The 144,179-nt window shown below is 31.6% G+C and overlaps 15 protein-coding genes across 19 annotated transcripts in view; 11 read left to right on the top strand and 4 right to left on the bottom strand.

The window, feature by feature from the left end:
• Positions 1 to 1,602, top strand: part of LOC130813129 (protein transport protein SFT2) — a 5,222-nt gene extending 3,620 nt beyond the window's left edge. The window contains exons 2-4 of the mRNA XM_057678866.1: positions 570 to 837; positions 941 to 1,045; positions 1,256 to 1,602. Of these exons, the coding sequence (XP_057534849.1) occupies positions 570 to 837; positions 941 to 1,045; positions 1,256 to 1,366 (484 nt within the window). The 3' untranslated portion in view covers positions 1,367 to 1,602. The remainder of the gene's footprint in view (positions 1 to 569; positions 838 to 940; positions 1,046 to 1,255) is intronic.
• A 16,062-nt stretch (positions 1,603 to 17,664) lies between these two features.
• Positions 17,665 to 21,314, top strand: LOC130813126 (leucine-rich repeat receptor-like serine/threonine-protein kinase RGI4). Its single transcript, XM_057678860.1, has 2 exons — positions 17,665 to 20,613; positions 20,723 to 21,314. The coding sequence occupies exons 1-2, from the start codon at positions 17,793 to 17,795 to the stop codon at positions 21,178 to 21,180; spliced, it is 3,279 nt and encodes a 1,092-aa protein (XP_057534843.1). The 5' UTR covers positions 17,665 to 17,792; the 3' UTR covers positions 21,181 to 21,314.
• Positions 21,315 to 23,516: 2,202 nt separating this feature from the next.
• LOC130813128 (uncharacterized) lies at positions 23,517 to 29,727 on the bottom strand. 4 transcript variants are annotated; one of them, XM_057678864.1, is made up of 7 exons: positions 29,435 to 29,692; positions 28,263 to 28,525; positions 27,118 to 27,451; positions 26,893 to 26,985; positions 26,575 to 26,662; positions 24,205 to 24,286; positions 23,796 to 23,920 (listed from the first exon to the last, which is right to left on the bottom strand). In XM_057678864.1, exons 1-6 carry the CDS (start codon positions 29,509 to 29,511, stop codon positions 24,215 to 24,217), a joined length of 927 nt encoding a protein of 308 aa, XP_057534847.1. In that variant the 5' UTR covers positions 29,512 to 29,692; the 3' UTR covers positions 23,796 to 23,920; positions 24,205 to 24,214. The 4 variants fall into 4 exon arrangements, with proteins under 4 accessions (XP_057534846.1, XP_057534844.1, XP_057534845.1 ...); XM_057678863.1 differs by having other exon boundaries at positions 23,517 to 24,286; positions 29,435 to 29,727; XM_057678861.1 differs by lacking the exon at positions 24,205 to 24,286 and having other exon boundaries at positions 23,517 to 23,983; positions 29,435 to 29,727.
• A 777-nt stretch (positions 29,728 to 30,504) lies between these two features.
• LOC130813125 (uncharacterized) lies at positions 30,505 to 33,816 on the top strand. Its single transcript, XM_057678859.1, has 2 exons — positions 30,505 to 31,525; positions 33,677 to 33,816. The coding sequence occupies exons 1-2, from the start codon at positions 30,534 to 30,536 to the stop codon at positions 33,714 to 33,716; spliced, it is 1,032 nt and encodes a 343-aa protein (XP_057534842.1). The 5' UTR covers positions 30,505 to 30,533; the 3' UTR covers positions 33,717 to 33,816.
• LOC130813124 (kinesin-like protein KIN-14F) lies at positions 32,563 to 44,062 on the bottom strand. The gene is made up of 17 exons (XM_057678858.1): positions 43,786 to 44,062; positions 38,983 to 39,146; positions 38,713 to 38,856; positions 37,473 to 37,850; positions 37,136 to 37,204; positions 36,827 to 37,051; positions 36,667 to 36,748; positions 36,465 to 36,560; positions 36,197 to 36,376; positions 35,974 to 36,080; positions 35,260 to 35,438; positions 35,003 to 35,167; positions 34,670 to 34,923; positions 34,414 to 34,577; positions 34,006 to 34,167; positions 33,235 to 33,869; positions 32,563 to 33,132 (listed from the first exon to the last, which is right to left on the bottom strand). The coding sequence occupies exons 1-17, from the start codon at positions 43,955 to 43,957 to the stop codon at positions 33,114 to 33,116; spliced, it is 3,195 nt and encodes a 1,064-aa protein (XP_057534841.1). The 5' UTR covers positions 43,958 to 44,062; the 3' UTR covers positions 32,563 to 33,113.
• Positions 44,063 to 51,609: 7,547 nt separating this feature from the next.
• Positions 51,610 to 56,130, top strand: LOC130813123 (LRR receptor-like serine/threonine-protein kinase RGI2). The gene is made up of 2 exons (XM_057678857.1): positions 51,610 to 54,838; positions 55,208 to 56,130. Exons 1-2 carry the CDS (start codon positions 51,880 to 51,882, stop codon positions 55,720 to 55,722), a joined length of 3,474 nt encoding a protein of 1,157 aa, XP_057534840.1. The 5' UTR covers positions 51,610 to 51,879; the 3' UTR covers positions 55,723 to 56,130.
• A 12,160-nt stretch (positions 56,131 to 68,290) lies between these two features.
• On the top strand, positions 68,291 to 73,083 carry LOC130813122 (B3 domain-containing transcription factor ABI3). Its single transcript, XM_057678856.1, has 6 exons — positions 68,291 to 70,174; positions 70,541 to 70,633; positions 70,739 to 70,839; positions 70,944 to 70,996; positions 71,487 to 71,563; positions 72,874 to 73,083. The coding sequence occupies exons 1-6, from the start codon at positions 68,291 to 68,293 to the stop codon at positions 73,003 to 73,005; spliced, it is 2,340 nt and encodes a 779-aa protein (XP_057534839.1). The 3' UTR covers positions 73,006 to 73,083.
• Positions 73,084 to 76,005: 2,922 nt separating this feature from the next.
• On the top strand, positions 76,006 to 80,981 carry LOC130813121 (protein OBERON 3). The gene is made up of 2 exons (XM_057678855.1): positions 76,006 to 77,854; positions 79,420 to 80,981. Exons 1-2 carry the CDS (start codon positions 76,192 to 76,194, stop codon positions 80,004 to 80,006), a joined length of 2,250 nt encoding a protein of 749 aa, XP_057534838.1. The 5' UTR covers positions 76,006 to 76,191; the 3' UTR covers positions 80,007 to 80,981.
• A 2,778-nt stretch (positions 80,982 to 83,759) lies between these two features.
• LOC130813120 (glycine-rich cell wall structural protein 1-like) lies at positions 83,760 to 84,559 on the top strand. The gene has a single exon (XM_057678854.1). It carries the CDS (start codon positions 83,814 to 83,816, stop codon positions 84,267 to 84,269), a length of 456 nt encoding a protein of 151 aa, XP_057534837.1. The 5' UTR covers positions 83,760 to 83,813; the 3' UTR covers positions 84,270 to 84,559.
• A 7,804-nt stretch (positions 84,560 to 92,363) lies between these two features.
• Positions 92,364 to 95,604, top strand: LOC130813119 (probable aquaporin TIP3-2). Its single transcript, XM_057678852.1, has 3 exons — positions 92,364 to 92,769; positions 94,715 to 94,968; positions 95,055 to 95,604. Exons 1-3 carry the CDS (start codon positions 92,634 to 92,636, stop codon positions 95,436 to 95,438), a joined length of 774 nt encoding a protein of 257 aa, XP_057534835.1. The 5' UTR covers positions 92,364 to 92,633; the 3' UTR covers positions 95,439 to 95,604.
• Positions 95,605 to 96,774: 1,170 nt separating this feature from the next.
• LOC130813118 (26S proteasome regulatory subunit 4 homolog A) lies at positions 96,775 to 102,046 on the top strand. The gene is made up of 6 exons (XM_057678851.1): positions 96,775 to 97,378; positions 99,178 to 99,423; positions 100,608 to 100,777; positions 100,885 to 101,101; positions 101,196 to 101,336; positions 101,508 to 102,046. Exons 1-6 carry the CDS (start codon positions 96,911 to 96,913, stop codon positions 101,589 to 101,591), a joined length of 1,326 nt encoding a protein of 441 aa, XP_057534834.1. The 5' UTR covers positions 96,775 to 96,910; the 3' UTR covers positions 101,592 to 102,046.
• Positions 102,047 to 103,077: 1,031 nt separating this feature from the next.
• LOC130813117 (transcription factor PIF1-like) lies at positions 103,078 to 110,779 on the bottom strand. Its single transcript, XM_057678850.1, has 7 exons — positions 110,159 to 110,779; positions 109,272 to 109,926; positions 104,565 to 104,666; positions 104,412 to 104,477; positions 104,253 to 104,318; positions 103,758 to 104,162; positions 103,078 to 103,655 (listed from the first exon to the last, which is right to left on the bottom strand). The coding sequence occupies exons 1-7, from the start codon at positions 110,236 to 110,238 to the stop codon at positions 103,545 to 103,547; spliced, it is 1,485 nt and encodes a 494-aa protein (XP_057534833.1). The 5' UTR covers positions 110,239 to 110,779; the 3' UTR covers positions 103,078 to 103,544.
• Positions 110,780 to 119,658: 8,879 nt separating this feature from the next.
• LOC130813115 (probable serine/threonine-protein kinase PBL25) lies at positions 119,659 to 123,689 on the top strand. The gene is made up of 5 exons (XM_057678849.1): positions 119,659 to 120,296; positions 121,073 to 121,251; positions 121,760 to 121,949; positions 122,271 to 122,662; positions 123,058 to 123,689. The coding sequence occupies exons 1-5, from the start codon at positions 120,182 to 120,184 to the stop codon at positions 123,475 to 123,477; spliced, it is 1,296 nt and encodes a 431-aa protein (XP_057534832.1). The 5' UTR covers positions 119,659 to 120,181; the 3' UTR covers positions 123,478 to 123,689.
• Positions 123,690 to 124,547: 858 nt separating this feature from the next.
• On the top strand, positions 124,548 to 129,205 carry LOC130813113 (uncharacterized vacuolar membrane protein YML018C). 2 transcript variants are annotated; one of them, XM_057678847.1, is made up of 4 exons: positions 124,548 to 124,843; positions 125,176 to 125,779; positions 125,894 to 126,311; positions 128,485 to 129,205. In XM_057678847.1, the coding sequence occupies exons 2-4, from the start codon at positions 125,207 to 125,209 to the stop codon at positions 128,784 to 128,786; spliced, it is 1,293 nt and encodes a 430-aa protein (XP_057534830.1). In that variant the 5' UTR covers positions 124,548 to 124,843; positions 125,176 to 125,206; the 3' UTR covers positions 128,787 to 129,205. The 2 variants fall into 2 exon arrangements, with proteins under 2 accessions (XP_057534830.1, XP_057534829.1); XM_057678846.1 differs by having other exon boundaries at positions 125,068 to 125,779; positions 128,485 to 129,204.
• Positions 129,206 to 129,889: 684 nt separating this feature from the next.
• Positions 129,890 to 139,691, bottom strand: LOC130813114 (uncharacterized). Its single transcript, XM_057678848.1, has 5 exons — positions 139,532 to 139,691; positions 131,918 to 132,014; positions 131,704 to 131,801; positions 130,826 to 131,142; positions 129,890 to 130,512 (listed from the first exon to the last, which is right to left on the bottom strand). The coding sequence occupies exons 2-5, from the start codon at positions 131,924 to 131,926 to the stop codon at positions 130,082 to 130,084; spliced, it is 855 nt and encodes a 284-aa protein (XP_057534831.1). The 5' UTR covers positions 131,927 to 132,014; positions 139,532 to 139,691; the 3' UTR covers positions 129,890 to 130,081.
• Positions 139,692 to 144,179: the final 4,488 nt, after the last annotated feature.

The raw sequence follows: 144,179 nt of genomic DNA, 5'->3' as shown, positions 1-144,179 counted from the left end.
ATTTTGTTTGCATGGATTCTCATAAATTACTTTACATATATGTGTGTCACTTGAACTTCTCGTTTCTACTACAAAATATACATATACATATAAAAAAGAATTTTAGTCAAAGTAATAAAGCAAGATTAAATGTGTTTTCAATCTGAAAGTTATATTAATTTTTCAAAGAGTCTACATAATTCACCATTTCTCCCCTAGACGTGAGAGCTTTTAAGGTGATTTTGGCACACTAAATAAAAACAGTTATTATGTAGCTATGTCTGTGTAGTGTGCTCTTTGCTTTTGAGATTGTTATGTTATCCTTTCCTGTAGTGAAGTGGGTCAACTCAAAGGTCAAAAATAGAAAGGTGAAATGAAAAAAAGAACATCATACAAATGACGTATGAGGGAAACATGGGCTCTGATTACCTATGCCTTTCTTATTTACCCCATAACAGTGGCCCTTCTCTAGTTATATTATATTGTGCTTTCTGACTTCCTGAGTAATAGAATAATAGCACTTCTATTGAAGTATCCGATGTATTTTGATGTGCTAATTTGTTGTTCATGTTTGGCAATTTCTGTACCAGGGTTTCTAAAGGGGTGAGGGACCTGCCTGGGAATTTGCAGTCTGCCACTAGTAATGTACCTTCAGGAAAAGCTCTGATGTATTTTGGTTTACTACTGGGTTCTGGGGTATTCTTTGTGTTCATTGCTTTCACTATGTTCCTCCCAGTCATGGTACTGATGCCTCAGAAGTTTGCGATTTGCTTTACCCTTGGGTGTGGGTTCATTGTTGGGTCATTTTTTGCACTGAGGGGACCATCTAATCAGCTAGCGCATATGTCTACAAAAGAGGTATGTGCTGTTTTCCCTGAATTAGTGTTCTCTTTCTGAATGTAATATTCTCTCCATTTCTTTTGTTTAGCCGAAAATGCTTTTTTGTTTTTTTTTTTTGCAGAGACTTCCCTTTTCATTGGCAATTGTTGGATGTATGTTTGGTACCATCTATGTGTCCATGGTGCTCCATAGTTATATCTTATCCGTTCTTTTTTCCGTGTTACAGGTATTTACAATTAATTTGCATTTTTCTCCCCGTTTTCTTTTTATTTCAACCATTTACAATTCTTTCTTTTCCATATTTTTCGTTGTTTTAATTCGCATTAAATAGATTCTCGTTCAAGCTTCCACAATCATAGTAATTTTCACTTACCCTTATAAAAGGGTTTAATGTTTGAAATCTTATTGGAATTTGCTGTCTTGTTAACTGTGGCAGGTATTTGCGCTGACATACTATGCTATTTCTTACTTTCCTGGCGGGTCTACCGGGATGAAATTCCTAACTTCTGCTCTTACTTCATCAGTAACGAGAGTATTTGGGAGGTGACATTCTTCGTGTTAAGTTTCCCTGTTCATTGTACAATTCCTTTCCCCTCACCGAACTTCCTAACTACGCTTAGTAACTTGATATGAGTACCATGGGATGATTTTGTGTAGTTTCTATTTCTTGAATATATGAGTGGTAAAAGTTCTCGGAGTATAGCAAATTTTATGTCAAAATTTTGATTTAAACCCACATTGTACTATTTGCTCTTGTTCCATGCCGAAACTTATCTTGATTAATATCTAATTAACACGTATAGATCACTGTGTAGATGCTTTCGGATTATGAAGTTTGTGTCCTTGCATGAACAATTATTTATCAATAATGTAAAGAAAAGGACTTGTTAGTTGCCATATGCCATTGCCAAACAACTTACATTGTCGATGCTGATTTCAATTGGATATGACCAATAAATACGTCATAATCGCAAGTAAAATGCTGGTTGGCTACAGCATTTTAGTGTAAGTTTAGTTGGTATAATCGTAATACGATAGTAAGACTGAAATTAAATGAGTTTTGAGTCGGTTTTTTAATTTCTATTGGGCTACCATTGAGCTAACTTTGGTGAATTATTGAAATAGATAAGATAAATTATTAAAAAAAACACGTAATAAGATGAAAATCAACTTATTTTTAAAAGTAAGTGTCTAATTTTCAAACCTGAGGTTTGGTTATGTTAACTGCGAACAAGTGCTTAATTTTTTTAAAAGGCAAAGAAGCTGTTTGTAGTTAGTAACTGCGAACAGGGTTGTTGACTTTTTTGACCCTGTTTGCAGTCACTAACAGGCCCATTATGTTCGATCGTTATTAACTGTAAACAGGGTCAAAAAAGTCAACAACTCTATTAATTGGGAACAACTTCTTTGCCTTTTTAAAAAATTAAGCATTTGTTCGCAGTTACTAGTAACTGCGAACAGAACCAAACTTCAGGTTTGGAAATTAGACGCTTAATTATAGAAATAAGTTGATTTTCGTCTTATTTTGTACTTTTTTTTAATAATTTATCTTATCTATTTCATTTTTTCTAACTTGGTTGGGTAAATTTCAAGTCAATTATTTCTAAAGTCTCAATCAGAAAATGATGATGTAGACTTAACAATTGGCAAAGTTAGAAAAACGAGTTAAATTGGTCAGGTTCAGGTGATCGACATTTTTAATTAATCATGTCAAATTGCATTTGGCTTACGAGTTAACATATTTTAACTCGAACTAAAAGCTAAGAAATATAGTCATAGAGGGTGTTTGACAATTGTCTGTTGGCTTTTCTAGTTGGTTTGTTTGATCAGCTTGAAATGTTGTTGTTTTTGTTGGCTTTTTAAGTTGGCTGAAAAAACTTATTAACTATTGACTGTTTATCAGAGAAAAAGTGGACCAACGAACCAAAAGAGTTAGGTGGAGTAGCTTTTTTATTTTGGCTTAAAAGCCAGCTTTTTAGCTACTTTAAAAGTCATTTACCAAACACTTTTTCTGACTGTTTGACCAACCAACAAGCCAAAAGCCAAAAGTCAACTAAAAAACTAAGAATCAAACAACCCCATAGTCATAGTCATAGTCATAGTCAACAATTCAGTATCCCGGACCTAAAAAATATACTTAGTAAGTAGTAACTAAATAATTATTTAGTGAGTTGATTTGCGACTTTGTGGGCAACAAGTTGTAGAAGTACTAACAACGCATATGAAAATGAAATAGTGAGCACTATACAAAAAGCCAGGTAGGGTGTATGCTTGGCTTAACAACCTTATTCCTTGGCATGGGCCGTGGAATTGCGTTGTTGATGTTTCCTTTCCCACATGATATCAACATGCATTATTATTGTACCCGATCATCTATGGACCACTCTATCACTGTCCCTCTCTAACCACATTTGATCTCTAGTTACAACTTACAAGTACTTACTCCTAAACATTTTATCAATTACAACTACACGTACGTGTGAAAGATTCTTTTTCAGAAAGATGGTTTTATAATAGAGAGTTTATATTCTCATAATTTGTATTAATTGGATTATTTAATCTATACATAAGACGCGTCTCACAGTGAAATCGCCTCACACAATAATTTGTGTGTCAATTAAGTTTGTTGGCTTTGCCAAAACTTGTAAATTTCATTTGTTTTGTAAAATTTAAACCTTTCTTCTTAGACTAACTATGTAGTATCATATAAGCATTAATGAATAATTCCCAATATTGTCATGACTAATGTTATGTAAAGTTGTTGATGATGTTTAATATCACTTGCTGATCGAAAATAAGCTTATCACTACCGATTGTAAAGTTGTATATATTCGATACTCGAAATCTTGTCTAAGCGTGATCATTTACACTATGTCGTGAGTAGGAGGAAATGGAGCGGGATAAATAAAAGAATTGCAATCCCTCATTTGGATCTCAACAGGGATAGGGAGGAAAGGGGAAAATTTGAACAAAATAAGCAAAATCATACAAAAAAATCTCAAAATAACCATTGGGAAAATTTATTTCCCAACATAAACACTTTTAGCCCATTGCTAAAGTATGGACTTTGTTCGCTGTTAGTAACAGTAGACAATTTTTAAGTTGACTTTTTAACTCAGTTTAAGTAGTCGGCCGTTGTTAGTAACAGCGGGCCATTACACATCCAAAAGTCAACGAAAGTAAAAAAAGTCAACAAAAGTAAAAAAAAGTCTAACTCAATCGCCCCTGGTTAGTTAGAGCGGGCGATTACTTAGTTGACTTTTTTAACTCAGTTTTAGTAACTGTTCGTTGTTACTAACAACAAACAAACTCCATATCTTAGCATTAGGCTAAAAATGCTTATTTTGGAAAATAAGTTTTCTCAATATTTATTTTAAGATTTTTTATATAAATTTGTTTATTTACTTCAAATTTTCAAATTTAAAGAGAAAAAGAATTAGCCTAAAAAATAAAGCCCTAAATTATTAGATGTCGAAACTTACTTGTAAATCATATTACTAATGTAAAATAGTAAGAGTAGCCGGTAGTGGTAGAGTTTATATAACGAAAGGTTAAGCCTATAGCGTTGTATTTCATAAGTTATTACATTTTGAAAAAAATTTATCTTATAAATAAATTAAATAGCTCATTTCATACATATTATAAAACATAAATTTTTTATTTGAAATCATGTCATTGACGATCTCTATAACTCAATTTCATTGCTCATTTGCATTTTCAAACTTAAATCTTCTCCGTCTTTCCAATGTTACATTTTCCCAACTTCTTCCTCTTTGCAATTCTCTTTTAACCTCTTCTTGCAATGAATTAAGCTTTTCGTGAGATTTTTAATTTATTTATAATTGTAATTTGACTACAAAATTGTCTTTCTTTACTCGATAAACTAATTTAGCAACCGTGCACGGTAATATATTTTGAATAATAAAATAAATTTTATCTTGATAATTAATCGTTAATCTAAGAATTAAAATATATAGAAAACTTTTATAGTTTTTAACCAATATCTAGTATTATTTACATATAATATACCGTTATAATTTTTTTAAAAAGGAATATTTGCCTATCATTCTCTTAAAATATGCTTTTTTGTTCGATTTATTTTCTATCATTTCAATGATAAAAACTCTTACATGATGATCGTGATCGTACCACCTTGAATCTGCCTTATCTTTACAAGATTTCATAAAATCTTACTTGTCCGTTATCTCAAATTTTTTTTAAAAGACACATTGAATATTAATTAATTTTATAATTTAAATTACACAAATTCTTATATGAGACGGTGTCAACGTGAGACGCGTCTCATACATAGATTAAATAACCCAATTCATACAAATTAATTATTAGGATGTAAACATCGGACACAAATATAGCTCTTTAAATTAACAAAAACACTTAAAACTAAAGCTCACAAGGATTACAAAGAGAATAATAATTAGGTAGGTTATGGACTTGACCCATGTAATAGTTTTATTGCATGGAATTGTTAAAGGTTGTGTTTTAGGTAAAGACTAAAGTTAAAGGTATTAAAAAGGTTTAGTTTACCCTAATCCTTCAAGTGATCCTTTTTCTGGACCTCAGCAAATAAAGCATAATAGTATTATTTATCTTTAATTATTTAATAAAATATTTGATAATAATAATATTAATGGAGTATTAGTGTGCATAATTGTGATTTAAAAAGGTGTGCATGGCAGCCAAAGACCTGAAATTGAGGGAAATTGAATGATATTGACCTTTATTCCGGAGTTCATGACCAAAAGCAAAAAGGTGACACACCTCAAGTCATCACTCATCACTAAGTAAAACCAAAATTTGCCAAAGCAAAGCCATTTATAATTAAGATTACATTATTATTAATTTTCTATTTTCTTTACTCAAAAAATTTTTTTTTGTAAAATTTTCTAGTCTGCTCTAAATAAAAGAAAAGTGATAATTTTTGTCTAAAGAGAATTAATAATCTAGTTACGTATTCAACATTCAGTATTGTTCTTGAAATTTGACAGGTCCAAGGAAAATTTTAAAAAATGATTATTTGTTAACTAAATTTTTTAAGTGTATGTAATTTATAAAATTATTTCAAAAATCACAACAAAGGACTAGTAAGTCATTTGATTATAAAAATATATAGTGTCACGAAGTACCATTTATTACAAAAATATAGTGTTTTTCTTAGAGTCTATAGTTTAATAACGACCTTGAACATTACTATGCAATACTTAATCTCTTGTTAAAAATTATACTCTTTTAACAATTAAATCATCTTCTCTTTCGATCATAAATATTAAATTGTTATATTTATATAATGACACAAAGGTTTTCATGAAGACTAAGTCCATACCAAAATCTGCTGTATTCAACAGATACAATTTTTATAATTATACAACACATAAGATTTTGGTTTCACTTAATCAATAGGAAGATTCAGATGTAACACTTGCACAGGAAAAACACAATCCACAAAATTATGATAATAGTTCAAGTGTCTGTACCATGTAAGATAGTTGTACACGTAACTAGAGGTGTTTATTTGGGTGATCGAATTAGTTTTGGATGGGTGTTATTTGATTTGGTTGTATTTCAATCGGTTACTTTTCGGGTGCGTACTACGACGGGTCACACTCGGGTTGGGTCGGTTAGTCACAGTTCGATTGACGATTGGTTATTCAAGCTATCGGGTTAGCATCTGATCCGTGACGATTGAAATTCGAGTTGAGTGTGAATCGGTCTCGAGTTGTCATCGATTAATAATTGGTTCGGTTTTACCGAGTACAGATCGGATTCGGGTATTTTTTCACGCAGAATTCGGCTACAAATTACTAATTACTATCTATAGAGTCAATATTAAATTAAGTTGTTAGTCATTTTTAATTGATGATAAAAAAGATTCTCTTTACTTAAAGAAAAATAGTTTAAATGTAAATCAATTAGTGATTATTACTTTGTTAATTTTACTTGTTTGACAATAAATTAAAATTAAAGTTCTATCACATTTCATCTAATTTGATTAAAAGTAGTTAAATAAACATTGACCATTGACTATTATGTCTAAATATATGAAACCATATATTTACAAAATTTAATTTATTAAAATATCCATCACTTTATTATATTAACTAATAAGATGATTGAATATGAGTCAATCATACTTTTATGTTAAAAAATTAGTTCAGGTTTAAAGCATTTCGATCAAAATTTCGTTTGGGCTAAGTTGGTTTTAGCCATATCGAGTTCGGTTTCGAGCAAGATTTGGGTCGGATATGACTCGGGTCGATCACTATTAGGTTTGGGTAATCTCAGTTAACGATATATGTTAGTTACAAAAATCGGTCACAGTTCGGGTTCAGTTTTCCCATTTTCGGTTGTCAATCGGTTCAGGTGCAACTTCGGTTCGGGTAGTGTCGGTTCGATAAACCTAAAAAAGGAACACACTTTCGGGTCGGTTTACTTTCGGTTTCGATTCGGGTTTCGGGGTCAGGTAACGTTTGAACAGCTCTACGGATAACTATTAGTCTAAGAAGTTGTAGATGTGGATAACTGTAGTTGTACAATTATTACAGTTAGATATTTAGTTGACTAATTAGGTGTATAAATTAACGTTGTTCATTAAAAATAGTGGTTGTGGTAGCTGTTGGAATACAAGTAGACCGTCCACACTACTTTTTTATTTTGAAAAACTGCAAGTTGTAACGTTCTACAAACAATTACATGTACCACTAAAAGTTACTCAAACTATTATTTACCAGACAATGACATTTTTTAAAAGTGGCATTTTAACTTCATTAAACCACTAATAATTGTTTAAACTACTCCCTCTGTTTCCTAATGTTCATCCTGTTTGGAATATTTTATTTTGGAGATAGAAATTTGATTAAGATTTTTACCATATATTTTTTTATAATTTTTTATGATACGTATTTAGATGATAAAATATATTCACGTGAGATCTCTTCAGATTTGTCTTAATGTATATACTTTTTTATGATGCGTGTTTAGAGATATTAAGACTTAAAAATTACTTTAAAAACTGTGTAAAAAGTAAAAAAAAAAAACAATGAGAACAAAGGAAGTAGTATGCAGAACACATTCGAAGTTTCATTGAATTTCATTAATAAGAATGGTTGATTACGAAGCATTATGGCCTGACATGCATGGGAAGAACATAATCCACGAAAACAAGAAAAGGTTAGGCAGAAAAGACTACCACGAAGGTAGTATGATTTGACCTTTAATCCGGGGTTTAAGCCCAAAAGAGCTATGATTTCCCATTATATCATCACAAATTCTCGTGAAAAATGGTTTTGTTGAGAGACTATTTTTAATTGAACCGGTTCATTATATATTTTTTAAAATATTGTACGTAGACATTAAAAATGATGTAAGTAGACACTTAAGATATTGAAAGTAGGCAACTACGCATTAAGGATACGATAAATAAACATTTAGGATAATGTAATTAAGTATTAAGAATACAATATGTAGGCATTAATCTTTAATGGGCTAGACTTGAGATACGTCTTTCAAAGAGACGGTCTCTCAAGAGACTTGCTATTATATCATATATCCAATAAACAAGTCTTGATAAATTGATATAATCAGTTTGTTTTTCTAATTGATCACTTTAAAATCGTCACTTTAAAAATATAAGTAATCACTTAAAATTATAAACATATATTAAGCTAACATGATAAAGATAATTTCACCATAATACCGTCTACACAACAAAAAGTATAATTCACTTCTAACTTTGTGCACTAGAATAATGAAATAAAAAAGTAAAGGCTAAAGGTTTTAAAGGTCATACCCCTTAGAATATAGAAGTATTAATTGGGAAAAGGTGTAGTATATTTTTTAAATAACATATTAGCCAAAGTTCTAAAAATTGGTCTAATAAAAATTGATGCTTTTCATGAAATTACAAAATTTAAATTCTGATATATTTTTGCTTAGATGAGAAGGAACCCTGACTTTAGTACTTAAAGAAATAAGTTGGATTCATATCTTGTATTGTAGAGTATTGTGTTTTTTAATAACTCAAAAGCTAATCAATATTTTGTACGTCAATAAGAATAATAATAATACTGTTTAGTAGTAAATTATAGAATTAGAATAAACGATAAAAATAACATAACATAAGTTCCAAATTTAATATTTTGTTAGATAATATATTCATATTGGTATGAGAAAAATTATAATATTTTTAATTTATTTGTAAAATTAATTTATACAATAACAAACCTACCTTATGATATAAAATTTGTGGAAAGAACACCAGTGGAAAAAAATGTATCTGTTGCGTGACATTTACTGCGGTTTTTAGCAAACACAACATTAAATAGTATAAAATAATTAGGCAAAAAAAATAAATAAAGATCAAATGCTGCGGTTCCAAGATAGCCAGTTGTAAATAAGTTGGTATATGCTCCGGTTTCTTCAAGCTCACAGCAAATAAGGTGTGTTTTATTTTTTTTAAAAAAACGCGCCTCTATAGTCTTCGTGAATACGCATTAGCTTAGGTACTATTGTATCCATTCTCCTAAACCCACGAAAAACCCTCTGCTTCTTGTTCTTCTTCATCGTTCTTCATCATTCTTCATCATCTTTTGCTTAAACCCACGAAAAATCTGCTGCTTCTTCATCGTTCTTCGCATACATTCTTGATCATCTTTTCATTCTTCGTTATTCTTGTTCAACCCACGAAAAATCTCCCATTGTTGTCTTCTTCAAGTTCTCAAACCCACGAAATTTGGGCTTAGTTCTTGTTCTTCTTCAAGGTATAATTTTTTAAAGTTTATTTTAAGTTGTTCAAGCTTTATAGTGTTTTAGGGCTTAGTTTTTTTTATACTAATTTTGATTTTTTTTTTCATTGTATAGGTTACACAACTCAAAATACACAAAAATTCAAGGTATGATTTTCATTTTGATTTTGTTTGATATTTTTATGTGTTTATTTATTTGATGTTATAATTAGTTTGTTAATTATTTTTTAAGTTTTACATTTTTTTAAGTTCAAATTCTTAATTTAAGTTCTTTAAATTGTTTAATTTTTAAGTTTTACATTTTTTTGAAGTTGTTATAATTAGTTGTTAATTATTTTGATATGTGTGTTTTGTTTACTTATGCATGTAGTTTGTTAATTAATTATGTATGTAGTTTACTTATATATGTATGTAGTTTAATTATGTATGTAGTTTACTTATGTATGAATAATCTTAATAATTTAATTATGTATGTCGTTTGTTAATTAATTAAAATATACATAATTTGAATAATTTAAATAATGTGAAGGTTAAATAGGGTGAAATAATGTATGAATAATCACAATAATTTACTTATGTATGTAATGTGTATCAATTTTGTTTTGAATTAATTTATGACAAAAGATCGTTCTTGGATGTATGGGAGCATTGAATCGTCAGAATTTATTGATGGCGTATTAGAATTTTGTAGTATTGCCGTTTAACATCAAGTTAGGACGGGGTGAGTTGGTTTTTATTGCCCATGTGTCAAGTGTGGCAATGTATCAAAGGTAGATAGTGTTAATATCCTTAGAGAGCACATACTTCGACGTGGGTTTAGGCCTTAATATCATGTTTGGGTTTGGCATGGTGAGGAGGGATTTTACAAAGAAAAAAGTGTTGTTGAGGATGTCAATAATGTGGATGTCAATGAGGATGTAGTAGATCGTGTTGATGGGTATGGGACAAATGAAAAGAATGTCCATGAGGATGTAGGTCATGTTGATGAGATGATGGAGGGAGTCGAGGATGAGTTAGGAAAACGTCCTCGTGTTTTTGACTTGTTGACAGAGGCTTCTCAAAAGTCTTTGTACCCTGGATGTATAAAGTTCATCAAACTAACAACTGTGTTGACAATAGTCATATATGTTATTGTGTTGCTACTTGCTACCAACAACAAACTCCTATGAAAAGCAGAGGAAAAATTAATCAGGGAACATAATTACACCAAATCCGAAACTTCACACCAAATCTCGTTTCGAAACCTTCGTTTCCGAAACTCTTAATTAACATTTTCGAAACTACATTCCCAAATAAATTTTTTTGAAGCCCAAAAAAATATAATAATTATCAATACGAAAACCTTTCTTTTCTTTTCATGTTTTTCCTTATCTTCTCTTTTTAGTCATTTTCTTTTCTTTTCATATATGTTTTTCCTTATCAATAACTATATGTTGCGGTTCCAGGAAAACCGCAACATATAGTGTGTTTTTGTGTTGCGGTTTTAAACCGTAACATTTAAAAAAGCCTATTTGCTGCTATCACTTATGTTTGGGGTCAAAATCGCAGCATACGATGGCAAAAAAAAACCTCAGCATTTTAGGTTTTTCCACTAGTGAAAATAAAAATTTATATTAGTATATTTATTTTGGTTATTTAACTCTATCAAAAAAGCTTTTTTGAATTCTAAGTACACCTCTAAATTATATATATATATATATATATATATATATATATATATATATATATATATATATATATATATATATATGTATATATCGTGGTTATTTATTAATGAAAGCTCCGGATAGCATAACCCTTCATTAGAGACCCTACACTAAAGTTGATAGGAGAATTTTAAGTTTTAACCCCTTTTAAAATAATAACAATATCATAATAATTCAATCACAATTTTTTTGTACAAAGTTTCATTAGTTACAACTTACGACTTTGTACTATTGTTTTCAATTGATATGAGTTTTGTGCAATCATCCTTGTTATTTAAATATTTTGGACACTCTTATTTAATACTTCTAAATAATTATTTTTATCATTATAATATCGTTAATGAAAAAAAAAAAAAAACCAACTCAAAAAGAAATTTTTTTGAAGAAATTATACTCAATCATTACTCATCAATCACTGTGTTTGATCGTCAACCATTAGTACTTGGGTACATGATTTATTTAATTGGAGAATATTAAATCATGCGATCCAATCTAATAATGTACTGTTAAGATAAAATTTATAAACATATTTTTTCGAATTGCCTTTGAACCTACCAACTAAGAGGAGATAATGTATTTTATTTTCACATCTTATTTTGATTATTATGTTAATTATAAAAAAAGTTTATTTAATTACTAGGTAGTCTGAAGGAATGGAAAAACTAAGTGGAAATCCAATTTAAAACTTACTTCAATTAAAATAATACTTAATTTTCAATTTAAATAATTTTTTTTGGATTATAGGATGGATTGAGAGAAGAAAAAAACTAAATGAAATTCAATCTCAGCAAATTATTGAAAAATACTATATTTAATTCAACTAAGATTGATGGAGACGTTACTAATCGTATACAAGCGGGTTGGCTGAAGTGAAGAGCAGCAACCAAGGTGCTTTGTGATAAAAAGTTCCCAAGGATATTAAAAGGTAAATTTTACCGCGTTGCAATTAGGTCAGCGTTGTTGTACGGGACAGAATGCTGGCTCGTAAAGAAGGGATGGAAGTAACAGAATTGCATATGCAGATATGCTAATGTGGATGTGTGGTAATACTATGATGGATAGGATAAGAAATCAGGAGTTCAGGGAGAAGTTAGGGGTTGCACCTCTCTCTTAAAGATGCGTTGAGATGGTTTGGGTATTTGCAGAGAAAGACACATGACGCTCCAGTAAAGAAGGATCAAATGCATCATGGTGGAGGGCAAGAGAAGTTGAGGAAGACCTAGGAGAACGTGGAAGGAACAAATTAAAAGTGACATGCATGAACTTCACCTCTCCAAAGACCTGACCAGGGATAGGGGCAGTTGACGGCACCTTATCAACGTCTTAGATTACTAAACCCGTCCCTTTTACCCATTGTTTGTTATTGTTCATTGCCTTTAATTATCGCTCTTTACATCCTTCTTTACTTTTATCTTTATTTTTAGTTATTTGTATGTGTTTTATTTATTCTATTTGTAAGTTGCTAGTTTCTCTTTCTTTGAAGACCTTTTTCAAGCCGAGAGACTCTTTGACCGCACTGTCCTCTATGGGTATGAGCTATCGTCTTTCTTTCCTCCTCAGATTCTGACCATAATTTTTAATAAACAGAATACACTGGGTAAAATAATGATGATAAATTCAACCGAAACCAAACTCGATTTTCAATTTTAAACAAAGTTGATACTTAATAGTGTCATTTATATACCGTTAATAATGTGGCCATAGGCATAAGCTAAGAGAGAGGAATGCACGTGCACGTCCTTTTGGGTCTCATAAAGGAAGAACTCCACCAAAATATATAATATTTAAATTAATTAATACAATTTTTATACTTTAATACAATTTATATACAAATTACTTAGGACCTTTAGTTAGCTTTCTTAATTTATAATATAATAATAAGTTCCTATATTTACTTATATCAAAATAAATTAACAAATAATTAAATTTTATTACCTATTGAATAAAATATTTTTAATTTACAATCCTTTTTTAAAAATTCACTAAATGACTATAAAAAAATCAAATGCCATCTTTCAAAATTGGCATACACATAAATCTCAAATGTACAAAATTTAGGAACAATATGTGAATCAATATCACGTGACATTGACAATGCTATCACGTGATTTTATTAGTAACCAAATTGTTACTATTAGATTAGATCTTTGATTATGATTGGTTTAATTTTTTAATTTAAAAAATGGTATTAGATAGATTAATGACCATGATCATGTGTTTATATGCATGCATGAGTCATGAGATGGGTAGTTAGACCCAGATCCATCACAATGTGATTTTTAGATCAGATTCGTATTAGATAGATTTATAAGACGACTAGCTTGCATTATTGCTAATTGATTCCTAACCTTCAAGATTTGTAGGTGTTTAGAGTGGCATGCTCATGTAACCAACTAAGTTCATTAATTTAAATATTAAAAATTGGATTATATTTGAATTAAAAAGTAAGTATTACTTTACTTTTTTAAGTAAGATCTCAGATTCAATATAATTATCACTAGCCCATCCTATATTTCAGCCTACACCGTAATCGAAAAATTAAAAGAAAAAGTTATTTATTCAAATATACTTGCTAGATTTTTCATTTTTTTAAGTTAGAAAAACAAATAAGAATTTGTTTTCACAAATCAACAACATAATCTTTACAATTATATTCGATATTTTCAGCTTTGTTCAGTTTAATTCAACACATACATCACCTTCACTTTCGCTTTACATTACTCTTTTAATATAGTCCAATTCTGTTGAATTCACTTTAGTACTTTAATTTAGATTTATTTCGTTGAGACAACATGCCATAATTTTAAAAAGGACACTATGTTCAAATCATGACCAAGAATATAAATATATTTCATATTTAGCTTATTCTAAGATTAATAAGTTTACATATTATCACTTCAAAAAAAAGTTTACGTGGATCATACTTAGATGCTAATAAATTCATATTAAGGTTAATAAATTCTTAAAACATCAGTAAGTTTAGCTGAGTTGAGATTAGGTAAAAGTAGAATATAGCCTTACTTATTCTTAGAATTTATTTTTTTTGCATACTTCATGTTTATTTGGAAATTGGAAGCATTGACTATATTGAAAATATGTGTACACATTCTTGTATAATCGAATAAATAGTGTTTTCAAGTATGAAATTGCACATTCTTGTTAAAAAGTCTACATGATGTATATATATTTTCTTTATACCTTTGAAATTACTACATAAATTGTCATTAATTTTTGAGTTATAACAAATTACAAAGAACACAATATATAATATATATATATATATATATATATATATATATATATATATATATATTACTTTTATCAGTTTGTCTCTTTAATATTTGTCTCCTTAATATTGCTACAAATTTAAAATTAAGAATTTTTACATACCTCTATAAAGTTAATATACTTCTTAAAAATTAAAATCAAATTCTCTTCATTAACAACTAATAAAAGATCCAATTTCCTTAAGTGAAAGAGAATTAATGGCCTTGTAAAATGTCCAATGATTTGGAACTATTTATTTATAACTTTTTGAATATGCACATGGCTTCCTATCATAAGAGATATATCTCACACTAATAATTAAAGATTATATACAGAATTGATAAGTTATTAGTTATTGGAGTTCTTATTTTCAGTATCATATAAGTTTGATATGATATCTTCTTGACTTATGATGTGTGTGCATTTTATATTTTCCCGAGATTATATATTGATATTGATAATAAATCTAACTCAATTAAAAATAATTTATATGTGCAAAAAATAAGAAAATATGAGAATTTGTGTTTCTGGTAACAGTAGAAAGTGATAGCTGAAGAAAATGGTTAACCTTTGAGGTTGCTCTGACATATTTTGTGTTGCACTTCCTGTGCTTGTGACAATGTGACTTCACAGCATTCCTTTTCAATGAACATTTATGATTTTCTTTCAATGCCCCAATCCATATCATTTACTACCTAAGTGAAGTATTTCCTTACAAATTATGTTCATCCAATACAAATTACTATTTTCTCTGTTTTATATTATTATTTTCTCTGTTTCATATTGTTGGTTATGATTAAATTATTTTATATATAAACAAATAAATTGTAAACATGATTTTTCTTAGACATATCGAAGTTAACATATATTTATGTGAGGTCTTGTTAATACTTTTTATGTATATAATTTTTTATAAAATGTTTTTAAAAAATATAGACACTTAAAATTTTCTGTGAAAAATGGAGAGATTTTCAGAAATGGTGACATTTATAAATAAGAGTCGAGTGGCGGACAGTATGACTAGCTAGATCTGGAACTACATGTAATTAACAATACTAAGAATATAATTATGAATTTAAATTTTTAATTACTCAACGCTTACTTACTCTTTGTTGCTTCCATGTGCAGTTTACTTCTTCTGCAGATTCCATTCCATATTACCATTATTCATTCTACATCTATATACGGTAATCTCACTCATTTTTTGTGTCAAAGCGAAATATAAATAGAATATGTAAAAATTTTAGACGTAATAAATAATATAACATTTTTATTTTTTATTATTGATACATTTTAATCATTTTATAAATAAGCACTAATAAATCATAATATTTGACAAAAATTATAAATTACATCTAGATAAATTTTTTAAACCATAAAATTATAAAATTTCGAATAAAACCCGCTTTGCCTTTACTAATTGGCGGCCATACATTAACTTTTTCCATCCCTAATTAGTAATAAGTATTTACTAAGCAGCTTTTATGTTGTAAAAGCTTGATAAAAACAAGTGGGTTTATAGCAGGGAATTTGTTCAATATTATTGTCAGAAGCAACTTCTTTTATTCATTAGAAAGTTATTGGGAGAGTAAATACAAACAGACTAACACATGGCCAACTCATTTCATTTGTGACCACTAAACTTAATGCCCCATCTTTATTTATTTTTAAGTCTACATTTGTAGACCGAATTGTATACAATTACTGTTTTATTACCTTTTTTTTATTTATCACTACTATTTATGAAAATAATCGAAAATTATAATTTAGTCTATCAGTTGAGAACTATAGAAATGATTAATCTCTTTTTCCTCTTTTCTTTAGGAATTTTCTAATCTACATTTGAATTTTTAAAAATAAAAAAATATGTATATAATGCTAATTTTTTTGAAGAGAGGGGGGGGGGGGGGGGGTGGTCCAAATGAGCAAATAGTGGAGCTAAGGACAAGTAGTATAGCCTTCATGGGAGCATTTCTTAATTGTCAATGATAGTCATTGATGCATAAGAGAGGACATAAAATAAAACAAAATATTGGAAATTACAGCAAAATAATCCATAAAGTTTGAAACAAGATAACAGATACTTGCTAAGAAAATATGAACAAGAAATAAAAGGGGACAAAACCCATTTCTTTTATGGAGTTGTATGTACCAAAAACTTTCTTTACTTACGTCATTTTTATAAAAATTGACATTTTTCCTAAAATAGCTTAATACTCTAATACTTAAGACATAAATACATGAGAATGGGTTAATATGAGTAAATCTAATACCGGCATATTCATATATTGAGTATGTACTTCCTTGTATTTGATATGTATAATGTGTACCCGTCTTTGATATGAGTTTCTGATAGAGTATATAACATATATGAGATTTGAGGTCTCATATCTCAACCATTAGTTCAAGTTTTTGATTGCGTTAGCTCCTCAACATGGTCACTCTTAGTCTAAAGGACTCTCATGAGAGGAGACGTGATAGGTTGATAGAGTATATAACATATAATCAAGTCTCAAGCCCTCAACCAATCAGATTAAACTTTCAGCCGACATTGCAATTTCCAAATCTAAGGATGTGTCTAGCAAATAGCTTATTGAGCAATTTTATTCTATTTTGATACAAATAAAGGATTGAGTGGTCAAACCAACCAATGCTAATGTGTGGTAAACTATTGTAAGTAGTTGGTTAAAACAACTTATTATCATGAATAAACTATTTTTGAACAAGCAGTTCATAACAGTAAGTTTAAAAATCAGCTGGTCAAATCAACGATTGTAATCAGCTATCAGCTACCAGCCGTTTGCCAAACACCCCTAAGTAATTAGGGGTCAGCTGCAAGAAGTTCATTGATTATTACAACAATCAACAAACATATATCCATACACAAACCAAAATCCAGAACATCCACTATTCATAAAAAAAAAATGGCCACTGGAAAAGAACAAATTTAAGGTGGGGTAAGAAAGAGAGAAAATCACTACAATAACCTATTAAGGGGACCCCTCCATTCCCAATTTTTTTATGAAAAAACAATCTCTATCACCATCCTTAGTTAGAAAAAACACAAAGAAAATAAAAAAATAAATAAATAATAAAAAAAAATAATAATATAACATATCAAAATGCAAGTAATCAGGAGCTTCTGGCTTTATGTTCTATAAACAAAACATGGGGTTTCCCCCCACTTCTACAATCCCAAAGCCCCATCTGCCCTGTTTCTTCTCTATGCTCTCTCCCAGCAATGCCTGCAAAACTAAGCAATCTCTGTTCACTTTCTCCTAGGACATTTACTTCTATAATTTCCTCCTACACATTATTCTTTATACTACTTTTCAACTTCTTCCATGTGTGTACTTCCATTGATGAGCAAGGCCAAGCTTTGTTAACATGGAAGAACACCTTAAACACTTCAAAACACACATTAGACTCATGGGTGCCCGAGGACCGAACCCCTTGCAATTGGGTGGGGGTTCGGTGCGACGAGCAAGCACAAGTAGTTGAGCTTAGATTACAAGGAATGAACTTACAAGGTTCATTGCCTTCTAATTTGCAGTCTCTTAAAGGGCTTAAGACCCTTATATTAGCTTCCACTAATCTAACAGGAGAAATCCCTGTGGAGTTTGGTGGGTATAAGGCATTGACACTGATTGATATTAGTGACAATGCTATCACAGGAAGAATCCCAAATGAAATCTGTATGCTGCAGAATTTGCAGACTTTATCAGTTCATACTAATCATCTAGAAGGTTCTATACCCCAAGAAATCGGGAACCTTTCGAGCCTTGTTGATCTTATTGTGTATGATAATCAATTGAGTGGCGAAATCCCACCGAGTATAGGTAAGCTTGTGAAGTTAGAGGTGTTCCGAGCAGGCGGGAATCAGAATCTTAAGGGGGTGCTTCCTGCTGAGATTGGGAATTGCAGTAACTTGGTTATGCTTGGGATTGCTGAAACTAGCCTCTCGGGAAGCTTACCGAGATCGATAGGGAAACTGAAGAAAGTTCAGACCATTGCAATTTACACTTCTTTACTGTCTGGTCCTATCCCTGAAGAGATAGGGGACTGCACTGAATTGCAGAATTTGTATTTGTATCAGAATTCAATCTCGGGCTCGATTCCTAAGAGATTGGGGGAGTTGAAAAAGCTTCAGAATTTGCTTCTATGGCAGAACAGTATTGTGGGTAGTATTCCTACTGAATTGGGGGGCTGTTCTAATCTGTCTGTCATTGATTTGTCTGAAAATTTACTGGCAGGAAGTATTCCTGCAAGTTTGGGGAATCTCTCGATCTTGCAAGAGCTTCAGCTTAGTGTTAATCAACTGTCAGGATTTATACCTCCTGAGTTAACTCGCTGCGCTGCCCTCACTCACCTGGAAGTCGACAACAACGATCTTGCAGGTGAGATACCGGAAAGTATAGGCGAGTTGAAAAGCTTGACACTTTTTTTCGCCTGGCAGAATAGGCTCACAGGTAAAATACCCGTGGGCCTAGCTCAATGCGAGGAGTTGCAAGCGCTTGATCTATCTTACAATCATCTCTTTGGGCCGATACCCAAGGAGATTTTCGAGCTCAGGAATCTCACCAAGTTGCTTCTTCTTTCAAATGATTTATCAGGATTCTTACCACCAGATATAGGGAAGTGTACTAATTTGTACAGGTTCCGGGTGAATGGAAATAAACTGGTTGGTACTGTTCCATCCGAGATTGGAAACTTAAAGAGCTTAAACTTCCTTGATTTAAGCAATAATCACTTCACCGGAAGTATACCCCCTTCTTTGTCTGGTTGCTCGAGCTTGGAATTTTTCGACGTGCACTCGAACGGGCTCACGGGCTCCTTGCCAGATGCTTTACCTAAAAGTCTACAGTTTGTAGACATATCAGACAACCAGCTCAAGGGTACACTACCCCGTTCAATTGGATTCTTGAATGAGTTAACTAAGCTTAATTTGGGTAAGAACCAAATCTCTGGTACCCTTCCTGCTGAAATTCTGTCATGCAATAAACTCCAACTTTTGGACCTGGGAAACAATGGTTTTTCAGGGGAGATACCAAAAGAATTGGGTCAACTCCCCGCCTTGGAAATCTCTTTAAATCTTAGCTTCAATCAGTTTTCAGGTGGTATTCCTACTGAATTCTCTGGCCTAACCAGGTTAGCTGTTCTAGACCTTTCCCATAACAAGCTTACTGGTAACTTGAATATCCTAGGAAGCCTACAAAATCTCGTTTCTTTGAATATCTCGTACAATGATTTCTCCGGGCATTTGCCTAACACCCCGTTCTTTCACAAACTCCCTATCAGTAGCCTTGCTGGGAACAAAGCCCTTTACTTATCCGATGGGATAGAAAACGATGATAAACATGACAAGCAAGCTCGGTCCACAATGAAGTTAGCTATGTCGATCCTGGTTAGCATTAGTGCGGTGTTAATATTACTTGGAATCTATATGCAAGTCCGCGCTAGAATTGCTGATCGAGCTTTAATCGAAGATGAGACTTGGGAGCTGACTCTATACCAAAAGATGGAGTTATCGATAGAAGATGTCATAAAGGAATTGACTTCCGCGAATGTTATAGGAACGGGAAGTTCTGGGGTAGTATACAAGGTAACTCTGCTTAATGGGGAGACACTTGCTGTGAAAAAGATGTGGTCTACAGATGAAACTGGGGCCTTCAGGTCGGAAATTCAGACCCTGGGCTCCATTCGCCATAAGAACATAGTTCGACTTCTAGGGTGGGGTTCGAACAGAAGCCTCAAACTTTTGTTTTACGATTACTACCCCAACGGGAGCTTGAGCTCCCTCCTTCACGGTGCTGTGAAGGGCGGAGGAGCAGAATGGGAGGCTCGATATGACATTGTTCTTGGAGTGGCTCATGCACTCGCCTATTTGCATCATGATTGTGTGCCTGCAATCTTACATGGAGATGTCAAAGCCATGAATGTCTTGTTGGGTTCGAGATTTGAGCCTTACCTAGCCGATTTTGGGCTAGCCACTCTTGTAGATAACTGTTCAAAAATCAATCAAAGACGTCACTTAGCTGGTTCCTATGGTTATATGGCACCTGGTAAGTTTCACATTAAGTAATTTGATTACTCATTTCTGGTAATTACCTTAGTATAAGCGAAATATATTGGTTATGATCTATATCTAATCATTCTGTTTCTTTCGAACAGAACTTGCTTCAATGCAACGATTGACTGAGAAGAGTGATGTCTACAGTTTTGGGGTTGTTTTACTTGAGGTTTTAACAGGAAAACATCCATTAGACCCAACCTTACCAGGAGGAGCCAACTTAGTCCAATGGGTCCGAGAACATCTCCAAAACAAAGGGGATCCTGCAGACATACTAGATGCCAAACTCAAAGGTCGAGCTGATCCTCAGATGCACGAGATGGTGCAGACTTTGGCAGTCTCGTTCTTATGTGTTAGTAGTCGAGTGGATGACCGTCCTTCAATGAAGGATGTTGTGGCCATGCTCAAGGAGATTCGACATGTTGATAGTGCTAGACCCGAACCTGATTTGACCAAAGGGATGGCGCCAGTTCTACCCGCGCCATCCCCTAAAAGGAATGTGGTTAGCCAAGGCTCTTCCAACTGCTCCTTTTCATTCTCTGACGATTCTTTGTGTTAGAAATGGTTATAATTCAGAAAAAGAAGCCATTGTTTGTATATTGAAGTGAGTTAGATAATTCATCATTAAGCTAAACATTTGAGATTTTGCTCTATTTTTAAGTGTTTGTAGATTATACTAATAATTACCCATTATTTGTATGATATTTAAGCTTGTAATGTAGTATTAAAACGGTTTCCCACAATGTGTTAAAAGGTTTTGCAAAAAAAGAATAAGTAGCTATTCTAAGTCATACAATTTGCTCGAAAACGATGTGTTATGAGTTATGATGTCGGTCGATCATGAAACTAAATTTTCAATTCAATTCAGTTTTAACTTTTAGACCAAAGTAATTATATATACTTATAGACCCAATATAATGTGAAATTTTAGAAATTGAGTAACAAAGAAAGGTACATTATGGAGAAATGGGATCAATGATTGGTAAGTATGGATTGTTGTAAAACTTAGAACTTATTTATTAATGCAAGAGAGAATAAGATTCGTTATTCCTCCCTCACACAGGGGTCACGTGGTCTCATACCAAGGCTCAAACTTTTGCCTGTCCATGTGAGTTTTTTGGCAATTGGGTTGCCAACAGCACAATTTAGTGAAAAAGAAAATTAAGTTGAAGAATAAAATAAAAAAAACAAATTGATAAATAAAAATAAGTGGTTAAGATGAAGAAAGAGTATAAATTTGTAAATAAGATTAAAAAAAAGTAAAACAATTGAAAAAAAAAATTATGCAAAATTAATAAGACAAATTAATATGAAAAGTTGTGCAAAATAAGAGGAATCAAAGGAGTACTATTTAAAGGGCCATTACTTACATCCATCCAAATCCTAATCTTGATTAACAAGGCTAATTACTAATTGAATAGCATTTATTCCACCTAGAATAGGGTCATAGGGTTGAGCACATGTCTAGGAATGAAATTGAAGGCATTTCTAAGCATCAAAATTTGAAATTAAGATTTCAATTTCATTTTAATATATCAACTTAGATTAAAAAAAAATCATCAATATATTCATATGTAATAACACTCATTTGAATACAATATTCACTTGCTTTGTCTTGCATTTTGTCGTGTCTATAGCATATTTTAGGCCTTTAATTTTCATTTTGAGAGTCTTCTCGAGTCAAAGGTCGCATTAGCCACAATCTTTTTATTTCCTACGATAAGGATATAGTATATCGTCTTCCAATTCTCCATAAATTCTAATTATAACTTTTATAAGCAGAATATTCTGAATATGACGATGATGACTCACCTCAAAGATTTTGATCTTAAGGTTAGATGTTAGCTCCGAATCTTGTTCAGGTCATTGCTATATAAATTGAAAATGTTCAGCTTAAACCTAGCTTATTTATCAAAAAAATTATTGAGTTAGTACCTAAAGAGTCCCACTGAATTAGAATCACTAACGGCTTAACTAAACCCAAGTTATTGGGCTAAATGTCTTGAATGTAAGTGAAAAGAGTAAGATTACATCTTGGAGAAAGTTTTGTACGAACTCGATCTACATTGCTTTATCAGCACCAATCTTAAAAGGTACAAAAATAGTATGTTTCCACTTGACAAATACAATCAAAAACAACCATTGGAAAATATTTGTTATTTTTAAGTAAGTGTACACTAAAATAGTATGGACTGTCCATACAAGACTTTTGCTACATCTTGCCAATCATGAGAGAAGACAATGGCATGTAGTGAAGTAGATGAACTTGGTGTACAACTAAGTACCAAATGAGGAAAGTATAAACAAATGGGGAACAAAGGGAGGGACTCAAATGTTATGCTTTCCTTAACCAACTCCGTGGAGGGACTCTAATAATTGTTGCATTATTCCATTTCATGTAAAGTCCAAAAGAAAAACAACTGATATATGATGAATAAGGATCATACTAGTAGCTATTTAGTGACTAGATGCATCCTCTGTCCATAATTTGGACCAATTTGGCTGTTAAACATCCCAAAATGTATGGCACACCACACAACATTACAGATAGTAATCCCAAAGTATATCCATTACACTATTTCGTTCGTACTATTATAAGTTCAAATCTGAATCATCTCCGATCTACAAAAATTATCCCTAACAAATAACAGGATCTTATAGTTGTCCTTCTCTAGAGCTAGTACTGTGTGATAGGTCTGGTCTTGCAGGGTCAAAGTTTAACGAACCAGTGTAGTGGACCAGGACCCACCCGCTGGCCACCTAGCACTGTTAATGATTTGTTGCTTTGTACTATGATGTTACTCGACAGACGAACTTGGTTGAAGTGCCTAGTTGCATTGCAAAATGCTAAACTGGTGCGAGGAATTTTACAGAAAAAACTAGAAAGTTAACAGATTGAAACAGTAATGTTTTGGAGTCCCAATTTATTTCAGGCACATAAATTGATAAGAGTACATATCTACATGAAGCTATGCATGTAAATATCTATAGGGCCAAACAAGAATGCTAAGTGTCTATTTTGTCAAATTTTCAAACCTTACAGTGATCGGGCAGCTTCGAGAAGGAAAGGCCAATCCGGCAATGCTCTAAGGAGGATGTTTGGATTCTAGTCTTTTCAAGATGATGCCGATAACACTCCAGTCGAACCCACGATATTGAAGCCACCTTATAATCCTTGCCTTCCGTGTATCGTGAGGGACATTATCGCACCTTTGCCATTGCTTAGAAGACTGCACATATAGTTTCTGTAGTGAGGAATTCGAGAGCCTCATGCTTGACCTTTCATCACTATCTTCATCCTGAAAAACCAGTTTTACTGCCTTTTCAACGTCGCCTTTACTGACACCCTTCTTAATAAGTGCCTGATTCCAAAAAGAGCAGATTCTACTTGGAGAGTGTCATAGATAATAGCCAATGAGAAAATAAACAAGCTGTAAAAAGTTCTCCTTGCCCCTTCATCTCTTCTCTCTTCAAACCATCCCCTTCCCCATTATGCAATCGTAATCACAACATTCTTAAGGACTATAATCAATATAGATTCTAGAGTAAGCAAACAAGGAAAACAGAGAAGACAGAAGCTCGCCTGTTTGGTTCTATGGAGTGTGAAAGTCAACAAGTATCATTAAGAAACAGAGGAGGTGGCTGATGTAGAGCGTATACTTATCCTATGAAGCAAGAATGTAAAATGAATATGAAACCATAGGCAAATATTCAGTTAATTGACCGAGTGCTATGAACTCAAGATTTAGCAGCCTACAAACTTTTAAACTAGTGGCGGACTAAAAATTTACAAACTAGGGTGAAATATTAGAATACTATATTGATTAAATCGGAAAAAAATGCAAAAGGCTTAAATTTTCTTGCTTTTTACCATGGGATTACTAAATGTGAAAATTCAATGTTGGTTTTTATCTATTATATTACTTCTTGAGCTGCATTTTTTTTGTTTGGCCTGTGATTATTTTATCCTCCATTCTACATTAGTTCTTGAGTTGTATTTTTTTTTTTTTTGTGTGTCCTGTGATTATTTAATCACCCATTTTACATTAATAAAATAACTCATGCAACAGTAAATGTATAAAAAGATTATCCCTTTACACTTATTTCCATTCACTTTTAAAAGCCTAAATACAAGTTGTCAGAGGCAAACCAAAATACATAAAAGCTTCCTCTTATCTCATAGTGCTGAATTTAAAACCTTCAATGTTAGTATTCTAAACTAGGTAATTGGATTCATAGTTTTGATCACTCGACTATGGTTCAGTTCTGGCGGAACAAGTAGAGTCTAGTAAACGCACTTTATGATATCACATGTTCACTAAAAGCTGAGAGGTTGAAGCTTTTCAATTGTCAACAACAGGTGGCCATGGGCTCGGTTTAGTTTGGTTCAAGAGTCAGATTGGTTTGCTAAAACCGGACCCCTAAACTACACTTGTCAGCAAGACGAATTGTATTTTTGCACTATGTTTCCCACATTGATGTTTTGGTCAATTTCCAATATATTTGTATTAAGGAGTTGGCAATGATGGTGTGAGATGAGTTCAAAGTTCAAGTGTCTACTAGAGTAGGCAATAAAAGTGGAGAAGAGGGAAAGTGGGTTACAACTCACAAGGCACACAATAAGAACATAAAATGTTTCATAGGGAGAGAGTAAAGAAGAGAAAGAAGATCAAGGATTAGAGAAAGTGAAATGAAGAAAAGAATCGAAGATTAAAGAAAGAGAAACGAGAAGATAAAAAAAGAAAAATAAAGAGAAGATCAAGGATAGAAGAAAGATAAAAGAACAAGAGGTCGACAAACAAGGAAGAAAATTTACTTAAATGTTTAACCGAAAACCACAAGAGCATATATGAGAGGAGCATTCCAAAAAAATATTTTCTTCTCCGTCTTCTCTCTTACTCTCTCTCTTCGAACAAAATAAATCAAAGAAAGTTTTAAGTCCATCCTTTTCTTTTTAAACTCAAATCCTCTTTTTTGTTTTAGCATTACCTCATCTATTTTAGTCAGAGACAACAAATACCCAAATGCACCAAAACCAAATTGTGTGTGTCTCAATCAAAGCACAAGAACGTCAAAGTGCAAATAGTATGTGCCTCTTGTCAGTGTCACTTCAACTTGACTAACAAAAACATTTTTCTAAACGCCCGCAAGTGTCAATACTTACGTTTAGAGAACTTACGGAAATCCATTTGTGTTGCATATACGCTCGAGATGCATTGATTGTGTAGAAAGAATGTTTGAAATCTAAAGTTCAAAGTGGAAAGGGCAAAGTTGAAAAAAAGGAAAAAAAGGCACTCGTAAATAAAAATTTTGCTGATAAATAACAAGTGGGTAGGTATTTTTAATAGGCTATTGTTGGCCCACTCATCGGCCATTTCTATTGTCAACATAATAAGATAATACTAGGATGTCTAAAAATTTTACATGGATCATATCTACTAATGTGACACTGATAAGATTACTAATCAATCATCTAGAACTATAACGTACAAATTCAAGTTTACTTTTCAGATTAAAACTAGATTTCAAAATCCTGCATTGTTCAGTTGTGGAATTTCTGAAGTCCAAGTCCTCCTCCAGTCAGTTACAGACTTACAGTCATATTAAAGGATAATGCTTAAGGTTAGAGAACTCTACTATGTAATTATCACCGTAGCACATGCATGAAATGAGGCATATAAAACCTTAGAACTTCTGGACTCTCAACTTCTGCACTCAAACCACCCCTAACCTCCACTGAACCCATGGCCCCAGTTCAACAAAAGACGGTGACACTGTACAGTAGACAAAATGAAGATATAGGAGAGATAACAAGACAACACAATTCAACGACTCCCAAGAAAATTTCGCAATAGAAAAGTGAACCTCGAAAAGAGACTAATGGGCATCTTATAGTTATATTAGATCTTCAATGACCATAATAAAGACATCAACAATCAACAAAGATGCTTACTTGTTTAATTCGCCTCGGCCCCCAACTAGATGACTCCCATTTAGAAAGGGAAAACATTTCCGCATACCGGTAATCATTAACTAGCCCTCTGCAATGTTACATCACCCAATAAAAAGAAAGTTAAATAAAACTTTAAAAAATATGAAAAGGGATCAAAAAGTGCTATTAATTGAGGCTTGATAATCCTTCTTCATAATGCATATCAAATTCAACAATTTATAGGCCACTTCATACTTTAGATATAAAGTTGAGTAATTTTCAGATTTACAAGGATAATGCAAACACAACATAAAGGATGGTAATCTTGGGATTACCGACCTATTCCGGAAATCATGTAAAACTGCCTCCACATCATCAACAGGGAAATTCTTTGCTGCAAGTTTCTTCCGAAGTTCAGCTCCTGTAAATGCCCTAAAAACCGCAACATAATGAGAATTAATTGATACTTTGAAGCAAAGCACCTTGAAAATTTCACTTTCAACTAGTAGAGGCATTTGTTTCGAGTGTACAATGACAAGTAGATACAAAAACAAAGCCAAAAACCTTTTTGCAAGCAATTCAATTGCCACTTTTTCAACTCCTCGTTTAGTCCTACAGTTATTTGATCTTTCCTGATTTCCTATATCATTCCCATTATGATGTTGCATCAACTCAACTTCTTTTGCAAGCGCTTCCATAGACTCAGTGTCTGCTACTCCATCACGAGAGCGATTCTCTTGCTTTAATTCATGCCTCGTGCCTCGACTAACCATCTTAACTGTTTGTAGTTCCTGAGCCATTTCTTCAGGCACATTTAGACACTCGCCAACATCCAAAAGGGCATTTAAACAGTTGGTCTCCATTGTTATCCTACCATGTTTTCTACTCTTATCCACTCCTGGAGTCAAACAAGGTCACAACACCATGAGTTTAACAAAGCAATAATATAAGTAAAGCATACAAAATCTTAAACACATAATCACTATCATTTACATTACTAGGACTTATGCACCAAAACTGGACTCAAGTAGATGTCAAGTCTCCAACTTGGCTATTTTTGAAGAAAACTTCCTTGATATTAGCCCAAAATGAAGAATCCAATCATCATATCCTGTTCGCATGTTGAAACTCAACCATGGAATAAAAACCCTCCCGTTACGTACATAACGCCCATTGTGTGACCTGCTTGAGAATTGTCGCGACGTTAAATCTCGTTATATAACGGTGTTTTACATGGTTAAAACGTTGCGTTGACCGTTACGTAACATGTAACACCCATTATTTCACCATTACAACGTTATTTGTCTCCCTATTAAAGTTTCATTAATGCCCATTAACTTTAATTATTAAGATCATTTAAATTATAGTTACTCATAATTTTAATTGTAAGCAAAATAATTAACTAATAAGTTAATTAACTATACACTAAAAGTACCTCATACAGTGCAATTATAACACTTGCGGGCATATTAGTGCATAATAGTAGTTCAACAACATAAAAGCATTTATAAGTTCAAAACTCCCCTTATGTGAGTTTTTAAAAAAAATTTACACAACGGCTACGATTCACGTTATTACTCCTTTATATTTGTTTTGTAATCGTTTCCACAAACGCATCCGCGTTGCGGCGGTTTTTTCCCATGGACTTAACAAGGGTACTTGGGCAAAACTACTTTTGAAAAAGTCGAGAAAAATAGTGAAAGGATTACCATTTGCATCATCAATGTTTACAAGGAACTCCTCATCATCAATTTTACATCCTCGAGGGCGCTTGATTCTATCCAAAGTCTTATGTCCAAGTTCATCATTACTCGAAGTAGACCTTGTTTGAATCCCAACTTGGAGGACACTGTCCCCTAAAGAAGAGCATTGATTTTGATTAACATCTCGTTGTTTCTTAGGAATGTATCTAGCAGGTAAATCTGAACCATCTGCCTTACTTGAAAAGCATATAACAATACTCCTTTTCATCCTACAAAAGGGTACTGGAAAAATCAAAACTAAAATAGGGAAAACCTTCACTTACGTTATGTTTGTATGAAAGGAAATAGAAGGAAAGAAAGTGAAGGTAAATGCAGGGATACAATTTCTCTCATTTAGATAGCAAAAGGATAAGAAAATAGAAGGGAGAATTCCTTACCACTATCTACAAAACAAATCCTTTCAAAATTGAAAATATTTGAAAGGAAAATAAGAGTGTTAAAATCCTCTCTTTTACATTTTCTCCATCATCTATGTTAAGATTTTAACACATTGTATTTAAGTATTTAAAATAAATCTCTTTCACCCTTGTGACAAGATTTGAGACTCGCCACTGGAAGGATTAATACACTCTCCACTAGTCTGTAGGAATTCCAAATCAAAAAAATCCCAAAACCCTTCCCTAATCTCAACCATTAAATTAGAAAATGGGCATTCCATTTCCAAACACACTCTTCATGTTGTCAACTATACAACACATCAGCAACAGAAAACACCCAGAAAGTATTCGTCTTTGAACATGCCACAATTTTTTTATTGGTATTTTTATGTAGTGCAAGGTAGGATGATGGAATGGGAGAACTAGGGGAGACGAGCAGCAAGAATCAAACCTATATTACGTGGGAAAGTGGTACATGCTCCAACCGAGACAAAACCCAATTCTCATTTACATGCTACTACTAAATTGCCATACAAAATCAAACTTCCATGACATTGCACGCATGATAACTAAGGATAAAGGAAGAAATATTGAAACTTAATCACGCAATTGCAAACATAAACAACAAACCCTAACAAATTACAACACCTGAGAAACTGAACGAGGGCAATTTGAATAAAATGTTAATCCAGTTGTAATTACAATAACTTAAGGAGAGATATAGAGTGAATGAGGATATACCATGGAAAAGGAACAAGCAGCGGTTGACGAATGAAGAAAAGCTTGGAGATCAAATTGCCTAATGGAAGAATAGACATTCTTCCATTCCAAGCTGAGACGAAATTGAACACCCTAATTTTCAACTTTACGGCTTCAATTGCTGTGTAACTCCTTTATTTATCCTTTTAAGTTGCACTTCTTTTATCATAGGAGTAGATCGGCAAAATCAACTAGTTTAGCTTTAGGCTTTATTATACCAAGTCTCATTAAAGTGTGTTGTGGCAAGACGGAATTGAGATTACGGTTGAATAAACTTTTTTATTTGTTTAAAGGAAATAAAAATTGGTAAACATTAAGATTTGCATATGAATTGAGATTTAGAAAGGAAAAATTCTAAAAAAAAAATCTTAGAAAGAGTAGTATTTGAGATTGAGACTTAAGAATTTTATAAAAAGACTTAAAAAGGTCGGAAGGAAAAGTCCTACAAAAAAGAATTAGTGATATGAAGTAATCATAAAGTATCGGATTGTAAAGGTAGTATACAAAGTTTTTTTTTAAAAAAAAAATTCACATTATAATATGAGATTTATCCAAATAAACATTTGTGACTTTTTTAACTAAAAAATTATTTGAAAAAGCTAATAAGTAAGGACTAGAAAAGAAAAAGAGACTAAGATTTCATATAGAATTATCTATCTACTTACACCTATAAACCTATCTTACTCCTCTAACACACTTAATTTGTCTAATATTTTATTTTAATCTATCTCAATAAATTTACATTATTTTTATTTTTACAGATAACCTCATCACTTTTATTGTCCCTATTTTCTATTGTTTTTGATTTCTAAATGCTTATTTGGAAATTCTCCCAGAAAATAGAATATTTACTTTTTGACATTATTTATTACTCTTAATTTATTTTTTATTTTTATTTTTAATATATGAATTAAAATTATAGTAAAGGGAGATTTAATTTGATTTTGAATAAGTGCAAAGTAAATGTATCATTTTGAATGAATAGAAGGAACTAAGTACTTACTACTTAGTATTTAAAAGCAGGGGATGAGCCCATTTTAAATTTTATCCATCAAATAAAAAAAAAAAAAAAAACAAAGCAATGTTCTCCCTTTCACGTTCATCCATTCTCAACCCCATTTCTCTATCTCCTTCAATAATCTTCCATAACCAAAGTCATCTCTTCAATGGCAATCCTCTTTCCATGACATCCCCTACAAAACAACTCCTTCTCACCAAAAATCAAAAACCCAATTCCAGCATTTCAAAAAACCCAGTTACAGAACAACAAAATAAAGAAGATGAAGAACAATTCCAAGTATTAACAGCAACTAGTAGTGAATATAACAACATAGTAATATTAGAATCCCGAAACTCAAAAGTTCTACTCTTAGATGACAGTGGAAATGTTCATAGTATTCTATATAAAGATCAAAAATGGACTAATTCATATTGGGATGAATTTTCAAGCTTTCCCGCAATAATTCCTCAAGGCCCAGTTGCCATTTTTGGGTTAGGGGGAGGAACAGTCGCTCATCAACTACTAGAGTTTTGGCCTTGCTTAAACATTGATGGGTGGGAATTGGATGAAATTTTGATTGATCAAGCAAGAGTGTTCTTTGGATTATCTGAATTAGAATCTCGAAACAAGGATTCTTGTTCTGGTGATGGATTTCTTAGGGTTTGTATAGGAGATGCACTTGATACTTCATCTAGAGCTAATGTTAATGGTGGGTATGCTGGGATTATAGTTGATTTGTTCTCTAATGCGGAGGTTTTGCCCCAATTGGAAGTAGCTCAAACTTGGGTGGAGATGAAGGAGAAGTTAATGGTTAATGGGAGGATAATGGTGAATTGTGGTGGTGCAAAAGGGAGTGATAATGGTATGGGTGAAAGAGGGTGGGAGGTGAATTTAACTATTAAGGCATTGTGTGAAGCATTTGGTGGGCAGTTTGTGAATTGGAAGAAGATGCCTGAGAATGAGAGTGGAAATTATATGGCATTTACTGGAACTTTGCCTGATTTTGATTCCTGGTCTGCTTCTGTACCAGAGAAACTTGGTTCTTCTGTCAAGCTATGGAGACCTTGTCAATTGTGAGTTCTTAGCTTCTGTCCCTTGAGATTGCGACGAATGCTTATTGGTTATCGTAGTCTGCGGGGTGTTTTGGCAAAATAATTTTTTGAACAATTTTAGTGTATTTTGATATAATTTGATGATTTTGCCGTCAAATTAGACAATACTAATGTTTGGTGAGTTAGCTGGTTGAAACAGTTTATTGTTATGAATAAGCTGTTTTTGAACAAGCGTTAAATCAGTTAATAGAATTAGTTAGTTAAATCAGCCACTCTATTCGGCTATCGTTTGCCAAGCACCCTCTTTATTAATTTATAGTTTGGTTTTGCAAAAACCTGACAAGAATCAAAATGTGCAGATGATATAAAAATGAGAGATCAAATGTGTACATGAAAATTAAGATTGTTTTCGACTTGCCCTTGACATTGAACATCATTAGCATCAGTGGCGAAGCTACATGGGGTTGGGGGAGGCTTGACCCCTTTCGAAAACGCGATCCTTTATATTTTTAATTTTGGCCCCCCTTACTAATTTATAATTAATAATTTAAAAAGTGTAAAAGTATAATAAAAATTACTATAGTTCAACGGTTGGAGTAACATATTTGTAACATAAGGTTAAGGATCAAATTCTAATTCAACATATTTTTTTAACAAACTAATAATTTATATTATAATCACTACTTTATATCTTTTATAATTTTATATTCATCGTTTTTAGTGTGTGTTTATATTTTTGTTATTTTAATTTTAATAGTATATTTTTGGAGACTTAACAAGCGAATAATGGATCCAAAAACACTTGGTTTTTCAAATGGGATAAAGATGATTATAGAAAAACTTTAACTTTATTTGTTGAATATAATTTTTACTATGATCCAAGTTTATTTGAGTCTATATGATTTTAAAATTTTCATAATTTAACTAGTTTTTAAATAGTATATAACAGGGACAGAGCAAAGATTTTAGACGCTCTATTTATTTTTACGATGTCTTTTAAAATGGTACCCTTTATTACATTAAAAGATAAAAAATTTCCACTTCAAGAAAAATAATTCAAGACAAAATGTATTGTAACACTATTATTTCAAATATAAAAATGTTTGAAAACAAATTACTTAAAAAGTGTTGCTCAGAACAAGGTCTAAATAATACCATTCAATATTTGAAGCCTTTTTATCTCTCGGGGCCCTAGGCGGTCGGCTACCCCGAATAGCCTAATAACCGACACTGGTAAATATTTTCTAGTATATCGACTATTTGGCCCCCCTAATTTAAAATTCTGGCTTCGCCCCTAATTAGCATCTTCATGTAAATAAGACTTGCACAAGATTTAATAAGTTATTTTACTATAAAATTATACACTCATGAAGAACTCAGATTTGGGAAAGCTCAGCAAAAAACATCAGTATGCAGTAGTGCAGCCACTACTAATAAATGGGCATGCTCCTATTGAACTCACTGTACATTAATAATTGACAATCAATTAAATTAGTAAACATAAAAATCTCTATGGAACATTCAAAAACTTTCCATGTGGTATAGATTAGCTTCTCCTCAGCCTGTCGTAGACGAACTTTTCAATTCATTTAGTGTTGAAGCTGTGTGTTTAAATTCTTGCCTGTCCTCTGCATAAAGGAATGCAGCTGGTTAGTACGAGTAGGCATATGTGCAAGCCGATAGGGCTGGTTAGTACGAGTAGTCAGGTTAGTACGAGTAGTCATACATACCTTGATTCGAGATACTGATAACTCCTAGTGGAGTTGGACTGTAATTTTTTCATCCTAGAATTTATGCTAAAGGCCGGTGAGCTGAACACACCGATGTCATTTTCAGGCTCGGAAAAATCACTTTTTCTACCCTCTTCGATCTTTCCTCCTGCATGAATGTCAGTGAGCGAAGTGAAATCGTCATCTTTTGGAGTCTTAGTAGCTGATTGATTCTTAGCCTTAAATTTGTGTGTTTCTTGCTTGTTTTTTCGAACTGATGATTGCCTGACAGTCAGTACCGACTTAAGTTGTTCATTCTCTTGATCTGGTATGTTATCGCCTTTCGTATGGCTGTTGTCATGCCTGTCAACTAATAGATTTCCTGAAGCTTGGCTGAGAGATCGAGATTTATTTACGCTAGCTGGATACTGAAGTTTTGCTATACGCTTTTCTGTTGTTTCAGGCTTAAGCCTACTCCTGATGAGAGTTCCTCGATCAGTTGATAAGGACCTCCTCACAGGAGGCGAAGGAGACCTTGGATTTCCAGGCTTTGCAAGCATTTCTTCTGCTATGAAGGGCATCTTCGACGTATCAGATTCCTTAGACCCGAACAGAAGATGCGACCTCCTCTGCTTGCCCAGGGAACGGCTTCTAACCTGAAACCATGACAGTTAGAACATTGCAGTTTCTTAGGTACCAATGTCAAATTCTACATCGATGACATAAAAAAGTCTTGGTTTATATGAAACATCACATCAAAGACAAAGTGGCTTTCAATATCTTTTACAATACCTCTGAGGTTTTATCCTCGACTGGTGTTCGTGCAAGCCTCGGTACATGCATTGGAGAAACTGGTCTCGGTTTTTGAGTTTCCGCATTGGTTCTTACATTAACGCATTTTAGATTTTCAAGCTCGGCTTCTTTCTTCTCTAATGTCGATTTGAGGTTTGAGATCTGCAGTAAGAGATAAGTAATTACCCCACAAGCCCACACTTCATGCTTAAGGCTTGGAAAGAAAATACAGCAAAAGATGTACAGCCTGTTTTGTATGAGACCGTTTCACGGTGAGATGACTTCAAAACGAGAAGCCCATAAGCTAAAAATTTTGATTATTGGGTTATTCAACCCCAATATGAGGCATGTCTCACGGTGAGACCGTCTCATACAAGAATTTGTGAAAGATGTAAAGCATGAACAAACCTCAGCTTTAAGATTCCGAATTTCAGTGGTTTCTTTATTAGCTCGAGCAGCTCCAAGTTCTATGGAGGCAACTCTCTCTGCGAACTTAAGCGTGCTTATTGTCTCTCCGATAGCATTAGCTTCGGGATTTATATGGACAAACATCAGAGTCTTAGCTTGTCCACCTACAAGAAAATTACAAAACTTATATCTTCAGAAATCTAAGCTACGTGAAAAAGAACTTATCTATGTCAAAAGAACGAAAACAACTAATGACCTAAAGAATCTTGGAGGACTTGAGTAAGTTTGCTGTTCCTGTAAGGAATATGAGCACTTTTCTGCGCAAGCGAAGCGATAACATCTCCAAGAGCAGAAAGTGATTTGTTTATATGTTGGGCTTCCTTCAATCTTTCTCCAACAGCCTCCGATTTTTCTACTCGTTCACTGCCAGCCAAATCAACCAGATGAAGACATCCCCTCAAAACGGTTCCAGAGATCAGTTCCTTTCCTTGGACATGGATCGTTAGAATGCTGCAATCAAAGCATTGATTGAAACCGAGGTAGATTGAATGAAACATAAAAATCACGATCAGATTCAATGAGAATGTACCTGTGAGATCGACTACTCCTTTCGTTCAGAGCAGTTGCACCAACAGCTCGGTTTTTCAAGCCAACCCGCATCAAGTCAAGAACATCTTGCGTGCAGTTCACTTGGACTAAACATGCATCAGGTACATTCAAACCGTTTAGTTGAGAATTGTTCCGAATATCTAACGTAGAAATTGTTAAGAATCACACTAAATTAGCCTGAATTTTGATGATGTTATGTAATGAATTAACTGAAAGGTTCGATCATTAAAAGGATATCTTTTGGAGGAGCCATCGACAACTAAAAGGTCTCTCACTTGTTCGTTGTATATCTCGATCATTTGGACTCCGATTTCATATTCGATTATGCCAACCCTGGATTTCGATATCTGAAATAAGTCTTGCAATGCGCGATAGTTAACACCCCATGTATCTTCTGCTCTTAAATCAGATCCACTCTAAGCACAGACATAGACAATAAACGTAAGTCACATAACGATTTTTGTCGTAAATAAGGTAACGGTTACATTGGGTAGTAATGAGATGATGCAGTTGTCGTACAGAAATGGTCAAATCCATGTCTTTGTCGAGGAACCAACTCAATCAAAAGAGGCCCCAAGATATGCTATATACTTAACAAGCCCCTTCACACGAGAACCATTTGGGCTAGAAGTGTGGATGCAACACAGGGCCTCCTCATACCTTGCGCTAAATATTCCACTATAAATGAGGGGTGGTTGAGATTCGAACCCGTGACCTCTTGTCACGCTGGCTTCTGATACCATGTCAAAGCACCAACTCAACCAAAAGCTTAAGCTGATGGTTGAGGGCCTAAGATATGTTATATACTCTAACAATCTTTTGAACCGGGATAAATACTATTTTTACATCGTAGTATCAGTTCGATAGATATGAAAACTCCTACAACTTGGACGATATGAAACGATTTGGCCTTGTTTATACACTAACTTAGAGCGTAAAAGTAAGCGATACCATCGTGTATGTCTTCCCGGAGCCAGTTTGTCCATATGCAAAGATGCATACATTAAAACCATCCAAGACTGATCTGATTAATGCTTGGGTATCAGAATATATTTGCTCTGCATGCAAAAGTATAAACACAACACATATCACACCCTCCATAAGGCCAAAAAGTGTATGTACACAACAAAACATACTAATATAGAGGCGAGAGTGGGAAGGATCGAAATATTACGTTGGGTTGCATTTGTTCCAAATACTTTATTAAACAAAAACACCTTTCTTGCATCCCTTCCTTGCTTATGAGGATGGACGATCATTAGATTTCCATTTTCTCCGATATAATCAACTGTTGATGCCTCATCGGATTGCCCTTGCAAGAATGGACGAACTCGACAATAAACCCTAATTGATCCTATGATATCGAAAAAAACGTATCACGTTAAGAAAGATTTCTTTTCCAAAAATAGTTCGATTTCAGACATTATACAAAGCAATGATACCTTTTAAGTCTTGCACTTGATTATAGAGCTGACGATTTTCTTCTAAAACCTTGTAGTAAGACGATGATGCCACTTCCAAGCTTTGTACATGATTCCCTGAGCGAATGTAGACTTCATGCTCAGTTTGGTTCGACAAAACATTTACACGAAAGATGATTTAAGTTCGTTTCTTCATTGGTAGTCGGAGAAGTATGAATCTTACCGAGTTTTTCAATTTCTTCATTCCACAATAACTGAGCGTTGATCATTTCTAGTCTCGTCTCTTTGAAAGATGACTTGAGTTCCTAAAGATGACACGATAACTTAAGATGACATGATATATTTCATCAAAAGAAACAGGACGGATTTTTAAAATCGAGTACCAAAAGCTGTTTTTGTTGTTCATCCAAAACTTCCTTGTAGCTAGTCGAATTGCTTATAACATGCCAGTTTTCCTCTCTTCCTCCGCAAATGCAACATTCCGTAGCATCATTAGACTTCATAGAGGCCGTATTACTGCTAAGATACTGTGAAATCGCTTCCAAGAAATCTTCACGAGTACACGATTCTGTCTCGCCCGTCAACTGCTTCTTCAATGCTAGCCCAAGCTACAAGAAAGTCCTTTATTACACAACCTTACAAGAGATAGTTCCTACAAGATCCCTATTTTCGCGCTAGTGTGTAGACTCTACCTGAACACCTTGAGAAACAAGAACTCCTGAGAGATCCTTAACTACCTTCCTAATCACAGTATCAATTACCTGCATATATGTTCAACCGGGTTAAAATTAAACGACACAAAAATTACCTGAAACATGGTCATGGTCATGGTCATGGTCATCAACCCAGCATCCCGCACAAAGTCAAGGTTCGGGGAGAGATATAGCGGACAAATCATCCCCGAACCCACTCGTGGGAGAGGGCAGGAGAAATGAAACACCTAATCTAAAGTTCGATCAATGAACCAAATCGACACCCCTAGGCCGTAGTTGCAGATAAATGAAACATACTAGGGAGAATCTTACCTACCATTGTATTCATAGGAAAATCCGTAGCTCCATTGTTGTCGTTGGCATAAGCTTGTAGGACGCTAAGGCCATAGCGATCAAATAGAGAGCACAAAGCTTTAGCGGCTTCAGATTCGATATTGGAGACTTTGTCAGAGAGATGAAGAAACTCCAACAATTGGTGCTCATATTGAAAGGTTTCGCATTCGTCGAAGGAGGAAGAATAGGATGATTCATCAGTACTTTCACTTCCTACTGATGAAGATGAGCAGTCTTTTGTAAAAGATGTGATCCTCACTATTCCCCCATACCTCCATACTCCTATCCCCCCAGCTTGTTTCCATTCGTAGTACCCTTTTAAACATAAAATGCATTCTACCACTTTACTTGAACTTCCTCCCTACACAAAAAATGAATACAATTCACTTAGCATTACAAATTTTAAGACTTTCATGTGTTTTTCTTATAACATATGACATAAATCAAGTTTGTTTCTTTGGTACTTAATATAAACACAAGTCTTGTATTAGACAGTTTTACCGTGAGACACGCTCTTACTTGAGTTAAATAGCCCAATAATGGATATTCTTAGCATATGAATTACTTGTTTTGAGGTCATCTCACTGAAAAACGATCACTAACAAGAATGGCTCTAATATAAATTATCTTTTTGTTAGAGTATATAACATATCCTGGAGCCTCAACCAAAATCTTAAGCCAGTGGTTGAAGCCCAAAATATATTATATACTACACTTTTTCATATCCTTATTTGAGAACAATAGATATTTAGGTAGTATTGGACTTACAAAGGGTTTATGACTCCTATAACCCATTAAAACAAGAAAAATGTAAAAAATTCTTCAGGACCATGACAAAAAAAAACCAAAAAATAGTCAATCTCTGGATGTAAAATGTTGGAAAAATAATTCCACATGTGATCCATACCGAAAAATTAGAGAGAGATTGACTAATATATAAGTTTGATGGGCTGTTCCTCATAATACCAATTGGTTCTAGAATGGAACGTCATCGAGTTTGTGTGCAGTCTAATTCCCTCTTTTGCCTTGTTGTGTTCAGACCCAATAATAACAAATTTATCATAAAACAACTATTGTGTCCCCTCCATAATTAGAATCTTAGGTCCACCTTTGTATATAAGAATGTTAACTATGGTAATTGGTAACCATTAGTTTGAACTTTTGGTTGAGATATAGTTTAGTACTGACATTAAAAATAATACGGAAAGGGAAAAAGAGGAAACCTTTTCTAAATCAGAAGCTTCAAAAGTTAAGAGCTTCATATTGCCAACAGCTACCAAGAAGTTTCTCATGTTTTCAAAGTACTGAATGGCTGATTGTGCTGCTCCTTCTGGTGACTGCACTGTCACCACTGGATTATCCACCACCTTAGTTCAAAACAAATAACTTATATATGTAAATTGCATATGCAATAGAAATATGTTTTATACACTAAACAAGAAATATGGTGTAAACTCAAAGAGACAGAAAGAGTAATACTGAATATAGCATACCTTAAGGACAGCACCAGGATGAACTTTGTTAAGGACGTTGCAAAGAATGAGACCATTGCGGAGGGCTAAGCAGAAATCCTCTTCGGAGGGGTCTTCCAGGAGTGTGTCCCTCGCTACTTGGTCCATCTGCCTTAGCCATCTTGCTGCTTGATTCCTTCTTGCAGCTACACCAATAACACAACCCAAATTGGTTACTTGATTGATATTTTTGCTTAATCTTGTTTGTACATTTGAAAAGCAACAAGCACAAATGATATGAACGAAATTCGATTTCGTCTATACATAACTCTACCAACAATACTACATCTGTTATTATTCAGTACAAAACATTCATATGGGCAAACACTATACACAAATTTTTGTATGAGATGGTCTCACAGTAAAATGTGCTTTATGTATGGATTAAATAGCCCAATTAATAGAAATTATCAGCATATGAGCTTTTTGTTTTGATCTAATCTCATCGAGAAACGGTCTCTTATAAAAGTAACTCAACGCTATAATATAAATATGAATAATCAAAGAAATTGTCTTCTATCAATGAACTATTCTTGGCTAGATTATACTCCCTATGTCTCCAAAAGTTTGACTCTTTCCATTTTGGTTTATTCCTTTGATTTTTAACTCTTTCTACTTTTGGTTTTGGTTCACAACAATGTAAACATAATTTTGGGGCTAATTTACTATTTAAGTCGTCATTTGCTCAAAATGGTCTAAAATTAGCCCCATAACGACCATAATTTGCTTTATACGATTTGTATTTGCGAGAAGATTTAACAAATAGTGTGACACTGGTCCACAATATCTCTAAATTAACGGAGTGTGACCTTTAGTTAAGCTAATGTCCAAATTTGTGTACCTCATTCTTCAATCAAACCTTTTTTCATTGCCTTGCTTTACCTTAGCATGCTGTCTAATCCCATTCTTTTTCAGATTATTGTAATTTATTTATATATCCTTAAACATCATTAAGTTGGCACTTATGATGTCTCAACCTTCATTAGTAAGGCAAGTCCACCTAAAACGGCACTTATTAAGGCCAAATCAAGGGTATCCAATTCCAATTGTGGGTCCATTTTCCTAAACTACTTACTAAACATGGCCCAGCCCATGGCTCAACATCACTATTCATTATGAACCCCACTATCTCTTTTTGGTCTTGTGCTTTTTCATAACATTATGTAAAATACAGTATGAATACATGCTCTAATTTTTATTCAACCCAAAACACTTAATACGAAATCAATCTGTTGACCCAAATAAACAACACAATGCTTATATTCACAACAATTATTGAACTCGCATCAAGAAATAGAGTAAGAGATATTATGAAAAATGTAGTCATTACTCAGTAGTAAGATCTATATTAACGGACTATTTGGTTGCCAACATTAAATGATAGGATTGATACTAACAAGTTAGTGTAATTTTGATAGGATAATTCTTTAAAAAGTTAAATGGTCATGTTTAATCTACTTCAATCATCTTATTTTTTTCCGCAGATTTTCAATAAATTACCTTTTAAACAGATGATATTATGTGGTAATCTAAAATTGTGAATTTTTTTTATGATCATAAATTTCAATTACTATGGGAATGACACGGTATTTACACAATAAAGCATTCTAATTACCACATTTTAGCATATACAACCAAATGAGTCGTGAATATCTTTTTCCATTTTAAAGGGAAAATTAGTACATGTTGTTTATTACTATTAAAAATGGAAAAGAATTTTAAAAATGTGAAAAAGTGTCAAAAATTCAAGTTTTGATTACAATCAAATTTGACCTAGTAATTTTTTTGATACTATCAAATTGATTTATTTTTAAGTTAAGAATCAAAATTTTTGAATTATGACTTATTAATCTTCAAACAAATTTCAAATTAATGTCAAATCTAATTAAAAATCAACTGATTAAAGCAAATCTAATAACATCATAGTCTCAAGTCTCAACAATAGTCCTACTTCATAATTCAGAACAACCAATATACATCGATAAACCATATCAATTGTAGTTGGTTTTATATTTGGATTGCTTTTCAATATTTCCTTTTTTCTTTATTAAAATATACAATTTATTTCTTAGATTGTGAAAGATATCAAATATGTCCAACATTTTAATTTTTGAACATATTATGTTTTATTACATAATAAAATATTTGGTCACATCAAAATATTAATTAAAACTTAAATGTAGATTGTAGGATAGTTGACGACATTTTATCAATTTTCAATTTAAATTTAAAATATTCCTAAAGAAGTAAAATTTGTAATCCTAGAGTATGAATTATTAAGTAATGAATGTGGCGCCACCTAACATAAATAAAGAGCAGTTCAAACCTATGCAATTCACGTGATCACTATGAATCGTCTACCATTTGAATTTTGCTTATACAGTACTTAGATTTTTATTACACTTTTTTTTTTTTGAATAATTGTCAATTGAGTAAGTTTTAGATTTTTGCAAAAATAATTATTGTTAATGTAATATTATTAAATTATATATATATATATATATATATATATATATATATATATATATATATATATATATATATATATATATTCTGCTAATTTAATCAAATATTTTATTTGGTTTGACACAATTTTTATTTAGAAAAATAATTTGGTCCATATGAGATCACATGGGACAAATAAATAAAAAAAAAATAATAATTTAATAACAATGCTGAAATAATTAGATAATAAAAGGAAAAACAACTATCAAATAAGAAAAAGTAATGTAAATATGTCAAAAAAAAAATATAAGTTTGGAATAAAGGAGTATATTGTATACCATACTAGCTTGAGCACAATTTTAATTATTGATTATCAATGATAATTAATATATAATATGAGTACACATTAATTCCTATTAATAAATGGTAATTGTATTTTAAACAACAATAATCAATTACCGTGTATTGTGAATTTTCACAAAAATTTAAATGTAATTAATAATTAATATTGTTTTAAAAAATAGTTTTTTCAAAAACAATGTGATGAAGAATGCAATTAGGAGTAATTTTTAAAAGAAATTAATGTGATACGAGAAGTACATATCAGTATGATCTGAGCTATCTCTATAAAATTAATTTCTATGAAGAATCCAAAATAACCATGACCTTCATTCGCGTATTTTTCTGTGCATGACCCGCAATTTCTCAATTCGTGCTTCACTTAGACATTCAAATCAAATGGTACTAATTTTTTTTGAGACTATACTACTTCTCATTTTCTAATCTTCTTCCCGTTTACTTTTTACGTAATTTCAAAATAATTTGATTCTTAATATCTTTAAATACGCATCATAAAAAATTATAAAAAAGTATACATAAAGACGATCTAACGAGATCTTATATGAATATATTTTATCATCTATATATATCTTAAAAATCTTAATGAAATTTCTCTTTCTAATGTAAAATATTCTAAACGAGAAGAATATGAGAAAATGGAGAGAGTATTTAATATATTTTAGAATTTATATGGTGTAATACTTATTTCGTTCCTAAATACTTGCACCATTTGACTTTTCACGTAATCTAATATACTAATTTAATCATTAATATGTCTAATTATTATAAAAATTTTATATTTATAATCTTTATATTAAGACAAATCAAACAAGATTCCGCTCAACTATATTTTTAACTAATAGATTAAAAGCTAATCATATATTAAGAGTAATGAATAAATAATGCATTATCTTCAGGGGCGGATGTAGCACAATTCAATGCTGTCAACTTGCGGCATTTAACAAAATATATCTCTAAATATGTAAATAAATGTATTGCTAAAGTTGGTTAAAATATTAGCGTATGACTCATTATTTAAGGCTCAAGCCTTACTATCATATTATTCGAAAACAAAACTTAATAAATAATACATTGATATCATTTGATTTTATTTTGGATCCACCGTAATTATTTCGTAATGTTACAAGTAATATGAAGCGGAAAAAAATATATAGCTTTTAATATTAATTTAACATTAGAAGTACAAATGGAGGTGCCAAAATTGATAATAAGATGCTCCTAGGTGTTTTTCAAACAATGTAATGTAATAAATTAATGGAGGTAGCTACTAAATTGAGGAGGAGAAAATAAGAGATTGTTTAATTCACTTTCAATTAAAAGATAAATTAAAAAGTTTTAACATGTTGGAATTTAATTTTGATAAATTAATAGAAAATCCATGTATTTGTTTATTTGAATATTAAATCTTATTTTAATCACATAATAGATTAAAGATAGGAAAACAGTACGAGAATTAAACTTATAACAATTTCTAAAAAATAATGTATTTGCTTTCTAATCGAAAACAGACTCAATTTACACGATACTAGAATTTATAATTATGAAATATAAATAGAATTGATAAGTAATTAACCATATTTTGTGAGAATTTTTGATTTCAAAGAATATAAATTTCTATAGTTCTATGTAAATGTAATTCATAGAAGGCAACAAAACATGGTCTAAGTCTCCAACTACTATTCCGTATTGTAATTCATGTCATTTCATATATATGATGATGAAACTTTGATTAAAAAGAAAATTTTTACAAAAATACATTACCATCTAATACCACTCCTTTTAATAGTAACGCATTTGAATGAATTTTAAAAAGAAAATGAGATAATTGAAGTTGGACAAACACAACTATCAAGATAGCCAAGAGATTTTCCAACTAAAATTACACAAGTTTTAATTCCCATTATCACCGTCTGTTAACCCCTACCAAACGAGCCGAGCCGGGAGAAAAGAGTAATGTTGAAAGAGAAAGCAAAGACGAACCTGATAGTTGAGCTTTACGAAGAGCCAATTCATGATCACTGATAATATCATCAACTTGATTAGAAGAAGAAATAAGAAGAGCTTTTAATCCTTTGGGATCTCCATTAATACAATTATACATGCTATTTTCTTTCTGTTTATTCTCTTTGATCTCTTTCTGTAATTGTCGCATTTTCCTAACTGCCGAATTCTGAAGTTTAATGGTTAGTTAGCGTACCGGAGAAAGTGGAGAGACGAGAGAGGGAAGGAAGGAAATGAAAAACTGTTCTGCTTCAATACTATTACCACTAAATATTACTGTAACTGCCCGTTAATAACCTTTTTTTTTTTTCTTTTTCTTTCTTTTTCTATTTTATGGTGGGGTTGTTTCACTTATTGGATATGCCTTTACATTTTTTAACTATAAAATTTAAATTTAAAAAAATTGGGTGGTGGAGTACTTGAGGATCACTCACTGGTCACTAGTTTAATACATGATGATGCATGGATCATGGAAATTATGGAATGCAAGGTTTTGACGGTTGCAACTATTTTTTTTATGACTCATCTTGCTTTGGGGTCAAACCAAAAACCAACCAAAGAATATGAGCGTTATCTCTATTCAAAGAATTACTGTCTTTTCAGATTATAGATTACAAATTGTTCTAAGAAATGTTTTATCCGAGAGACACATTAAGTATATGAGCTAAATAGCTCAATTAATACAAATAAAGAGAAAATAAGAATGTGGACTTTTTGTTTTGGGGTTGTCTATTTAAAAGACGGAAACACACAAGAGTAGTCGTTTTCAGATAACATTTTGAAATCGATTCGCTAGCTCCTAGCTCTTTTCATATCCTCCACGGTTCAGCCTGTCCTATATTTATAAAATTACATAAACTTAGTAAGTTACAAAAACGTATGACAAGTTCAAACCTTTGCTTAACATACACCAAATGTGAACTATATCATCGGAAATCAACACATGTCGAACATAGTAACAAGAAGATTTTGTATGTGACTTGGTATAAATTCTAGGCGAGATGCTCTATCCTAAAACATCATTCCCTCCCTACTACGGTGCTTGGGAATATAAACCGGAAATATGTTCTGAGATACAAAGAATTTCACTAAATTCCTAGCACAAGAAAATTAGAATGACATGAGAAAACTTAAGTGGAAGAAGAAAAATGAAAATTTACAATTAAGGATTGGAAGTTCTCTATGTAAAGTGCTAGAGAGGATAAGAAATTCAGAAATCACATGTATATTCCATGTACATCTCATGTAAGAAATAACTTACACATGTAATATGTCACTTCATGACCCGCAACATCAACTCACGAATCAATGTCGATGTTAAATCAATCCATCCCAATTATTCAGTTAATATAACTATATTAACCGTAGGTAGTTATTGCATAACTAACAAAACCGAATAAAACGAATATTGCAAAAACCAGCGCGAAAGTCACGAGCCGTGACCTAAGCAATTTCCAAACAGAAACTCGTCTTGAAATCTCGTGATCCGCGAGTCTTTTCCCGATCCGCTAAAATACTTTTGCACAAAACAACAATTTTGCAATATTGGATATTTAACTAATTAATAAATTTATTTATTTATTTGATTTGATTAATTATTAATTTTCAAAACCATTATACGCTCTAAATGACAACATAAACAAAGAGTCGAAGATGAAGCACATAATATGAGACATGTCACACACATTTATCGCTTAATACTTTTAGGTTGTATTTGTATCTTATTATAAATTTTATATATTTACTTCCTTGACGCCACAAAACATCGAACCTTTTACTATACGTAGATTATTCCGTACCTAAAAATTGTACTCCCATAATCCCATTATGTAACACTTTCATTTCGTGCTCTACTACGAAAATGTAAAGATGTTAATTCCTCAACTCTTGTATGGTTAGTAATTCCTAATCGTCACCACATATTACGATATCCAACAATTAGTCATATCGAATAGTACAACAATCTATCTATAGGGCCGGCTCTATAAAGGATAAGAGGGAATGTGCTTCGATTCCATCTATAAATTAGAAAATTGATGCTTTAATATTTAATAGTTATGGGTCTAACTATAATAATATAGGAGTGTTTAGAAATTACAAGCCATAATTAATATTTCGCCCTGAGCCTCTCAAATATCAGGGTCAGCCCTGTCTAACTATTTATAATTAAATACAAGTGATTTACTCTGTTTCTAAATAAGAAAAAAGAACTTATTTATTTTATTATACTTATTATACTTTTTTTCTAATATAATTGTTTTACATTACTTGTTATATAATTATTTATGGCAAAATATAACTATGTAAGAGTCTACTTTGTCCTTATATTTTTTTCACCTCATGCTACATTAACTTATACACGAGTTATAACGATCTTTTAATTATAAAGAAAGTAGACAAACTTGGACTTTTATATTATTATCACTATTTTTTGCTTTTACTGTGAAGTTGTGGACTATGGCATACGCAGATGACTGGTGAGTGGTTAGGTCCCAAAGAAGAAATATAGGATGATGATAAAGGCAAAAGTAAACGTTGGAATTTTGAATGGAATTATAAAAAGTGCCTAATGTTTTTATTTTGGAAAATTTAATTTTAAAAATTCTATTTTTTGCTTGTTGTCTTTTAAAAATTTCATCTTTCGATTATTTTTTAAAAATTCAACTTTTATATTGCGTTTTCTTTTAAAGTATTGACCTCATTAAGTTACTTGCAAAATTCAGCAGTAAACAAATTAAGAACCAAAAAATCAGATTTTAAAAGAAAATGCAGTATAAAGGTCGAACTTTTAAAAAATAATCGAAAGATAAGATTTTTAAAAGATAAAGAGCAAAAATTTGGATTTTTAAAATTAATTTTTCCTTTTATTTTTAGTCTATAACCGTTACTCTAATTTGCCCAATTTTTAATAATTGCAAATGCATTTTCTGCCTCTTACCTCATGAATCTGCATTTGGAAATTGATATTAAATGGGAAAATAGGAATATAAAATCTATTAATAAGTTTAATGATTATGTTTATTATATTTTAATTATTTCATATTGTTCACAAAATTTTTTCCAATGTATTCTTATAAGAAAAAATAGTACTTACTAGGTGGTGATGAAAAATTGTGAATAGAAATACATTTAATTTATTTCTATTTCTTTATTTATTTTAATAATTAATATAAAATTCAGCTAAGTCTTATAATAATTTCTAATCCATAACCGTGATTTATAAATCACCATAAAAAGACAAATAATAATAATAATAATAATAATAATAATAATAAAACAAATAAAACAAAAAAAATTAAATTAAGATCATAAAACTCTCACCCTATCAGGTGATCTATTAACTTCATAAATCACAATTATTTACTAATACTTCTAACAAATAAAGTGAATGTCTTTTTTTAACATCACTTAGTTTATTATAAATAAATTAAGATTAATATAAAATCTGAAAAGTTGAGATTATGATTATATATGATTATGATGATGATGAATGTTCATGGAGGGTCCTTTGACTTTAATAAGTAGTGCTAATCTCTTTTTCATTGTTGCATTGCATGCTAATACTTCACTTTAAGTTGTACTACACTTTCGTAATTGTTTGGATTCCTTTTGGACCGCTATTCTCGACATGCAATTTGGATTTTAATCACCAAATTAATGGATTTTATTCCAACGATATCCGACTAATCATCAAATTGTCCTGTCCAAATTAATCATTACTCACTCCGTCCTATTCATTTTACATTAATTGTCATTTTGATCTGTTCCACTTATTTTGCATCATTTCTGTTTTGATAATAATCCATTATTTTCTTTTAGTTTCGTTTATACATTTGAACTCTCTTTTACCTTCATTCATGCAATCCATGCTCTCTCTTTATTTATTACCAATATCTACTTTTTTCTTAAAAAACTCTCACTTGGTCATTAGTCAAGTCTAGCTAAGTTGTTAATTTTAAAAGGTGTGAACTTTAATCCCGCTTATTCTCTGAGAGTTGATTCAATTTCCAAGAAATTATGTGAAATATGAGCATAGTTTCGAAGCAAAGTTGCAAAGGGCGAAGAAAAGTTTCCAAGCTGGTGAGACTTTAACAAAGGTTAAAGAGATTTTTTAATTAGAAAAATAAAAGATTTTTGCAACAAAGGTCCACTCGAACAAAAGGTATGCAAAGGTTGGATTATTTAAAAATTTTCAAAATGTGAAATTTTTAGCAAAGAATGGGCAATAAGTTGGATTATTCAAGACAATCTTCCTTCAATTTATTATTAGAGTGATTTTACAGTGGGATCGCCTCATACAATTGTAAAATAAGTTTCACGTACAAACATTGATATTTTAATTAATTAGTTGATTATTTAGCCAAATTAAAAAATGTCTTAAATTAAAATTTGTGATAAATTTTAGCATATCTATTGGACTTGGTTAACAAGACACTGATAAAATGATGATAATAAGTAGATGTGGGCTATATGGTTATGGCGTATGGGTAGGATTTTCTTTGATACTGTCTAAAGGAAAATTTGAAATAAATAAGCAAAAATATATAAAAAAAATCACATTGTAGCCAATTTTCAAAATTATTTTTCAAGATATTAAGCAGCTTTTTTTCAGACCTGAGGTTTGAAACTGTTTGCACTTAATAACGGCGAACAAAGACAAAGGGTTCAAAAAAAAGCAAAAGGGTCTATTTGCTGTTAGAGTAACAGTGAACAAAGCTAAAACCTGGTCAAATAGGGGATCTGCTATTTTTAGCTCACATCTGTTCGCTGTTACTAACAGCAAACAAAGATTGGAGGTAAAAAATAGTCAAAGTCTTTGTTCGCTGTTAGTAACAGCGAATAAATTCTTTGACTTTTTTAGACTTTCAGTCTTTGTTCGCTGTTAGTTAGCCCCAAATCACAGCTTTGGAAAAAAACTACTTATGTTGAAAATTATTTTGCAAAATTTACTATTATATGAGTTTTTTATATTTTTTACTTGTTTCAAAATTTCCTGTCTAAAGACTTAAGATTTTTATATTTTGTTTGGGCCTAGAACTCTTAAATTGGACTTTACCTTGTAAGAAAACTCATTGGCTATGATTATCAGAATTTTTGAAATAGATACGTAAAATTATTAAAAAAAAGCATATATTAAGCTATATTTCAACTTATTTTCAAATGTAACGCCTCCAGCCCAAAGCTCAGGTTCGAATCTGTTCGCAGTACTAACTGTGAACAAAGGCAAATTGGTCAAAAAAATCAACCAAGTTGTTCGCTATTAGTAACTGCAAACAGGATATTTGGTAAAAAAAAAAGCCAACAACTCTGTTCACAGTTAGTAAGTGCAAACAACTCCTTTGGATTTTTTTGAATCAAGCCTTTTATTTGCAATTAGTAAGTGCGAATAGCCTCCATACTTCAAGTTTGAAAATTAGACGCGTATATTTGAAAATAAGTTGAAACATAGCTTAATATATGCTTTTTTTTGATAATTTTACTTCTCTATTTCAAAATTTCTCATTATCAAAGCCACTAAACATATGCGGACATATGTATACCTAAATACTTGGACCATTCATAGGGCCCTCACCATAGATCTTCTAGTATGCATACATCTATATTATTAATTAAAAAAACTACTCTCGTGAGAGACCGCTTTTTGATATGACAACCACTTAATAAAGAACTCATAAGATAATAATTTACAACAGGTCTCCTAAGGAACTGTCTCTTTGAGAGAAATCTCTCAGGGCCAACCAATTAAAGTTTAATTAAACTAAAAGATGATAATAGGCTGACCAAATAAGAGATGGTCTCTCAACGAGAACATCTCTCACAAAAATTTGTGAATAATTTATATCAATTAGGCTACTCAATCCATGTATAGATCACGTCTCACGATGAGACCGTCCAATACAAGAATTCATGTTGTATAACAAATTAGCGTGATAGAAGATTACAAGTCCAAATCTCGCTCACTCACCCTTCATTTTAAATTGAATATTTAAAGATAAGTAAGAGGAAAACGTATATTGTATTCACATTTCTATTTGAAATCAACAAATATATAATTTATTTTAAAGGATAGATTGAGGAAAAAGAATGAATAAGTGAAAATTGAACTCTGAATCTTTATCAGAAAAAAATAATACTTACTTTAAGCCTCTAACTGAGTCAACACTCAATTCTATTAATTCAAAATGAATATATATGTGATGTCTTGCAATGTCAATGTATTCCACATTTTATACTTTCTTCGTTCCATTATACTTGTTATATTTGACTTTTAATGCAATTCAATGTGTTATTTTGTTCATTTGTACTCCCTCCTATTCATTGATTTATGGACATTTCCCTTTTGCACCAAAAATTAGGAGGGATGGGGGAACCACTTAAAAGTGGGTGGAGAACTCACTTTTTCCATAAAAGGTATTGATATTTATGTGTTGTAGCGTTGTTGTAGTAAGGGTAAAAGGGTAAAAAAGGATGACAAAAATAGAAATGAGACATAATCAATAAATTGACCCAATAAGAAAATATCCCTAAATCAATGAATAGGAGGGAGTATATTGAATTATACACATCTTAAAATTATAAAAAGTTAATATTATGAAAGTAATACGATTAAACGATTCAAATAAGATCCCACTTGATTATATTTTTACTTATACATAAGTCGTAATATATAAAATAAACTTGAACAATAAATAATGTTTATAATCTAAATATAGCAAATATTTCAGAACGAAGGAAGTATATAACGAAAATAATTAAAAGAAAAATAGAAAGAGGGGAAAACGCAACAAGTACAAAATTGAGAAACAAAACGTGGTGAGATTCCATAAGTTAGATGATACCGAGGTCATTCACCAGCTTGATTTTTGGTTTGCTTAAACTAATTGGCTTTTGCTATTTATTACGCCCATCAACTCGTCATTTGTTTGTCCCCTCGAACAAACTCATTCAACACTTCTTCATGCATTTACATTCAACGCAAGTGCCGCATATTTTTACACACCTTATCGTGTAAGGCGGTGTTACCGAAATACCGTGTAGTGTTTTTTTATATATAGGTTGAATAATTCAATTAATATCACTATTAGTATATAAGCTTTTTATTTTGAGGTTATCTTATCTATAAAAAGAGAAAAGATAAATCATATAGTACCAATAATTAACATAAGTGAGACTAGGCTAGAGGCTCAACTATCAAAGCTAAACCACAACCCCATCCTTTACTAATTTAGTACACTCACCTTATTTTGAGGAAAACTATGCGTCAACACATGACCCTTGCATGGCTACAAAAGCTGAAAATTTTAAAAAATAAGTAAAATTATCAAAAAAAAAAATATACATTAAACTATATTTCAACTTATTTTTAAATATAAGCGCCTAATTCTCAAATCTGAGGTATGAATTCTGTTCGCACTTACTAACTACGAACAGAGTTGTTGGCTTTTTTTTGAACAAATATCATGTTCGCAGTTACTAACTGCAAACAGCTTGGTTGGGTTTTTTTTTTACCGGTTTGCCTCTATTCGCAGTTACTAATTGGAACAGAACCGAACCTGAGCTCTAGGCTGAAGGCGCTTATATTTAGAAATAAGATGAAATATAGTTTAATGTATATTTTTTTTTTTGATAATTTTACTTATCTATTTCAAAAATTCTACAAAAGCTATTCAATTCAAACTACACTCATTTTTTAAATTGCACCATTCTCTAATGGATATTTGACAATCACTAAACAGAGAACCCCAAGGTGAAAGCTGGTGGCTAACTAATTTTTTTCCCCTTTTATTTGTATTTTATCCTGATTGTCTTGCTATTTGTCTTGTCTTTGTAAAAGTAGGTCCTACTAACCGTAAGTCCGTAACCCTTTATCTCTTTTGATAAGACTATAGTTTGCCTGCATCTTCCAACCCTTCTCAGACCCTGATTATAATACGATAAATATGATGATTTGTATTTTTTATACTCTTGTAGAACTTCCCCTTGCTTGTTTTGAAAGCATTATATTGTTAATCTGGGTGAGACCAAGCAAGCTGCCCAAGAAAGTAGAAAACCAATGCAAAAACCAGTTGGGAAATGTGGGATTTGAGGCCAATGTCAATGCCAATGCCAATGCAAGCTCCTAGGCCAATGCAAGCCATCAAGCCCCACCACAAAAAACACCATATTTGCCGCCACGATCTTGTCCTCTTCCTAACTCTTTCTATCTTCCCATTCTTGTTCACAACTTCTCTTGCTTACACTAACAATGAAGTAATCTTCCTCCATTCATGGCTTCACACCTCTTCTCAGCCTTTACCTTCTGATTTCACTAACTGGGACCCATTAGATCAAAACCCATGTAAATGGTCATTCATTACCTGTTCTGAAGATAACTTTGTTGTAGAAATAAACATTCAGTCAATCCAGTTAGCTATCCCTTTACCTTCAAATGTTTCAACTCTTATACATCTCCAAAAACTTACCATTTCTAACTGTAATATCACAGGTTCAATCCCAGATTCTATTGGGGATTTTGCAGAACTCACATTACTTGATCTAAGCTCAAACAGTCTTGTGGGTAGTATCCCAACTACAATAGGACATCTCAAAAACCTAAAAGATTTGACTTTAAACTCAAATCAACTCACTGGGAAAATCCCATCTGAGATTGGTGATTGTCTTAGCCTAGAAAATCTATCTCTTTTTGATAACAATTTTAATGGTGAAATCCCTTCTGAGCTTGGGAAACTCATAAAGTTACAATCTTTGAGACTTGGAGGAAACAAACACATCTCTGGGATGATACCAGAGCAAATAGGAGGGTGCCAGAATCTGACTGTGCTTGGCTTAGCAGACACAAAGGTTTCGGGTTCGCTTCCCGGGTCATTAGGCATGCTGAGGAAACTACAGACTATTGCAGTTTATACAACAATGCTATCAGGGGAAATTCCTGCAGAGTTAGGTAACTGTTCTGAGCTTGTAAGCTTGTATCTGTATCAGAATAGCCTTTCCGGGTCAATCCCTAAAGAGTTGGGTCAGCTTCAAAAGCTTGAGAAATTGCTGCTATGGCAGAACAATTTGTCTGGTTCAATTCCTGAAGAGATTGGAAATATCTCAAGTTTAGTAATTATTGATCTTTCTTTGAATACTTTATCTGGGTCTATACCTTTATCATTTGGGAATTTACCCAACTTATTAGAGCTAATGCTGAGTAGTAATAACATTTCTGGCTCAATTCCTAGTGTTCTTGCCAATGCTGCAAATTTAGTGCAATTACAGGTTGATAATAATCAGATAACAGGTTCTGTCCCAAGTGAGTTGGGAAGGTTAAGTGGGCTGCAAATTTTTTTTGCCTGGCAGAATAAGCTTGAGGGGAGTATCCCTTCTGCATTGGCTAACTGTAGCAGTCTTCAAGCATTGGATTTGTCACATAACTTTCTTACAGGAGGCCTCCCCCCAGGTTTATTCCAGCTCCAAAACCTAACAAAATTGCTTCTGATTTCGAATCACATTTCGGGTTCAATCCCACCCGAGATTGGTAATTGCAAGTCGCTTATTCGTCTCCGCCTTTTTAACAACAGGATAACTGGGGAAATTCCTAGAGAAGTTGGATTCCTTGGTAGTCTTAGCTTTCTTGACATATCTCGTAATCGTCTTTCAGGGTCGATTCCTGATGACATAAGTAAGTGCAAAAGTTTGCAGATGCTGAATTTGAGTAACAATACAATTAGAGGTTCTATTCCTGATTCATTGTCATCTTTGAATAAGCTTCAAGCTTTGGATCTGTCGAATAACCAGCTTGAGGGTCCTATTCCAATGAGTTTCGGGCAACTAGATTCGCTTAATTCTCTTCTACTTAGTAGAAATTCACTCTCAGGATCGATTCCATCATCCCTAGGAAGCTGTTTGAACCTACAATTTCTAGATCTAAGTAGTAACAACTTTACAGGGGGCATACCCAAAGAACTATTTCGAATCGAAGAGCTTGATATTGCCCTTAATTTAAGCTGTAATATGCTTACCGGCATTATTCCTTCACAGATATCAGCCCTCAAAAAGCTAAACATACTTGACCTTTCTCACAACAATTTTAAAGGCAGTCTAATGCAGCTCTCAGCATTGGATAATCTAGTGTCTCTTAATGTGTCTTACAACAATTTCACAGGATTTCTACCCGATAAGAAACTGTTTCGACAACTTACATCTTCGGAGTTGGAAGGAAACCGAGGGTTGTGTTCGCATACTCAAGATTCATGCTTTGTAAATGCTGACATAGGATCAGAAACAGGAAACGCAAGGCGATCAAAGAAGCTGAAATTGGCGATTGGATTACTGGTAGCTGTTACTGTCATACTGGTGATTTTGGGTGCCATTATAGTAGTCCGAGCAAGAAAAATGATTAAAGATGACAATGAGTCTGAAATCGGGATGAACGCCTGGCCTTGGCAATTCACTCCTTTTCAGAAGCTAAATTTTTCGGTTGATGACGTTCTAAAGTGCCTAGTCGAGAAAAATATAATCGGGAAAGGATGTTCAGGGACTGTTTATCGGGCAGAAATGGATAACGGAGAGGTTATTGCAGTTAAGAAACTGTGGCCAACAACACGAGGGGCGAAACACGGTTGTCAGAAAGACAAATTCAAGGACAATGGCCGCGATTCCTTCTCAGCTGAGGTGAAGACTCTTGGTTCCATTCGGCACAAGAACATAGTTAGATTCTTAGGTTGCTGTTGGAACAATAATACGAGGTTGTTAATGTATGATTACATGCCGAATGGAAGCTTAGGGAGTCTCCTCCATGAAAGGAGTGGAAGTTGCTTGGAATGGGATCTTAGGTACAAGATCATCCTAGGGGCAGCTCAAGGATTATCATATCTGCACCATGATTGTGTTCCTCCTATAGTTCATAGAGATATCAAGGTCAATAACATTCTTATAGGCCTTGATTTTGAGCCTTACATTGCTGACTTTGGCCTCGCCAAGCTTGTTGATGATGGTGATTTTGCTCAGTCATCTAGCACCGTTGCTGGTTCCTATGGTTACATGGCACCAGGTAAGCACTTTTTTCCTCTCCTTGCTAAAAAAATCCACACTACTTTAAAAAATGGTCATGGTTCAATAAAGTAGTAGATTAAGAAACGTTTAATGGTATAAGTAGTTGTTTTCAAAACGTTACAGCTTATAAAAGTAGCGGTTTAAGATTCTCTCCACATTTTTCTCAACAAAATATATTCCAACAACTATCATATCCGCTACTTTTACCGAACAGTAATTACATAGCTAATTAAATAGCTAAATATCTAATAACTACAATTGTGTAGCAACAACTACCCATAAGGTCGCAAGTACAACTACTTAGACGGCTAATAGACCTAGATTCTTACATTAAACAAAAGTTCTTATTTGTTTCATTGTCGTATAGAGTACGGTTACATGATGAAGATAACAGAGAAGAGCGATGTATATAGCTATGGTGTCGTCATGTTAGAAGTACTAACAGGGAAACAACCAATCGACCCTACCATACCCGATGGTCTACACATTGCAGAGTGGGTAAGGTCAAGGAAAGGCGGTGCAGAAGTGTTGGACCAACAATTAATGAGCAGATCAGAATCAGAAATCGAGGAGATGATGCAGACATTGGGGGTGGCGTTGCTATGTGTAACTCCGTCTCCTAATGACCGCCCCACCATGAAGGATGTAGCAGCTATGCTAAAGGAAATAAGGCAGGAAAGGGAAGCAGATTGTATGAAAATTGACACACTACTTAAAGGGTCATCAGCAGCAAAAGACCAACAAGCTATCAGTAAAAACAGCTCCAACGGAGGGCCATCAACAGCATTGCAGCAGCAATTATACTCGCCAAGCAACAATATGAGCTTCTCTGCTTCGTCTCTCCTATATTCTTCATCAAATTGCAACATTTCTTACAAATAAATTAGCCTATACCCAGGTGTTCATTAGCATAGATAAATATGTTCTTACTAGGTTGTGTATTATCTTGTTTTTTTTTTCCCCTTTTTGTAAGACTGCCCCTAAAATTCAAGTATATGAGGGTGAAAAAAGGAGCAAAAATTTCAGCAGAATTGAATGTAGCAAGATTTCAGGTTCAAACTATATACTACATTTATTAGCTATATCAAGCTACTACCATCTAAAGTTCTGCACAATATGATTGAACAAATTCCATGATTTTTCATCAAAAATCATTATTATCATCGCAATAAGTCCTACCCAAGTCAGTGTCTGGGAGGGTAGCAAAGAAGGGAGACTAATACCTCTATCACGAGTAGATCACATTCGAATAGAGCCCTTCAACTCGAGTATTGCCTGACATATAAAATCCCTTACAAAGAAAAAGTTTGCAAAAGAAAGCAGACAATAGGCAGAAAAATAAAACATAGGAATACGTCACCATCCGGGAAAACAAAACTAATCTAACAAATCATATTGCTCTATTATAAAAATCCATATTGAATCAACGTTATTATATCAAAAGATTGTGAATACCCAACAATGAATTATGCCACTATTTTAGAGATAATTATCACATAATTTACTAATTTTCTCCCAAATTACGATTAAAAAGGTAAATTGGGATTTGGTTTTTCGTCATTTTTGGACAATTTGGACAGTGTAATAGTGGTTAGGTGGAAAATTAAAGTGGTATGCACATATGAAGATGTAATCTAATCAAACCCTAACGTTTAGGGTAGTACTGTGATTGCATCAGATTGAATAGTAAACAGAAACATAAATTACGCATAGGCCATATCAAATGTAATACAGACAGAAAAAAAGAAAAGCATAAAGAAAAATTTTACAGGTTTGAGATTAGTTGACTGAAGATAGAAGATCATTGAGGGCGAGGAACCAACTTTAAAAGCCAACGTGATTTAAGATTTGCGGGTTCCAATCTCACCTGCTATTCAAACTCTAAAATATCTCGAACGGATTTGTGGTATACTCACACTACTAGTCTAATCGGCTCTTGTTAACTTGTAAGGTAACGTTTTACAATTACTAGAAACCGTCTTTTAAAGAGACAACTTTAAAATAAGAAGTCTACATTCTTATTTTCTCTTTAATTCGTATTAATTGGACTATTTAGCCCATATATCTAATACGTCTCTCGGAAAAACCGTCTTTCACAACAATTTGAAGTACCGCCATGGATCAAGGAAGACTTAAGTAGTTTACAGCTTGATTGGACTTGATTATTGGCAATGGATGAAGATTTGAAAAAAATAAGACATTTTAACAACTTATGTCCCAAAATAAGATCCGTGAAAATTTATTTCTCAAAATAAGCGTCCGTACATCCAAACCACTGGTTTGGATAAGTCGCTGTTAGTAACAGCGAAAGAGGAAAAAGAGAAAAGAAAAAAAAACCCCAAAGTCGCTGTTAGTAACAGCGACTTAAAAAAAAAAAAGAAAATATATATATATATATATATATATATATATATATATATATATATATATATATATATATATATATATATATATATATATATATATATATATATATATTTAAGTCGCTGTTAGTAACAGCGACTTAATGTTTTTTAAGTTTTCAGTTCTCAGTTACTTCCTCATTCTAACCTACGAGATGAAGAAGTTATCAGTTAACCTTAAAGTCGCTGTTACTAACAGCGACTTTGGGGTTTTAATTTTTTTTTTTTTCCTCATTCGCTGTTACTAACAGCGACTTTGGGGTTTTTATTTATTTATTTTTTTTTTTTCCTCTTTCGCTGTTACTAACAGCGACTTATCCCGAGGCTAGACTTGGATGTACGGACGCTTATTTTGGAAAATAAGTTTTCACGAACCTTATTTTTGGAATTAAGTTGTTTATTTATCTTACTTTTTTCAATTTTTCGCAATGGATTAAGGCAAATTTGCGACGAGTTGGATTTGGAAATAAACTCAATGGGCCAAGACCAAGGGGGAGTTAATAACACTCCTAGGCCTAGCCCGTATATGGGTTATTGAAATTTGAAAATGAGGCAAATATGGGCGAAAAATTGGTCTTATAACGTTTTGTTCAAACATGACCCTACATATTATACACAATAAGAAAATCTATAAGTATAATTCATATCTCTTTTTTGAATTTATAAAATATAATTATACATTATTTAAATTTAAATTTATTCAAAAGAAACATTATACTAAAAGTTTCTATTGGGCTACTGAACCCACATATAGAGCGCATATCACGGTGAGACCATCTCATGCAAAAATTTGTGTTTTATTTTCCTTGATCTTTGTGTCATTCCCTAACAAACAATTTCAAAAAATTAAAGGAGTATAATCTATTGACATAATATTACGGGTATGTTTATGATTATTTTGTTAAGTTAACTTAATGAAATGCTATAGTTGGTTATTTTAAAAAATAATAATTCATTAAAAAAGAAAAATTACTCTTTTCCTTCTCGTTGAGCCCCCCACATTTTAAAGGTGTTTCAAAAAAATATTTTTTCATCTTTTTTAAAAAAAAAATTAATGTGTTGTAGACGGTCATGATGACGTGGATGTTCTTAGCAAATAGACCTTATTAAAAAATAATCAAAAACTAGAAATATTTTTGGCAAATGAATGAAAATAATTACTAATCTTAATTTTTTCTAAAAATTAAATATTTTAAATATTTAGTTTGAAAATATCTCATTCAGATGGATTATCAATATCCTAATCTATAATTGAATATCTAAATTACCAAAAGCTGAATTAAATATTTATTTCAAATTAATGTATTTTTTATTAAATTGAATATTTCGAATCGGATATTTGTAACACCTAATTCCTCTATTCTACTATAATTGCTACAATTTACTTTTAACGCAATTCATTATGTAATTTTGATCATTTATATTCAAACTATGTAAATCAAAAAATTATAAAAAAAATAATATTATGAAAGGATGTGATTAGAAAATTCAAACAAGATCCAAAAACTTGACTATATAATTTCTTACACATATTCCGCAATATATGAAATAAACTTGAACAATAAATAGCGTCAATAACCATAATATAGCGAGTATTTCAAAACATAGTAAGTACTTCCTCCGTTCTGAAATACTCGCTATATAACGATGATTGTCAATATTTATCGCGTAAGCTTATTGCGGCCAATGTGTAAGAAAAAATATAGTTAAGTGAGATCTTATTTGAATTTTCTAATCATATAACTTTCGTAATATTAAATTTTTATAATTTTTAATTGTATATAATTTAATATATAAATAATCAAGATAACACGTTAAATGGCGTAAAAAGAGTCAGCCAGTGGAATAGGAAAGTATTAGTTACCAAGAATAGAACAAATTAGTGTTTTGTTTGAAATGTAGAACCAATAAAATGTTTGCTTCTTCAATTCAAATACCAAAAGTGTATAAAAATTTAAATATAGATGAAAAAGGTAAGGTTGGTAATAAAAGAGAGAGAAGTGATACTAAAAATTGAAACGGTGGAGAATAAAGAGGCAAACAAATAACTCCAAACAAGAGTGAAGATGGCACGTGAATAGCCTCCTTAATGGACCAATCATCGTACTACCAAACACATCTTAAGTTGTTACTAACAGATTTTCCTTTTTTTAAAAAAGATTATTTTTTAGTTTTTTTTTCTTTTTTTATTTATACTCCCTCCGTACTGTATTAGACGCAAACAATTGTCATTTGACATCGTTGTTAAAGAAATTGACAACGATCCTTAAATTGTTGTTTAAAATTATATTAAAAATGAGAGTTAATTAAAGCTGATAAATGTTTTTTTTAGAGTGATGGGATCATTATATTAAAATAAAAATATTACTGTTATATTTAAAATAAATGAAAATAAAAAGTATAGCAATTTTTAATATGTGTTACAGAAGTTAGAGATTGAGATACCCTATTGGTCTTACATCAATTTAAGTTCGTTATATTACCTCTTATTTACTCTGTTTTATTTTTTTATTTGGTCAAATCTTTTCAAATATTTTATTTTTTCCTTTGTTATATTAACTTTACCAATTTAGTTTTATTAAACTTAACCTTTTTCACACCTTTAAACCTACTAATCTCACTTTATCCTTTATTAAAATTTAAAAAACACTATAATTTTTATTTCACATGTAATTTTATTTGATCATCTAAAATTGATCAAAAATTAAATAGAACATATTAGGTGAATAAAAAAAAAGTATGTAGTAATTTCAAATGTGAAAACTTCTAATTAATAACGAATTGAAAGGGGAAAATGTTGGATAATTTTCATACTTCGTATAATGTTCCAATGGTACATTGTTGGCACGTACATACAACTAAGTTATAGGTATGGAATAATAATAATAATAATAATAATATGTAATTAGAAGTGATTATAACTTACAAAGGGATGTAATAATATTTGGTACTTAGTTATTAAGAAGAGATTTTGCTATCAACATATGAATAGATGATTGAATGAACATAATTATTGTACTGATTTGAGGTATTTTATACAATTCAAAATGTCATGATTGTACCTAGAAAGCCCAATAAAGGATATTATTATAATTCGCAATTCCTTTTTATTTTGTCGCCACCTCTTATATATTGAACTTCTAAGATTGCTTCGGATTACTTTTCAAACCTGTAATCTCTAACATCTCTCTAAAAACTTTACCTTTTGGTGTTCTTGTCTTCTTGCTTCTCTTGTTTCTTATTATTAGTTTTTGTTTTTTGTTTTTTGTAGTTGGTTCTTCTTATTTATTCTATGTATATGCTTTTAATCTATCTTTCCCGTGTAGCTACGTCTTCTTCTCTTCTTATTCTTCTTCTTCTTCTTTCTTCTCTTCTTCTTCTTCTTCTTCTTCTTCTTCTTCTTCCTTCTTTTTTCTCGAGTCGGGGGACTCCTTGGGCCGCACTCTCCTTTATGGGTATGAGTTGCCACCGTCCTTCCCTCCCCAGACCTTGTTCATAGTTTTTCTATGAGCGGGATACACTGTGTATGATGATGATCTCTCTAAAAACTCTCTCCGAACACTCATTGAACTAAAACAAGTTAAAACTAAAAAACAAATTATTGTGGCAAATGAAAATAATCACCAAAATGATTCGGTAAGCATCGATAACAATCGTTAATTTAAAAAAATGCTTGTTTTGAAATTTGATATATGTTCACTCTTTTGGCTATAACTTTTAATAGGAAAATCACACAATTGCAATGTTTGCGACATTAGAACCTAGACTTAAAGATCTTTCCAATGATTTATTATATGCCCAATTCCGATAACCGAGCGAGAAATAACGATCGTTTAAAACTTGTTTGTGCTAAAATTTGATACATGTTCAATCTTTTAGGCATAAATTTTTATAGAAAAATCTTATTAATGCAAGGTTTGCGTCATTAGAAACTAAACTTCAAGAGCTTTCCAACGACATATTATATGCCCAATTCTGAGAACCGATTGAGAAATTACGACTATTTAAAGTTTGCAGGGATTTTTCACATCCAGTTGCGCGTGACCGGACCGCGGTATGGTCTCGTAAAAAGCACGATTGGACCGCGGTATGGTCGCGTAAAATGCACGACTCCACCGCGGCCTGGTCACATGCAACTGGATGTGAAAAATCCCTGCAAACTTTAAATAGTCGTAATTTCTCGATCGGTTCTTAGAATTAGGCATATAATATGTCGTTGGAAAGCTCTTGAAGTCTAGTTTCTAATGACGTAAACCTTGCATTAATAAGATTTTTCTATAAAAATTTATGCCTAAAAGATTGAACATGTATAAAATTTCAGCACAAACAAGCTTTAAACGATCGTTATTTCTCGCTCGGTTATCGGAATTGGGCATATAATAAATCATTGGAAAGATCTTTAAGTCTAGGTTCTAATGCCACAAACATTGCAATTGTGTGGTTTTCCTATTAAAAGTTATAGTCAAAAGAGTGAATATGTATCAAATTTCAACACAAAACATGTGATTAGGTTTATTTTTCGATTTTAAAAAATTGTTTTTTTCTTAGAATTAATATTTTTTTTTACTTTAATTTAATTATTATTAATAAATTTGGTTTAGTAACAATAATGGTTGATTTTATAATTAAATATACATTTAAGGGTATTTTAATAATTTCATTAAAAAAAATGACGACACAATAAAAAAGGTGGCGAATTTTAAGAATTGGGCCAATAAATATCTCACGAACTACTTGGATGGTAGGTCGGGATCATACACACCCATCTCAGGAGGCACATCAACAGGCAAAGTAGGTGAAATCTACCCTAGCATTCATCCAGTGGCCTTCAAAGATACAATGTTGATGAAAGATCTCATAGAGGCCAGCTTGTGCAAGAATCAATCTTGTTGCTCTCGGGATCCATTACAAGTTTTGATGATTCATTTGATAGAGAAATTTTAATACCATTTTGTAGCCAGCGTAGCCATAACCAAATGGTCTCTTGAAATGATGATGACAGTGAAGCAACATAAACACGAATCAATGCAAGATTATATGTCAATATTTGTCAAAGAAAGCCTTCAGAATCTGATCCCAAATGAGAACATCCTGACCTTTACTTTCAGGCATGGGTTGGATGAAAGCAGAGCTCAGAGCAGAATCCTGAAGCACAACAACTAACCATTTGTCCTTCTTGAAAACTTTGCGAGTTGTAAGGAACTACGTACAATTTATAGACTTATCTTACTATTAAATCATCAGCTCTCTATCACTCTTTTTTAAATGAAAACTCTCTACTTCTCTGATTGTAACAATACAAGCATATTCCGGCGCATGACACGACAAAAACATATCAATTTGAAGATAAAACATAATTTTGAGGAAAGAGGTTTAGCGACAAAATTCTATGTCACAAGCTGGCGACAAACACTTTTTGTCGCTTACTTTGTCACCAAACCACTATGCGCAAAGCGTTTGTCGCTTAATTTGTCGTCTAAATCTTTTTAAATTCAAAATTTAAATGGTCAACTTTTATGCGACGAGAGAATTTTTGGTATAGCTGCTGTACCAAGTCACATGTATTATATGGTACATCATTTCATTAATTTTTTGCCACATAATAAGAAATTGTCCATTAGATAATTCTAAAAACTTGTCAAATTTAAAGTTTTATCTCTCTTCTTAACACTCTTCTTCTCCCTTAAAACCCCCAAAACTCATTATCCCTAACCTAACCAAACAAAAAATACCCAAACAAATTTACAGGCTTTGATAACTACAATCAATATTAAAAATTTTGAGTGAAATTTTTAATATTACTACATTTAGCATCTGAGTAACAAAGAAGATGTAAGTTCTTACTTCTACTTTTTTTCTCTTTTCTTTATTTCAATATGAATTTATAGCTTTTTGTATCAATTTTTCAGAAAACTTAAGATTCAACTACGTTTAAAAAATTTATTTTAAAAGCAAAACTGTAACATTATTATTGTTACAGTCTATAAATTATATTAGTATTTAATTAATGCCGTATTTTTATATTTTTGAAAAGATACTTTCACATAATTGGATAATTTCATTGACTAAATATTCTTTATATATTTGATTTGGAGAAAAACATACATCAAAAGTGGTGAGTCGCCTTGTTATGATGACGGAGTACGCAAATTGAATAAGTGATATATTTACGTGGCTTCGTATAAGTAGTTTCATATAATAAGTATGAAGTTACTCCCATTAAGAAAGCCAAAGGAATCCAACATCCGGCATGTGAAAATGCTTCTCTCTCCCTCCGCCTTCCTCATCCAATCCATGCTCCGACCATCATCATCAGCTTTCACTTTTAAGAAAATAATTTACCACTCTGTCATTTTCAATTAGCATCACAACGAAAATAATTATTTTAAACAAAAATTAAATATTTAATACTATGAAAAGAGAAACTATATAAAATAGTAAATTTTTAAATAAAAATTTTAAAAATAACAATGAATTTACGAGTTATAACCGTTATAGTTCAAAACATAACAACATTGTGACCATATATATAACCGATTTGGTGAACATTAATTAAAATCACCTATTTATATTATTTGATGACATTTTGACTTCTTTTATTACGTTTGATCTTATTTTTAACTCAACCCAATTAATCCAAATTAACTCTAAAGTACGATTTAGATTTTTTAATAAGATTTAAATTAACTACAAACAAGTTTAATAAGATTATCCTTTTAAACCAATTGGTAATAAGAAAAATAACTCCATCTAACTTACATGAACTTCGATTTATTTTGATGTGTGATCACATTTGAATTATTTTTCTAACAATTTTAAAATAAGTTTTAAGTACAAATTAAGTATGAAAAAAAAAATAATAAAACCAGTAAAAATTAAATGTATATTTTATATAAATGTGGAGGAGAAATGTGTGGACAATTAATATTGTTCCACCTTTAATTCATACCAATTCCTATTTAGTGTTTCCACTCTATCAAATACACTAATTTTATCTAAAATATATGTAATGATGCATAATTAAAATTATAAAAATTTAATATGAATAAAATTTACATGAAGCCAAAACAAATAAAATTTCCCTTAATAATACTTTGACATATAAATTAAAAATAAAATATAAATTATATTAAATATGATCAATGAATAATGTCAAAATATTAATAGAAAGAGAATTAAAGGAAGTATAAGTTTTTTTTAGATTACAAAGTTAAGTGAAGAAAAAAAGGGCAATTTAAAATTTGAGTACCTTGGCATGTCCTATTAAAAGACATACTTATTACAAACTTTCAGATAAGAATTAATTAAAGTATTAAGCATTGCTAAAAATAGAAATTAACAAGTTTAATAGGACTGACAAAAAAAAAAAAAAAAAGTAAAAGAGCGAAAGGTGTGTGTGAAAACACGAAACGGGGGGAAGGGAGAAGTGGTTGAGAGGGCACCGTTGGAGAGAACCACTTATATCACCACGAATGGAGAAACTTAGTGAGGGCGCAGAAATCGTAACTATTATTTGTGTCATTTTTAAATCAAGGCCATACAAATCAAGGCCATACAGAATATGAATATGAAGACTTTCTTGAAAATGCATCTAAAACATTTTAGTTAAAATTAAGTGGAACACTAATTAAAGTGTTAATAAATTTGTAAATGAGATTAATAGAACTAAAATGAAATCATTGCTAAAAAGAAAAAGGTGCAAAATAAATAAATTCAAACTAAATTGAAAAAGTAAACAATATGAGAATAAGAGAGAATATCTCTTTTATATTTTGACTTTTAATATATTAAGTTAATTTATATATTAAGTTATGTATAATTAAAAATTATAGATATTTAATATTATGAAACTACTACTATGACTGAAAGATTTAAGTAAGATTTCACTAAATTATATTTTTCTCGTAGATTATCCGTAAAGATAAGCTTGAATGAAGAATAATATTAATATAATGTAAAAAGTATTTAAGAACCTAGCATACTACTTTTTACTTTTCATTATACTTGCTACATTTGTTCTTTCATTCAGCACTTATATTGTTTTATTTTGATTATTTATATATTAAATTGTGTACATCTAAGAATAAAAATTAATATTAAAAAATATGCGATTAGATAATTCAAACAAAATCTAACTTGATTATAATCTTATAATGTAATAAAAACTGTGACATGTAGTAGTTGTATGTGGTTTAGAATGGAGAAAGTAATAGTCTAATACGATATCTCTTTATAGTTAATTTTGTTTCGTCATCATTGGTTAGCTTATTATTTCTTCCAATCCATTTTGTCTTTTACTACATCTTTTATACTCTTCATCCATCTACAGTTGTCACCATCTTTAGATAAACTTCACTACAAACTACAAAGTACAAATGCTCATACTCATCCTATTAATTTATAAGGAGTATAATTTAATTAAGTTGATGGTGTTTGTTTCAGATACAACAGTGTAATATTAATATGTTATATATCTCACTTAGTTTATACCTAATTTAATTCGTCACTAAATGTATTTAATTCAATAATTAGTAATCATAAACCAGGAATACAAATAAATGAACGTATTAAAAATAAATTAATTAATTACAAACATTTGTATGATACAATCTCACTGTAAGACATGTTTCATACTTAAGTTAAATAGTCAAATAATAGAAACTTTAATTTATAGGCTTCTTATTTTGAGGTCGTCTTATCGTAAAACGATCTCATACATTGTAAGAGACAACATCGTTCTAACCACCATCAGTGACGCTCATAATTGAACCTCATATTAGTCAAATTCTAACACAAAAATGTTTAAATTAGCATAACTATAATTCTAAACTTAACGATTTTATTTTTTGGAACCTGTCTCGCATAAAATCCCTTGACGAATGTCAAAATCACTCAATTATAATGTATAGTATTCTCATAAAGTCAAAATGAGATCCAAATTATCTAAAGTTAATGACGCTAATAGTATCACCTTAAGATGCCAGCATATATTAAAAAAATAAATAAATTCCACCATACACAATCAAATAGTATAATATTCCAATGAGTCAATCGTAGGTCCAATAAATTTCATACAAAAATGTCAAAGTCTTAATCTAAAAATTTTAGAATCTACTATGTAATTTAATATATTTTCTTGAGTGGTCATCTATATATGAGTTAAACTTCTATATTCATTTTGATTATCCACAGTCTCAACTTAATGCAAAATTAAACTTCTATGTTGATTAAATCCTTATAGACTTGCTATTATGTTAAATGCTAATTCAATAAAACAAAAAAATAAAATATACCAATTAAATAAAGATAAAAGCTATATTAAAAAAATAATTAAGAAAATAAAAGATAAAAATTATTCCCTCCTATTCATCTTAGGTGTCCAATTTATTTTTGGGACAGTAATCTATCACTCTTAAATTGTATTTTATTATTAATCTATAAGTTAAAATATAGTCATAAGGGATCTTATTTAATTCGTTTTAATGTAAAGTTTATTAATATTAACTTTTATATTTTTTAATTATACATAATTAAATATATTAATGCTTGAATAAGTGCATTTGATAGAGTGCAAAAAGTAAATGAGACACTTAAGATGAATAAAAGGGAGTATATAACATGTGTTGATGAATGATTTGGTGATAAATTGTAAATTATATGTTATATTAGGAGCAATATAATTAAGCTTATGTGATTCAACTTCTAAGATATATCATAAATTTAAAATTAATTTAATAATATATTTATAATGAAATCAAATAATATATTATCATGAATATAAAAGAAAGAGAAAAACTTAGTGGAGTAGAAAAGTACCTGATTTTGTTTGTCCACCATTTTTAAGCATGCATTTTAACAAATAAATAAATATTAAAGTAATATACATCAACACGTATCTAACAAGATTTAAGATAAATATATTTTATGGTACAAATATTTCTTAAAAATCTTATTTAAATTTCTTTTAAATGAAATATTTTAATTAAAGTTGACAAAGAAGTAAAAGATTGTTTAATTGCACTTTATTTCCCTTGAAATTGTAAATTCCTATATAATAACCAATTCTATTGGTTGACATTGTAAATAAGAAGCCCACATTATTATTTTCTTTTAATTTGTATTAATTGAGATATATAATCTATATATCTAATGCGTCTTTTGAAGAGACCGTTTCAGAACAATTTGTGATTACTATTAACCCAATAATCTACTTCCAAAAAATTTAAAAATAATTTATTAGAAAATGGAGTAATTCCTAATAAATTTTCGTCAAGCATTCACTACCAATTAGAAAAAAATAAAAAATAGTAACACAAAAGTCCAAAATCATTAAGTTGAAAAAAGATAAAATAGTAACTTAACAATAGAAAAAGCCAGAAACAGAAATGGGGTATGAATCTGCTTGAGTTCCGGACAGTTCCAAGTTCGGTGACTCGTTTCCTCCTCCCCCACCACCCCACCCTTCCCCTTCTTATTTCTCACTCTCATTCTTACATTTTTTTTCATCCCCATCTTTTTTTCTTCTCTCTTTTCATAAATTATTACTCTCTAATTATCTCAAAATCATAATATTAATCAAATATAATCTTCAACATACCCAATTAATATAATAATTAGCAAGTAGGTAACATTAATTAAAATAGTATCCTACTTTTAATTTATTAATTAATACTAGATTTCATTGTAGAATAATTTCTTCTTGTGTTTAATTTGCAAGTGGGAAGAAAAATTAAGGGATATATACTTAATATGTGGTTGGTGTTATCCAGATGGTTTATGTTGCTTTCTCTTTCATAAGGATTCCTTAGCCATAAGATTACCCAAAAAAAGTCCCATTCTCTTTTCATCTTTTGCTTCCTTAATCAACTACAAAAATACAATTTTTAATCATATGTAAAATCTATCCCATCCCATCCTATATTATCCTATCTTAACCCTATTTTCTCTTCTTACAAAAAGATTTTTTTTCTTTTTTTTTTCTCTTCAACTTCCATTCAAATTAAACCCACCTTCAAGGTTTTTTTTTTTTTTTTAAAAAGTGGGAATCAATGGAAATAAAGGAGAAAATGAAGGATTTGGATTTGCATGGAGGAGATCTAGATGAAAATAAGCATATTATTAGTATGAAAAATGAGGAAGAAATCTGGTTTGAAAACAATCAAATTACTAACAGTAATAATAATAATAATAATAATAATAATAATAATAATAATAATAATAATAATAATACAAACACAATTAGTAATGATCATGATCATGATGATGATGATCTATTAGATGTTACTGATCCATCTTTATTCTATGCTGATTTCCCATCACTACCAGATTTTCCATGCATGTCATCATCTTCATCATCCTCTTCAACTCCACCTGCTGCTGTTAAACCCTTTGGTGTTTCTTCAACTGCCACCACTTCCTCCTCCGCTTCCACCGCCTCTTCCGGTGCCGCTTCATGGGCTTTACTCAAATCCGATGCTGAACACGACCCATCATTAGATCATCATCATGATCATCAGCATCAACCAAATCATGGGATGGATGAAATGTTGTTGGATGATGTAGATAAGTGTATGGATATGATGCAGAATTTTGGGTGTATTGATAATATGTTGGAGAATTCTGATATTTGTTGGGACCCATCTCCTTTATTTGAAGAAAATGGGGATGAAGATGAAAGGGTTTTTCAACAGTTCATGCAACAACAAGGGGATGATAGTATTACTAATAATAGTGATATTAGTGGGATTGTTGATAGGGTTGGTCAATCTCGTATGGATTGTGGTGGTGTTGGTCAATCTGAGGATTTGGCTATGGTCTTTTTTGAATGGTTGAAAACTAACAAAGAGGCTATTTCCGCCGAGGATTTGAGGAATATTAAGATTAAGAAATCTACTATTGAGAATGCTGCTAAAAGATTGGGTGGTGGGAAAGAAGGAATGAAAGAATTGCTTAAGTTGATATTGCAATGGGTGCAAAATCATCATCTTCAAAATAAAAGGACTATGGCGGCAGCGGCGGGATCCATGGGTGAGGATGATGTTCAAGTAATTGGTAGTAGTAATAATTCTATGCAAGAAAATATTAATAATATTGATAATAATAATAATAATTTGAGTGTTTCTAATAATGATTCTAGTGGAAATGGAAACCCTAGTTGTGGTATTGACCCATGTTTTAGTCCAAATAATACATGGGTGGTTCCAACACCTCCATCACAACGCTCATTTGTTAGTGATACGACTACGATGGTTCCACTACCATGTACGCCTACTCCGGGTGGTTATCTACCTTCGGTTGGTTACATGGGGGGAGGAGATCCATATTCTGGTGGTAATCCGATGGCGGCGTATCCCTCTATGGTTCCGCAAGCATCAGATTACCACACATGGGCCCCTACACCAATGCAATATGGGATTGGGCCGCATTATGGATCATTTCCTGATGCGGCCCAATATGGAGGTTACACGAACACTCCGCCTTACCCTGGGTTTTACTACCACCCTGGGGCGGGGGAGGGGGTGATGAGGATGGGGTCGTCGGGGTCATCGGCTACGAAGGAGGCTCGGAAAAAGCGGATGGCTAGGCAAAGGAGATTCTTCACACATCATCATAGAAGTTCCCATCATAATCATCATCATCAACATCATCTTCATCAGAGTAATCAGAATGGGAATAGTAATGGAGTTGTTAATCAACATATGATGATTAATCCAATGGTTGAACAACATGCAGGTGTAGGAAATGGTACTATGGGGGTCCCACATGGGAGTTGGGTATATTGGCCTCCAAACCCTTCACCACAGATGCCAGCACCGCCGCCAATGAACCATATGACTAGTCCTATGGTTGGGCAAATGATGCCACCACAACCACCTTTGGATAGGGCGGCTGGAAATGGTGTACAGAAACAAGTTGGGATCGATAAGAAACAGGTAATTAATTCTAGGTTTTTCTGGAAGCTTAAGCTTTTGGTTGATGTCATAGGATTTGGTTGATTGATGTTCCAGAATATGTTATATAATCTAACAGTTATTTTTTGTTAATAATGTCAAAGATATACGGCAGTGCGTAGTAGAGTAGACTTGACGAAAGGGTCCAATATATTATTTATATGTGTTCTATTTATTTCAATTTGTTTCGAAAATTTGGATGAATTTGAATTAATTTTATTTAGTTTCATGGGAAATTGCATATAGACTGAATTCATGTTTTCCTATAAAGTTTTACTTTTATGTATTGGAAATGAAAATGGAATTAGTTAAGTGGGTATTAATTGATGGTTTTGGTTTGAATTATAGGGATGGAAAACAGAAAAGAATTTGAGGTTTCTTTTACAAAAAGTGTTGAAGCAAAGTGATGTGGGTAATCTTGGGAGGATTGTCTTGCCTAAGGTACTATTCGTCGACATTTTTCTGGCCGAATAATGATCCAATGATATGATTATATGTTATTGTTTCGTATTAACAATGATCACCTTTTTTAATTTACTTGATCAGAAAGAGGCAGAAACACATTTGCCAGAGCTCGAAGCGAGGGATGGGATACCTATTGCCATGGAAGATATTGGCACGTCTCGTGTGTGGAACATGCGTTATAGGTATAATATAAATTTGATTGGTTATATTTGTTACCGTCATTGATTTTTGATGAATAATGGCGAAGTATCTGACAAAATATTGTGTGTTCTTATTCCTTTCGGAGCGTCAGGTTTTGGCCAAACAATAAAAGCAGGATGTATCTCTTAGAGAACACAGGTATCAATCTGTGTCAATTTCAACTTGGCTTAAATACTAGCTAGAGAATCATGGGTTAATAGTCGTTGAGAACTTTCCCGTTCAGCCTCGTGATAAAAGTGTGATTGATTCCTACTACGTGCACAAAGGATCAACTCCCATCCTATGGGCCCACTTGTGTGGACATACCCACTGGGCATCCATAGGCTTGAGTCCACAAAACCACGGGTTAAAAGTGTGGACTGACATACAACACTGGATGAAGCTCATTCTTTTTCAAAACCATATGCTAATTCACCAAATATTATATGCTTCATTCTTTTTCAAAACCATATGCTAATTCACCAAATATTATATGCAAGTTCACAATCTAATATTTTAGTGATATGGGATTTTGAAATGAAGTATTTCCAACACCCTCTTCCCTTGCCCGGACTACCTATGAATTAAAAAATATATAGAAATATAACTCATATTTATTTATAATGGTGGGTTTTTATTGAATTTTCAGGGGATTTTGTTAGGTCTAATGGACTCCAAGAAGGGGACTTCATTGTAATCTATTCAGATGTAAAATGTGGCAAATATGTATGTTTTCTTTGTCCCACGTACAACATAATTGTGTTTCTTCCAACTTGCACTATATGTAATTTTTTCAGATGACAAATGTGGCTATTTGTGCATTGTTTCCCTTTTTATCCACATAATGGCTTCATTCCAACTTGCACTATGTTTGTGAATTTTTATCTTGACCTTTTTATTTTTTTTTCAACTTGCACTTTGACTTTTCATTTTGTCTACTTAACTTGTGCCATGTCTAGTTTACGATATTGTTTTGCCACTTGCGTGCACTTTGCAACATAAACATATTTGTACTTGCTTTGTACTAACTCCTATATTGTACCACTCGATCGTCTAAATTACTAAGCAACATTAGAAATATTGCACTATTTATTTATAACCCTTTATTAGTGATACTAGATAGATAGTTGTTGCGTAGGGTGTGTTTCCTCGCCAGAAGGTAGATCCTTTTAGTTCAAATTGGTTGACGATGACCCCTCTAGGTCCATTATACGTCGGTTTTCTTTGCGCATCAATGCAACTTTTAATTAGCCACCCCCCCCCCCCCCCCCCAACCAAAAAAAAAAAGAAAGAACATCATGAGAAATTAACCATTTGAGGTCTTTATTCTTCGTTTTTGATGTTGAGTATCTTGTTTTTGTTTAAGTGTCATTCATAACAAACCAATTATTTGGTGATATATATGAAATACTCTATGTGTATACCCTTATGAAATTCAAGTACTACGGAGGTCGGTGGCTTTTCTTATGGATTATGAATAGTCCTATGTTATTTTACCGATCCCAAATCTCTTGATACATTTGTGATTTGGGCTAGTTCGTTTGTTCTAAATCTTCTTTGTAGCTAGTAATCTAATTCTGTTTTGTTTCGTTGTAGTAATCTAACACAAGAAGTTAATGATTAGGTCTAGTTAAAATGGCTTTGCATTGCTTAGAGTACATAATTTCATGATCTTAAAAAACTTGAATAAGCATTATGTAGTTTTTAAAGAGCATATATCACCCCACACACTATTAAACATCTTATTTTGAATACTACATATATAGGTGACACTCATTTAATGACATTTTGATAATATTTTCTAAATTTCTTTCAATTTTTATGGGTAAATGTTGAAAAATATATTTCATTTTACTTTTTCTTTCATTACTAAACCCAAAAATTGTTCTTTAATTAATAATTTACTTCTAGTATATTCCTATTCCTACAATCCTACTAGGTCCATTTCACTACTACACTTATTCTATGAATTCTTTTCTACTTGTGATGAGCGCTCGGCCTTTACATATAACTTTGTTTTAATTTGTTCATTCCAGATGATAAGAGGGGTGAAAGTACGACCGCAACAACAAACCACACGACCAGAAACGACCAACAAAAAAGCAAACAAGACCCAAAAAATGGAAGGAACCTCTTCCCCAGCACGAATCGGAGTAATGCAGAGCTAAATATGTATTTTCGTTCCGAGTAGTCGACTGTTGATATAAGTATTGTGCAGTAATTTCAGCCGTAGCTAAAGACCCCCCTCCCCCATGCATGGTTTTCTGCTCCTGAAATTTGGCATACATTACTCATCCATCCAAAGAACAGGGCTGGCTGCTGGGGTCAACAACCAATTAATATTAATAGTACTAAAAACCCTAACTGCTCCCGTGCTTTCGCGGAATATGGTGGAAGACAATGCAATACTGTTATGGTTGCCTTTTGGAAGCATTTGTGTACGTATTAATTGTGTATGTTATAAACTTTTATTTCTACTCTTTCTAATAATTCTGTCCTCTAAACTGTGATGTGGTAAGTATTGTTTTATTTCATGACTGATTAATGTTGAATGTTTATCTTAACATTAATGTAATTTGTGCATTGTGTGTGAATAATTAAACATCATCATCTTCATTTTTCTTTCTTTTCTTGTTTTTCCAATTTATTACTCCGTGTTCGAGATTTTAATTGTGTATTTAGGAATTAGACGTGTTTTGGTAAATGATTTTTGGCTTTTAGTCGGTCAAAAAACAAAAAACAAAAAAGAAAGTGTTTGGTATTTATATGGCTTTGATTTTAAGCTAAAATTAAAACTTTGTTGGCTTTTTTTTTTCAGTGAACATCCAATATTAGAGTTTTACTTAATATTTTCCTTAAGGACTGACTTTTAGCTTTAAATCAACAAAAAAAGTCAGCACCTTTTAATTTAATTTGCTGGCCGAACAAGTCCACTAAATTAGCAACAATTTGCTAAATTATTCCACTTAAATAATTAAAAATTATAAAAAAATAATATTAATAAAAATTTATTTTGAGATGGAATTATAAAATTTTACTTGGTACTGTTTTAAATTTTAGTTTCACAAATAGAATACAATATTATACGAGTGACTAGTAAATAGCGTCAAAAAATTAATACTCCCACCAAACTAATTTAAGTTGTCCCATTTTCTTATTTGACAAAGTTTTTTTAGTTGTCCCATTTCTATTTTTGTCAATATTTTTTTACCTAAATATCCTTAGTTCACACAAGTAATTACGAATATACCCCTATATACCTTACTTACCCAACTACCCTTCACTACTTACCCTTCACTACTTACCTTTTTTAATGGACCCCACACCATCCTTAATAACCGTGCCCAAGCAAATGGGACATTTAAATTGGTTCGGAGGGAGTATTACTCCTCTACCGAAGACAAAAAATTAATACTACTCTACCGAAGATGAGGGAGCTAGTATTGTGGGTTTTATTTATATTTTGCCAATGGTTTTTTTTTTTTTTACATGTATAGTAGGTTGAGAAAAAAAAGGATAATTATGTAATAATTAAACTCATAAGTTGATAAAAAAAATACTTGCTCCTAATACTAAAACGAGGCAATGTTTTTTTAGTCATACTAAAGAAAAATAATTGAAAATGCCAATGTAGTGAAATTGGCAAAATGCATTTTTTTTTTCAAAAATGCACTTTTTTTATGATTAACTAACTACATCTTAATTTCTAGAAGATATTATGTACAAATCAAAGTAAATAAAGTACAGTAGATATGCTTTGGTTTCAAAGTTATCATTATAATCTTTGGTGTTGTGTATATTTGTTGTATAAGGCATGCATTGGTCGTAGGCATGTTTGGTAGTGAATTGGTTTTATTGAGATCATGCCAACCAAATTTTGTCTCTTTCTTCTAATCATAAGATGGTATATTTATTTTGCTATAAGTCATTAATTGAGTATAATTTGTTAAAAATAAAAATAAAATAAATATCAATGTAGTAGGGACTTATCTTAAAAAATAATACTTGCTCTTCAATCGGAATAAAACTTGATTCTCAAAATGATCATAACTTTATATATTTTCTTGTGAACTGACTTATTTTATTGGTTTTCCATGCATTTTGTAGATTAAAAATTTAGTTGGAGACCAACTAATTTTCGAACAATCCCTTTTATAAAAGATTTTTCTAAAAGATGCATTTGTTGTGCGTTTGTTTTGCCATAAAATATTTATTGGGTGATTTTTCATTATTTCATTTTTCTAATGTTGAAGATTGGTGTTAGAATTTGATAAAAATGGGTATGGTACTAATTTTATTATTAATTTATCATAAATACATAAATTAGAAAGAAAATTTTTACAGCCCTTCTTGTATGAGACCGTCTCAGCGTGAGACAAGTCCATACAAAAAGTTCGTTATACAAAAGGTTTTACTATTAGGTTATTTAACTTAAGTATAGGACACATTTCACGTTGAGACCATCTTATATAAGAATTTTTAGAAATTTTAATAGAAAAAAAAAGGAAAAGGTAGCACACTAAAATGAATGACTGTAAGTAAACCCAAACCCTTGTGAAGCTCAGCTCCCAACCCATTTTCCACAGCCCAATTATTCAGCGGCCCAAATAGAATCCCCGCACACATGTGAGACGCTCTTAACCTCTTACTTAATAGATAAATTTTTAAATGAAATAGTTTTATTTTTAGATTATTTCTATTGAGATAATTTAATGTGTATTTATAATATTAAAGTGACAAATTAATATTATAAAGTAATTATTTACAATTTTAAAGTGATTATTTATAGTCTTAAAGTGATTACTTATAATGAATGTGATCAATATAATCTTGAAGTGATCAGTGTTATAGTCTTAAAGTGGTCGTCATTTCCGGAATTTTATGTTAAGTTATTGGAGTTCTGTATTTTTGGTTTAAACCTGTAAACTTTAATATTTTGATTATTATAATTCAAAAAAAATAAATATTAAAACTGTAATTCGTAAAAATGCTAAATTTAAAAGGTATAACTTACAAATAATTCTTTTAAATTTTACTAAAAAAAATATAGTTTAATTGAAGGTGCGGCATGCCCCCGCAAATTATTAACGTTAAACAAAACGGTCAGGTAAGGAATTTAATAAACTTATCATATTTGGAAGAAGTAAACGACGCCGTCCTATTACAGTGGGTTCATATTGAAAGAAGAAAAAGTAACGCGCATTACCGTTTTAAAGTGTAGAAGACTATGACCAACTTGGGAATCTCCCAAAGCAACCATAATTGAAAAACCTCCAATTATGTTAGCTATGGAGGTCAGGTCAGACCTTAAGAACTAGCTTTTCAATGTTAAATTAGGGTCGTTGATCTAGACTATGGAAAATTCTGATCAGAAATTTAGATTTTCAGGTAATAAGTTGGATTACTTTAGAGAATCTAGTGAAGGGTCACGAACTCAGTCAAAACCCAAATCAATTTCAGATTTAGGTCAATCTCTTGCTGAAAATATTGACTTTATTAGAGATTCAAAGTCAGTAATCGATCGTGTTGAATCCCAAGAGCTGACACTTAGTTACCTTTGTGAGAACCCTAAATCAGGGAGAATTATGAAAGGAAAAGGTATAATCATGGAGAATTTAGGGCAAAACGAGGAGGAAAAATGGGTTGAAAGGGATTTTCTGCAATTGAATAGTAGTGAAAATGGTTCATCAAAACGAGAAGCCAAGGTTGAGGAGGATAATAATGGAGATTGCAACAAGAAGCAGAAGCTGGAGACATTGAAATTATCTCTAGCTTTACCTGATGTATCTCTTTCTCTTTCTGCATCAAACGCTGCTGTGCCGAATCGTGATTTTGCACCATCCAGAAGTGTTCAATCGGATGATTTTACAGGCACAGGTACAGCTGCTTCTTTGTCTTACTCTTATTCGCTTCCGTTTTCTCATAACCCTAGTTGCTCGTTGACTCGAAATTCTACTGATCAAATTTGGAATTGTGGTGAGGGAACTAATGGATCTGTTCATAGTCGATTTAAACCAATTGGGGATGGTAGCGTTTCATTATCCAATCATTGGTCTCGTCCATTGAATAGGGATGGTTGTAATAGTCTTTATAGAGCTGCAGCAGCTGCCTCTGAGAACACTAATAGTTCATTTTTTCCTTCGGAATTGCCTGCTAAGCCGATGACAGCGGATTTCAAGGGGACAGATAGTTTGGAGGATGTGAGAAAAGGGGAAAGGATTGTTAGAGATGTGATCATGGAGCGTGTCGTTCGAGATATTCCTGTTGAAGGTGTTGAATTAGCTAGAGAGTATTTGAAGTATATAATGGGAGCACCTGAGAGAAAGGATGAATTGGGTTATTTGCAGAATTTGCTTGAAAGAAGGTCTGACCTTACAAGGGAGATGCTTTTGAAGTGTGATAGACTTCAAATGGAGATCATGGTTGCTGTGAAATTTGGTTTACGTGAGTTTGTTTCAGGGAAATTTCGTCTGCCCGTCAGTGAATTGGTCGAGATTTTCTTGTTTCTGAGATGTAGAAATGTTAATTGTAAAGCTTCACTGCCTGTAGATGATTGTGATTGTAAGATTTGCTCAACTAAGAAAGGGTTTTGCAGTCAATGTATGTGCCCTGTCTGTTATAGCTATGATTGTGCTAGTAATACTTGTAGTTGGGTTGGTTGTGATGCTTGCTCTCATTGGTGTCATGCTGCTTGTGCTACTGACAAAAAGCTCATTAAGCCTGGTCCTAGCTTCAAGGGCTCCTCTCAGATGCAGTTTTATTGTCTTGGATGTGGTCATGCTTCGGAAATGTTTGGGTTTGTCAAAGATGTGTTTCTCTGTTGTGCTAAAGACTGGGGTTTAGAAACACTACAAAAGGAGCTTGATTGTGTTCGAAGAATCTTTAAAGGAAGTGAGGATCTTAAGGGCAAAGAATTGTATCTCAAGGCTGCAGAGTTGATCACTAGGCTTGAAAGAAGGGTTATATCTCCATCAGATGCCTGCACTGTTATCATTCATTTCTTCAGTAGTAAGCTTGGTAAATTTCTTCCTCCATTTTTTGTGTTTTATTACTGCATTGCTTTGTTCCTGTTGATCATTGGACTACTTTTAATGTGCTTAAAAAGTGTTTGAGGAATGAGGATGTTGGTTTGCTATAGGTTATCTGTTTGACTTGCAATGAATAAGCTTATTGTTATTTTACGTTGCTATATGGTAAAGTATAGAGTGAAACGATGAATAAAAGGATATTCTTGTTTTGATACGACATTGTTTTATTCTTGTTTACCATTGGACTACATGAGGAGCTGGTTTGTTGTAGGCTATTTAGTTGACTTTTTATTGATGAGTTTATTAGTATTTTACATTGCAAGATGGAAAACCTCAAAGCATAATGATAGGAAACTGAGGCAAAACTGATAAGAGAAGCACCACTATTTTTAAAAAAATTCTAATACAATATGGGGCATTGTTGTTGTACTTGCTTTATTGTTTTTTATATTTTGTGTGGAATATCTCTTGTTCACGCAAGTATCATATCATATCCTCTGGGATGCCATGATGTGAAGTTAAGAACTTTTACATACTATATTCTATAATCTATATCTAGCCTAGTCAGGGTTCCTAGATATAATTGATGACGTTTCATCCTAATTTTGTACTAGCCATTTCCCTAGAGTCATTTTTTTTTATCTTGTATCATGTAGATTATGTGTTTTGTAATGACAATTTAAATTTAACTTATATCTATTTGAAATGTAATATATCATTTCCAAAGAAAAATATGGCTTAATTACGCTCTTGTAATCCCTCTTATCAGTCTCCATTACTCTTTAGCTGGTAGTGTAGCCTTGCCTCAAGGACTTTAAGATACTGTTTAGCAAGCTACGTGGATCGCATTGGTATGTCTCTTAATATTTCTCCAACCTTTATGCTCATGCATCATAGTTCAGTGATTTCATGTGGATCTTTCTAAGGGATTGCACCACATTTTGATGACGTGCACACCTCACACCTTGGCGCTTTGTGCCTAGGCTCTAGGACCCTTATGGTCTTGGTGTGTCCTGAGCTGGTCCAAACATTGCTTTAAAGTCTATCTTCACTCACATACTCGGATACTCCCTATCGCCTTAGTGCCCCTTGAGCAGTTTTAAACATTGTTTTGAATTCAGTATCTTCTCTTATAACACTCCATCTCCTCCCGATTTTGAGTTCATCTTCATTACTACCAAGTGGGGTGTTGTCTTCATCTTCACTATTCTCATAATCACCAAAGTAGGTATCAGGAACCTCTTGGTTTCGCTTAGTAGGGTTGTCAGATTTATGCTTGCTAATTGGAATGCATTGCATTAGTTTGGCTCTCGTAGGATTATCTTTAATTTGCTAATGGCGTGCAGCCTGTTCATATAAACTAATGTATGGCCATATGGGTACCTTATTAAGTGAATTCTGCTCTCTTATGAAATATTAATGTGAATTCTGCTCTTATGAAATATTAAGTGAATTCTGCTCTCTTATGAAATATTAATGTGTAGTTTCCTCTGTCCAAGATAATATTGCTCCTTAATGGCTTTCTGATCTTTTACATATCGGCTTTGTTTACAGATAAGGAGGACATGACAGATAATGTTACTGCTAGTATTGGGGGAAAAGATTTGGTAGCCAGTCAAGTGCGTCGCATTAATGATGCATTTTCCTCTCCTTCTGGTGATTTGCCCCGACATTCTGACTTATATAACTCTGGTTCTGTTCGTCAAGGAGTAGTTTCATACGATAATTTCCGTTATAGCGCTCCTAAGCCACATATATCGAGTGATCGACACCTAGAAGATGAGTTGTCTGGAAAATTCTCCAAAAAGGACACATTCGAATTTGATAGCTCAGAGAGTATTATTCGCTGGAAGGAAGAAGCAGCCAAAATGTTGCAAAATCGAGCAGATGAAGCAAGGAAAGAGATGGAGGAATATCGACAATTGGTGCAGGCAAAAACAGAGAAGCTAGAACAAGAGTACTCCGAGAAGCTTGCAAAGTTGTGCTTGCAGGAGACTGAAGAGAGGAGAAGAAAGAAATTAGAGGAGCTGAGGATACTCGAGAGTTCACATTCTGATTACTTCAAAATGAAGATCAGGATGCAGGCGGAAATCAGCGGATTAGTCGAAAGAATGGAGGCCACAAAGCAGCTGTGGGTCTAACTCGTTGTGTTCCTCTCAACAATGTGTTTTAAGTGTGATTAATATATGATCTTTTATCTTATATTGCATCTTTTTGGACAAATTCCGTTGTTTTTTCCGATGGCCGGTTATGGGGGTTAAATCGTTGGGTGTGTGCTCAGGGAGAAGCAAAAAAGACTAATGAATGTATCTCCTGGATGATATCTGTAAAAACATTGTTTTTTGGTATTCATAGTTAACTTGCTCTGTGCCCAAATTTCAGACCCAGTTAACACAAGTGTATGTCTAGAAACAACCATCAGTTGACAAGATAAAGATTCATCTCAATACCAAGCTTTCCTAGAGTGATCACATCAAAGAGAGTCGGGCTGAAACATGGACTGCCCAGACATAGCCCGTATAAGATAGATATTTTATGTGGTAACATGTGGGTCTAGGTCATGTATAAACCTCAATTTTGGAAGGGCAAATACATTACGGCATGACATGATCATGTATCATGATCATGATCAGGATACGATTTGACACAGTACGACTTAACATGACACGTGACATGTGCACGAGCGATCCAACACAAAACGATTTCCATTGCTGCTTAAAACTAGTACATGCATCAGTGATCAGACAGATGGTTAATAGCAAGAGAAGTCAAAATCACAGGAAGCAAGTCTGGAAAGCTTTTTTAAAAATATCAATAATGGGTATAAAGTTTTATTCTTCAACACTTTCCTGTGTTCTGCCATTTCCACTACTATCAATATTAACGGATAAAGTGGTTGCGTACTTCTTTTTCTGATTTTGAGACTGTGGAGTTGAGAGGCGGCGGCCATTTCGTTGTAGCTAGGGTTTTACTTTCAAACTCAATTTAAAGGAAAAGAAAAATAATCAAAATACGGGATGATTTGAGTTTGGATCTTGTTAAAATGTCTATTATTACTTATATGTGAGTTGTTTCACATCAAAAAAAGAAAAGAGAATATATATTTTATGAACTTAAGTGGTAACTCCTACTATTCGTCAATTGCTTTTAGCTGTGAACCTTCTTTAATTTGTATGTATGTTATCTTAAAATATAGTAAGATTCTTATGACACAATATTGTTTTATAAGGATACTATAGAAGGGTACCAACTATGAATATCGAAAACAGTATGATACTATCGTACCTTCGGATTAGCACAAAAAAAATTGACATTAATAATTCAATCTTTTATTCATCCGTTATAACTAATCACAATTATGTATTATTTTTTGAATAAATTAACTTTTGCCCTTTGTTTATTGTCAACATACTAATTGAATATGCTAATAGCAAAGTAAAGATAAAAGTTAAATTATTATTAAATAAAAAACATGTTAAAAGCAAACTAAAAATATATATTAAATTATTAAAAATAATTAAAAAATAAAATAATTTATAACGGTATATAAAAAGTTTAATTATTAATATCAATTTTTATAAAAAAGTTAATCAGAGTACATTTTCTTTAATTTGGTTTTGAGTCATCGGCTCATAGCCCAGTTCACCAGCAAAAATTAAAGTGCATTGAAGTCGTCCAGCTTTCTCCCATGACTCCAATTAATTACGTGTCTACCATGTTGAACTACTATATCTAGCCTTGCTCCGCAATGCTACTCTCATCTTACCTATAATCTTGATTTACTCCTTTATATGATTAACTCACCTTGTACGGATTGTCTCACTATAAGATAGATTCGTATAATAAGTCGATTTTTCTAATTAATCACTTAAAAATTAGAAAAATTTATCCAAAATAATCCCACTTATTGTCCATTTCCTGTGAATAATCTCTACTATTGATTATTTCTAAATAATTCAACCTTTGTTTATATTTGCTGACAGCACTCCTTTTTATATTTTAACCGGCTATTATAGATATATACCACCATATAGGAGTAGGGTTAGACCAACAAAGAAGCATAAGGGGAAAAAGAAGTGAGTGTAACGGTTAGTAGGTACCTATAATAAGCAGTTAAAATGTGAAAATGAGTACTGTCAGCAAATAATATACAAAGGTTGAATTATTTTGAAATAATCAATAGTAGATATTATTCACCGCTGATGAACAATAGGTGAGATTATTATGGAATTTTTTCCCTAAAATTATAAGTGATCACATTAACATATCAACTATACATGACTCAGTTGTATAAAAATAGTCTCACCATAAAAACGTTTCATTTAAAAGTTTGTGTTATATGATTATACCTTTGTTTTTTTGTTTGTCTTCTTTGATAATTTGTGTGAGAGTTTTTTTATCAATTGGTGCAAACTAAGACATAGTGTTATAGTAGTCCAATGGGAGTTTTGTATGTGTAAAGTGTACATGTACCAAAGACAAACACCTAAATAAGATGGAATTTATTTATACAACAATCTATTTCACAAGCTTTTTTATTTTACACCTCTAAAACAATTTGAATACAAATATTCTAAGTAACGAAATGAATTGAAATCTTCTAGCTAGCTAAGTTTTACTTCATTATATACTTTTTATTTTGGATTGTCCATTTAGTTATCATTATTTATTGTTTTGCAAATAATTCTCATCATTCTTTTTCAATCTCACACGCAAATTCTTTTACTCTATTAACCTCACTAGCTCACTCATTTCTTGACCCATATAATATATCAATTACAAATTCATATTTACACCGTTTTTAAAAAGATGCAAATCAAATAAGATGAGAGTAAGATAGTAATAAAGTGTTAAAGTACTTTAAATGAAAGGGCTAAAAATATAGGATAAAAGTAGTTCAAAACCCTATAATATTATCATTGAATATTTTATATATTTTTTGAAACAAATATATATTACTCGCTTTTATTATATGTTAGGAATTTTACACTGAAATTGTAAAAAAAAAATAGTTAGAGATTCATGTTTATTATGATTATTTCTTTTAGTTGTTCTAAAAATTTCTCTTATTTTAATATTTTCCTGCATAGTGCTTATGGGTTATAAGCACTGAAATATTGTAATGAAAATAAAATCAAGAATACAACAATTCCAAGCATTAGGAAAAGTTGTAAGATAAAAAAATAATTAGAGAACTTGAAAATACATAATTTTTATGATGATAAAAAAATCACAAAAAATAGCGAGTTTTAATCTTATAAAAGTTAAAAAAAAAACAGAGAAAAGATTATATATGGATTCATGTTCATGTCTCTTATTTATAAATTGAAAAGACATCAATCCATCAACTTGTTTCATTCAATTAACACTTTGATTGATTCAAACATCACATTACTTACTATATGTGCCTTTTCATGGAAATAAACCGTCTAAAATGAATAACAAGTATTCATCATAAACAATAATCAGCAAAACAAAGTAAGAAATTAAACACAAAACAACAACCCATCCGCGCAGTTTTGTCACTGGGTGCGTCGATAGATCACCGGTGCACCGACTTCTGTAATGCAGTTACAACTACACGCCTACACCAATATTTCACCTAGAACTTTTTTGTCCAATGTAACAAACAATATGAAATAAAAAAAGTAATTACTATTTACTATAATGCACTTGTAGTTACACCAACATTTTCACCTTTTCATAAAATGCATGCTAGAGAAAGTAACTGATGAGGAATGTATTTTAAAAAAAAATGTAGAACAATGCAAATTCCAAGTCCACACATTAAATATAGCCAACTATCTCACCACCATCTTCCATTGCAGAAGTAATTACTACCATGTTACATACTCACCTTTTCTGCATTATATAAGTCGCATCACTACACCCTCATTCACTCATACACACAACAAATTAAAATTAATAGTGAGTGAAAAAAAGAGAATATGATGAGCACTAAGTTTAGTATTGCATTTCTAGTGACACTAATTTTAGTGCACTCTGCATTGGCCGCAAGAAATGCACCAACTACTATTAATACTAAAAACACTAATGTAGTTGACACTCACACTAAGAAAACTAGTGTAACACCAACTAATGACAAAAAGAACTTTGTTTCCTTTGGTGGTATTGGTGGTGCTGTTGGTGGTGTTGCTGGTGTTATTCCTATTGGTGGCGTTGGCGGTGTTGGAGGGTTAGGTGGACTTGGGGGTGTTGGAGGTGGTGCTGGCGGACTCGGTGGCTTAGGTGGTGTTGGAGGTGCAGGTGGTGGACTCGGTGGTTTAGGTGGTGGTGTTGGTGGTTTGGGTGGTGGTGTTGGCGGTGGAGCTGGTGGACTCGGTGGTATAGGTGGTGGAGCTGGTGTTGGTGGTGGAGCTGGTTGTGTTGGAGGTATCCCTTAAGAAGTTTCATCATTATTATCGTACCCAGTATATGATCGTAGAAGTTTAGTTATGTGAAATCATAATTAAAGTGTTACATTATGGTTTATTATTTGAGTAAAGACTATTGTTTTGTGATTATTACTCTATATATCTTAACTATTGGAGTTTTTAATTTCTTGCAAGTGAAGTTATGTTATATTTGTGATGTATGCAAAGAGAATTAGGTTGTAGATCTTTCTCTTTCATATGTTGTATTTATCATCTTGAGTATTAATGGATTGTTCCCTAGCTTTGTTTTTGTTGTTTAATTACTTTGTTAATTAGTATGATAGTTTTCTTGTTTGTACAATAAAAAGTTTGGTAACTTAATAGTTGTAAGTTGATCTCCAAGCTCTCCTCAAAACATCTATTTATACCTATCTCAAGCATATATAAGTGTTCGATACTAATTTAAATATAATATATTTTAAATTTTATAGTGCAAGTATATGTTTTTGATAGGGTTTTACGTATTATAATAGATTTTAGTTTTTTTTTTTAAATTTTAACACAGTTGAATTAATTTGAATAACTCTAAATTAAACTGAAATGTAAACTCTTTAAATTTTGCAACACAGTATACTTAGTCAATTAACCAAGTAATTATGACATAATATAATTTGCCTTTTATTCATATTGATCCATTTATTTTAATTAAACTTAAAAAAATATTTTTAGAATGAAATTAGTAGCTATTTATTATCCATCCATTATAATAAAAAGCCAATGCAATAAATGTTAAAACCCTACTTCAAGCATTGCCTTTAGTTTTGCCTTATAATGTAGGACATTACTACTAATGGCAACAAATTCTTAAATTAATCAACACATAAAAGCATCGATTAAATTTCTTAGTTTGTATTCTAATGATGGTATTCTTTTCTAAATATAGGATAATCTATTAATGATATATTATTACTTTTCTTTTTAATCAACCCACGTTTATAAATGGATAAGATTAATTTATAAAATATTATAAATAAAATTATACTCTATATACATGATTTTCTATCATAAATAATTACGATACATTTTTAATTTTGAATATTGGATATCAAATTACTCATTTAGGTAATAAAAATATATATTTGTTGATGTATCATTTATAAATTATCAAAAATATTATCGTACTGAATTAAGACAATAGAAAACATTATTGAAACGATGTTTTTATAGATAATCTACAACTTACATGACAACATTGATCAACAAATTATGTAAAAAAATAATAATTAATTTTGATACTTTATTAATTCCATTATACTTGCGGGTTTTTTTTGCTACTATTCATTATTAAAACTTGTTTTTAATAAGACTGCTAATGTGCAAGAAAGAATATTCAAATGAAATTTTATTTGAATCGTCTAATCGTATACTTTTGTAAGCTTATTTCAAAGATATAAAAAGTATTGAAGTTTTTTCATTAACTTTGTGTAAATATTCTATTGTTGACACATAATAAAGAGAACAAACCAAGCATATATATAATAACAATACATTTTTATAATTATGTCAATATCAAAATTACATTATAACTTAGTCATAGAAAAATTACACGAGTATCATCATCATCAGCAACTTAATATCTTGCTTGAAAATATAGTTTCGATTTGAGAAAATGACGGACAATCAATAGTCTCATAGTATCTAATAATCTAGTATTAATTGTATAAATTGAGATATTTGGTTGTACCAAACAGTACGTACTGTGCTTGAAGTAATAGCTTCGTACGAATGCACCCAATTACAGCATAACAGTTAACTATTTATTTAATCCCAATAATTAACTTAGTTTTATTGACATAATTATAAATGTTTACTTTTATTTAATATTAGTTTAGTCCATTAAACAAAAAGGATAGGTTGTGTTAAAAAGTATGGGAGTATAGGACAAATGATGAAAAACCAAGTTAAATTTCAACATATAATTAATGAATGCCTATTTAATGGATGTTGTTGAAAACCCTACTTCAACCAATTACTTCAATTTTGCCTTAAAAATGCATCAGAATCTGTTGCATGTACGACCTTTTTACTTGGACTCTATTGAATTTTATGTTGATCAATAATCACATCAACGAGTCAGATATTAGATTGATGATGATGAATAATCACATCAAATAAATATTTTAAATATTCCATCAAATTTACAAAAAATAGAAAAAAAATATCTGACATAATTAATAAATCATGACTAGATTTTTTATTTTTGGTTCGATCGAAACTTAACTTGAAATCAGACTAAAAAAAATTAGTTGGCTAACATTCGATCCGAATTTGAAATTCTACCGACTTGGAAAAAAGGAAAAAATGGGTCAATTTGACCGTAATTTGAACCAGATTTTTCAGAAACGTTTTATTTTTACATTTTTAGCATTTTAAGTCAAAATTTATTTGTTGATATCTTAAAAGCGGTATACTAATTCACTTTATTAGAAAAATTACTTAAAATTTATTTCAAAAGAGATTAACAATTAGTAATATAAAACCTAAAGTAAACGAGTCAACCAAATTTAAAGGTTACATACTTACATTACTCAAAAAAGAACCAAAGCTTATCCAATTGAATATTTTAACTGGTCTATCTAAACGTTACTCGATGCAAAATCATACATCATATGATTAATGTCAACTAATATTCTTTAGATTAAATTAATTAATTTTAACTGGTCAAACAAATCCACTAATTAATTAAGTGGATTTAGTTAACAACTATTTTTGACAAATTAGTTATCATTATAATTTTTCTCATAGATTTTCATCACCAATAGCAAACGAGCTAGTGAAATACCAATTAATAAAGAATGTGGTAAACAATTATAAACTCATACTATTCGTGACGATTCAAAATTACGACTGCTCAAAATAACATACAGTTACCAGCAGTGTCCTATGGTGACTTATCTTGGACGTTATTTATGTGAATTTAAGTCTTTAACCATTAGTCCAACTGTCCATGACACTGCTGTGAGAGATATAATATATTTTGAAAGTTTAACCATCAACTTAAATTTATTTTTTAGAAAATTCCTTGACAACGACAATCGAATCTATAGATCTTTAATCTATTCATCAATGTTTGATCAAGTGAAATGCGGACTGCATGGCATGGCCTATGTGGTCCACTTTTGTAGTCTATTTTCACAATCTATTTTTTAGTTTGTTCGATATATTTTAATAGTAAATAATAATATTTTATATTTTTGTTACCCTTAAAATATACATTATGTGTGTTGATGAAAAATCAATTACAAATATTTCAAAACAAAGCCTAATATCTCAAATATGATTGTTAGTTTGTTACTTCTACACAAGAACATACATGTGATGTTGGCTGACTCAGCTTAGTCAGGCTTATGACCTGTACTTCTCAATTCTGACCACACGGTTTTGCAATAATGCTGCCATGCATTTTGTTTATTGCATTTCCAACTTTTTTTCGTGATTAATCTCTATTTTCGTTATTAACTAATTTTACTAACTAAAGTGAACACACCCTGTTAGAAGTATCTCGTTCAAAAATAATTTATTGATAATAATAAATTATTTTAATTTACTAATTTACCGAGCACGCACCAAACTATCAATCTGTGCTAAAATGATCACTAAGAAGTTGTTTAACCAAATACCCATTTATTCAATATGTACCAATTTTCGTATCCAAATCCTTTTATCTATTTATGAATTGTCTTAACTGGATTTGCCCGATTCCAAGTTGCAACTATGCATACTTGATAAGAAACAAAATGCAGGTTCCGTTAAATTATGTGGATAAGATTAAAAATTAAAGAAAATAAGCGAAAAAATATAAATAATAATTAAAGAAAGTGCTGGAGAATATTGACTAAATTAAAAATATTACAAGTTCAAAAAAAAATTAAAAAATAGAAATTCTAATTATCTAATTGGGATAGGGGACAAAGTATTTGTGCTATATTAAGGATGGCGTCAGACGAAGATTCGTTATAAATTAATTATTACTCCCAACGTTTTTTTTTTATCTTCCACATTACTATAATAGGTAGTTTTAAAAGTTCTTCCACTTTAGAATACTTTCTATTTTTAGAAAGTTTTTATCCTACTTTTACCCCCTTAAAACCCCCTTTTCTTTTAATGTACCCCTTTTCTTTTATTTATAATTATTTTCTCTCTCATACTTTCAATACAATCATTACTTCACACTATTATTTAATTAAAATAATACCTACTACAACCTCATACTTCCAATATAATCATTATTTCACACTACTATTTAATTAAAATAATATCCACTACAACCCAAAAATTCTATCTTCCTTAATATGTGTGAAAAACCCAAAATGAAAGATAAAAAAAGAACGGAAGGAATACTATTATTATTATTCTTTATGTTTCATCAAAAATTTGATTTACTTTTCTTTTACTTAATCCTATATAAGTTTATCTCCTTTTTATTTTGTGTTTCACTCTTATAGTCTTATTTTTAATTTTTATTCACATGTTTATCTTATCTTACCTTATTATCATCCATACATTCCTATTATACTTTTCTTAGGAAATAAAATTTTATGTGGTAACCCTAAGGTTTTAGATTTTCCACGTGGTAATCAAAATTTTTAAAAAATCCATGCGGTAACCTTGAGATTTATCAAATTGTTCGTTCGTGACCTTTCGAAGCTTAATTTACCAAAATTTCGAGGTTTACCAAAATTTTGTACATAAAACGTTAGCAAACGTTAATTTCGAAGCTTAAAGGGTACTGTACGCCTATTTATATGACTCACCATTTTAAATTCCATCAGTTTTAATATTTTTCCCCAAAACATAAACCTTAACTCTACCATTTTTCGTTCAAAATCACCATTTCAAATCACATTTGAATTTGGGAGAAAATGTAATTTTAATGTAAGATAGTAGGGTTAGAATTTATATTTTAATAAAAAAGTTAAAATTGATAAAATTTAAAATGGTGATGAATCGTATTCAAAGCCTAATTACCACGGAATTTTCATAAAAGTTTTTGTTGTCAGTAGTCGCTGCTGGATTAAATGTTTACTGGTCCGTAAACCTCATATTAATTAGAGTGCAGAATGTGTACGATTCTGATCAATCATCAGGATACAGATGGATGAAGGTCTGCGCTTCTCGTATCCCTTTTTTTCATGTTTAGTGCGATAATAATTTTTATAGTTATTTTCCAGAGTTTTCTTTTACTCCTTATTTTGTTATATTTTCATTTATCAATTTTTGTAACAAAAATATAATAATGTTACAGTTAATTCAAATTCTCATTTTAATGTTAAGTTTTTGTATTTTTTCGACAATATAAAATTGATGATATTATCAACGACTCTTTATTAAATAGATTGATGACATTTTATATCTCAAATTATTAGAAATTCCAAACTGATAAAAAAAATAAAATTGGTTTTTTTCCTATTTAAATTCCCAAAATGGTATCTAATAAGCTGAATCCACTTCATTTTCTTCTAAAAATTTCTATCTTTCCTCCCACTTTACTCTCTAGAAGGTATGAAATCTTTATCTTAAACTTCATTTTGGTTATTTTTAAAATTTATGGTTTGAAAGTAGTAAATTTTTTTTGTTAATTGCATGTTTTTTAAGGGCGAGGGTTTTATGATACAGAGTTTGAATTATAGGTTAAATGAACCCACATTATTTATTATAATGATAATGGAGCTATAAATTAAATTATTATTTCTTGAAATTACAAATATTTAAAACATTGTGTTAATTTGTTAATTATGTCATGATATCATGTCAATTTTGTCAAAGAATCAATTCAACCAAAAGCTTAAGTTAATGGTTGAGGTCCCTAGATATGTTATATACTCTAACACGCCCAATTACAGGGGAGCCCTTTAGGCTATATGCCTATAAGTATGAATGTAACACGGGTCCTCCTCATACATGGTGTTAAATATTCTACTTTAAATGAAATGAGGGGTGGTTGAGATTCGAACCCGTGACTTCTTATTACACTGGCTCTGATACCATGTCAAGGAACCAATTCAATCAAAAGTTAAAACTGATGGTTGAAGCCTCAAGATATTTTATATACCCTAACAGGATTTAAAATTGTATAATTGAGCATTTGAGCTTGAATACATGTTGATGTTCTTGTAAATTGCTATTTAAGGCAACTTTAATTAATAGTAATTGAGCTTGAACTTAAATTGATGTTATCTCCAATATGGTTAATTTAGGCAGATTTAGGATTTGGTACACATAAATTTCTTTATTATAGGGTTTGAAAAAGAAGACATTGTTCATTTGAGCATTTACTTAAATCTTGTACTAAATCAAGAAAATGTGTCAAACTCTATTCTTATTTGTAAGCGTTTTGATCGTTTCTTTTGAGTTGTATTTTATATTTAAATCTTTGTATTGTGAGTTTTACTATATTATGAATATTATGAATATTTTTAAGTATTTATTTCATTTCTTTTGTATTTTGATGTAGGTTCAATAAAAAAAAAAGGAAAAAGATGGTGTACAAACAAAAAGAAATTCAACAAAATTTTGTAATTTTATTTTGGTTTAAAGTTATTTTGGTGAATATCTTAAGTATTGTAATTTAATCCTTAAGGGTGAAGCCATATGAATTATTAGTTTATCATATTTTGTAGTATTTGATGAAAAAATTTCAACCAAAAAATCATCTATTTTTTTTGTCATATACGGAGGGCGAAGGCCAATGATATGAACTATACAGCTAAAAATATTATGTCAAAAAATTCTAAAACCGAGAATCTAGGGTGTCGACTCGCTTTATTCAGATATGTGATATTCTAATACCTGTCAAAGCGGGTCGCGACATAGGATGCTTATATAACTACCCAATTTTTAAGACAATGCTAGACTTAAACTTGTTCGAATAGTTGTTGGTGTTTACCACTAGTGCATTTTCGCGACAATCAATGCCAACATGTTGACTTGCAAAGTCATCTACAAGGTGAGCTTTGTGCCTCTCAAACAGACCATTAGAATACTTGACAAAAAATTAAAGAGAATGAATTACATTGACATTAACATTAGAAGGTTTAGAAAGTAAATCTCACGTCTTATTTCTAATTAAAGCATCAAATTTATTAATAATAGCCAAATTTCAATTAGGGTTCTTAAGTATAGCTAGTGGGTTACGGTAAAGAAAAAAAATCAAAATCAAAATTTAGGTAAGATGTCCTTCATGATATTTGGGTTATGCTTAAAAATACTATGTTGGCTTCTAGTTATGGGCCTAGAGATGATTGAAAGGGAAAACTAGAAAAAGGTTCCGTAGATGGGGTTGTTGATTCGGTTTCTGTGGGCTGAGCGTTGTTAATATTTGTGGGCTGGGTTATTGAAATTTGTAGGTTAATAGGTAAAGGGTTTAGGTAGATCTGTTGGGTTGTTGTGGTTAGTAGATAATTATATTTATATTTATTTTAATAAAAATTTTTTAAAATAAGTTTAAAAAAATTGTTCGCCGTCAATAGTTACACCTATTACTCATATATTATCTCTTTTGTTCGCTGTTAGTAATATCGAACAAGGTGAAAATTTTTTAAAAGATAAATTTTGAGTTATTATTTCTTCTAATTACATTTTAACTTTTGAACAAGTGTTGTCGCTAATAAAGATAATATTACAATTATATGACTCTAAATTCAAGTGAAAGCCAATAAACAAAATATTCATATAATATAATGTTATACTTCCTTTGGTTTTTATAGTTATTACAGTTCTGTTTTTCACGATATCTAATGCACGATTTTAATTTTTAATATCTTTAATTTGATGTGATAAAAAATTATATAAAGTTAATATTATAAAAATATGAATTAAGACGAATTAAATAAGATCTACCAATAGAACGGGGAGCTAAGTATAACGGTAAACACCAATAGAAGGATTAGTATGATAAGGCTTAATGTAGATATATATCTCCAGCTCTAGCTAGTAGCTATAATAGTTGATTACAGCAGATAGTGACGACGACGATTAAATTAGTAGGTGGTAACAAAATGACAGCAGACAGCATGATATATAAACAGCATGCATTGCAGAGTGTCAATAACAGAAAGAAGGAAGAAGAAACGTGTCATAAATCCTGCATGCCTTCTCACAAGTGTCCTCGTAACTTCAGCCATCATTCATCTGTTGTCATCTCTATCTTTCTCCATAAGTCCCGATATTGTCTTATTTTCTTTTAACTTAACATAAGTGATCAAATAAACTAAGGTAGCTTCTGATCAATTGATCATTTTAATTAGTACGTATTGGGTTTTTGATAATTAATTAGGTTGTGTAGTTTAATTTGCACTGGTCGTCTACGCCGTTTTGATCTTATACGAAGCATATATGGCGCCGCCACGGAGATATGCATTTGGAAGGCCGGAGGAGGCGACTCATCCGGACTCAATGAGAGCTACTTTGGCTGAATTTATCTCCACTTTTATCTTTGTCTTTGCTGGTGAAGGCTCCCAGCTTGCTATTCGTATGCTCTTTTTTTCTCCTTCCTTCTTCTCTTAGCGTATACTACATTATCGTGCATAGGAGTACTAATTAAATTGATGTTTTAGTATTAGATTTCCTTCAATTATTGAATGATATATATTGATTATATCAATTGATTAATGATGTTTAGTGGATTTAACATATGCATTTTTCATATTTGGTGATAAATACTCTACTTAGAATGATTAGGGGTGTACGAGATTCAAACACGCGTAATCTATATTTAACTAAAAACTTAAAAAGGAAAATTCAACATGGTAGCATTGAACGACTTTCTGAAACGCCTGTGGTAGCTCTTTGTTAAAATTTTTCCACGTGGTAGCATCTGGTTTATGCACTATCGAGTTGTCGTAGCAGTTTTCCTTAAATTCTTGTCAATTTCCGTTTAGTTTACCATTTTAATGTTTCTACCTTTATTGTGTTAATTGTTGTCTTTATAGTTTAACCTTAATTACTTAATTATTTTATGCTCTTAAATACGCTCTAAAATGTTTTAACAATTTCGTTTTCATTCAAAATTAATAAGGTGAATTAAACGTTATGAAAACAAAATTATTACAACATTTAAGAGCGTTTGATAAATTAAACGTCAAAATGGTGAATTAAACATTTGAGATCAAAAAAATGATTTAAAGCAAATTATAAAGACAACCACGGATAGAAATGTTAAAATGGTGAACTATACGAAAATTGATAAAAATTTAACGAAAAATGTTACGGCAGTTAAATAGTGCACATACTGGATCGGGATTCTACCTAGAATTGTTGAGGGGTAGAATCGAAATCGGTTATCGTAAAATCGTGTGATTATATAAATATGCATCTGACCTCTTAAGTTTTAAGGTCTAAATTAGAACTTATTTGACTTATTTATTAAGTTTTGAAAACAAAAATACTTTTAATAATTATTTTTAAATGGCAAATTAAGAAAAACATGAATAACATGAATTTTATAAAGATATTCATATAATTATTTTAAATATTATATGAAAATGTATTACGATGTAGGATTGTAGAATCGTGTTATGATCCTATCTACGATCTAGATCGGTCGCTTATTTTTGGATCGTAAAATCGTATATCAGAGGGATTCTAATAACTATGACCACTGGTGTTTCATAAAAGTTTGATGCTGAAATTTTCCAAAACATAAAATAATATTTAATGTCTTCAAGTCTTGTATGAAGTTGTCTCATCATGAGACAAGCTAGCCCACATAATAAGATTATTTTTCTAATTAATTATTTTAAGATTGTAATTTGCGAGTGATTATTTAAGATTATAAGTTATCACACTAGGAATATAAAATGATCACTTTAAAGTTATAAGTTATCAGATTAAGACTAAAAAGCGATCAATTAAAGACGGTGTACACTGAGTCAATTCATAGAGATAATTACCGTAAAATAGTCTTATTTGAAAATTTGAGATTATGTTATATACTCTATTATAGAAATAAATGAATTACTATATACCAACAAGTTTGAGGGGTGAAGGGAGGATTTTAAATTTCAACTGATTTACTTTTTAAATCGAAGAAGTCACAACCCAAAATCGGCATGATGATAATGAGAGCATGATGATATAGATTAAGAACAGTCGTATTCTAATGAAATGTCTCATTTGATTTTTAATATTATTCACCGATCACCATTCAATTGTGTTTTTATTCTCAATTTATAGGTTGAAATGTCTAGTCAAATGAATGCAATGAAATCTTGTTTCTCTCATTTCAAGTTAAATTTCATTAATCTTAACTTTTAATTAGAGGTTGAAATGTCTAATTATATTGGCTCTGATATCATGTCGAGGTACAACCCCAATCAAAAGCTTACTCGAGGATATATTGTAATACTTATATCAACTTTAGGATCATACGGTATAATTATGCAATTATATAGTGAAAAAAAATGGTGAAATTTCAGGGAAGTTATACGGCGATGCAGCACCGGCTGGTGCCTCGTCTTTGATGATGATAGCGATTGCACATGCATTTGGATTGTTTGCAGCAGTCGCAGCAAGTTTAAATGTATCCGGAGGCCATGTCAATCCTGCTGTTACATTCGGTGCCCTTGTTGGTGGTCGAGTCTCCTTTGTTCGTGCCATCTTGTATTGGGTAGCACAACTGTTGGGTGCAATTGTCGCCGCCCTATTGCTAAGGCTCTCTACCGATGGCCTGGTACGTCTTAATAACTATTTATTTAGTGTTGTCGTTGACTTTTAATAAGAATCGATCACCAATATAAACTCTCTATTTTGCCGCAGAGACCAATGGGATTAGGAGTTGCATACGGAGAAGGCAATCTCAACGCTTTGCTTTTGGAGATCGTGATGACATTTGGTCTAGTGTACACGGTATATGCTACCGCCATTGATCCCAAACGAGGCAGCTTAGGGACGATTGCTCCTTTAGCTATCGCGTTGGTAGTAGGAGCAAACATTCTAGTGGGTGGTCCATTTGATGGTGCATCGATGAACCCTGCTAGGGCATTTGGTCCGGCCTTAATTGGATGGAGATGGAGGAACCATTGGATTTATTGGGTCGGTCCATTGATAGGTGGTGCGCTTGCTGGGCTCATATACGAGTTTATTGTGATTCCAACGGAGCCTCCTCACGCTCACCAACCTTTAGCACCCGAAGACTACTAAAAAGACGGAAAAATGTAAACAGTGCATAGTTGTCTTATGTGTTTGTATGGAGTACTGCTTTGATTTTGGACTTGGTTTATTTTGTTGTGTGTATTCTCTTTGTTTTGGAACTTTTCTTTTAGAGGCATATAGTGGTATGTTCTCTCAAATAAGAGGTCTCATTGCCTTTGTTTTCAATGCATTATACGTTCCTTTTTATCTTGTATTCATCGCAGTCCGCAATGGATTTGATTATTGGTATTAAATAATCAAAATGTTAGATTTTGTATTTAAATGACAAGAATGATAATAAAAATCTAATTTAATTTAAATAATTGTGATAAAAAATATTGTAAATTTTATACGGAAAAGAATATTTAAGTATAAATATAATAGATTATAACTCTTGTCAAGCAATATGGAACTATAGTAGATTACATCTTCATTATCAAACTATATTAGCTGTATGCCTGTATAGTAAGAGGATGTTTTAATAAAACTTTACTTTGATGTTCGTTAAATTACTTCTACTTAATTGACACAAAGGTCTTTTTGTAATACGCATAATTACCTAATTAATGTTATTCCAAAAAAAACCTAATTAACACCTAATTATGTTGTTCAAAAAAAACCCTAATTAATAAAAAGTATGAATATACGAGTTTTTTTTGTTTTGAGGTAGTGTCATTAAGAGACAATCTTACAATGAGTTTGTAGTTCAATTGATAAGACTACATATTACATGGTTTATAGTTCATAAACAATACAAACAATATCCAAAATTATACACTTTTAAATTAATTTCAATAAAAAATATATAAATTAATATCTTTTAATATATATATATATATATATATATATATATATATATATATATATATATATATATATATATATATATATATATATATAATATAAAGTAGGCCGAGAGTGGGGTGAAGGTGATTATTTGGGTCACTTGGTTGATTCCGGATCAGTTTAAAGTTGGTCTTTGTGTCCATATTGTTTTTAAATAATTATAAATTTATTTTAAAGTTGGGTCAAATCGAATTCATTTATGCCATGCTTGAGAATCATGATTTCATTTGAAAATCTAAAATTGCCTTAAATTTATTATTTGATAAAACCCAAATTTGGATTTGTATCAACTCTACGTCTCTACCATAGTATTAAAATTAGTTAAAATTGAAAAGTTGAGAATGACTTCTTACACATTATCATTCTTAAACTATTCATTTATAATTTCATGATTAAAATCTACAGTTTAAAATGAAATATTTATTCCCAAACATAATCTTACAAAATCCAATAAACAAAGTTCCTAGGTATAAATGCTCCAACTATGACGTGTGATGTTATCTTTTAGGAGTGCAATTATACACCAAAACCCTCTCTTGCTCAGTGCTAACTGCTAAGTAGTCAGTAGTTTCGCCCCATTTCGATCTTCTTAACCCCCAAATTCTCCCGACTCCTTCATTTTGCATCTCCCAACAATGGGCCAAAACAGCAGTGGTTTAAACCGCCAAGGCGGACGGAAACCAGACGGCGACAAAAAGGAGAAGAAATACGAGCCAGCAGCACCACCATCACGCGTCGGCAGAAAGCAGCGTAAGCAGAAAGGTCCTGATGCTGCTGCTCGTCTTCCTGTTGTTACTCCCTTATCAAAATGCAAACTCAGGCTTCTTAAGCTTGAAAGAATCAAGGATTACCTTTTAATGGAGGAAGAATTTGTTGCTAATCAAGAAAGACTTAAGCCTCAAGAAGAAAAAACTGAGGAAGATCGTTCTAAAGTTGATGATCTTCGTGGGTCTCCTATGAGTGTTGGGAGTTTGGAAGAAATGATTGATGAGAATCATGCTATAGTTAGTTCTTCTGTTGGCCCTGAGTATTATGTTAGTATTCTTTCCTTTGTGGATAAGGATCAGTTGGAGCCGGGCTGTGCTATTCTAATGCATAATAAGGTAATTCTATCTGGTTTTTTTTCAAGTTGTAATCATTCTTTTTATGATTGTTTTGATTGAGTTGGTTCTGTTATTGGATGAAATTAGGGTTTGTTTTTGGTGGGTTCTGATTCAGAGGCGAAGCCAAGACTAAAAGATGAGGGATGACTTAAAATGTTTATATTGATATTTACATAGATTTTTAAGTGAGAGGAGTCAAAATTGTCTAGATATGTGAACATTTTTGTTATGTTTGCAGCCATACCAGCAATCTGAATTAAACCTAATCGGTAGGCAAAATACCTCATGTATGCATTGATTTTTGAGGGTCGGTGTGGCCAGCCCGGGGCCAGCCGGCCTGCCTGCTTTTGCTTCCAATGATTTTGAATAGTGTTTCTTGTTAACTTGTGACCTAGTTTGCTGTATGAATACGCAATTCACTTCTGGTTTTATCGCGGTAACGGAACGCTGATGCAGTAACGAAAGCGATGTGGTTATCATAGCATCTAAATATCGGTCGACACCATAAGATATCCCTTGATACGACCTAAAATGAGATTCTTTTACACTATTACGAAGCGGGGAACATCGGTTCGTTTATTTTGAATATCTTTAAAACATGTCCGTTGCGATGCTATGTAGCCTTGTTTTTACTCTATGGTCATATTCCTATTTGCCCACTATAGTTAGCATCTGGCATGTTTGGGCTTGTAATTTTTGGGGGATTGGTGTATTTTAGAAGGAGATAATTCAACTTCATTTACGATTTGATAACCTTCTAAAGCTGCTTGAATGAATCACAAAAGTTCAGTATCTTATTTTGGAGTAAATGATGCAGAGCGTAGTAATAGTTGGTACGGTTTTGCAAGCTGGTCAATTTCTTGGCTAAAAGTAGTGAATTTGCATTAGTTCAGATTTTGTTTTCCGGCTATGAGTTTATTGAGTGAGATACAACTTAGCTGGAGTATTTTGTACTTTCTCAAAAGAGTAGTGTGTAGGGTATGAGGATATGTTATTAGATTGAGTGTTTCTTATGTTTGAGAGCTAGAACAGGATTGGCAATAGTCTTTTTAAATGCCATCGTAATCATGTGTGTTACTTCTGTTTAAGCTAAGTGATATTATCAACTATTTTCTCAACTGAGGAACGTGCTTGATTGGATTCCACCATCTATGCTTGTATGAAAATTTAATGGACATCCTGTATTGTATATTTTGGCTCCTGAGGGTGTAGAAGTGTGTATTTCTTTGACTTGCAGAAATGTCTAAACATGAGAACTATACAATATATAGGCAACATCATCTTAGGATGAAGGCTTCCTGGAAGAAGAGGATTGCATGATATTTTATAATTTTGGGCTTTGATGCTTGATTTTTGTTTTTCTGTGTTTATAATGCATAAATTGATAGGTTCTTATTTGGTTTGATTTTGGAGCTCTTGCCTCTTGTGTTCAATATCCGTATTTTGTTAGAGACACGTGCTATAACATAGTCAATTTTGTTTCTATAATATATTGCTTAGGAAACAGTAATGTTTTTTTCAAAAAGGATTAACTTTAGTTCTTAAGGAGGGTAAGCTGATGTTCAACGTTGGCATTGTCAAGGCACTTTTCAATCAATGCCATTTTGCTTTTTGATAAGGTCTAATATTGCTACGCACAATATAATGGTGTCTCTGGGATATTTTTTTTCCTTATTGCAGCACTTGGAGATGTGTTATGCCCTAAAAATTCCGCTATACCTAGATTTTTAGGTCCTTGATGTTTCCTTCATTAGAATCAACTAGAAACATGACTTATTTATTTTTATCAATTTTTGTAGGTGCTTTCTGTTGTTGGTTTACTCCAAGATGAAGTTGATCCTATGGTGTCTGTAATGAAAGTTGAAAAGGCTCCACTGGAATCATATGCGGATATTGGTGGTTTGGATGCTCAAATACAAGAGATTAAAGAAGCAGTTGAGCTACCATTGACTCATCCTGAACTCTATGAAGACATTGGTATTAGACCTCCCAAGGGAGTCATACTTTATGGAGAGCCTGGTACTGGTAAAACTCTGCTTGCTAAGGTATCTAAACATATTACATTTTCTAATGCTTACCAAAGTTATTGTCTGTGATAGATTTGTGTGCTTTTGTTTCAATATTGTGCGATACCTACAATGTGTTAGTGTCATCCTAGTCGCTCCTATATTTATTTGTTAAGTGGTCTTTTTGTGATTTCCCCTAAATACGAATTTCTTGAACTTGTACACAGTGAACGGCTAATCAATTTCAATAATATAGAATATGTTTAATATATTTTAAATCACAGGGTTGTGTAAACTTTGGACAGGTAGTCTTGCTTGCTATTTGTACGTTAAAAATTATCAAATTATGTATAAATGAGAATGGACCTGATGATGGGAATCAACTAAGGAAATTGAGAATAGGATCAGCTTTTGGGAAATTAATTTTGAAATGATCATAGTGCAAATAATTATATCTGAGTTCTATTCTCTCTGTAACTTCATGAGAATTTTTCAGGGTTTGACCATTCTCGCTTTGTTGCTAGAGTCCCTTTGCCTTTGACCATCATGATTCATGTCGGTGTACTTTGAATTCGTACTTTAATTGATGCTAGCTGGTTGGGGGTGATAGCAGCTGACTAAAGTCTAGAATATATGTCTGAATCAGATTGTTGTTTCTCCTCTACTTGAAAAGGTTCAAATATTGTCTTCCTCGATGCAGTGTTACGTACTATTAAATTTTTAGACTGTAGTTGATCATGGAGTCATTGTCTATAGTTAAATGAACCCACCAATTATGATTTCATAAAACATATGATTCTCTTTTTTGCTGTCTTATCAAATTGGGATAATTTATTTTAACAAAGCCCTAGGGATTTCTCGGAAACGTTTTTCACATGGGTTTTTTCTTGTCTAGGAAATGATAGAAGTTCAATTAGTATTGGAAGTATCATGTAGGTAGGACTGATTGTGGAAAACTGAATTGATTTGCCTTATTAGTCTGTGAGGAGAAACGATCTACTTTTCTTCCATTTTCTTTAATTCTTGAAATCTTCTCACGTAACAGATGTATTGTTGTGTGCACTTCCATGTTACATTATTAGATATGCTTGTTATGTCAACCTCATAATTAGTGAGACTGAGCTCTTAGTTTTTAATGTCGCATTAACACTCGTCCTTTTTTATTCACATGATTTTTTGCTGACTTGATGTATTGGTGACTCATGCCATCTTTGTTTTCTTAGGCCGTTGCAAATTCAACATCAGCTACTTTTCTACGCGTTGTTGGCAGTGAATTGATTCAGAAATATCTTGGTGATGGCCCGAAATTAGTTAGGGAGCTCTTCAGAGTAGCAGATGACCTTTCACCATCTATTGTTTTCATTGATGAAATTGATGCCGTTGGGACAAAGAGGTAAACTTAATATAGAACTTCAAGTGACTGGTGTATCTGGTAACCTTTTTGTTGTTCTTTGGCAAAGCCACATATCTAGTAGAAGTTAATTGGTTAAAAGCTTTCAGGTATGATGCTCATTCTGGTGGTGAACGTGAAATTCAGAGGACCATGTTAGAACTTCTCAATCAGCTGGATGGTTTTGATTCAAGAGGTGACGTCAAAGTCATCCTGGCTACGAACAAAATTGAAAGCCTTGATCCAGCTTTGCTTCGTCCTGGTCGAATAGATAGGAAAATTGAATTCCCGCTTCCTGATATCAAAACAAGGAGAAGAATTTTTACTGTATGCTTACTGCTTCACTTGCCCTGGAAATCCAATCATGTAATCCTAACTCTCACCTTATGTTGACATCTCATTGAATATTAACTTTTTGCAGATCCACACTTCGAGAATGACATTGTCTGATGATGTCAATCTTGAAGAATTTGTTATGACCAAGGATGAGTTTTCTGGTGCCGATATAAAGGCGATTTGCACTGAAGCTGGCTTGCTTGCCCTTAGAGAACGCCGTATGAAGGTTAGTTACATTATTACAATATTTGATTAATGTTTAGCTTATAATTGTTTCTCTTATTCTCTTGAACTTTGCTCGAATTGCTAATCAGCAGCTTCATTCTCGATTGATAGTATACATTTTTGGATAAAGTATTACTAAAGTTGAACTTTGGGACGTTCATGTTGTATTCAGGTTACACATGCAGACTTCAAGAAAGCAAAGGAAAAAGTGATGTTCAAGAAGAAAGAAGGCGTGCCAGAGGGACTGTATATGTGAAGAGCCAGCATGTTTTACGATTACGAACTTGACTTGCATAGAATCTGATAACATATGGTTTTTGCCTTAAGTTTCTGTATATTTTGGTTTTACACTCTGTTTTGACATGTGAAAATAGAAGAAAAGAAGGGAGAGTGAAGGATCTGTTTTCTCACTCTGACAAAAACACCTTCCTTCCAATGGTGGAGAGATTTAGGATGGAAATGGAGCTCCATTTTCGGTTTCCTCCCCCTTCTATGTTAGCATCTTTGTTTCTATACGTACCTAATACTATAAAGAAGTCGCTTTCAATCATCTAAATGAAAACATGAAAACTGTTTGGTTCGGCCCTTGTCAGATGGGTTACGGGATGGACCTCCAGCCCTGACTCGGGGAAAAAACATTTTTTGTGAAACAGTTTTCTGTGAAAAGCTTCAAGGGAATATATGGTTAGTGTTGATATTTTCAGTGAAAGATTTCGATTTTAAAAATCAGAACATTCAACATGTGAGTTTTTAGATTCAATTTTTCATTTACGTTATGTGCAATGTTTATCCTATCAGACGTTAATTAATTTTCATTAATCAAGAAAGGCACGCCATTAACTATAGATAAACGGTACAAATGATATAAATTTAAAGACAAAGAAGTTTATAATTAATCCTTAATAACAAATTTCATTTGCAATTGCGATAGCAAACTGGTTGTTCTTCATAAATCAAAACTAAAGAATTTCAAAGCTTTTGACTCAAAAAACAAAGCCAAGTTAGTACTTAGTACTATAGTAAGTCACCAAATCAAAATTGAGTGGGTGTATTTTTTTATGTCCACTCCTTGAAAAGAACACGTGTATGATCTGTCCGCTACTTTTCTTCCCTTCGGATTCTAACTTGTGCGGGATACTAGATTGATGACTCTAACTCTGACATATTCTTTTCTTAATATCTGATTTCTATGGTGTACAATTCTGTTCAACAACTTTTAGATTGTGCTATCACAAGTAAGATTCTTATCTTTCATCCATGAAGTAGGGCCTAAATCTTATCAGATGCTTCATCTTAATTCTCACATCTTTTGACCTTGGATTTCTTCATCCAAAAAGTCTCATGTCAAAGCATATAGGATTCGTTACACAACGAGGGGCTCACAATCCAACTGTGAACAATCACTGTACGTCGACTGTGTATACGATAAGCTAATTTCAATCAATCAAACAAGGCAAACACACATTCATGAATGGTGACCGATACTATAATACTCCCTCCAATTCTTTTCGGTTGTCCCATTTAGTTTATTAACACTATTCATCAATCACTTTTAATTTGTATTTTATTTTTAATCTAGACGTTAAAATATAGTTATGTAGGATCTTGTTTGATTCGTGTCAATGTAAATTTTGATTAATATCAAATTTTTATAATTTTTAATTATGCACGATTAGAAATACTTAGAATTGAATTAGTACATTGAACAATGTACCAAAACTAAATGGGACAACTGAAAAGAATCGGAGGGAATGTAAATTTTCATTGTCAAAAGCAGTTCATAAATTATGCATATTCCATACTTTCTGTTGTATCTAATAATTCTATCCCTAATCCTGTTGTTACCTGTTTGGCATGGTGCAACACAATCAGTAGAAAATTCATTATTATTTTCTCTACCAATTGCAAAAACCACTGCATTCTGTTGCACTCCAAACCACGTCACAAGCTAACCAACACGAAAATAAATCTCTAGCTTATAAACATTTACATCAAGTGACGGAGATACTCATTTCACGGGTTAGTTTCGTGTTTCTCATCAGTGGCTCATGTTACAAAACTTCGGCAGGCAATAGCTTTCCATTAACCTAACCAAAATTTTTAACCTGCAGTACCAGAAGATTGACCCACAAGTACTCCAGGACAGCAATATACAAAAACCCAGTTACTTGCAGGCTTCCTATATATGGTTCAAGTTGTAGACCTCTCCTCACTGATCGTCTTTGGCTTCGCTTTTGCTTGTGCTTGTGCTCAGCCCCGTTTTGGGTTCACTTTTGCTCGTGCTCGGCTTACTTGAACCAGGTTGGGACATTGATTGGTTCTGTTAACCAACCAGAAAGTTTTATGAGCATCCAACTCAAATGGGTGTGTTTATAACCTAATTCTTTACTTGTTGAAACGCGTATTGGTTAGAAGACGATACCTGCACGGCTTGCATCTGCTGCATTTGCATCTGCATCTGCATCATCTGCATTTGGTGCACTGCCATGTATTGGTGATATGGGTCAGTCATGTTAGGAAGTTGTGCCATAGCAGGCCTCTGAATAGGAAACGTTCCTCTACGCACGTCTACTCCTTGGTTGTTGGTTTGGTTTCCAGGGAAACTGGGCATGGGTACAGAAGCCACATTAACAGGTGGGAGAGTATATCTGGGTCCGAATTGAGCCCCTGCTGGAGCAGCTGGCAAGTTGGAACCCGGCACAGTAGATGGAAATTGCATCACAGGCCGAGTCATTCCCATATCCATACCCATTCCCATTGGCGCCATGTATTGTTGCTGCATTCCAGGGTACATCATTGGAACCATTCCACATCCCATTGACATCATCTGGAAAAAGAAAAAAAGAAAATACACTGTGGGTTCTGATATAACATCAGAATTACAGGATGTATCGTGAAGACAAACAATCTATCATACCTGAACTTGCATTTGAAGTGACTTCAAGTACTCGATCGCCTCGTCAAGCATCGAAGCCTTATCCGACTGAATTCAAGGGCAAAGAAAACTTTGATCAAATTGTGAATCATGAACCATTGAACAGTTGATCTATTAGTACAGCAATATCAGACAGCATACCTTGTTACAGCGAGGAATGAGCTCTTGCAATGCCTTCATCCTTTCGTTTATCCTATCTCGACGTCTCTGCAGTCAGACATAAGGATGATCTGAGATACAATTCCAAGAATATACCAAATTATGTGCAGCAAGAGACGGAGATTGTTTACACACCCTCTCTGAAAGATTATGAACTTCCGCAGCGCGAGATCTCTTTGTGGAGTGCCCTCCAGAATGTTTCTTTTCATCATCATCAGCTTCATGCTGCTCTAAATCCTTATACAGATTAAAGAATATCACAGTTAGCTTAAATGTAAACTCTTATACTTCTTTATATTACAAAGAAAGGAGAGCGTGTTGAATGTCAAACGTTCAACGACAACAATGTCAAAATGTTTATCCGAAAGATTGGTCTTAGCTACATAAAGTCGTAAACCAATAGATTTTTTTCCATGGTCGAATAAAATTAGATTAAGTAGCATAAAGGCTCAATATGTCTAAAGACGAGTAAGAAATATATCATTTCACAACTATACATAGTTTTATGGACAATAAGTAAAGATTAGTTCTAAAAAATTCATATAAAGTTGTAAGCCAATAGATTATTTTCAGTGATCGAATGAAATTAGATAAGGACGTCTAAAACTCTAAAAGCTCAAAATATCCAAAGATGAGTAATCCAATATCACTTCACAACTAAAAAAAATTTGTGCAGGTCTAAAACGTTCATATAATAACACCTAATATACGCACCGAAAATCATAATTTGAAGGAAAAATTACCCTGAATAATACGAACTTTCACTGATTTTTCTACAATAATACGAACTTTCAATTAACCATGAATAATACGAACTTTGATACATATTTCCCACTCGTATACCTGACTGGTTCTTTACCCGGAGAAACGGTAAATTCCCCATTTCTTCATCATTTTAATGGGTACTTAGACAGCCTTTTTTCAGCAGCCTCTTCTTCATCTTTTGCTCACTTTCCTCTTCCAATTTCATCTTTTGCTCACTTTCTTCTTCCAATTGGAAGCCACATTGCTACTATTTATCACTATGGTTTCGCAAATCTTATGCTACGAAGGTATGTTTTTTTTAGATTATATGGTTGTTGAGGCTTATGAATGTTTCACTAATCTGCTAAAGCATGTTCTTTGCAGATCTGTTAATTACAATCAGGTGAATTAAATGTTTGACATATGAGTGTTGCATATTTTTTTTATTTACATTTTATGGTTAATATATATTGGTTGTTAATTTGGTATGATCTTCGAGTTGTAGAGTATTCTATATTCCTATCACTGGATGCCGGTGACACTCACCTCAACAAGTTTCTACAGATCAAATAGATTTCTGGTTGTATGTTTGAATATATAAATCTTATGATCGATTGTCTTCTAGCTAAGCCATTTGGAAGCCATGTAGACTCTGTCTAAATTGGTTGTGTATTGCAGAGGTAGAGATGCAAGGTTTATTGAAATTGGTTTATTTGAATGTTTGCATAGCTTTGATGTGGGCTTTTGTTCAAATTTATCACATGTGAGTCTCTATTTGAAGTTGTTTCTTGCTCTAATAAAAGAACAATCTGTTCAAATTTTTGGGATTAAAACAAAATTTAGGGATTTAAATTGCAATTAAGAAGAATTAACTAACCATGAATGAGATGATATCTTTGTAGTTGATGCGTGAGAACGAGAGGGAGAAGAATCAATGAAAATCATGAGCTTGAGGAAGATGATTGAAGAAGGAATGGCTGCGTGAGGGAGAAGGACTGCTCTGCTTCTGTTTGCTTTACTTTGTTTTATCAGCAAAAAAAAAATTTTTAAAAGGAACGAGTAAGTTTACCGGTAACAGGTAAAATGGTATGCCAGCGGGAAATATGTATCAAAGTTCGTATTATTCATGGTTAATTGAAAGTTCGTATTATTGTAGAAAAATCAGTGAAAATTCGTATTATTCAAGGTAATTTTTCCTAATTTAAAGCCTCATCTTATTACAATCGTATTGTAACAGTTTAAAACTACTACGACTATAATATTGGCTATTGACCGTAAAAGTGATTTTGCCACAGTTACCGCAATCACGATTTCATCAAAGGATTAAAGAAAACTAAAAAGGTAAGATAGAAAAGGAGAAAGAATATGTGCCGCAAGTCACACCCACATGAGACCCATGCTTAGACAGTGAAAGTGGGGCTTAGCAACTTGCAACACTAACACAGTCCACTCCATTCCATAAAAAAATTAATAAATAATTTATAAAAAAAAAAAAAAAAAAAAAAGAGAAACCACACGACAAATCTGACCCAAACTTTTATACCTTGTCAATTACTCATATTATCCTTATTTGTTTTTCCTGTCTATTTTTTGAGTAATTATCTTCTCTATTTATATGCTACAATGTGCTATATCTGTGCTGTCAGCTGTGGACTGGTTCTGTTCCTCTGGACCCTTTCCCATATCATTTTTTGATTTTTGACTGCACCGCCGTAAATATTAACTGCACCCCAATTCAATTCAGCCATCATCAGCTAATATTCCTCTCAAATCTCAACCATCCCTCAAATTCAAGTCGAATATTTCGCTCGGATTTATGTTGTATCCACACTTTTAGTTCAAGGGGCTCTCGTATAAGCTGATGATTGAGGCCCCACGATATGTTATATACTATAATTCTCAAAAACTCGTCATAATAGCTCCCTACACGTGGCACAATCACTGATTACCATGTCATCATCACTTGCCACGTATACAACCGCATACACAGAATAAGTAAAAATAAAAAAGAGGATAGTATAAGAAAATAAGAAGAAAGGGAACATGATAATTTTGGGGTCTTAACTGTAAGGTGGTAAGGTTGTTGGGTGGTAGAAGTTCATATCATGGTCTCATAGAAAGTAGATCCCCTTGCCTCATTATCTTACTCTATTATATCTTCATACTTCTAAATCTAAGTGCCATTATAATATATATTACTTAGATTTACAAGTATGAAGATATAAACTTTTGTACTTCTATTTATAGCAACTTAAGACCTATAAGAACCTTGTAAGATGTCTTAAGTTGAAATCTCTAGCTACAAAGTTAATTTTTTATCGATTTAAATTTTTCGAGATTTAATTTTTGGTATTATTGTTGTTTTTCTGTTTATTTGTCCTATATAATATAGCAAAATCAAAAGACAAAAAAAATTACCAAAAAAATATATAACACTAACATATTGTAATAAAAAAAATATAAATACCAACATAATTACATAAGAGCAATATTTGCTCCTTCCTACAAAGTTGTACCCACTTTCCTATTTTGCTCTCATTTTCATGTTACTTTATGAGAGTATCATAATAATTTAGCTCTACTATTTGTAAACTATTAAAGTGGACATAGCACATAGCATCAATTCTGTTGTTATGATAGGTCAATAACTAACAAGTAATTGGTAGATTATATAATAAGTCATCAGATATTTTTAGTTCTGACGCAAATATTTTTTCTTATTATAAGATTTAAACCTACAATCTCTTAATAAATATGTCAAGAGATTTGCTCAATTAAAAAATTAAATTAATGATTTAGATGTGTGTTATATGTTATATTCTCTAATGAGAGACTTTAAGGTTGTACAAAAATTGTATGTCTCCCTCTTTGCCTTTTAACTTTGTAGTATCAATTTTTCAAAAAATCTTCTCATAAATTCTGTTGCAAATAAAGAAACGAACAAATATAAAAATAATAATTTTGGCAAATTAAAATAAAAAAAGAAAACAGGCATTGAAAAATATTACCGAAAACAAACCAAAATAAACTAAACTACAAGAGAGGACCATTATATCTTCAATGCAGATCATACGGTGAACCTTGTGATAAATATTTGCACGACATTGTGAGGTGTGTCACCCTAATAATAATAATAATAATAATATTTGGTCCATGAAAATACTCCTTATTAAATTTTAGCTAATAATATTATGGCATGCTTTTATGTTCCCTTCTCTATTATATCCTTTTAATATACAAGCCCCCTCTATCAATTGAATCTAATTCATAATCGAACCCCGTCACAAGGATTTAAGGGCATAAAATCATTAACTGCTTGACTAATTCATGATTATCTATAGTATTTCAAGTAATTTATCAAATATAATTAACCCAAACAATAAAATGAAAAGAGATATTATTTTTAATAAAACTACAAGATTTATAATAAAAAAGACATGAGATCCAACAAAAATTAATTTTAATATTTAACCTTTCAGTCATCAGATATGAATTATTTCAATTTTGTATTATTTTTGATGAATAAATCTTTACTCTAAGTTTACTATCAACATACTAATAGAATTTGCTGATAGTAAATTAAATGTAAAGGTTGAATTATCATAAAATAAACGGTTATACTGATAACAAACTAAGCATAAAAATTAAATGATTATTAATCATTCAGAGCAGATGGGATTATTAATATCAATTTTTCTAACAATTAAATAGTTATTTTTTATAGAACTTCAATACATCCATATTAAAATTGATATAATTCCTTCCAAATTTAAACTAGTCATTTAAAAATAAATTTAAATTTGCCAAATATAAGATCAACCAGGTAAATTTTGAACTCTCTCCATTACTTAAATGTAAATTATATTATAAGGAGTAATTTATATCCAAATACGGACTATAATATTATTTCTCTCATAAAATTTTATAATAATATACCCGCCATCATCAAGTCTTGTGGAGTAGTAGAAAATATATCATCAAAGATTGGACATAAAATTGGATTTTATTTCAAAAAATCCACCTGGCAATAATGAGTGCAATAAAAACAAAAAAAAAACAATACTTTAGGAAAAAAATTATAAAATGCAACCGACTGACCTGACCGGCGGTTGTGGAAGGAGGAGGAGTTGATTCTTTACGTTTTTTCTTTCTATTCTCAGCCTCACAATTGATCACTCCCTCACCACCACCTTCCTCCGTATTCACCGTCCTCGTATTCGCCGGACCACCACTATACCCCGATGACGACGACACCGTCAACCCACCGCTACTACCAGCCTTCTCCAACCTCTCTCCACCGTGCGCTAACGGTAAAGCAGATGAAACTTCTCCAACACTTCTCATGGTAGCTAAAGCCGGTGTTGTATTCGACTCTACAACTGTTGATCCCGGCCTTAGACTTGATGATCTTTCTAGATTGTTCCCTCCTCGCATTCTGGAGAACAACTGAAAATTAGTGGTTGTTGAGGGTGTTTGTAGCGAAGGTTCTGTTCTTGATGGCCTTAGCTCCGGCGGAGGAAGAGGAGATGTTGGGTTTTCACATAGTAATTCACTGTAAAGATCTTCTAAAGGGTAGTGAAGCCATGTCGCCATCTCATCTTCGGCCATGTAAAGATGTTGCTGCTGTTGAGGTGGTGGTGGTTGCGGCGCTGCAAGAGGTGGCGCTGTTATTTGAGGTGATTTTCGTTGGTTTTGTGGTTGTGCTATTACTTGTCCATCTTGCCATAATAATTCCATTATTTCATCTTCTGCCCTGTTTTTCTCCAAACCAGATTATTATTCAAATTGAAAAACAAACTAGGGTTTGAATTCAAATAGAAAAAAAAAATTGGGTATGAATTTCAATCGAAAATCAAAATTGGGTATGAAATTAAAATGGAAACTAAACCCTTAATTATCTTTTACCTTGTAACTTAAAAAGTAAAACAAAGGATTATTGAAAGAACATGAAAAATGGGAAGGAATTAAAATGGAGAAAAACTTACTTATGACGAGTAATATTAGAAGAGTTAGAAATGAGATGATGATCGTCTTCCATATCGAAATCTGGAACATAATGGTTCATTTTTAAGAATCAAGAAATATGATGTTATAGTTTATAAAGCTGGGTAATAGTATACAGAAATTATGAAGACTGCAGTTCTGCAAGTGATCAGAAAACAGAGTAAGGTAGAAAAATACAAAGGGAATAGGAATCTATCTAATAATAGTAATTTAAGTAGGATTTTGAGAAAGTACTAGAAGAAAAGAGTACAAAAGTACCATGAAAATGGGAACAGATATGAAATGGGTTTAAATACTAATAGTAAAAAAAAAATTAATAAAAAAAAATACAAAAAAAATAAAATGTAAGCCGACTTAGAAGATTTGATGGAGTAAATGAAAGGTGAGATAAGCTAATTAGAATTGGGATAGTTTCCCATTGGAAATGGGAGCCATGGATATTTTTAGGGGTGAGTGGTGAGTAATGGGAAGGAATAAATTAGTGTAATTAGTTATGTGGGCAATTTAAGCGGTGGGTGGGGGAGAGGGGAAGAAGAAGATAAGGCTTTTCTTTGTCTATGTTTTTAGTGTCTCTCTTACAACTAACAATTGGGAATGTTTTGGGTTGGATGGGGTTGGGTTGGGTTGGGTTGGGTTGGATTAGATTAATTTATACATTAATAGTAATTGTTAGTTACGTCGAGTTGAATTTCATGCAAATCAATACAAGTTTTTGGATTTGGGTTTAAATCATGTCTATCATTGGTTGTTTCCCTTTTTATTAATTATTGGTATCGGTATTGATGATTACTTCCCCTAATCATATTTTTTTAATGAAATTTATGTTGGTTTTTTTTTTTTTGATGTTTTTTAGTTTGATTAGTTAAAGTACTTGCTGATCGATTTAGTTAGTTGTTTAAGCTAGTTATTAATTATTATGGAGATGTAATTGTTATTTGTTGGTTGTTTATTAGATGAATAATAATGAATAAGCCAAAAGCTATTGAAAAAGGGTATACTATAGGAATTGTTTTGGTTGGAGTTAAGGGTTGAAATTGTTGGCTAGTTTTACCAGTTGCAAATAATGGCTGATAAGTCAGTTGTTTAAGTTAGTGTTTGGTCAAAGATAATTATTGGTTATGGGCTGTTCACCGGAGAAAAAGTGTATAAAACTCAAAATTAAGTCGATAAAAAACTATTATAAGTAGTTTGGAGCGACTTTTTGATTTTGAGTTAAAAGTCACCTTTTAAATTAACCTAAAAGTCATTTACCCAAATACTTCTTTTACCTATTTGACTAATCATAAAATCAATAGCCAAAAAACAATAAAAAGTCAATGAAAAAGTTGAATGTAAACACTTCATAGCCATATAGGTGATATTTATATGAAAAATTAAACAATTACAACTTATTTTTTATGAAACTGTCTCACCATGAAATGAATTCACATAAATTTTTGTAATTAATCACTTTAAAATTATTACTGATCACTTTTACACACTAAATATAAATGTGTTTGCTCAATAAAGATAGTCTTTCCATAAGACCGTCCATTTAAAAACTTGTGAAATAATTATCATATTGTAGAGCTTATTCTAAATTTAATTTGAGTTTATTACTTTAAATTAAGTTTGAATTATTTATTATGTAATTAAGGTTTAAAATGATGCAAAATAGGTTGAATATAAAATTCACTTCTACCTATTGTCCAAGTATCAAGTGGGAGAATTCCTTACTATAATTTATTTCAGCTAAACGATAAAAGGACAACATTTTTTTAGTTCTCGACTTCTCGTAGTAGTAAATATCTTTTTTTTTGGACGGAATAGTAGTAGCTTATAGACTTATAGTTATATCTTGGTATGTAAACTTTAATTTTACAGATTAAATAAAATTGTTCATATTAATTTAAACTTATTTTTTTTATTAAACTTGTTTTTACTAACTTTTTTTTATTAAAATATAACTAATTAATTAATTTGACACAGATTTTTGTATGGGATTGTTTTATTATGAGACGCACCTCATAAATAGGGTAAATAGTCTAATAATACAAAATATTATACTATCTTTTATATTTTTTATTTTGAGGTCGTTTCACCGAAAGAGTCTCTCATAAGAGTAACTCTTAACTAGAGGCTAAGAGAATGATTATTTGGTTGAGTTTTAGTTTTTTAGTTAATCAAAAGTCAAAAAATATGTGTAGTAATTCGCTTTAAAGTCAGTGAAAACAGTTGGTTGATAAGATGAAACAAAACTTATAATTACATTTTTTATCATTTTTTATTCCACTTTTTTCTAATAAATAGCCAACACATTCTTACTTCGTCTTCCATATTAAAGAATTAGCCATATTTATTATTTTAGTCTGTTCCATTGAATTTGACTAATTTGTATTTTTTGCTTATGACTCGTATTCTTTCCGTAATTCGCATTCACACATTTAACTCTTTTTTATCTTATTCACACGTATATATCTCTTACTTTCCCATATAATATTATATTTTAAAAACTCTTGCTGACTTTAATTTCTATATTTTGACACATCATTTGTATTGAGGTTATTTTTTGGAATAGATAAGATATAAGAAAGAAAGAAAAAAACAAAAGTGGTAACAAAATTTATTTAGGAAATTGAGCAAAAACAGGAAAAATAATGCAAGAGATCAGAGATCTGGCGACTATTGGGAGTAATAATAAAGATAACCGGAGAAAATCCAAATACAAATTGAGTAGAGACGATGTTTCTGTTAGATAAATTGAGGGAATCAGAAAGTATTGGATGCTTCTTATTGCTGCTACAGTGCCCCCACCAACCATCACTCTACATGTTACTAAACAGAGAAAGTCTTCTATCAATTTATTTAGCAAATATTATTTTACTTACTATTTCTATTTATTTTTTTTCTTCTTTAAAGTTGTTTTAGGTTGTTTTATTTATTGTTTTGATAAAGAATTTTTTATTTATATTATAAATTTTAGATAAAATTAATCTTATTTATCTTTATTTTAATTTCTATATATTTTTCAGTAATTTCATTTTAATATTTTTATATTGATTATGGTTCCTAAATATTTCCCACTAGCTTTATTTAAAAAAATTTAATAGTTGTGGTTTTCATATTTTTTCCACTAATTTTTTTTTAATATTTTTTAAATGTTTGGTCTCCACTTTTCCTATATTTAATTTAAATCTAAAATATTTTATTTTTCTTAACTTCCGTTAACATTTCCTGTAGCAATAACTTTAACAAACAGGATTAGTAAGTATTCTTACTTGACAAGTACAATTAAATATAATTATTAATAATTAATTATTTTTATTACATCCTTACACACTAAAATAACGTGGAACAAGTTTTAAAACGCTAAATCCTTGTTAGCTGTAATTTTCTCTTGTTTTATTTAAACCATATTTCCTTAATTTTATGAGATTGAGAACATATATTATATAATTTACAAATTTTTATATGAGACGGTCTCAACATAAGACATATATTTATCTTATACTTGGATTAGATAGTTTATTAATAGAAACTTTTAGCTTATGAATTTTTTATTTTAAAATCATTTCACCATGAGACGAGCTCATACAAGTGGAGGTGTATATAATATATATTGCCAGATAATGATGCTCATTTGTTGAATAATGAAATGAAATGAAAGTATAGCATAATGGAGTTGGCTAGTCGCCCGTATAAGGAGCTAATCTGCTTATTTTGGACGTCCTCTCACCGTCGTTTTCTTCACAACTCCCACTTATTTTGGCTTTTTTCTCAACTTGTCTCAACATCGCATCTTCCTCTATTAAATGACTAGCTTCCTTATTATTTTTGCTTTTATTGTATATTACTTGGGTTTTAGAGTCCACGTTTATCAAATTAATTCAATTAAAACTTACGTCCCGTTTGATTGATGGTAATGAAGTAATGAAAATGAAATGTTGTAATGGCAATAATAATGAAGGAATGGATATGAGAATTGGTAATGAAGATTCTTTGTTTGGTGTGCATGACTAAAGAATGGTAATGGAAGATAAAATTCCATTGATTGCATTTGGTTGTTAGTAATAAAAAATGGTAATGACTCTTAGTTTCATTATTGTATATTTGTATCTAAAAGCATTATTGTATCTAAATTATTCTATCTAATGATTCTTTTTTTAATAATAATATTTTTTTGGATAATTACATACATTACCTTTTTTTCTTCATTATTTTTTTTTCTTCATTATTTTTTTTTCTTCAGCTTGAAACAACATTACCTTATTTTATTACCACGGTAATACTTCATTACCATTGCAGCCTAATACCAGGTTGTTTGATGGTAATTAAAATTACTCTTTTTGGTAATTTCATTACCTTATTTTATTACCATCCATTACCATTAAAAGCATCCAAACAACCAAATTTTTTATTACTTAATTTTATTACCATTACCGCCCTTTAATACCATCCATCAAATAGGCCCTAATATTTTTAATTTAGGATTATGTTATAGTAAATGGCGAAACTTCTAAAAGTGGGCCAAGGCGGCGGGGTTCCACCCCTTCAAGCTTCCAAACTTTATGTGTTTTATTTTACGCTAATTAATAGAGCATTATAATAATGAAGTAAAATTAATTTTATGGAAACTTATTAATTTCCTTTATAAGAAAAAGGTTGGACAATTATTGTTTTTAACTTGGTAGTAAATGGCGAAACTTCTAAGGAGCGGACCTTGAAGCTTGCAAACTTCATGTGTTTTATTTTTAGGCTAATTAATAAAGCATTATAATAATAAAGCAAAATTAATTTTACGAAAAATCATTAATTTCCTATATAAGAATAGGTTTGAAAATTAATATTTTTAATCCTATCTTTTAAATACATAAACTAATAAATACACCAATTCAACAAAACTAATTAGAGTTGCTTATTAAGTCCAATAAAATTTATTTTGTAATACTCCTAATAAGCTAGTGAGCTCTATACTATTCTACTTCATAGTATTGTCGCTTTTTATTTAACATTTGTATCGGCTTAAAATATTTTACAAAATTATTTTATTGATAAGTAATTCGACTCTGATATTATTGATTAAGTTTTGCAACTAGTTATAATATTCTTTATTTAAATTATTGTAGCACTATAATATGTAATATACTTTATTAAAGTTACTGGTTATAACTTCACGACTAAATTGGAGAGTTCAACGATCTTAAGGAATTACCTTGCAATCAAACAATCTCCAATGTTTTTGATATGTCTCTATTTGAGCCGCCCTAAACTCGTTCCTAGTTTTAGGGTTTAGGTTTAAATATTTTGAGATCTAGCAGATTCGCGTTCAATTTCATCCAGGTCCAAAAAAATTAATGTATGTAGCCTTTAGACCTATACCCTCTCTAGACACATTTAAGACTCAAATCTATTGGACTCTTTTTAGGTCTGTCAAACCCGTTCTAGACCCGACTTATTACAATCCAAAATTAATATTGAATTTATTTTTAATCTATTTCTATGTTTATAAGACTCATTTTAGTACTAATAAAACATTTAAAATGTAAAAAAAATTCATTATGAATAATTAAATCAAAATTCATTTAGGACTGAAACCCTAAGTCGGTCTGATTCTGGATAAAGGTCCACCATAAATTAAAGCTTTTGAATTCTGGGTCCGAATCCGAAATGACCCAACTCAGACCCGACACACGACCATCCCTAATTGCATAACACAAATCAAAGTGAAAAATTTTAGATGTTGTCTAACACAAGTACATAATTGTTAAATTACAATTCTTATTCAAAACTTGAGGCATGCACAATCTTTTACCACTTCAATTCTTCAACATGAATTAATATATTTATCACTCAATTTTTGTTATTACCCCAACCAAACTTAAACACAAACTTCTTTTGTTGAATTTGATACAAATACAAACCAAAATCAGTTGCCTTCCAAATACAATGTCTACCACCACAACCATCATCAACAAAATCTTTAGTATCCTTAAATGCATTAAATTTAAGATGTCCATTTGCCCATTTTGCATCACAATCATAACTTACTGTTTGGAAATAAGCAGTGTACAAACACCAAGTAAAATTGGTATTTACAGCCAAATGTTGAAGACCAAAATATCTATCATCACCAGTACAATTCAAATCAAGTGTTGCATTGGACAAATTATTCATCACTTCAACATGGTATTTCACATCTTTGAATATTGGTTTTGCATGGGTTTGTATTTTTGGTCCATTATTTGTTGAAATTATGATTATTGTAAGAATTAATAGCATAAATTTTGTAAGAATTTTGTGGGTATTCATTGTTTTTTGGGTTTTTTTTTTTTTTTTTTTTTTTTTGTGGTTGGAAATATTTTTTGGTGGAGGAGATAAGAGATTATTCTTGTTTTTTTATGTATAGATTATTATGTGTTTATGAATATATATGAATGACTTTTATTATATTAATTGCTTTTAATTTATTGTGTTCTTTCCTTTTTTAGAAATTCAAACTTTGACTATAATTAGTTCTATGTACTTTGATATAGCATTAAAGAGAAATGAGATATTTTTAAGAAAAAAAAAAGATATTTAGTAATAAATAAAAATAGATTAAATTGTATGAATAAAATTAAAAGAGGGTTAAGGTATATGAATGTAAATAAACAAAAATAAGAGGTCTAATAGCAAAAATAAAAATAATGTAAAATGAAAAGAATAACTCAAAAAGAACAATAATGTCAAATGAATGGAACAGATTATGAAAAATTATTAAAGCAAACTTTAATTTTTGGAAAGAATTTGAAATCAATTGAAATCTTGCAATTAATATTTGAATAAATAATTGTAGTTAAGAATGATTTATTGATAAGGTTGCTGAAAGTGAAACAACACTCATTTTGAGATGGATAGAATACGTAGTTTTGTACGTGTATGTTGATATACAAATGGATACATTGTACTCACTAAAGAGACTTTATAGGTGATAAGAATCTATCTATAACTATTATTAAAATGAAACATATTTTTTGTTAAAATTTTTTAAAATTACTTACGTGTAATATGATGTTATTGTTACTATTACTATGACTAATAATTTATATATTTGACTATTTTACTTTCTAATTATAACTATAATATTATCCATATTGATTTTTTTACTTTTTAGGTCACATTATTTAATGTATTAAAAAATTATATATTTTGTTTTATTTTTTTAATTATTTATAAAATCTTTATAATGTTATTTACTAAATAAATATAGGATATTTTGAGATGTATAAAACATAAAGCCATAAATTTTAAATTTTTTATTTATACAAATATGTTAGAACAATAAAACTGTGCATCGTAGGGGCATTATCTAGTTAACTAGTATAACGACAATCAAATACATTAATGTTACCATATGTGAAATTACTATCTATATGCATAGAGCGGATATAGTTTGAGTGATAGAATTTGAATTGGGAATATAAAAGAGTTTAAAAGTCGCAAAATTAAGAAAAAAAAGATAATTCGTTTAAGATGATTTGGACATGTGCTTAAATATATTAATGAACCGGTAATGAAGATACAAAAAGTCATAAAAATTAAACAGAGGGCGAAGAAGACCGAATATGATCTAGAGGGCAAAACTAGAAAAAGATGTGAAAATCAATTTAAACTTATAAGTTGAGATAGTAATTATTCAAAATGAATAATGGAGAAGAAGGATTAAGGGTCATGTGGACGACCCCTAAAATAATATATCGGTTCATGTAAGTTGTAGTCGACCTATAATCTTTTAAGATTAATACTTTGGCTTGTTGTAGTTGTTGTCAATAAATTTGTTCACAAAGAGAATTATAAGAAGAAAATATGATTTTTAAATACTTCTACTGAATTTTTAGTAAATAGCTCGGTATATAATTCATATGGTAACAATAAAGGATTTGTTTCCATATATTTCATGGTTATTTATTTAATTGTAATAGGAAGAATATCATTAATTTATTTATAGGATTTACTAATATATCTTTGATATTTATTGAATTTTATTTATTATGTAGAAATAATTACCTGTCATTTATGGAATGATATCCTTATATATTAATTGAGTATCAAAAATCATTCTTTAATCAAGAATTCTACTCTTTTAATTCAAAATTGATGTTAATTCCAACTTCAATATATATTTTCATTCATTTTTAATTGATGCTCTCAATTTCACATTATTCATGATTTTGTAATTTTTTTTTATTTCCTTTTCTTTTCTTTCCTTTTTTTACCTTTGTACTTCTAGAACTTTGATAACTTCTAGAGTTGTGTATGCAGAAGAAAATATGAATGAGTTGTCTGTAAAGTTTAACCAGCTAAACAGGTGGATGAACAACATATTTGGTAAAAAAATAAAAAAAATAAAAAAAAAAATTACAAATTTAGACTAGTCAAGTTTGTATGTCAAAATTACGTTACAAAATAAATACCCACGAGTAAGTTTGTCTAACTAAGTTTACTTGTAAATTGTTTTATAAAATAATCAAACTTTTGTAACTTAAAAAAGCTTGAGTGATCTTTTTGGCGGCTAATCCATCAGTCTCGATCCATCCGGTTTGAAAATAGGGGGGCTTGATGAAAAATTATAATCAAATGAAAGAAACCTTGGTGAAAAAAATTATAGTCGGGTGATTAATATACTAACAACAAATATAGTTAAAATGATTGATTTTTTATTTTTGAAAATTTAGACTTAATTATAGTTAGCGAAAATTATTGTAAAATGAAAGATATCCTATTGAAAAAAATTCTAGTTAAGTGACCGATAAACTATAAAAAATATAATGAGATGATCAATACACTAAGAAAAAAATTATCGAACAGTAACAAAAGAATAAGCCAAATGACTAATACACTAGCAAAATAGTTTTAAAAAATTAAAAAAATAAAAAAAAAGAGTTAAGAATCTGGTTTTGTTTTTAAAGAGTTGAAAATTCAAAAATTTCATAGTTAAAGAGTTGAAAAGTTAAAAGGGATTAAAAATTAAAGTTGCTCAAATTTGAACCAAAAACCTCGAGTTTATCTTTTATTATTTTGACCGTAAAACTTTATATGCATTTAATCAGTTATTTATATAATAATATTATAAATTATTAAGAAGGTTGAGTTAAATACTTCCTCTGTTCCAACTTATTTGTAATATTTGCTTTTTTACGTAGTTCAATGCATTAATTCAATCTTTAATAACTCTAATTATGTATAATAAAAAATTATAAAATTTTGATATTAATATTCTTTGTTTCGAGACAAATCAAATAAAAAATACCACTTGACTATGTTTTAACTTATAGATTAAGAATTAATCACAAATTAAAGATGATGAGTAAATAGTGCAAAGGAGGAATTATACAATAAGCCTTATTGGATACTATATTTTAAGTTGTAGACTATATTTTAACTTATAGACCGGGCCCGCCATCTAGCTTCGCCCTAAACTTAGAGTATGAAGTGTAAGGAGGGCTGTAGAAAAATACCCGCCAAATCTAAGACGATACAATTTGGCACCCACGTCATAACCCAAAAACATCCTAAATTCGTGCCTCCATTTTCGGCGATAATTCAAACCCAAACAACTCTTGCTCTTCTTCATTTCATCTTCTCTCTCTTCTTTCCTCCCTCCATTGTTGATTCCATTTCTCTGTTATCCATCTCTATTCCTTTTTTATAATCGAGTTTTTTGTTGTTTTCTTATTCTTACATTGTTCATCTTTTTTGTTCTTGATTCGTCAAATTTTGGTAAATTTTCAACCATTTTCTCTGTTTTCACGCCCACAAATCCCAATTACAATTTCTGCAACCTCACCAAATCTAACGTCAATTGAATGCAATGTATATTTCGATCAGCTGCATGAATTCTGTTTGACAAAAGGCCTAGAATCAAATTAAACTTTCACATTATCATTTTTGATATTGACGGAAAAAATTTGAAGATAGATAATAGATAATCTAAAGTTTATACTCCTATAAAATATAATTTCTGTGGTATTTCCAGAAAGGTGAGAATGAGTTGTTTTCCATGCTTTTCCTCACACAGAAAGAAAGCATCAAGGAGGTTCCATAGCCCACTTGGAGATGTACGTTCTAATGGTTCTTCTATGCTAAACAATCAATGGATTGGTAAGCTTTAATATCTCCATTTTTTATCATTTAGCTAACAATCAATGAAGTATTACAATTTACAAATTATTGTTCATGTTATTTTTTTACCACATTATTATGGAATGAAAATTAGGTCATTCCATTACATAAAAGTCGGTTATATAATAGATTTTGAGCTTAACAAACCGCGAAACTTGATGATTTAACCTTGAGATTTAAGTTAGTTGCAAAGTTTAATATTTACAAGTAATAGGCTTATAGCCACTAAGAATCAAAAATTCCAAGCATTGTAATCATCTCATCGGATTTCTTCAAGTATTACTTTAAAGTTTGAGTATAATTTAAAAGCAAGGTCGCAGCCGCATTGTAAAAGTTTTTTTCGCGTCATAAAAGTGTAAAAATACGCATTTTGGACGGATATCTTATGATTTTGACTGATGTTTAGGCGTTTGATAAACGCATCACTCTCGTTAATGCATCACCATTTAGTTACTACAATTGCGACATTTTTACTCTATGCTTTTGAATTCTCAAAATTACCTTTTATCTAACTGACATTTAACCTATCTTCTTCCCGTCACCTTCCCACCTCCACTTTATTTGGTATTCAGCTTTGTTTGCCTAGTGGGTTATTCCTACAATCATACCATTACTAAAATCATATTTTGTTAACACAGTTGATGTTTGAGATTGTTTTTGTGTATATCTACTGGATCACTGTCACAATTTCCTTTAAATTCTCCAATTGTTTTTATAGTTTTTTGCTTTTTACTTATTTTATTGTTGTGCTGTAGAAACTCAGCCAGCTAACAGTAAATTAAAGGAAAGCAAGGACAGTAAGGAAAATAATATAGCAGCACAGACTTTCACTTTCAGAGAACTAGCTAATGCAACAAAGAATTTTCGTTCGGAATGTTTGGTAGGTGAAGGTGGATTTGGAAGAGTATACAGAGGCCAACTTTCAACAGGACAGGTATACTGGCTTCTGACAACTGAATCCAGTGAGTAGAGCTGGGCATATGCAAGATACCTTATCACATCAAACCTTTTAGTGAAGTCTCAATATTAATTTACATTACTTTTGCTTTTGCGGTCCCATATTAGTTGATGTATAGTGTTTTGTGCTACTTTTTTGGATTTTATAAATGGGTAAAGAAACTTAGAATTAGATGGTTTAAGTGCACTAGATTGAGGGTTATTGATTTAAATGTATGAAATATATTCATAAAGTAGGATAGGGGATTATATTATGTTAGATTTTAAGATTTAATAGCTAAAAGATAGAAATGTTGTAACTAATTTGAAACGGAGGGAGTAATTATTTTTTAGCCCCAGTAACTTAAAGTAATTGACCTAAACATGACTTCTAAAATTATAGTGGATTTTTACTCTGCCTTGTGTGAATTCAAGTTTTTCTTCAATATTCACTTTTTTCTTATGAACATTATAGTAGGGTTAGTAATTGGGGACTTTTGTTTCAGACTATTGCAGTAAAGCAACTTGATAGAAATGGAGTACAAGGGAACAGAGAATTTCTTGTAGAGGTTCTGATGCTTAGCCTTTTACATCATCCAAATTTGGTTAATCTTATTGGATATTGTGCTGATGGAGATCAAAGGCTCTTAGTGTATGAATACATGTCTTTAGGATCTTTGGAAGACCATCTACTTGGTAAATTATATACCTATTAGCTATCTTTCTCTTGATTATGAAACCATAAGTTACTTTGGGGGCGTTTGGCAAATGGCTGATAGCTAATAAGTGATTGGAGTAACAGATTCGACCAACTAATTTTGAACACGTTGGTGTAAACAGCTTGTTCTAATTAATTACCAAATACTAGTATTAGATAGTTTGACCATCCAACCATATGTTTGTAAAACTAAGTATGCTAAAATCGTCCAATAATTTATTTAGCCAAATACCCCTTTGTGTGACATTTACTTGCCTCATATGTATGGGTTTGTAATGTGTGAAAAACTATATATGCAGATATTCCACAAGAACAAAGACCATTAGAATGGTACAAAAGAATGAGGATTGCTTTGGATGCTGCCAAGGGTCTAGAATATCTTCATGATAAAGCAAATCCTCCGGTCATATACAGGGACTTGAAATCATCTAATATCTTGCTAGAGAAGGATTTTCATGCTAAACTCTCTGATTTTGGACTAGCAAAGTTAGGTCCTACAGGAGACAAAGCATATGTTTCAACCAGAGTTATGGGAACATATGGATATTGTGCACCCGAATACCAAAGGACTGGTCAATTGACACCTAAGTCGGATGTGTATAGTTATGGAGTTGTCTTACTTGAGCTAATTACCGGTCGAAGAGCTATCGACACCAACAGACCAAGTAATGAGCAGAATCTTATCACTTGGGTGAGTTCTTGCCTTTTCACTCACCCTTTGATAGCATATACTAAAACATAGCAATGGGCTTCAACCATCAGCTTAGGCTTTTGACGGAGTTGGTTTCTTGACATGATATCAAAGCCAACATGACTAGTGGCGGATGCAGTAAGGGGCTTGGGAGTGCCATGCCCTTTAATGTATCCGCCACTAGATAAAAAGAGGTCAGTGATGCATCCACACTTCTAGTCCGAAGGGCTTCCAAGTATCTAGGGGCTTTAGCCATTCATTTAAACTTTGATTCAGTTGATTTCTCCGCACTCCCCCCCAATAATATTGAATCCTTTGAAAAATACAATACTAGCAGTTATTCTTATCATAATTCCTACATCATACATTCTAAGAATTGTTAAATATGAATGCAGGCACAAGCATATTTAGGTAATCCAAGCAAATACCATGAGTTGGCAGATCCACTTCTAGGAGGGGATTATCCAGAGAAAGGTCTAAACCAGGCAGTGGCAATAGCAGCAATGTGCCTTCAAGAAGAAGAAACAGCGCGGCCTTTCATGAGTGATGTAGTGACTGCCCTCAATTATCTGACATTAAGCTCAGAAAATGGTTGTAATTCTCCCTCCGGCAATTCGTCTCCTGACACCGAGTACACTGATTATACCGAGTGTTTGAACCCTCAAATCCAAGATAATGAGTATCAAGACCGCCAACGAGCTTTAGCTGAAGCCATGGAATGGGGTTCTACCCACACTGCTATATCTCGTGCTACTAGCAAAAGCTCATCGTGTGTTGATCTCAAAACACTAAAAATTTTCCCTGCAGTGAGCTGATCAATAATTTTATCCGCCCTGCAGTTCGTATTCGCTATGAGTCTGCAGTGTGTTTGTGTTCGGGTTTGCGAAGTTGACAAGATGCAATTGCATATTACATATATGAGAAAAATGTTGTGTTTTCAATTTCTACATTTTTGGACATGATTCATATTTGAGGGGGAAACGCTCAATTATGCAACAAATTTTGTAAATAACATCTTTATTTGCCATTTGAATGACCTAAATTCGTGTGATATACTGGAAATTGATAGCCTTAGCTGAATTTGAGCTAAGATATGAAGCATTTGCAGAAGAAATACTGAATTGGAACTAGCAATTGAAGTTCTCAAAAGAACATTGAACACGTTAAACTAGGTCGACAATAAGAGTAGGAAATAGGGAGGAATGCACAATTTCTTATGTTTTTAACTAACAAATTTGGATGGTTGATAATATGAATGAATGGAAAAAAAAAATTAATGTAGACGACTATTAAAAATGATATATTAGTTTATATAGCCGACTCTAATCTTTAAAAACTAAGACTAACATTATTGTTGTTGTACCTATCCCACCTAGTTTTCTATATAATCTTCTTAAAAATATAATCTAATACTTTTTTTTTTTATTAATCCTCGTCTATGAAATCATACCATCAATACATATTCACAAGTTTTATAGTTATTTTATTCGAGATCAAACTAAAAATTATACTCCACATAAATTCTCATTTAATACAATTTTGCTATAAGATAGTTCTAAATTAAATTATAGTCAATTAAATTAATTAAAATGTCCATTTTATTTAAAATATACTCTTTCCAATTTCATTTGTTCTTCTTAAATAGATTTTATGAATTTTAATGTCAAACTTTGAACATAATTTCTTATTCATCTATAAAAAAAGTATAATCATATAAGATATTGATAAATTCATCTCAATATTACTTTTTAAATATCAACCTTTTAGAAATTTTAAAAACACATAATTTAAATTATTTATTTTAAATTTACATTAAAATCTGAAAAAATAAATAAAAATAACAAATGAAATTTTTAATGGTTTAAAACCCTCATTTTTTATTTTCATTGTGCGAAAGAATGCCGACGTTCTCAAATATAATAGTTGCTCAAAACTATAAATTGTTAGCAAACTCTAGGGGCATGTAAATTTTGTCCTCGATTCTGACTTCTGTATCATCCTTCATTGTTGGATTCTTGAATCAAAACCCTGATTTCCTCTCTCCCAGATTCTTTTCCCTTCTTCGAATCTGTGGATTGCATTGTTGTTTCTGATTTAAGCGAGCGCTTCTAAGTTTACCTGAGAAAGGTCCGATCTTAACAAAAATCACTTCATAAATTTCCGTGATAATCTCCATTAGAGGTATATTTTCCAATCTCTTGTGCTCTTAAGTGTTTATTCAAAATTTTGATACGATGGGTATAAAGGTGGAGCCGTTTTTCTTTTGTTTGGATTTTATCGAAAGAAAGATAATTTTCTGTTGCTTAATTTTTCATAATCTGAGATGTGTATTTTGATTGTTGTATCAAGTATTAATTTCGATAGTGTTCTTGATTTTAAATATGCCTGTTTTGTGCAAAATACAGGTCACAAGTGATCATTTTGTGCTTTAAGATCAATTGGTTTAGTAGTTTTTAGTTTTGATGCTAATATAAATATAATTGGGGATGCTGATTTGATGCAATCTTGAGTAGGAGAAAGTATTATAGCTTAGGTTGGTGGACTATGAGAAATGAGACATGGAAATGGATTGTAGGTTTGATATACATTGTAGCGGTAGCCGCCATATGGATTGCTGCTAGCTATGTAGTTCAATCTGTTGTGGATGATGGAATTTCCCCCTTCCTAATCACATACATTTGCAATTCATTGTTTATAATCTACATCCCTCTTGTGGAAGCATCAAGGTTTTTGGAAGGTTACAGCGGGAAATTTTGCTTTTGGAGGAAGAAAGAGGATGTTGGCTTGGAAGAATTAGGGCAATCGGAAGAGGTCATTCTTCTCGAAAAAAATGAGTTGGATGAACCAACAAGTAGTGTGCATTCCCATATATATACTGACCAAGAAGGAACTAATCGAAATTCCATGGAAATAGATTCGGAGCCAAATTTTATTGCATATGAGGTGGAAAATGAATTTTTAGACCGAGTTAAAGTTTCTGAAGATCCTGATAAACAGCTGGATTTAAAGGGACGCTGGACACGCGCTAGGGTAGCAAGAATCAGCCTTTTGGTATGCCCATTTTGGTTTTTGGCACAGCTGACCTTTAACCTTTCACTGAAGTATACAACCGTCACTGTAAGAAACCTTCGTTTACCTATAAGTTTCTTTTTTCCCTTTCGTGCGTTTTGAATTATATGTGTAGTTTTAAGAACATTGGTTAAATATGTATCGATTTCCTTATGTCTGCAGTCAAATACAATTTTGAGCACATCTTCTAGCCTTTTCACCTTTCTGCTCTCTATGGCATTCTTGGGTGAGAATTTTACTTGGTTGAAGTTCATAGGTGTACTACTTTGCATGGGAGGAACAATCATTGTGAGTTTAGGTGACTCAGAAACAGGAAAAAGTGTTATCAGCTCAAATCCTGTACTTGGAGACATTCTTTCACTTTCTTCTGCTGGTTTATATTCTGTATATATAACTCTCATTCGTAAGAAGTTTCCTGATGATGAGAAAAGCGGCCAAGTGAGCATGGCACAGTTTCTGGGATTTTTGGGATTTTTCAACATGATGATTTTCCTTCCGGTTATGCTTCTATTGCATTTCACCCAGTTGGAGGCTTTTACTACCTTTACCTGGAAGCAATTCAGCCTGATTGTGGGCAAAGGTATCTTTCTGATCATCTTTTTTGAATATGCCTGTGTCTTAAAACCTATGACTATGTGGATATTTTGATGGTTACGTGTCTCCGTTATTTCAGAAGTTGAGATTACTTATTTATGCAATAGGACAACATGCCATACCACTTCTTTCAGATAGTAAGACTTATTTTGTTAATCATTCTGGCTTTTGTATATGTGATACAGCGATAGTAAATGTCACTCTCTGAAACCCCTTGATGACTGTTCATGGTTTGCTTCGAATAAACATGTCAATATCACTAGGACTATTCCACATAAATTTTCTGGAATTATAGACTTAGTATCTGAGGAGAGAAACAGCTTTTTGTGCCTGAACGCCTTTGTTATGTTAAATTGTAAGGTAGAGTGGCAGTAAAGGATTGTGTTCAACTTTCACTAAATTGCTCATGTTATTGCTTCGTGAAGGATTAAAATTCTGTTGTTTTGTTTATTGCGAAATGCCCGAAAGAAAGTTAATGATCTTTAGGTTATATGGACAGTGACTTTAAATGGCTGTCAGAATAGGAAGTTTGTTAATGCACAATATTTCTTGTATTTGATGTATCATTATTTTCTTATGAAAAGGTGAACGTCCTATCAGCTCATTAGTGTTGCATGTTATCGCTTGTTCAATTAAGGGTTTGGGAGTTGATATTAAGCCTAGGTTCATCAGAATTAAGCACATAAAATATTCTAACAATCCAAGATTGACATTAGTCAAGTCTAATCTTGATGAAAATGTTAGCTGTGGAGTTTAGGATATGTTTGGACAACTTGTTGTTCTTGTTTTTGAAGTGTCTACACTAGAGGAAGGTATTTGGTTTTTGGATGGAAATTCCTCAAGAATCACTGGTTTTGGAATTTTCAATGTTTATGATGAAAATTCTCAAATGTGGGAAATTCATAACCTTTATTAGGGGGTGGGGTGTTGAAAGTTGGAGTTTGTTGTAATAACCTTTGAGGAGAAATTGGGAGAGGGGATGTGAAACTAAAGTTATATAAACTATGATGGCTCTTAAATCAATTTGTATTTCTAAACTGAAGTTATCTCAACTTATTACAACATGTCATTACCCTAGTGCCAAGTGGATCCTGCCTAGTTGGCATTTAGAGGGTTGGATGTAAACAACCTTACTTATGTAATGACAAAGTGGTTGTTTCTGATTGACCCTTGATTGGAAGCATCAACTGCAACTTCACGTAAATAAGAAGCAAAAATTATTTAATGAGTCATTTTATTATACTCCACTAGCTGAAATTGTCGAATCCAGAAAATTTAAGGCGTCAAGAAAGACGATAGTGGTTGTTGAGGCATTGTATCTGTCTTGTGGATGATCTTTTGCGTGAATTTTTATAGTCTTGTATTATTTGAGGATTAGACATAGCCAAGGAGCAAGCCAGAAAGTAGCAACTACCATACTGGTGTGACCTGGGGCTGATCTGGTATAGTGAAACTGAAACACTGCATTGAGAATTGGCTGTTTGTGTGATAGTGCCCGCCGCTGTTACTGTTTATGATCTTTATCTTTGCTGCTCTTTGATCAAAAAACATTTTTCATCACCACTTAATACCACCGCTCCTAAGGATAATGTGTTGGAATGAATTTTGTGAAGAAAATAAGTATTGAAGCAGAACAAACATGACCATAAACTTATTTATGCTATGTTTGGGAATGATAGATTTTATTTGAAAATATAGATTTGACTCAAATTTAGTGTTTGACAAATAAAAAAAATTTAAATTTGGATTTGAGTTGAATCCACCATTGTTATAAAAGTGGTTAAAGATGAGGATTTGAAAATGACTTTTCTAACCTTCTCATTCTCAAATACTTCATTCATGAGTTTATAATTGAAATCTACGAGTTAAAATGAAATGATTGTTCTTAAACACTACCTTAGAGATTTTCTCACCAAAATTACATGAAATTTTCATTACCATTCCACCATTTAATATCGATTACCAAACAAGCCGTTAGTTTCTTTTGCGTGGGTGAAATAGTCGAGTAATTGTAGTAAACTATTGTTCACGGAGTCGGGTCTCCCAATGATCAAGATACACGCACAAGTCGAGTTAAAGCATTTTATGGAACAATAGCACTTGATTTCATAATGGTAAAACCTATTTTGACAAATATGTTACTGTGCACTTGATTTCAGGTTTACTTGATAATGTTCTGAGTGACTACTTATGGGCTAAAGCCGTTCTTTTGACCACAACAACGGTGGCAACAGCTGGGCTCACGATTCAGATTCCATTAGCAGCTTTGGTTGATACACTGATCGGTAATGCCCCCAATGCAATTGATTACATTGGAGCTGCTGCTGTTATGGTTGGATTTGCAGGCATCAATGCCCCATCTGATGTTTTGAATAGGTCCAAGCAAGTTACCTTGGAGCTAGAAAACCCATCTGATTCTCAGAATCATGTCCTGCCAGTCTCAAACGACACTGCCGAATAATTTTGATTTTTTACGTTTGTCACATTGGCCACTCAGATTAAGCAGATTTAAACCCTGAATGCCATTGCAGTTCAAAGGTTGTTGATCAACATGGCAACTGAGGAAGTAAAACAGTGTCGATACTAATCTCGGCAAAATTAACACAAGGGATTGGCTATAAATTAGCAACTTTGAAGTATCTCACTGTTACATTGCAGTTAGCAGCACCCATTATATTGATGCCTGTACACTGAATTTGTATATATATCAGAAGATTATATGGGATCTTTAAACCTGTTTTACGTAAAAATTATAGTAGTTGATTGAAATTTATAATGCTTCAACTATCTTGTTTGGTGCTTTTAAATTAGCCTTCTTTTGTGTTGGTTGGGATACTGTTTACATTCTTTTTCTCAAAAAGTATATTTTCAATGGATAGGATTTGTCATAATGATGGTGCATCAATCTTTTGATCACACCAATTGATGATGAGGAATCAATGCTTTATTCCTTGATTTTGTGATGAGGTCTGACCGCTTAACCAATAATTTTTCTAATGCTCCCGCCTAGATCCATGATCTGACCCAAAGATCAAACTATTAAATCCTGAGTTTGACTTGCGCTCGAACATATGACATGATCTAAATTTAACCTATCTCAAAATCGAATTCGTCTTGATGGGATATCGACCTGATAGGATTTGAACCCAACAAACCCGATATGAAACTCAGTTGAATTTGCCAGATCTTGATTTTGTGACTAACTAGTATACAAACAGTTAGTTCTACCCTTAGGAGATCCATTAAGGAAAACTGGATTCTAAAGCTAGTGGGTCATATAGTAAGGTAAGTAGCAAAATATACTCCTTAGTCCCCCATAATAATTAGCAAGATATTAGCTCTCAGTCAATTCCAAAACAATGTTCCTGATCATGATGATGCCAGTGGTAAAGATGATGATTAATCTATGTTAAGACCATTACCTAAAGAATGAATAAAATTCGTAAACCGCAAAGTTCACAAAATTCGTTTTAACACCCTTACTACAGCCTTGACTGAAATTTGATTTGAGCAATCATTATAAAATGATTTCCGTTTATTGATTGTTAGTTTCCACAAGTGTTCTAGCATGACTTCTTAGCTTGATGATAAATGATGTGGTCATTGCATTGTAAGTTTTCAATTTTCAATGAGATTGAATTGGTTCTTAAAATAGAGCCAATCAATCTTATACAGTTCATGATTACGGTAAAAACAACTACAAATGGGATACTAAAAATCATTCAAGGAAGTTGACTTTAGTGTGAGACAGACATTCTAAGGCATTGCTACATTTAATTTTCCATGTCTCTCCATCACTTTACGAGTTGCAAGTGCAGCAGCCTCACTTGCCCTCAGAGTCCCTGTCGCCATAAGAGCTGCAAATTCTCTGGTGATCTCTTCATGCACTAGGTTCCTGGCATTACCGAGAGGATCTTCCGTAGAAACTGATGGTATATTTGCGACCTTGGGAGAAATTGCTGGAGGCACTTCCTTCTCTATGCTTTTCTGGCAAGTATTTTTGTCCTCTTTTTTGTTGGACTGCTCCTGAGCTTTAGTAATGCTCGCGGATGCTTTGGATGAAGTTGTAGAATTCTGAATGCTATTGACATTTGTTGCAAGCTGCCCTAATGTGGATGGTCTGAACTGAGGAGCTTGAGGGACCACACCAGCTCTCATAGTTGCCTCCAATTGCTGAATCATTGGCACTGTAAAAATCAGTGGCAAAGCCCATCAGCATTGTGTAAATTGTAAAGTAATTGATATTACCAAACAAATTAACGAGTCCAGAAATGAAATCAAGGTGTGATCTTAGAAATGAAACACAACAGGTCTAAAAGGCTATAAGATCCATAAATCCCAAAGCCACATCTCAAATTTACACAACAGAGAAAAATAACAAACAAGATCCAGCCAGATAGAGGTTAAGTGAAAGGCTTAAATTGAGAAGAAAGCTAGCTTCCAGAAGGTGTGAAGGTGACAGAAGAAAAGGTCTATCACAGAAATGAAACCACAACTTACATATCATAGCACCCATGGGGCTGCTCATAACTTCATTCGGAAGCTGAAGAATGTAATCGGGAATGGATACGCCTACTAGAAACTGAGCAACCTCATTACTGAAGTTGTTGCAATTGTGAGTGAGCAAACTGTAAGTTTCAGCAGTGTATCGAGGACTAATTTCCTCCAAGTAACTTTCAAACACATCTTGAGGCACATGAGTAATCCCCAATTCCACGACTCGTACTGGAGTCCCATATTGAGTTGCCCCTGCTGGGGCCTGCTGAATTCCTCCACCAAAGAAGTACTCCTTACCATAGACTACAATTCCTGTATGCCTGAAATCAAGTTAAAAGTGTTAGATTTTATAATTACTCCCTCCCTTCCATGTACATTTCTCTTCTTATGCAAACAAGTCTCAAGTGCGTACTGAATACACCATAAATCAATTAAACACCAGCGCTTTCACATTTTTCCATTCAAACTGATAAAATAAACACATAAGGCAACAATCTTTCCAAAACTATATGATTGCCATGTTCTATATTGGCTTGGACCATTTCCATTTTCATTTGCAGGGTCCACAACTTTACCATCTCATAACCATTAAAAGGTTCTATTGTTCTACTTTACTGTGGTTCACCCAATCCAAGTCTTCAGAAAGCACACGTTAAAATAACAGGGGCAAACAATCAGGAATGAAGAGATTACATTATACGACATCTAATATGCTAACTGTAATTTAGAGCCACAACAATTTCTGTATTCCACCAGCATTTGATGTCCTACACCTCAAGTGGTACCATAATAAGCAAACAGTGACATTTATTACAGATTATAGAAACACACCATATCAGATATTGTGGGATCACTTGCAATAGCTACATTTAGTCACTTACCATATTGCTTCTATGGCTTTCCCAAGAAATGTGGTAGAAAGCTGCCGAGCAAGTCCCTGGCTCAAGTCATAGACATTCAAAGTGACATTGTAACCCTCCTGTAAATTTGACAGGTATACAACTAAATCAGCACCAATCTAAATACTTCAAATCTTTACATTGACACAAAAGTAACTAACTATTTGAGAATTATATAATGTTGGTAAATGCTTACTTCAGCCATCCTCAGATGTGGTAGTTGACCAGCTAAACAGAAGTCTACTTACGTGTATATCAACTTGATCAGACTCGCAACAGACGAAAAATGATACCTGGCATTAAATTACAACCAAAACATTGTCAAAAAGTTGACTATCCCAATATTCACATTGAATTAAAATGATGAATATTAAGTTTTTTCACAGTTGAGTGGAATAAGAATAATTTTGATCCAAACATTTACAATTTGTTGGGATAACAATGTAGGAGGGAAAGGAAAGGAAGAAAATAATGAGGAAAGCTTCTCTTATTTGTTTAGGAGGGAAGGGAAAGGAGAGGAAGATAAGACTCATTCTCCTTTCAAATCTATCCACTTTTGGAGAGATTTGTCCGCTAATTAATGGAAGGAACTAAATCCCTTCAAATTCCTTCCTTTCAAATCCTTCCACTCTAAAATTGTTATCCAAACAAAGGATCGTACATCTCTCCCCTTAATTTCCCTCTAATTCCCTCAATCCAAACAAAGTGTTAAAGATGAAATATGCCCTAGAAGATTTCCAGAATGCAGCTTGAAATTCACCAAGTATACAAACATTTGCATAATGAACTGACAATCTTGTCCACTTATATTGAACAAATTTCATAGATATAATTTTTTCGAAACCTAAGAATTAGTATACAAGTCTTGTTAATACAGTAGTTCTTGCACAAGAATCTTAAGACCTTCAAGCTCCTTCAACAAATGAAATTCATTTTCCCCTTTTCTAGACATTATTATTGGTTGCTGTAAAGCAATATTTGTATGACACATGGAATCCTTTATTCTTATTCATGTAGAATCCAAAAAGGTTTCACAGAGAGCTACTTTCAATGAAAATAAGGAAATTAACTGCAAAATATAACAATAAATCTATTCTTTTGCCAAAATACATGAACACCTTTTTGTGTGCCTATGAATAGTCATTAAAGAGAAAATGGAAGTTAGTATAAACTTACATCAAAAGCTTGTTAAAAACAATGATTTTTCTCATGCATAACTATAGTGATTGCAAAAAAAATCCGAGATTTTACAGTATGAGTAGTGTTGCAATAACAACTATAAAAGTCAAATCAGCGGATAATGTACATGGTTTTGCAATGATCGCAACCTATATTGTGATTGCAAGCGATAAGGAAACGATGATGGCATGATGCAACCATTATTTTTGCACTATGTGCATAATCCTTCATAGTGATAAGGATAAATATTTATTACTGCATTACCCTAAAGTGGTTTTGTAAGTTCTAAATTCATATAATTAAACAACACATTGCAGAGTTATTTCAAATGTTCTGAACTTCTACTCAAGAACATATACTTAACATTTGATGCTAAAATCTAATCCTAAAATGTGCTTAAAATCTTCTGAATAAAAAGCAAAAGCTTATTATTATTAAGCTTAATAGATCCATGAGCACGAAAATAAGCTTGATCAATCAATGAAAATGTTTTCTTTTGTTTCGTAAAGTTCCAACTTACAAAACATGAAACATGAGGCTGTGTCAACTTAAATCTATTTAACGTCAAAACATGATCGTTTGTATAATTTAATATATTTAGTTACTTCTAAATTCACTGCATACTAGTAACAAAAGGACATCATGATATTTGGGTGCGCAGAGAATTACCAACACAATGACAAACTTCAAATCTCAACAAACCTTGTCAAAAGACGAGATTTTGTAACAAATGGTTTTTACCCACAGACTTGTTAAAGGGGGAAGAAATCTTTTTCTTTCCCAACAAGGTAATATCACATCATCATGCACTATAAATTGTTACTAATCTCGAGGGTTCGATGACCTACATAACTCCCTAACAAGACATCGTGGATTCTCGAGTAAAAACTATTAATGTAACATTTAGAATTAAAAATTAAGATTGTGAAAAATGGAAATGAATGGAGAAGTATCCACGTTGACGACCATTAGAAATGATATAATGGTTCATGTAGCCGACTCCAATCTTTTGAGATTAAGTCTCTAACAATGGCTTCATTGTTGTTGAACCAAAAATTAATGACAACCAACAAAAAATATTTTTAAAAAGGTGACTCGTCGAAAATGGTTTCCCTTAATATCTATGAGAAATCTAGGTCAAGATGAGGTCTTTACCGAGAGCAATCAACAAAGCTAGATTGACGCTATGGAACAAAGATAAGTCGATCAATAAATGCACCACGTGAACTACACGAAGCAAATAACTTGTTTTCATTACATGGAAATGTATGATTATTATCAGAGCATGTGCATAGGATTTTTCCAAAATGACTAAAACTCTATTTAAAAATGAGATTTTGTCACAAGTGGTAAATATCAAAGAATCATGCACTCCAAATTTTGTCGTAGTTTGCACAGATTTTGACTACCCACATTACTCCCTAACAAGACACCCTGCATTCTTGGGTTTCCAATTCAAAATTAATGGTACCCAAAAAAAAGTCCAAGAAAATAAGAGAATTTTTTTTTTGTTGGGGGGGAGGTAGTTTTATCCTTATGGCACAAACTATCAAGACTCAATCTACACTATATAAGAGAAACAAATCATTCAATAATAGAAAAGGCAATGTACACTGATTAAATTACCCTACTCGTATGCTTTGCGACCTCAATACTAAATTACAAACAATGTCTCCTAATTGTTAAGTAAAAAGAGATTGGTGAAATCTAATGATAGAATAGAGCAATTTTAAGTGTCACACAACATAAATTGTTACATAAGCTTTTGATATACATAAAACAATAATACATAAGTTAATAAGTTGTTACAAGATGATATAGATTATTAGAGGTTGCTACAAAAAAAATAAGTTTTGAATAGTATAAGTAAACGCTGCAAGTACTTTGTTAAAATCTTGTAAAGGTTGTTAATTAAAGTAGAAAACTCAAATTTCCAAATAATTGTAATAATTCATTCTCGTGTGATCATTCATTTTTGTCTTTCCTTTTGAAATCCGTTTACCATTACTTTTCACTTTTTTTAACTTCCTTTGAGCTCCTGTCAAACAAAGAAACCTAGTTCATTTTCAACTTCACTCTTGCTCCATTGTCTTATTTTCTCTTCTCTCTAACTTCATCTTTATTTAATATTTTTTTGAGTTAGCATCTTGGTTAAAAAAAGGTTACTAACTTCACTTTTATGAAAGAAACAATTAAAAAAGAGAAAGAATGAATACATAATGCAAACATGATGAGTAGAACGCTTAAATGAACTTTTCATTTACGAATAAAAAGTTTTGATAAGTATATGATTTGTCATTGTCAAACTCTTTCTAGAATCAGGTATGATGATGATGATAGATGCAGACGTGGCTAGAGCACCTCGGAGTAGTATTCTTAAAATGTGGGTTAAAAAGGCTCAAAAGTATTTCATGTGTGACATTGAAGATATTCAAAATGATTGATTTTGCTTTAATTTTTTTTTATCTTGGAAAGCCAAGTTTGATTAACTATTATTTATGTGCTAGATTTAAAGAAGAATTAGGTATAAATAGAAAGGAAAAGTACAAAAAACTATAAGAAGGGACTATGTAGGGGATCATCAAGATCTTTTCAACATTTAATCTTAAATGGCCAAAATAACTCAATATTTGTATTCTTCTTACACAATTTCATTAAAGGTTTAAAATCTACCATTAGACACTTTGCGAGAGCTTTTTGACCTTCATAACTAGTTAAAACCAATAGTAAAAATCAGTAAAGTATGCAAAATTGAAGATAAAGAATCATGAAGAAATAAAATGTCCAAAATAAAAAATCATTTCTGCTTTTTAATTACATAAAGTTACAATCAATATTGTGTATATTTAAATCAAAGTTTGCATAGATTAGTTCAAAAAGTATCAACGAAATTTAACTAAAGTTCATATTCTTCATCTATGCTAAAAGAAGTAATTCAAGATAGGAATGTCTTCCATAATATTTTATTTAGACCAAATTAATAACAAAAACTACCAGAAAATTTAAACTAGATGCATATTTGAAGAACATAATGATAGTCAATTGACGGTATTTTTTCTAGTAAAGAGGAATGTGAAATTGTCTTTGTAAACTAAGAACCCTAAACCTCTTTTTTAGAAACAAAATAAATAGATAAAAAAAAACACATTTTGTTGCTGAAAGTGAAAATTGAACCTTACTCTCAAGTGAAAAATACTAGAGTTACTACCAACTCATCTAAATTCATGTGACGTTAATTGACAACAATGACGAAATGTTGAATCTGCCCCTAAATAAACTCATATCTCCATATTTTGGCAGTTCATTCAGACAAAATCAGCTCTTCTAGTAGTTTTAGCAATAAAATCCAGACTCACCGAGTAACCAAGTCACAAAAACCTTCTTCTAAGTTAAAACAAATCTTGTTAACAAAAGTTGTCTCATTGACCGATGATGAGAGAAGATTGAAACAAGAAAAAAGGTTGTTACTTTTGTAACAAACCCTATAAAAGAAACACAAGTGTTGGTTCAAGCAATTTCAAATATTTACCATCAAGATACCAAGAGAATTAAAAAAATAACGACAACAATAAAAGAATAAGCTAAACAGATTAGGTGCATGGATGTGCCTATTAATGATGAATTATTTGTTGAACTAGAACTTAAAGTTGGATATTATCAATACGAATAAGTAGATTAAAACCCATAATAGTCATTTGGACTTGCAAGTTTGTACGAGCCTTTTATATTCAATTTGTTGAGAAAAAGGCTATAGGAGCTCTTTGATGACATCTTGATCTATTGTGATCATACAAAGCACTGGAAGGTAGTGTTTTAGCTGATAAGAAAATGTATTTTATTTGCTAAAAGTAAGAGATGTTACTTTGGAATGGATAAGTTGCATGTCTAGCTCAAAAAGTGGAGATTGACTCTTAAATTGTTGTTATGGTAAATTAAGCTTAGCTTGTACCTACAAATATGACTTTAACAGCTTTTTCGTGTTAGTTAACTATTGCAAATCCATCAAGTTATATGCTTATATCAAGTGAATTTCCTTTAAACAACTATAAGGAGTATTGAGTTCAACACCTTTCCAACAACTTTTTTTTTCAAAGACCTTCTCCTAATGGATAGAAACAAATGTTTTCAACTATGACAATATCCCGTTATTTAAGCATAGAGCCACCCACTTGCTAATCTCATAAACAAATTGATCTTAACGGCGAAGAAATATATACACCAACAAATGGGTGACGATCATACAAAAAATGAGGTATGTTTATTAAAGCAACAATTTACAATCCAAAAAAGTCTTGGGCATGTTTCACAACTAAAATCTAAATTCCTTGGTAGCAATTGCTTTCTAAACGTATGGATTTAAGTTGTATAATTCAATACAAGAGCACAAGAATAAATCCAAAGCATAAATCCCAAAGAAAACAGAGTATTCTTAATTCAATATGTCACGGGCTCACTTATTCACCTAGTGAAGACCGTGTGGCACCAGTGTCAATGACTAACGATTGCACTAGCTCAGCCTTAAACTCAACCCTTTAAGTGTGCAAGCCGATGAACTTGATTAGACTTGCTAAGGAAAGACTTAGTAAGAGAGTATTTGTGTTAAAAGGCTTTGTATTGATAAGAGGATGCTTTTATAAGAGAGTTAGATGCTTACAAGAGCTTTTGAAACTTGTTGGAACTTGAATACCAAAATGAACCTAAGAGCCTATTTATAGACAAGACCCCTTACCTTGGAGCTATTCTAGAATACTCCTAACCTAGAGTTCCCTAGAATGCTTTACACTACTCTAGAGTATGTACATGTCTAGAAAGACCTATAAGATTCTGAACATGCCCAGAACACTCTAGAATACACCACACTATTCTATACTACTCTAGTATGTTTTAGTATTTACAAGAAAAAGTTAGAACCTTCTAGCACCTTCCAGACCCTTCTTGAGTATGCTAGTACTTTCTAGCATATTCTAGTACCTTCATGAACGTACTAAATACCTCTAGTTCTAGATACTTCTTAAACACCCTAGAATAGTCTAGAAGCCTCTAGACCATTCTAGAACCTTCCTAATGCCTCTTATGCCGAAAGTACCGAGAAAATAAGAGATTGACGATACAAACCGATCCAAATCATAGTGAATACTTGAACTTCGATGGCATCTAATTTTGCCTTTAAAAAAGTCTCTTAAAGAAGAAAAGTAAGTTTCTCATAGGGTCAAATGAAGAAGTGAAGAAAAATATTGTGTAGCCTCATATTCAGCTCAAGTAGTCTAATAGGCATACGACATTGAAAAGAAATGTCACTTGGATATGACTAACAACATAGGTTAAGCAATTCAAGATTTGTATCACTTGTAAGCTTGTAAACTACAATCATTACCTATACATAACAGAAGTATGGGTTAATAATCCATCCATTTAATTCAAGAACTACCTAAGGTAATCTCTCTATAATTGTCGAGAAACAGTCACCTGATGCCTTTACCTTACCCAAAAACAAGGCTAGGATTGTCATTCCCTAAAAGTTACACTTGAGTTATTGTTATTATCTTAATAAAAGCTCTAAATGTTAAATATGGTTAAGCCTTAACCTTATCAAAAGGAATTTCTTTAGACAAGTTCTACAAGAAAATATCCAATAGTCACACTTCTAGCCTCCTTTTTAATTTATTTGGACAAGTTCTACAAGTTCTATTTCTTATATTCTAGCCTCCTTTTTCTCCACACTTTATGTCCAAAACATAGTCACACTTCCATGGATACTGCAGTATTGATGTATTTGCCAGATATTTCTACCTTCTAGTTAAATAGCTTGTCACCAAAAATCCCACGATGCAGAACAATTCATTTTGTAACTTGATATTATTCTCATAGGTAACAAAGCGGAACATGTTAGAAATGCAAAAGTCAACAATGTTACATCTAATAGGGCCTGGGAAGTATAGATCTACCAGTTTGGATCATTCAGAAGATCGAAAAGAACTTCTTCCTTCCCTAATCGAAAATGGTGATGCAAGGGTACCAAAGATAAATCTAATTTACACTTATCTGTAACTCATCCTCCTTCAAGTCAATAATTGACAACTACAAGAACCTTACAATAACAGCCAAATGCACCCCAAATCAAATCGTTGTTCCATCCGTCATCAAAACAAACTGGCCTCAAATCTATGGTGCATCAATTTAACTAATTCTTAAATTTCCAATCATCCGATTTCTGGTGATTTCAAAGCATTAGACTATAGCTAAACAAACAAAATGCACTTCACATATAAAATAATCATACAACATCTCAAATTATTCGTATGCAACACTTTTCACTTTCATATACCACAAAATAGTAATAAAAATGCGTAAAATGTCCTCTAATCAAACTTATGAATTGAGATAATGCATCCTAATTTTAAAAAAAAAAATAAAAAAAATTGAACTATTCAAACTAATTATATACCCTAAATATATCGATCAACCCAAATCCCCAAATGAAAATAAGATCTAATACCTAATTTTATTAATTGACCATTCATAGACACACGAAAACGCCAAATCTAACTACAATTGATGATCAAAAATTCAAAAAAAAATCCCTAATCGAAAGTACAAACGCGAAATTTAAACAAAGATTTGAATTACTTACCGTATGTTTCGGAGGAGGGAGATAGTGAAAGGAAAGCACCGAAATTTTGAAAAGTAGACAAATGCAAGAAAGGAGGCGGTTTTTATAGGTGGCCGGAGTTAGAGGAAGTGAAGGAATTGGGTTAATGGTTTCTCCAAATAACTGTGATGTTCTAGAATGTACTTGACCAGTCTGATTATGACACGTGTTAAATTCTGTTTCTTTTAACCATAGGAAAGTTCTTGAAGTTGAAAAGGTATCCAAGTCGTTGGCGCGTAAGTTTTATTTTTGACCATTCTCTTTTAGGTGTGAATGAAGAGAATTAATAAATGTGAATTAAATTTATAATACCTATTATTTAAAAAAATATGTAATATTTATTTCAATCAAAATAAAATTCAATTCTTTTAAATTGATGTTAAATTTTTTGGAAATTTTCATGATGCAAAACTTAGAATTCATACAATATTGTTTATGTAAACTATGAATAAATTGAAGTTGACTTATTGTTTTTGTTTATGTAAACTATGAATAAATTAAAGTTGACTTATTGTTTTTGTTTATGTAAACTATGAATAAATTGAACTTGACTTATTGTTTTTGTAAGCCATAAATTACAATTGTAGTAGAGGTTTTTCATTGTCAAATTACGAAGCACGAGAGTAATAGTGCTACATTAATGGCTACTAAAGTAAGTTTGGTTATTAGCTTATACTTCCTTCGACTTATTTAATTTGTACCTCTTTGATAGAGATGTAATAAAAATTTATAGTTGGTAAATAAAACAAATAACAAGTTAGTAAAAAATGAGTTAATGAAATTAAAGAGGTAAATAGTACAAACATAATTATTAAAGTTACACTATAATGCTGTAGAAGATGCTTTGAATTAGTTAAATTACTGTTGAAGATGCCTTTGAATACGTCATTACAACCGCTACTAAAGTAAGTTTGGTTATTAGCTTACACTCCCTTCGGCTCATTTGATTTGTACCTCTTTGATAGAGATGTAATAAAAAATTGTAGTTGGTAAATAGACAAATAACAAGTTGGTAAAAAATGAGTTGATGAAATTAAAGAGGTAATTAACTAGAGGATGAGGAGAAAAAGAATTAATGAAATTAATTAGAAGAAAAAAGAAAAAAGTGTAAAATAAATAGTACATCTAAAAATCAAAAATAAATGCAAATTAAATAGAATATTGAGAGTAAGTTTAAGCTTTGAGATTTAACTTTGTACATACATTAGTTAACATATGAAATTATTTTTTAAATTAGGGGTATGGTTAACTTTTTAAAATTCGCTTTTACCTTATGGTGTTAGTGAAATTAGATTGTAAATTATTCCCAATAAATACATCAAAGATTGGAAGTTCATGTAAAGTGTGTCCCGCCTTCTAAGTAATCGTTGTGGTTTTTTAAGTTGAAGGTAAGTTTGGGAATTTCTACATAAAAAAAGGAATTAATTTTTATTCTATATTATTAAAATTGTAGATTATGAAAGTTTGTTCATTTTCATGCATTTTTTCATAAGTTTATATTTTTTTATTTTCATCTTTTTATCTTATTTACATATTTCTTTAACTTTTCCATAAATCACATTTTTATCCAGATTTATTATTTTGATTTATTCAAATATTGTCCTTATACAAATGCCAATGGACAAAGAGAATAGAATAGATGTTTTCCCTAAGAAACATTTACAAAAAGTTACATATTTTATAGCACATTTTGCAAAGAATTACATATTACTCCCTCCTATTCAGCTTAGGTGTCCTATTTCTTTTTATGGTCAAGTCACTTTAATTGTCCCATTTCTATTTTTGGTATGTATTTTTGACTATTATGCCCTTAGTAGTTTATCCAATTTTCAATTATACCCTTCATTACCCATACTAATTTTTCCTCCCTTTTAATTAATCAACATACTTAAATCCTAATTAACATATCCACCCATTTTAACACTCCCTCCCTTTTTAAACCTAAAACCCTACCCATCCCCATTCCTCTTGCCGTTTTCTGATAACCCTGGGTTGAAGCTTTACCTTCTTCCTTATGTTCTTTCGTGTTGTTCTCTGAAAACCCTAAATCTGGGTTGAAGCTTCACCGTCTTCCTTAAATTCTTTTGTGTTGTTCTCTGATAACCCTAGATCTGGGTTGAAGCTTCACCTTATTCCTTAATTTCTTTCGTGTTGTTCTCATGGCAAACTCCAGTTCGCCTTTTAAATCCCCCCTGAAAAACCCTAACTCGACAATCAACTCACCCATGAAAAACCCTAACTCACGTACTTCTTTACTTCTGAGAATCCCCAAATCTCCTTACAAATCGCCTTCTAAGATAGAGTTTAAGGGGTTCGATGATGGAAACCCTAGATCTGGACTGAAATCGTTTGAGGAAGAGACTTTTGATTACTATGATGACTCAACTTCTGTTGAGACTAATCCTAAGTGGGGAAGAGAACTTGACTCTGAAGGTGAACCCATTTACACACCTGAGCCTGATATGTATCCTGATCGTGAATATTCTTCCATTGATGCTGTTTTTTCGAATACTGATTGTGAAGAAGAAGATTGGCTTGATAAGCTAGGTCCTTTCTCAAGTGAGTTTCCGTTCGTGTTGGTGCATGTTCATTTTGATTGATGATGATTTTGTTTTTAAACGGTTTTGTATGCATTTTATTTCATTGCTCTGTGATCTGAAAGTGAGAGCATTTTTAGCCACCATAAAATCGAACAAAGGGTGTTTGGATTGTTTTCCAACGTTTAATGCACAAAGATGTTCGATTTTCTACTCGATGATTTAAAAAAAAAAAAAGTTTACCTGAGAGTACTAAAACAACCAATTTTTTCATTAATGTATATTTGAATAAAAATGTTTCATTGAAAACAACATCCTAAACATTACCGCGCATGTGGATTAGTTATATCCTCTAAAATTAAACTTTAAACATCAATTAAATGTTTCATTTGTTTTTGCACACTTGTCAACGTACTGTTTAATTTTAAATATCTTTAATTGTACTTGATTGAAAATTTAAAATTGATATTAATAGAATTTACATTGAAACAATTAAAAAAAAATTTGAGTAATTTATAAATTGAAAATAAATTACAAACTAAAGTATGGTGGTGTGGAATATGTAAAAAACCAAATAAGACATTGGTTAAAATAAGAGAAAATATTTCAACACACATTTTAAAAGCATTTAACCTAATATCTTATCTAATATACAAGCAACACAAGTGAGAGATTAAACATAGTTTGACCGTTAGATTCTCTCAGTATTCCATAGGAGTATAAAACTATAAGTTATTAGTCCAGCTAACTAATAATCTACAAAACAAAACGAAAAGATAAAAATATAATTGTAAAAATTAATATGTTAACTTAATTTTTAAATAATTGAAATTATTTCTTTATTTAAGTTGTATTCTTTCAAATTGATTAAAAAAACACAAATAAATTTATACAAGCAACCCTTAGTTGTATATAATAAAATAATATTAATTTGTTCTAAATTTATATATTTATTTAAAATGAAATCCTATAGAGGGTATAATTGGTAATTCACTTATATTTGTTTGTTCTTGCTTGACGTATGCATAAAGTTTGAAGAAAGTTATTTAAATATAAATAATATTTGAGTATTTTTTTCAACAATTATACTAATAGGTGAATTTAATGAAAAGAAAAATTGATATTAATAATCTAACATTTTGCTCGTCCGTTGTGAATGATCCCATCTTTAGATTATTTTTTAATAATCTAATATTTGCCCTTAATGCGCTGTGAATAATTCAACTTTTATCTTAATTTGCTGATAGTATATCCTAGTATTTTCTATAATTAATAATAAGGTAACAAAGGTTAGATTATTAAAAAATAATGCAAAAAGTAAAATTATTCATAGTAAACATTTAGTGATGGAATAAATGTTAAATTATTATTAACAACTTCGCATCCTTTTTAACAACGATTTCACTAGTTATCTTGTCTTATTCCTTAATGAAAAATTGATAATTACACTGGTATCCCTTCAATTAGCATCTTTTTAAAAAATGGGTGTTTTTTTATAACGTTTGGTAATAAATGAAGAAAAACATCAACTAATAAAATTAAAAGATAAATATTAAATGTATGGACAAGATTAAAAAATAGTAGGTCTATTTCAAAATACATAAGACCGTCTCTTTGAGAGTCGTGTTTTAAACCCAGTCTATTAAAGATTAATGCCTACTTACATTATCTTTAATGTTTACTTACCGTATTCTTAATGTCTATTTTTAATATCTTAAATATATACTTACATCATTCTTAATACCTACTTACTATATTTTACAAAATATATAATAAGCCGATTCAATTAGAGATAGTCTTTCAAAGAAATCGTCTTTCGCAAGAATTTGTGTAATACAAAATGATTGCACACTTTATCCTCACTCCAACGCACTTGGAAAAACTTTTTAAAAGGTCACCTATTATAAAATTATTTTTCCCACAAACCAAAATTTTTTTAGCAAATAAGAGCATATTGTTAATATTGAAAATCTCATCACTGGGAAGTGAAAATATAGCCAATTAAAAAGGTAAATCTAATTTGTTGTTTTTAAGCTTATACTTTTCTTATTTTGTTATGTTAGTTTCTTTTATTCTTGGAAACCCTATATACA

The sequence above is a fragment of the Amaranthus tricolor genome, chromosome 5 (assembly GCF_026212465.1).
Source record: "Amaranthus tricolor cultivar Red isolate AtriRed21 chromosome 5, ASM2621246v1, whole genome shotgun sequence".
In the NCBI taxonomy this organism is placed as follows: Eukaryota; Viridiplantae; Streptophyta; class Magnoliopsida; order Caryophyllales; family Amaranthaceae; genus Amaranthus; species Amaranthus tricolor.
This window is presented reverse-complemented; position numbering and strand designations above follow the sequence as displayed.

Bases quoted from the DNA above. Each gene is read 5' to 3' on its own strand.
- LOC130813120 (XM_057678854.1), top strand. From the start codon at position 83,814: ATGATGAGCACTAAGTTTAGTATTGCATTTCTAGTGACACTAATTTTA.
- LOC130813115 (XM_057678849.1), top strand. From the start codon at position 120,182: ATGAGTTGTTTTCCATGCTTTTCCTCACACAGAAAGAAAGCATCAAGG. The intron at 120,297-121,072 runs GTAAGCTTTAAT...GTTGTGCTGTAG, and splicing joins GCTAAACAATCAATGGATTG to AAACTCAGCCAGCTAACAGT. The intron at 122,663-123,057 runs GTGAGTTCTTGC...ATATGAATGCAG, and splicing joins AGCAGAATCTTATCACTTGG to GCACAAGCATATTTAGGTAA.
- LOC130813125 (XM_057678859.1), top strand. From the start codon at position 30,534: ATGTTCTCCCTTTCACGTTCATCCATTCTCAACCCCATTTCTCTATCT. The intron at 31,526-33,676 runs GTGAGTTCTTAG...CTGTTGTTTCAG, and splicing joins CTATGGAGACCTTGTCAATT to GCTTAAGCCTACTCCTGATG.
- LOC130813128 (XM_057678861.1), bottom strand. From the start codon at position 29,511: ATGTCTATTCTTCCATTAGGCAATTTGATCTCCAAGCTTTTCTTCATT. The intron at 26,986-27,117 runs GTTTTTGGCTTT...TGCGGTTTTTAG, and splicing joins ATTGAATTGCTTGCAAAAAG to GGCATTTACAGGAGCTGAAC. The intron at 26,663-26,892 runs GTCGGTAATCCC...GTAACATTGCAG, and splicing joins TTACATGATTTCCGGAATAG to AGGGCTAGTTAATGATTACC.
- LOC130813126 (XM_057678860.1), top strand. From the start codon at position 17,793: ATGCCTGCAAAACTAAGCAATCTCTGTTCACTTTCTCCTAGGACATTT. The intron at 20,614-20,722 runs GTAAGTTTCACA...TCTTTCGAACAG, and splicing joins CTATGGTTATATGGCACCTG to AACTTGCTTCAATGCAACGA.
- LOC130813121 (XM_057678855.1), top strand. From the start codon at position 76,192: ATGGAAAATTCTGATCAGAAATTTAGATTTTCAGGTAATAAGTTGGAT. The intron at 77,855-79,419 runs GTAAATTTCTTC...CTTTGTTTACAG, and splicing joins TTTCTTCAGTAGTAAGCTTG to ATAAGGAGGACATGACAGAT.
- LOC130813119 (XM_057678852.1), top strand. From the start codon at position 92,634: ATGGCGCCGCCACGGAGATATGCATTTGGAAGGCCGGAGGAGGCGACT. The intron at 92,770-94,714 runs GTATGCTCTTTT...GTGAAATTTCAG, and splicing joins AGGCTCCCAGCTTGCTATTC to GGAAGTTATACGGCGATGCA. The intron at 94,969-95,054 runs GTACGTCTTAAT...ATTTTGCCGCAG, and splicing joins GGCTCTCTACCGATGGCCTG to AGACCAATGGGATTAGGAGT.
- LOC130813113 (XM_057678847.1), top strand. From the start codon at position 125,207: ATGAGAAATGAGACATGGAAATGGATTGTAGGTTTGATATACATTGTA. The intron at 125,780-125,893 runs GTAAGAAACCTT...TTATGTCTGCAG, and splicing joins TGAAGTATACAACCGTCACT to TCAAATACAATTTTGAGCAC. The intron at 126,312-128,484 runs GTATCTTTCTGA...ACTTGATTTCAG, and splicing joins CAGCCTGATTGTGGGCAAAG to GTTTACTTGATAATGTTCTG.
- LOC130813123 (XM_057678857.1), top strand. From the start codon at position 51,880: ATGTGGGATTTGAGGCCAATGTCAATGCCAATGCCAATGCAAGCTCCT. The intron at 54,839-55,207 runs GTAAGCACTTTT...ATTGTCGTATAG, and splicing joins CTATGGTTACATGGCACCAG to AGTACGGTTACATGATGAAG.
- LOC130813122 (XM_057678856.1), top strand. From the start codon at position 68,291: ATGGAAATAAAGGAGAAAATGAAGGATTTGGATTTGCATGGAGGAGAT. The intron at 70,175-70,540 runs GTAATTAATTCT...TTTGAATTATAG, and splicing joins TTGGGATCGATAAGAAACAG to GGATGGAAAACAGAAAAGAA. The intron at 70,997-71,486 runs GTATCAATCTGT...TTGAATTTTCAG, and splicing joins GTATCTCTTAGAGAACACAG to GGGATTTTGTTAGGTCTAAT.
- LOC130813124 (XM_057678858.1), bottom strand. From the start codon at position 43,957: ATGCGACAATTACAGAAAGAGATCAAAGAGAATAAACAGAAAGAAAAT. The intron at 37,851-38,712 runs GTTTCCTCTTTT...TTTTTTGTGTAG, and splicing joins AAGCTTCTGATTTAGAAAAG to GGAGGAAGTTCAAGTAAAGT. The intron at 35,168-35,259 runs ATATCCTTTTAA...AACAATTTCTAC, and splicing joins GTCGATGGCTCCTCCAAAAG to GTTAGATATTCGGAACAATT.
- LOC130813118 (XM_057678851.1), top strand. From the start codon at position 96,911: ATGGGCCAAAACAGCAGTGGTTTAAACCGCCAAGGCGGACGGAAACCA. The intron at 101,102-101,195 runs GTATGCTTACTG...AACTTTTTGCAG, and splicing joins CAAGGAGAAGAATTTTTACT to ATCCACACTTCGAGAATGAC. The intron at 101,337-101,507 runs GTTAGTTACATT...TGTTGTATTCAG, and splicing joins TTAGAGAACGCCGTATGAAG to GTTACACATGCAGACTTCAA.
- LOC130813117 (XM_057678850.1), bottom strand. From the start codon at position 110,238: ATGAACCATTATGTTCCAGATTTCGATATGGAAGACGATCATCATCTC. The intron at 104,163-104,252 runs GTATGATAGATT...TTCTTTTTCCAG, and splicing joins CACTTCAAATGCAAGTTCAG to ATGATGTCAATGGGATGTGG. The intron at 103,656-103,757 runs GTATCGTCTTCT...GTTGGTTAACAG, and splicing joins AGCAGATGCAAGCCGTGCAG to AACCAATCAATGTCCCAACC.
- LOC130813114 (XM_057678848.1), bottom strand. The intron at 131,143-131,703 runs GTAAGTGACTAA...ACTTGATTTCAG, and splicing joins AAAGCCATAGAAGCAATATG to GCATACAGGAATTGTAGTCT. The intron at 130,513-130,825 runs GTAAGTTGTGGT...TGATTTTTACAG, and splicing joins CCCCATGGGTGCTATGATAT to TGCCAATGATTCAGCAATTG.